Source organism: Littorina saxatilis, linkage group LG7 (assembly GCF_037325665.1).
Source record: "Littorina saxatilis isolate snail1 linkage group LG7, US_GU_Lsax_2.0, whole genome shotgun sequence".
In the NCBI taxonomy this organism is placed as follows: domain Eukaryota; kingdom Metazoa; phylum Mollusca; class Gastropoda; order Littorinimorpha; family Littorinidae; genus Littorina; species Littorina saxatilis.
The window spans coordinates 22,900,186-23,028,489 of NC_090251.1; the positions used below are offsets into that span (position 1 = coordinate 22,900,186).

General features: G+C 41.2%; 5 protein-coding genes and 3 long non-coding RNA genes across 8 annotated transcripts; 4 read left to right on the top strand and 4 right to left on the bottom strand.

Moving 5' to 3' along the window:
* Positions 1–9,804: 9,804 nt before the first annotated feature.
* On the bottom strand, positions 9,805–30,646 carry LOC138970941 (uncharacterized). Its single transcript, XM_070343529.1, has 19 exons — positions 30,508–30,646; positions 29,276–29,409; positions 27,622–27,831; positions 26,547–26,698; positions 25,820–25,922; positions 24,395–24,526; positions 23,906–24,011; positions 23,300–23,396; positions 22,692–22,787; positions 21,697–21,747; positions 20,753–20,837; positions 20,378–20,437; positions 19,581–19,757; positions 18,879–19,017; positions 18,512–18,620; positions 18,064–18,136; positions 17,131–17,277; positions 12,429–12,586; positions 9,805–10,301 (listed from the first exon to the last, which is right to left on the bottom strand). Exons 1-19 carry the CDS (start codon positions 30,560–30,562, stop codon positions 10,058–10,060), a joined length of 2,328 nt encoding a protein of 775 aa, XP_070199630.1. The 5' UTR covers positions 30,563–30,646; the 3' UTR covers positions 9,805–10,057.
* Positions 30,647–33,287: 2,641 nt separating this feature from the next.
* LOC138970944 (uncharacterized) lies at positions 33,288–49,515 on the top strand. The gene is made up of 19 exons (XM_070343531.1): positions 33,288–33,410; positions 33,866–33,999; positions 36,162–36,371; positions 36,843–36,994; positions 37,446–37,548; positions 37,989–38,120; positions 39,097–39,202; positions 40,463–40,559; positions 40,971–41,066; positions 42,017–42,067; positions 42,698–42,782; positions 43,787–43,846; positions 44,311–44,487; positions 44,946–45,084; positions 45,255–45,363; positions 46,252–46,324; positions 47,562–47,708; positions 48,359–48,516; positions 49,100–49,515. The coding sequence occupies exons 1-19, from the start codon at positions 33,359–33,361 to the stop codon at positions 49,341–49,343; spliced, it is 2,325 nt and encodes a 774-aa protein (XP_070199632.1). The 5' UTR covers positions 33,288–33,358; the 3' UTR covers positions 49,344–49,515.
* A 2,239-nt stretch (positions 49,516–51,754) lies between these two features.
* LOC138970945 (uncharacterized) lies at positions 51,755–59,042 on the bottom strand. The gene is made up of 7 exons (XM_070343532.1): positions 58,972–59,042; positions 57,307–57,397; positions 56,452–56,567; positions 55,674–55,785; positions 54,793–54,911; positions 54,408–54,443; positions 51,755–52,155 (listed from the first exon to the last, which is right to left on the bottom strand). The coding sequence occupies exons 1-7, from the start codon at positions 59,012–59,014 to the stop codon at positions 52,061–52,063; spliced, it is 612 nt and encodes a 203-aa protein (XP_070199633.1). The 5' UTR covers positions 59,015–59,042; the 3' UTR covers positions 51,755–52,060.
* A 1,668-nt stretch (positions 59,043–60,710) lies between these two features.
* On the top strand, positions 60,711–100,611 carry LOC138970946 (uncharacterized). Its single transcript, XM_070343533.1, has 19 exons — positions 60,711–60,879; positions 61,935–62,068; positions 63,085–63,294; positions 63,766–63,917; positions 64,454–64,556; positions 65,897–66,028; positions 66,654–66,759; positions 68,367–68,463; positions 68,875–68,970; positions 69,879–69,929; positions 72,386–72,470; positions 73,147–73,206; positions 73,671–73,847; positions 74,284–74,422; positions 74,595–74,703; positions 75,996–76,068; positions 77,722–77,868; positions 78,502–78,659; positions 100,196–100,611. The coding sequence occupies exons 1-19, from the start codon at positions 60,828–60,830 to the stop codon at positions 100,437–100,439; spliced, it is 2,325 nt and encodes a 774-aa protein (XP_070199634.1). The 5' UTR covers positions 60,711–60,827; the 3' UTR covers positions 100,440–100,611.
* On the top strand, positions 82,684–91,064 carry LOC138970949 (uncharacterized). Its single transcript, XR_011457121.1, has 2 exons — positions 82,684–83,400; positions 89,970–91,064. It is a non-coding gene; the product is annotated as an uncharacterized lncRNA (long non-coding RNA).
* On the bottom strand, positions 94,417–96,523 carry LOC138970950 (uncharacterized). Its single transcript, XR_011457122.1, has 3 exons — positions 96,341–96,523; positions 95,690–95,787; positions 94,417–95,037 (listed from the first exon to the last, which is right to left on the bottom strand). It is a non-coding gene; the product is annotated as an uncharacterized lncRNA (long non-coding RNA).
* Positions 96,574–98,515, top strand: LOC138970948 (uncharacterized). Its single transcript, XR_011457120.1, has 2 exons — positions 96,574–96,770; positions 97,335–98,515. It is a non-coding gene; the product is annotated as an uncharacterized lncRNA (long non-coding RNA).
* A 2,028-nt stretch (positions 100,612–102,639) lies between the features above and the next one.
* Positions 102,640–118,144, bottom strand: LOC138970947 (uncharacterized). Its single transcript, XM_070343535.1, has 15 exons — positions 118,005–118,144; positions 116,726–116,855; positions 115,150–115,259; positions 113,632–113,728; positions 111,712–111,824; positions 110,969–111,059; positions 110,028–110,149; positions 109,429–109,531; positions 108,996–109,132; positions 107,315–107,405; positions 106,483–106,598; positions 105,891–105,999; positions 104,495–104,613; positions 104,101–104,136; positions 102,640–103,149 (listed from the first exon to the last, which is right to left on the bottom strand). The coding sequence occupies exons 1-15, from the start codon at positions 118,039–118,041 to the stop codon at positions 103,055–103,057; spliced, it is 1,506 nt and encodes a 501-aa protein (XP_070199636.1). The 5' UTR covers positions 118,042–118,144; the 3' UTR covers positions 102,640–103,054.
* Positions 118,145–128,304: the final 10,160 nt, after the last annotated feature.

A 128,304-nucleotide genomic window follows, 5' to 3' on the forward strand; every position in this document is an offset into this window, starting at 1 on the left:
GGGAAGTGCTGCTGCAAGCGGGGCCAGTCAGCGACAGAGCAGTTCCATCGCCCGTCTGTCATCTGCTGGGGCTGCTCCCCGTCAGCGTGCAAGGAGAAGAGAAGCCGGAAACCTGTGCACAACAGCGACAAGGCAAGCAGAGAGTGGAGGCAGCACTACCGTCAACAATGCCTTCCTGTGTCAACGAGTTTTTTTTAAACCACCACAGATCTGCTATCGTTTCCTCGCGGCATTAGAGCATTCTTCTATTCTTTGAGACATACCAAGAATCAACAGCATGGCTGCTTCTCGCGCAGAACGCAAAATTTCTACGTTGTACTTATCAAACACAGGGGGGCGGGTTGCTCAGTTGGTAGAACACTGAACTTGTGATACTAGGGTCACAGGTGGGCAGCGTGACTCTTGGTGCTGTTAGCTTTCTACTGGGAGGAAGCGACCTGAATTCCCAGCATTGGGATCATAAAGTAAGTGAAATGGAAACAAAACAAGTCGCGTAAGGCGAAATTACTACACTTAGTCAAGCTGTTGAACTCACAGAATGAAACTGAACGCACTGCATTTTTTCACAATGACCGAGTCCGCCGCTCGTGCGAAAGGCAGTGAAATTGACGAGCCTGTTGAGCGCGGTAGGGGTTGCGCTGTGCTGCATAGCACGCTTTTCTGTACCTCTCTTCGTTTTAACTTTCTGAGCGTGTTTTTAATCCAAACATGTCATATCTATATGTTTTGGGAATCAGGAACCGACAAGAAATAAGATGAAATTGTTTCTAAATCGATTTCGTAAATTTTATTTTAATCATAATTTTTATATTTTTAATTTTCAGAGCTTTATTTTCAATCCGAATATAAAATTTGTATATGTTCTTGGAATCAGAAAATGATGAAGAATAGGATTAACGTACTTTTGGATCGTTTTATAAAAAAGATAATTTTAATTACAATGTTCAGATTTTGTCATTAATTAATTTGTAAGCCTCCAAGCTGAAATGCAATACCAAAGTCCAGCCTTCGTCGAAGATTGCTTGGCCAAAATTTCAATCAATTTGATTGAAAAATGAGGGTGTGACAGTGACGCCTCAACTTTTACAAAAAGCCGGATATGACTTCATTAAAGACATTTATCCAAAAAAATGTAAAAGGATATCATACCCAGGAACCCTCATGTAAAATTTCATAAAGATCGGTCCAGTAGTTTACTGTGAATCGCTCTACACACACACACACAGACACATAGACACAGACACACACAGACACACACACACACACACACACACACACACACACACACACACACACACACATACACCACGACCCTCGTCTCGATTCCCCCTCTATGTTAAAACATTTAGTCAAAACTTGACTAAATGTAACGAGGAAAAAAAATCGAAATGTTTCACAGATTGTAGCCAGACTGCCGGTAAGTGATCCGATGAAGGATATTAAATGTCATCCCATGCAAAAAGTCTGGAGAGATCTGTAGTGATTTACGACCTGTTTCCACGGGAAGGTACGTGTCGTGCAGTTCCTCTCTGCTCGGCTTACCCAAGATGTCTTCACAGTCTGGGGTACATTATTCTCGGACAAAAATATTAGTACCTAGTAGCTGAAATGCCATTGTAAGGATTAAGCATCATGTCCGCAAAGTGGATATTATTTTGTGCAAGAATTAGTTATTTAAATGATAAATTACCTATCCATGTATTGATCTTAACCAAACATTTATGACGGTTGTCCCTACCAGGTCTTATCTAGAATTAAAAAGTTCTGGAAACAAAAACTCATCAACGATGTCTTTCATTAAAAAAAATTGTTTGTAAACCCTGATTTGCTCTGAAATGCACGTATATCTTGAGTGATTCAGTTACAGTTTTATTTCGAAAAGTTTATCTAACAAACATTTCCTGTATATATTAATATCGACATACACAACTGGTTGATATCCAAACGTCTTATAATGTAAGCGTTATAGTGATACTTGCAACGGCAGAATCCACGAACCTTTTAAAACTAGACCGTTCAGTCTGAACTGATATTGGAAACGCATGTGTAGGACGGACGTTCTTCTGATGGCTGGAAGGGTGAAGTCGCTAGAACAGACGTCAGTACCATCGGATGTGTCCCCCAGGTACAAGTATATGTTGATATGGATGTAACACTTGAGGAAGGCAAAGCTGAACATTATCCAAGAGTTTGCTGGAATGTTGACCTGAGTCCATCTGTCCTTTTCGTTGAAATGGTACAGCGTACGCTCCTCAAAATCTTGTGTTTGAATGTAACCTGAAACAACAACAAACAAACAAACAGATAAGTCGCTTAAAGCAAGATGAAACAATCATCAATATATCAGTATGAGCAGTACAAGCATTATTCTTTTCTCTTTCAAACAAACTGTAAAAAGTATTGTACTCTGTCGTCTGCTTTCTTCTTCTTCTTCTTTGTTCTGCTTTGTTTATACATGCCTGAAGAAGACCCCAGGTCAAAACGTAGCGTAAATTGTTTCGTCGTCTTCGTTCACAGTATTTTTTGGTCTTTTTATTCATCGATCTCACGCGCAGTCGATTGTTCGTCTGCTTTTCTCTTTCACCCGCATCAAACGCAGAATCTGATAGAATGTAAAGAACAACACCATGGGCCGTATAACGATGAGTGTGCCAACCTGTACTAGTGCTTGTGAAGACGGTCTCCAGGCCAGGGACCAGTGTGTCGTTCACCCAGGTAAAGTTGACAACAATGGGGTTGATTTTAGTTAGATCCTCATCAACCGTCAGATAGAACCACACGGTCTGACCACGGTTGCTGTAGACTCTTCCGTCCCAGGCAATCCCTCGCGTAAATGACGACACGATGAACGTTCTGTAGTAATGATGTTCACTCCCCGATGTCTCAAACACAAAAAACACTTTTCCCGCAGCTGTTCTTGAAGTCTCGCTAAATTCCATCAGCAGAACCTTACCCGGGGCAGCTGTCATGTACATGTGACACTCGAGGGTTTTGTTCAGCTCTTCACTCAGCTGTTTTGGATCAATGTCAAGCACCAGCTGTCCGTCCAAGGAAGGTAGAGCAACAATGCTGTTGGCTCGGAGACAATTCACCAGGACCTCCGTGTCGAGATGCAGTCGATCACCGGCCCGAGAGGCCACAACTAGCGGTTGTAGTGTAGAGTTGGTTGTTCCAGGGTTGCTTTTTGTTTGTATGTGGCTTTCTTCATGAGGTTTTTGCGGTTTGGTGCGTGTGCTGTACATAGCAGATCTCTCGAATGTACCAGCAGCGGTACTGGCATACAGTTTGGTTTGTGACTGGTGGTGATCTACAAACGTCTCTGCTTTAGTGCTGGTGTGTGTCGTGCTGAACAATGTCATAAAAGAGAATTGCGATGCGGCAATACTGTCATTCTTAACCAAATGGTTTGTGGTTGGAATAGTCAAATGACCTGATGACCTTTCCCTCAGACTCCTCTCAGAGTAGTACGTGATGTTTGTTAGTGTACCAGAGGTGTCTTTTGTCAAGGTGTATGACGCAAGATCACTAAGAGAAGACTTGTTACTCGCAGTTGTGTCCTGGGAGGATTGGCCAGCGACTTGGGAGGCACTTGTGAATGTCTGTCCACCTCTTGACATCGTATTTTCGTGGAATTTTCTGACGGTTTGAGGCATCTTTGCAAGGGATTGCTCTCTCGTGTAGGTGTCGTGTTCATGTTGTTTAACTGTTATTTTAGCGTTGAGACCAATGTCCCTTGCTAGAGTACAAGTCACCGATAACATCATCAGAACACACAGTTCAGGCGTCATATTCTTTCTATATGAAACAGGTGATACGTGTGGTAAGTGTTGGTTTCATAAATGGTGAAAATATACAGCTTTGTTGTGAATAAGGGAATAGCTCGCACTTCGTCGCGTGCAGACGTGTCATGCCTGCTTTTATAACGAGTGTGAGTGCATGCGCGCGTGAGTTTGAATGTGTATGTATGTATGTGTGTGTGTGTGTGTTTGTGTAAGAGTCTGTGTGTGTGTGTGTGTGTGTGTGTATGTGTGTGTGTGTGTGTGTGTGTGTGTGCGTGCTCGCGCGCTCGCTTTGTTTTTTATCTTCCTTATAGAATTGGTGAAGATGTGTGTGTGTGTGTGTGTGTGTGTGTGTGTGTGTGTGTGTGTGTTTGTGTAAGAGTTTGTGTGTGTGTGTTTAATGTGCGTTTGTGTGTGTGTGTGTGAGTGTGTGTGTGTGCGTGCGTCTGTGAGTGTGTGTGTGTGTTTGTGTGTGTGTGTGTGTTTGTGTAAGAGTCTGTGTGTGTGTGTTTAATGTGCGTTTGTTTGTGTGTGTGTGTGTGTGTGTGTGTGTGTGTGTGTGTGTGTGTGTGCTGTGATTTTGTTCTGAGATAATTACCTGCCAGAAAAGGTAAATTCTTTCAATGAATGAAAGCATTCCCACAACAAAAACCAAGTACAAAACAAAATGACCTTTAAATGTATCAGAAGACACACACACACTGAAAGAACAAATATGTAATAAAAAGAAGAAGAAACTCAACCAACTCTTCCTACATTTCTGATCACAATCACCAAATACGAGACAATGAACAATTGAATAAATCTTAAACACATGCTACGAGTGATCTCCAAGACCGCTTTTGTTGCATTCCCTTTCAGCTTCCCTGCTGTGTATTACCTATGGATAGTCCCTTAAGCCTTTTGTGTTTCTGCCATGGTATGTGGAAAATATCAATTGTCCTCGTTGCTTTAAATCTATTTTTTACTGTTGTTTTACTGACAGTTCCGGATAATGACTAGTATCATCCGCAGAAAAATGTTCTTCAAAAGGAAATTGTAATGGAGAGAAAATAGGAAAACATGTCCACACACACACACACACACACACACACACTCTCACACACACACACACACACACACACACACACACACACTCACACACACACACACATCCCCATACACACACACTCACGCATCCCCATACACACACACTCACACACATACACAAACACGCACGCACACATACACCTAGGCGCGCACAGACACACAGACATACCCATGCCACACACAGACATACCCACACACGCACACAGAGAAATACACACAAAGAGAAATACACACACAGAGAAACACACACACACACACACACACACACACACACACACACACACACACACACACACACACACACAATGCAAAAAGTGACATGACGTTGGTTTTGTCCTGATGTTTTAATCTACTGCAATAAAAAGCTTTCTAGATAGTTAGACACGCATTTGATACACGCACTAAAGTAAGTAAATTCATTATGTTTTGAAAAGCAGGAAAAACATGTTTTTTTCAAGAAGAGTAAGCCAAGAACAAACAATCCTAGGAAGAAAAATATATCAAATACTTCGCTCTCACCCTTTATTGTGAGGTATCAAAGTCCACGTACACGATACTAGGCAGGCACGGAGACGTAAGCTCTTAAGCCTTTCCTTGAATGGGCGAAGTTGACTAGACGAAGTATACTTCGCCGAGCTTGCCGCACGAAGCTTTAGCACAAAGTTTTCGGTAAAAACAACTTCGCGAAAACTGTGCAAAGTCGACTTCGGGCTCAATTAAGATCACCTATACACTGCAGGCAGTAACCGGGGCAGTAATGACAACATTGTTTAACTCCATGACATGTCTTCTTCTTCGAAATATCACTTTGATTCCCGTCAGCACAGATGGTAGTTTCGATTTAATCCTTACAAATTAAACTATCACCTGCGTTTCGGGGGCTCAGTGGATCAGCTTTGTTACAGCTACTAACGGTCACTAAGGCTGATAGGGTCTATGTCGACCAAAAGAGTGGGACTCCCTGTAGGTGGAGTTCCTGGAGGGGGATTCCCTGTATACAGGGAATCCCACAGGGTGGAGTTTTTTAGTAAAACTTGCAAACCATACTCGAATTTCTAAGAAATATCAAAAAAGATTGAAAAACATCATATTCTACCGATGTCGCCAAGCATCACGTGACTTTCAGCGATATCAGCGACACGCTACAGGAACTAAATCCTGTGGTATTCCCTGTATATAGGGAATCCCCCTCCAGGAACTCCACCTACAGGGAATCCCACTCTTTTGGTCGACATAGACCCCATCAGCGTCACTAAGGCACAGACGGGCGCAGTGGCTGGGTGAATAAGACGTCGGCCCCCCAAGCGGAAGGTCATGAGTTCGAATCCAGGACGCACCTGGTGGGGTAAGAGTGGAGATTTTTCCGATCTCCCAGGTTAACGTATTTATGTGCAGACCTGCTAGTACCTCATCCCCCTTCGTGTGTAAACGCAAACTCACAAGACCACGTGGCGGGGTAAACACGGTCATACACGTAAAAACAAACGTGAGTTTCAGCCCATGAACGCAGAAGAAGAAGAAGACCAGGAAGGCAGTACTTCGTTATGGGATCAGCTCGTTACTCCCCCGTATCGCTACTCCCCCGGCTCGTTACTCCCCCGTACACAGAAAATAACTGGATAACCCTGTGATAGTAAGTTCTTCTGCTTAAAATATATACTTTTTTTTCAAAGATGTACTGTACACGAATGTACAGGCAGATCTGACAGTTGTAAGTTCTTTAAACATGTTCTCTCTCTCTCTCTCTCTCTCTCTCTCTCTCTCTCTCTCTCTCTCTCTTGAAAATTCAATTAAGTAATAACTGCATTACTTAAGTGTAATAAAAAGGCACGGGGGAGTAACGAGCCGGGGGAGTAGCGATACGGGGGAGTAACGAGCCGGGGAAGTAACGAGATGCTCGCTCCCCTTCGTTATTCGCCCTTCTCACGAACGTCCTCCTTCCCAAGGACAGTTTTGTCAGGTACTGTCCAAGAAATCATTTTATGACAGTTTTCTGTAGAATTTGACCTCAAGACGTACTAGGGACACTCGTTGTGCTATAATATAAACGCATCTACAATGATTCCCTTGAATGTGCTCCTAAACCATGCTACTTAATTCATGTAAATAGTGAAACCGTTTCGTTGCACAATCTGTTCAGTGTCAGAGCTCCGCAAGTCTTCACCGACATATTTTGTTTTCAGCACTGGCAGATAAACATATGAGTGGTGCACAAAACACGTACGAATTTAAGGAACTTCGATCTGAAATATCACAAATGAAAACTCATTTCCAGAGTTAAAAAGGAGCAGGGTGCGCAAACAAAGGCAAAGTGTATAAATTATTACGAATGTACAGTCTACAAGGAATACCCAAGTTAACCAAACACAGCATAATACCAGGCGGAGGAAATAAACTTCGTTTCCTCTACAGAGCCTACATCAGCGTGCTCGTAAATCGAAACGGAAACTATTTTCTTCGAAACTCAAAAAATCAAAACTCAGATTCAATGATCGCTTGTGAACACCACTTACTTTTGTCAAGGAGATTTTCCGCCAGTCGTGGATCACGTTACCCTTGCAACACGCAAAGCAAACGAGCTATGGGTAAGTAGCTTTTTACATTTAGTCAAGTTTTGATTTACATTTATTCAAGTTTTGACTAAACGCTTTAACATAGATGGGGAATCGAGACGGGGGTGGTAGTGTGTGTGTGTGTGTGTGTGTGTGTGTGTGTGTGTGTATGTGTGTGTGTGTGTGTGTGTGTGTGTGTGTGTGTGTGCGTGTGTGTGCGTGTGTAGCGATTCAAAGAAAACTACTGGACTGATCTTCACGAAACTTTACATAAGAGTTACATAAGAGTTCCTGAGTATGGTATCCCCAGATTTTGTTTCCCACTTTTTTTTTTATCAATATCTTTGATGACATCATATTCGGCCTCATTTTTCAATTTATAATTGATTAAAATTTTGGTTTAGCAACCTTCGACAAAATCCGGACAATGGGATTGAAGTTTAAACATTAATTAATGAGTTTGGTCATACACAATCTGGACATTCGAATTAAGATTACAATTTGAGTAATTTCATCTTATTCTTTATCGTTTTCTGATTCCCAACACATATAGATATGTTATGTTTGGATTAAAAGCAAGCTCAGAAAGTTCAAATGAATAAAGAAAAGCGCGCTTTCCTGTGAAGCACAATCGCTACCGCGCTAAACTGGCTTGTCAATTTCAGTGCGTTTTTCACGTGAAAGTAATAGTGTCACCGATGTCCTTTCCGCGGGGAATCTACGAAGCTATAATTTATTGTCTTGGTGAAAAAGATGCAGTGCATTTAATTTCATTCTGTTAGTTCGACAGATTGACCAAATTTTGCTTCACGCGACTTTTTATCACTTATTTATACTTTCTCAATCATATGAGTGGGCAAAGATTCATTACCCTGTATCTCTTTCACACACAAACACGAGGGCCCCAAAGGGGGGGGGGGGTATCATCACGATCACGGGAAGGGAAATTTTAGCTTTCACGATCACAGTTACCTTGATTTTTGTTTTCACGATCACAAACACCTTGACAAATAGGGGATCATAGAGTGATACAGCTGTGAAAAATGTACGTTGAAAATAAAATGCTTTGCAATAATGCCCATCACGATCACGAAAACAAATGACGATCACGATCACGAGACTTGATTTTTTTGTCATCACGGATCACAGGCAAAGTCGCATCACGATCACAGAAATGGAAATTTCGGCAATCACGGTCACAGAAAGGTCAAACAAGTCGCGTAAGGCGAAAATACAATATTTAGTCAAGTAGCTGTCGAACTCACAGAATGAAACTGAACGCAATGCCATTTTTCAGCAAGACCGTATACTCGTAGCATCGTCAGTCCACCGCTCATGGCAAAGGCAGTGAAATTGACAAGAAGAGCGGGGTAGTAGTTGCGCTAAGAAGGATAGCACGCTTTTCTGTACCTCTCTTTGTTTTAACTTTCTGAGCGTGTTTTTAATCCAAACATATCATATCTATATGTTTTTGGAATCAGGAACCGACAAGGAATAAGATGAAAGTGTTTTTAAATTGATTTGGACAATTTAATTTTGATAATAATTTTTATATATTTAATTTTCAGAGCTTGTTTTTAATCGGAATATAACATATTTATATGTTTTTGGAATCAGCAAATGATGGAGAATAAGATAAACGTAAATTTGGATCGTTTTATACATTTTTATTTTTTTTTACAATTTTCAGATTTTTAATGACCAAAGTTAAGCCACCAAGCTGAAATGCAATACCGAAGTCCGGGCTTTGTCGAAGATTACTTGACCAAAATTTCAACCAATTTGGTTGAAACATGAGGGCGTGACAGTGCCGCCTCAACTTTCACGAAAAGCCGGATATGACGTCATCAAAGACATTTATCAAAAAAATGAAAAAAACGTTCGGGGATATCATACCCAGGAACTCTCATGTCAAATTTCATAAAGATCGGTCCAGTAGTTTGGTCTGAATCGCTCTACACGCACGCACGCACACACGCACACACATACACCACGACCCTCGTTTCGATTCCCCCTCGATGTTAAAATATTTAGTCAAAACTTGACTAAATATAAAAACACCAATCACGATCACGATTTTAAACCCTTTGGGGCCCTCAAACACACATGCACACGCACCCACACCCACACTATTCGGCTGGTCGTACGTACATCCGTGTGGAAATAAGGCAAATGTGCTTCTACATCAGCATCGTTCTCGTCGTCGTCTAATGACAACAACCACAGACACAGGCGCAAACACACAACAGACACATTGACAGAAACACACACACACACACACACACACACACACACACACGCTCTCGCTCCCGCACACGCACACACACACACGTGTACGCATGCACGCACAGCGAGTGTTACACGCGTTTATTTGGGCTGCGTAGTTTCGTGTTCATATGTTTTATTTAGAACTACGCTGCAGAGCATTAAACAGCGGATGTATAACGCAAAGGCATCCGTGCGTATGTGAGTGCAAACCAGAGCGATCGTTTGAACCGTTTATCTAATGACAGTAAAGGCAAAACAACAATGTTGTCAAAAAAACGACTACTGGCTGTCTGTCTCTCTATCTGTGAGTCTGTCTGTCTTTCTGTATGTCTGTCGGTTCGCCACAACGCCTGCTTTAGAGTTGTCACATCAGACCCTGTCGTTGGAAGAATGGTAGTAACCAAGACGAAGCTTTGCTATCCCGGTGTGATCGAAAGTGCACGGTCGTCGAATCATTTGCCCGTCGTAAAAGTAGGTGAAGATAATGTTCTCCCCTGACGTTCCTTGTAGCGTCACTGTGACGTCATTGTCTGTGATGTCGATGTTGGACACGCGACCACGTGACATGGGAACAAACTTGTGTTCCTCGCCATAGATGATGATTTTGGTTTTGCTGTGAAGCAAATCAACAGACAAAACAGGTAATTATTAAAGAATTTGAATTTCTTATAATCAACGCTATTGGGTTTTTTAAATAGCAGAAATCTGCACACGAAGCAGTCATTATATGCTACTCCTGTAGGGGAAGGGATCCTAATATGGACCGGCTCCTAATATGGACCACCTCCTGTTCTAACAAACTAACGGCGCTAGAGCGCTCAAATTTTTTTTATTGGCTGTATTCATCCTTTCTGGACAACTTGCACATGTCAAAAGAGTTGCAGAAACACAAACCTCAAAACCGTTAGGCTTTTTCTCTTTTTTTTACTTTTGGCATGGTTCACTCTAAATTTGCCGCCTAAAACGGACTCGTTTCTGTCCACAGCCAACGCTTTAATAATACAAAAATTGCTTTATATGACAGCTAAGACCGTATTTGTTACAATTTAGCAGTCTTGACCCCGAGTTTCTCCTGCAAACAAAAAATAATAGCAAAATCTCAAAGTATGTGTGAGTCCCCTAATATGGACCACCTTCAACAAATCGAAGAAAATAAAACCTAAAGCCTATTTTCATTAATTCATTAAGAAGCTTGCTGGAAATAACCCATAACTAGCCCTCGAGATTTCAAAAACATATAACAAATAGTTTTCTTTTCGTGGAAGTTGATAATTTCACTTATTTTCACTCTGTTTTTGATAAGCTTCTTTAGTTTCCTGGTGTGCTTCAAATAATGCTCTCATCAACCCGAAACAGATAAATCTAAAGCATCTTTTAATTAGTCTGACTTGCACACTAAGTTGTATCATGTTATTTTGAAGTATAGGGGGCTTTTTACAGTGATTTGCGAAGGCCGCTTTACTGGTCCATATTAGGAGCCTGGGCGCCTAATATGGACCATTTGTGATTTTTTCTGTATTTAATTTTTGCTGAATGTCTATCAAAGCTATTTTACTCTAATTAGGCCCAACGGTTAATCAAAGAGAGAAGGACTACCAAACGCAAAATGAAACGTCTTCACAAGAAAACAAACCAGTTATCAGCATGAAACAAAAAGTGGTCCATATTAGGAGCCCTTCCCCTACCTCAATTAGGCTACTCCTGTAACTCAATTAGGCTACTCCTGTAACTCAATTAGGCTACTTCTGTAACTCAAATTCTCTGGTGGCTGGGCCAAAAATATCAATATATTGTCTACTGTTTGACTCATTCTGCTTACACAGCTAAAGCGTTACGCCCACATGTTACCATTGAGACCCGAGTGAATTCTAAAATGACACATTCGCACACTCATACATGCAAAAAGATCTGTGTATCGCAGTCTGTTTTCCAACACGTCTGGTTGCATGAGACGTAGAATATAGTGACACTCACCGATTCCCAAGACATTTTTTACAATACCAACATGTAAAATTGAAAATAAGTCAAATTATCACTGACCAGATCCATGTATCGCTTATCTCCCTATGTTTAAGGTGTTCTAAACAGAGACAGTCTTTTAAAGAAAAAGTAACGGTAGTCCAGGAGAAAATTCGGGTATTTGTAATCGCCCGAAATGGGGTTCGAACCCCCACCGCCAGCGTGAGGGGCAACCGCTCTAACCACTATTATGATACTATGATGATCCATGGTTTTTTAAACGCCCTCACGGTTGAACCATTTGGGGCATGCTCCCGCTCTAACCAAGGCATGGCAAGGCAATATTTATTTATTTTAAAAACCTAGGGTTACATGAATTTGGAAAACAAATTACCCCCCAAAAATTAAAAGATGTAAAAATGGGACACAACACTTTCCAATTAATAACCAGTAATAAATCAAACTGGACTAATAACTGAATAATTATTATCACAATTGTGTTAACAGGACGGTTTTTATTTTGTTTTTGTTTTGTTTTTAATTTTTTTCAAACTTAACAAAAGTATTCAGAATTCTGTCATGAATATGCTTAATAAAATATATCGAGTTTAATAACTCTTGCTTTTTTTTATTAATTCAAATCAATGTTTACATTTCACTGCGTTTGAATTTCTCCAAAAATTCACTGGTAACAACTTTTTCCTCAAAATGTTAAAAAAATGTACACTCTGCCACTCTGACTCTGCCTTATAAGGTCCTTGAAAACACTGAAGGCGCTCACCCGGAACCTACAGTGAAGACAGGACTGGTGTAGTACATGCAGAAGTCCTGACGGGTACATGCGGTGGTCAGCTGTATCGGGGTGTTGTCCCCAAAATCACTCAGCTGGGTGTCCTTCACGCCTTGGGCTGATCTTGTGATGACCGTTTTGGGATTAAACTGTACAAAGGTCAGATTCAGATATGACGTTACGCATTACGACAAAGGGTGTTCTGTTTTGTACATCGCGTGAAACCGATCGTCGCGACCAAGCTGCTGTCCATCAGCGATCTTCTGCCAACCATCGGATTGAGAGGCTCAACAGTACAAGTCATGTCTCTCCACAACCGCCACACACGCCCGATACCACAACCCCACCGCCACTACGGCAGATCGGATGTAACATGACCAACCTCATCTCCATCCCCATCCAAAACATCGACACCCTGCCCAACCAGCTGTGCGTTGCTCTTTTCAATGCCCGGTCAGTTGGACCAGCAAAGAAACGCACAGAAATCACGAACTTCATCCGTGACAACGACGTGGACGTCTTGCTGCTGACGGAGACCTGGCTGAAGGAGGCAGGCGACGAGGCGAAGGCCGCTGACCTGACACCACCCGGCTATAAGCTAGTCTCCGTCCCACGCAACCACCCTACCATCAAGCGCGGCGGCGGCCTCGTCTTCATCATCAAGAACTCCCTTGCTGACCACTGCTCCACCACAGTCAACTTCCTGTTCCCTCATCTGTCTTTCGAATTAGCTGAAATGACTCTGATTGTTAACAACCAACGAATCACATTTTTCCTGTTGTATCGGCCCCCTCCCAACAAAAAGAACAAACTTTCGGATTCCTTGTTCTTTGCTGAACTTCCTGCCTTTCTGGAACATTGTGCTGATGTCGATTGTTTTCTTCTGACCGGTGATTTTAACATTCATTATGAAGATGCAAGTGACACACTAACACAACAACTCTGTGATCTAGCTTCCATGTTTAGTCTTGTTCAGACTGTCGATTTCCCGACACACAACTCTGGTCATACTATTGATTTGATATTTCATATGGTTTCTGATAACCTTGTTCATTCGACTCATGCTTGTAATGATCTGAAGTCCGACCACACGTCTATTCTGTGCCACCTAGCGGCAAAGAAGCCACCTACAATGGTAAAAATAGAATCAATGCGATCCATTAACAGCATCAATATGAACGAGTTCGCTGTTGATGTTGCCGATGGTTTGACCCCCACTATGTCACTTCCGAACCTGAATCAACATCTTGGTAAGGTTCTGGACAAACATGCCCCTGTGCGTCAGCGTGAGGTGCGCCAGCGTAAGCCTACGCCGTGGTACAGCTCGGTCGCTGATCAGCTCAAGGAGCTGAAGCGTGAGCGTCGAAGGGCAGAACGTCGCTGGCGCTCCTCACCACTGACAATCAACATGCAGATGTATGATGCCGTGAAACAGAAGGTCACCGACCTTGTGCATAATGCTAAAACGTCATTTTATTCTGCTATGGTTTCTTCCAGTGCCACATACAAACAGCTCTTCAACAATATGACCACACTGTTAGGCACGCGTAAAAAAGCCTCCTTGCCTACCGTCTTTAACGTTCAACAACTTCCGGCCCTTTTTAGTGACTACTTCAAGAACAAAATCCTTTCGATACGTGACAGCTTTTCGCATGTTGCAAACACACAAAGCGCATTTCCTACCGATCCGTTTCAAGGCACTCCCTTTTTAGCTTTCACCACTGTGTCTGAAGACGATGTCAAGAAGTTAATTCTAAAAACCGCCCCCAAGACGTGCGAACTTGACCCGATTCCAACCAAACTACTTATTCAAAACATCGACATCCTCCTCCCTACCATCACTAACATAGTGAACGAATCACTCTCTTCTGGCGTTGTCCCCACGGAATTCAAAACCGCTTTAGTAAAGCCACTGCTGAAGAAAGCTTCTCTCAATTCCAACGAGTTGAAAAACTATAGACCCGTCTCAAACCTTCCTTTTCTATCGAAAATTCTCGAAAAACTTGTTCTCCGACAGCTTGCCTCACATCTCTCATCCCACAACCTTCTTAGTGCCCACCAGTCAGCCTATCGACCACGGCACAGCACGGAAACGGCTCTTCTTCGTATTTTGAATGACCTTCTGACCGCTCTAGACCAGGACAAAACATCCGTCCTCTTGCTTTTAGATCTGTCTGCGGCTTTTGATACGATAGACCATGACATTCTTTTTTATCGTCTAGAGCACTACTTTGGCATTAGCGAGATGGCTCTCTCTTGGATTCAAAATTATCTCTCAGACAGGAAACAGTTTGTTCTGATCGATGGCCAACAATCTGCTGAAACCTCTCTTGTGTTTGGTGTCCCTCAAGGTTCTGTGTTAGGCCCGGTGCTGTTCATTATGTACACAGCACCGCTGACAACGCTCATAGAGAATCATTGTGTGCTACACGAAATCTTCGCAGATGATACGCAGATCAATCATTCCGCATCACATGACAAGTACCCAGATTTGGTTCTGTCGCTACAGGAGTGTGTGAGAGATGTCGGGACATGGATGGAAGAGAACAAACTCAAACTAAATGACGACAAAACTGAAGCCATGCGTTTTTCATACTCCACCCCTACCCATGCTAAGTCTATTTCAGAACTCCCACAGGCCATCTCTTTGAACAATATTGACATCAAGTTCTCGGATACATCCCGTGATCTCGGAGTCTTTTTTGACAAAGATCTTAGCATGAAACAGCATGTAGTCCAAACATGTAAAGCAGCGCGAATGGAGATCCGGCGTATAGGTTCCATTCGACAGTACCTTACCGAAGACGCAACCAAAAGACTAGTCTGTTCCGGCATACTCTCTAGATTAGACTACTGTAATTCACTGCTCGCTGAATGTCCCAAATCTGTCACCAAACCCCTGCAACTAGTCCAGAACGCTGCCGCTAGACTCGTGTTTCGAACACCTATGAAACAAAGCGTCACGCCTCTACTCAAACAGCTACATTGGCTTCCAGTCGAACAAAGAATTAAATACAAGATCTGCTGCATATTCTATCAAATTGCCGCGGGCACGGCTCCACAGTACCTGTCCGATCTCGTGCAGAAAAACAATCCTGAAAGGGTTGTCCGCTCTGCCTCCCAAAATAAATTTGTCAAAGCTCCTAAGTATCAGAGGGACGATCATGGTGGCCGCTGTCTTTCAGTCGCAGCTGATCATATCTGGAACAAACTCCCTTTGTCTCTACGTCTCAGTCCATCTCTGCCTTCTTTCAAAGCAAATCTCAAGACTCACCTCTTCAGAGAAGCATTCTAGAAGGTTAATGTTGATGATGTAGTTGTGGCGACCCTGTGAATGTGCACTTTCGGATGAACAATGTTTACTGTGTGTGTGTGTGTGTGTGTGTGTGTGTGTGTGTGTGTGCGTGTGTGTGGGCATGTGTGTGTGTATGTGTGTGTGTGTGTGTGTGCATTATAATTGTTGTGTATGCTGAGAGTTCGTTCCTGTGAGAGCCTCTGGAATTTGTGTAACATTTATGTTTTGTTTTTGGTTTTGTTGTAAAGTGTTTATGATTGTGTTCTATTCCGTCAATGGCGTCATTCTGGTAATGATGTTGTTATTGCTTTTGTAAAGCGCTTTGTGTGTTCGAAAGCGCTATAGAAATCACCATTATTATTATTATTATTATTTGCAGTTTCTGTCAAAGAAATCAATCAATCAATCAATGAGGCTTATATCGCGCATATTCCGTGGGTACAGTTCTAGGCGCTCAGCAGTGATGCCGTGTGAGATGAAATTTTATACGGCCAGTAATTGCAGCCATTTCGGCGCATATTTACCTTTCACGGCCTATTATTCCAAGTCACACGGGTATAGGTAGACAATTATTAACTGTGCCAAAGCAATTTTGCCAGGAAAGACCCTTTTGTCAATCGTGGGATCTTTAACGTGCACACCCAATGTAGTGTACACGGGGGGGGGGGGGGGGGAGTTCGGACACCGAAGAGAGTCTGCACACAAAGTTGACTCTGAAATAAATTTCCGCCGAACCTGGGATCGAACTCACGCTGACAGCGGCCAACTGAATACAAATCCAGCGCGCTACCAACTGAGCTATATCCCCGCCCCTATGCATTCGATAAAAGGCCTGTGTTTTGGGAAAAGAGTTACACCCAGCAAAATCTCTTGAAATGGATTCCCAGAACCTGGGGCATGACACATACATGATTACCTCCAAGGTAAGAACCACACAGAAATATCAAAGAAGCACCGCTTTAAAAGGTGATTTACAATTGCCTGAACGCAAATATGTCCATTTGTGTTGATGTGTATTGAATGCGGTGACCAGAGACACACATATAATGCGGTGACCAGAGACACACATATAATGCGGTGACCAGAGACACACATATAATGCGGTGACCAGAGACACACATATAATGCGGTGACCAGAGACACACATATAATGCGGACATAGAGACATGCAGACAGACAGAGAGAAGATCGACAGATAAAAAGATAGAAGGATCGAGGACACACTCAAAAAGGACATAAAGGACAGTCTTAAGCCAGGCGAATTCGACTAAGTGAAGCATATTCTTCGCGAAGCTGGCTGCACGAAGCTTTAGCGGTAAGTTTTCAGTAAAAAGACTTCGCGAAGTCGACTTCGGGCTCAATTAAGGACGGTCTTGACAGAGAGAAAGACACACTCACAAATTGGAATCCAGCATCAGACGGGGTGAGTTTGAAGTCAGCACTGATGTCAGCAGCCAGGATGATACCAAAGTAGAGATCGTGTCCCACGCGACTGTACGTTGTCCACACCTGTCCTGAGGGACCCACGCTGTTGTTCCACACTGCCTGGAGTAACATTATTTCTGACCATTGTGAACAGGTGAGACTGGCCGTAAAATTATGTATTTCTGGTGCGTATGACAACAAATCTGGGGATACAATCTCTTTTTTTTTTTTTTTACTTTATTTCATTTTTCGTTGGCTTTTTTTTTTTTTTTTTTTTTTTTTTGGAGGGGGGGGGGGGTAGAAATCCGAAAACAGATTGACAGCTAGCGTCAAAAAAATCAGTATAAAGAAAAACAAGAATGGTTAGTAAGAATTTCACCAAACAAAACATGCACAAGAACCTCGAGTTTTAGGAATGTTTGCCGCAAGGTAAAGAAAGTTAACACTCCCCAGTAAAGATACCTTCTCTCTCGTGCGAACGACCATGCAAACCACCAAAGTTCTGTATACAAATGTACACGTGATCAGAGCACCTTTCCACTTTAGCATACACCAATGATCACTATTCCGGCTGCTGCAGATGTAAATTGGGAATGATTTGCTGAAATTATTTCATAACTTAACTGAAACCTATCACACACTGCAAAAATAATCTAACAATCAAATTCCAACTACGTACAGGAAGCTCGAAGGCTTTTAATTGTCGGCGGTGGCCCAAGTGGATTGATGCTCTTATCCCTGAACATATTAGTGGTGGGTCACGTGATCTTATACACAGTAAGGAAGATATATTGATTCGCATTTTTGTTGCAAGTCATCCCAAGAAACCATTTCAAATAAAATCAGGTGATCTACTATTTGTAATCTTCTTTAAAACACGGTCCTAACATCAAGATGGCTGCTTACCTGCCAGAACTGTCTGTCTACAGCAGTGGCTGGTTTGCTTGGCTTCAGAATCAGTCCATCAGCTCGACAACATCTGGAACAAAATCAATCACCAGCAAATCCTCTCCGTAGAAACATGTAGCTCGTCAGTCAATCAACCTATTCATGCTCTTCTACGGAGGGTAAAGCCTTAAACTAATTGGGCGAAGTCGACTTGACGAAGCTGGCTCCTGGTTTAAACCGTGTTTATTCAGTTACCTAAATACAAAGCCATGGGGTGTATAAGTATTTACTGATCAAGCTGGCTCTTCGAAGCTTTGGCACTCAATTTTCAGTACAAAGACTTTGCTAAGTCTTCGCGAAGTCGACTTCGAGCTCAGTTAAGGGCAGGCTTCATCACAGCTCTTCGTGGCCAGAGTTCTTTGAAATGTTTGCAACCAAAATATACCAACAAATCTAGACAACTCACTGCATGAGCAAGGAGACGTTGGTGTGCACCAGCATGTTACTGGGTCCCACAGGCCCGCTACTCAGGGTGGACACCGCTGCCTCCAGTTCGGGGTACGGCTCCGACTGGTCTGCGTGAAAAACAGGGTGTGCATGTTGAGTTGCAGGTTAGCCCCACAAACAAATCGAGCACAAAAGTTGAAGATTTCGTCTTGAAACAGGTGATATACTAACTGACGTTCACCGAAAGGCATAACTGAGTGATTTCAAGTCAGTGGCTTTTTTATTTGTACCAGCACCTCCTATCTTTCATTCATTCATATTAATTTTTTCGCTTTCATATTTCACTTGGACAAACACACACACGAAGATCGGATGAAAGTCCTCACGATATCTATTTCCAGGCTGATCTGTGACAGTCCAGAAGTTGTCTTTCCATGGAGCAATGCCCATGGCGTCAGCAAAGATGGAGGCCTCTCCGATCTGCCACTGGTCGTTTCCTGGGTGATAGTCACCACTCACACGAGCCTGCAGTTACAAAGTGCAAGAATATTGTCATTGATTTTCTCCTGCGGAAATAGAGGGCGGCCCCCAAAAATATGCAACTCTTAAAATGCTAATAACTTCTCCATATGTTAACCGAATTACCAAAATATTTGGTTTACATTAACTTTACGTTATGCATGACTCACCCATTGTGTAGGTCTGACTTTTGTGCAATTTCAAAAAAAGTTTCCAAATTCGCGGTTTGACTCAACAGGCCAAGGTTTGACAATACGTGGTATCCATACTAACCTAATTTAAACCCTCCAGACGATCCCGGAATTTAGAAACCTTTTTTGAATTGCACAAAAGTCAGATCATTTGACCTACACGTTGTGGACTTGTTGTGCATTAGCTGAAGTGAATGTACACTAAATATAAAGTAATTCGGCCTACAGATGTGGAAGTTATGAGCATTGTTGTGGGTTGCGTTGTTGGGGGGGTCACCCTGTACTTTGTCTCTTTTAACCCAAGTGAAAGCTTAATGTAATGAACGTTTCTGAGGCAGGACTAGTCCATTTCGTTCTCAGGCCCTGAAACACACTGACCTGTGTGACTGCCGGGATCTCCAAGCTCTGCATGGCGTGACGGGGGTTGGACATACAGTACTGGATGGTCAGACCGGTAGCACGTGCAGCTTGTCCCATCTGCATCAGCCACGTCTTGGCCACGTCCACAGTGGACTGGGTGGCGTTCATCATAGAAAACTCCCAGTCCATATAGTCCTGTGGGGAAAATATGGTGTAAGTTTACATGACAAAATAAAGAAATCTAAACAAAGAAGTGACTGTGCCACGTAATTTACGATCAAGCGCTTTGATCTGAGCAGAGATCCACGTAATTTACGATCAATTTACGATCAATAAAGAAAATTATCTCTTCGAAATGCCTCCCATAAGTATTAACTACAACTCACATACCGCTTTCAACAGGTCAGTTTCTTTTTCTCATCTTTTCCCCAGAGACCGGTTTGCTAAACATGTTTCCTTGTGCAGTTCAATGACAGAATGTTTAAGCTATTCCCTGTTTTAATATTCCCTGTTTTACTATTCGGCTGGTGTTCCCTTGCATGATGTTAAAAAGGAAAGGTTTTGAGCCATCATGGTGTTTTCTACGCATGTGGTAAAATAGGAAAAACTTCGAACCACCACCTGTTTGTGTTTTCTACGCATGTGGTAAAATACGAAAGGCTTTGAACCACCATCTGTTTGTGTTTTCTACGCATGTGGTAAAATAAGAAAGGCTTTGAACCATGCCAGTGCTGTATTTTTCTTCTTAGTGAACTGGGTGTGCGGTCTCACGTGTTTAGGTTTGCAGAGCACTCTCACATCAAACCACAACTCACCTGCTCATACATAACAAGTCCCCAGAGTCGCGCCTGTTTGAAAAGGTCCACCCAGAACGTCTACATAACAAAAAGAAAAGCAATTGCCACCAACACATGTTTAAATGAGTTAAAGCAAACCTGTCTCACATACATGTGTGATCATCACTAAACTAAGCAAACACAAAACAGAGCATCATAAATACACTCACAAGAAATGACCACTTCCACAAAATATTTGCAATAAAGAAATGCGGACATTATACCAAGACGTAACAAGCGGATATGCGGTTGCTGTGCGTAATCTACATCTGGAATCAAACTATCTTTGACATTGTCTTGGTTTCTGATATTTATTTCCCTGCTCCATTAAAAAGATACTGCTTGAACACTCACCAGATCTTGTGGAATTGCTTTCTCTGACTCCACAATGAAATTGTACTTGCCGCCATTTTCCTTAGCGTACGGGGTTTTTGCTGACCTACAAGTAAAATTCTCAAGGTAACAGTGTAGACAAGAATTCCAGGGTGCCAAGCTTGCTGAAATTGCCAGATTAACATGGTTCTTTTTTTCTTTTTCTTTTTTACAAGACAAATTCTGTATTAACTATGGTAATGATATAAGCGAGCAGGTGCTTTTTTTACATCCAGCCCTCGCTATTAAATGAGAGGGACTTATCTAATGATTTTTTGTTTTATTATTGTTCTCGATTATCATGGTTCTAATTCAATAAAGAAAGACAGCTAGTAAGTAGTACCTTACCAACCAATTATTGTAAATGGCATTCCAGTTGCATTGCTTTTGCTTTTATTTTTAAGATTAACATATATATAAAGGTATAATTCTAAGTGAATCGTTTCTGCAGTTTCGCAAACCTATCCTCACTTGTTACGGATGATCCAATCTTCGATGAGTGTCACATAATCGATACAATATGATATATAGGGTTTTTGAATAAATCAATAGAAGTAAACCTATCCTCAAAACAACAACAACAACAACAACAACAAATAAACAAACACACAAACAAACAAACAATCAAACAAATTCCTTTACAAAAAAAACACATTCACAAATTTGCCGTTGTTCAATATATATATTTTTTTTTATATATAAATTTGTTTCTTGTTGTATTTGATTTTAGGGGGTTTCATTTATGACATCGGCCAACGATTCTGGTCACTCAAACACAGTCACACACACACACACACACACACACACACACACAGATGCACACACACAATACGCACACACAGACACACGCACGCATGTACGCACACACACACGCACGCACCAACACGCACACACAAACACACACACACACATGTTGAGTAACTTACCAGTACATGTTGTGGGCAGCAACTGGCCATTGAGTCTGGTTGAAAATGTACCTGTGTGACCCAGACAGACAAACAGACAGACAGACAGACAGACAGACATGCACACACTCACGCATGTACGCACACACACACAAGCACGCACACATGCACACACGTACACACACACACACACACACACACACACACACACACACACACACACACAGAGGCACGTACGCACGCATGTACGCACACACACACACACACACACACACACACTCACACACACACACACACACACACACACACACGCACACACACACACACACACGCACGTGGTTAAGTGCATGACACCTGCTCAAATGCAAACAACGAACAACAACAAAAAACATATCAGCAGACTGAAAGGATGAACGTCTGCAATCTATCGGTTTCAGATATCATTAACTTTCAAGTCTAAACGGCTAAAGCTTAAGACAGACGCAAGTTTGAAGTGCCCGTGATGTGAACCACTATGTTACACATTTGAACAACCAGGACTCTTATTCTTCTTCTTCTTCTGCGTCCACGGGCTAAAACTCAAACGTACACTCGTGTTCTTTGTACAAGTGGGTTTTTACGTGTATGGCCGTTTTTACCCCGCATTTAGGCAGCCATACGCCGCTTCCGGGGGAAGCATGATGGGTATTTTTGTGTTTTTATAACCCACCGAACTCTGATATGGATTACAGGATCTTGTCCGTGCGTATCTTGGTCTTGTGCTTGCGTGTACGCACTAAGGGAGATAAGTCACTAGCAGGTCGGCACATAAGTCGACCTGGGAGATCGAAAAAATCTCCACTCTTAGGCCAACAGGCGCGACCGGGATTCGAACCCGAGACCTTCCGCATGGAAGGCAAACAAAAAATCATTCAGTACGTATGACCAGTTGTCGATTTTATTTCCAGTATTTGATTTTTTACCAGAAATATCCGGTTACCACGATCCCTGGTGTAAGGTAAAGGGAATCTACTCACTGTAAACCATGGGGAGCAATGTCCGGCCTGGCTTTCCACAGCACAGTCCCTCCCAGCTGACCTCGGTAATAGAACCAGGCGTCGTACTGAATGTATCTGGCAAGAGTCATCAAAACAGAGCACACATCAATTGCTAACATTTGACAAGCCAGCAGAGAGAGAAAATCTGAGAGAAAGCTTCTTGTTAAACAGGACACTAACGTGATTTTAGCATTGATGTAATCTGTCACACATTAATTTTGTACTTTATGTGAGTGTCATTTCGGAATCAACAACAAGCTAGAACGGCTCTTGCTTCGTTTTTGAATAATATTATTTTGATTTTCGCTCTGACCGCTTTCGAATATTTTGAGCTGTGTACCCTTTTTATTCATGATCTCAATACAAATATACTTTTTTTCTTTTTTTATATTTAGTCAAGTTTTTTCTTTTTAATTGATATTGACTGGCATTTGCGCACGCCAGTTAACTGCTTTCAGCCTATGTGACTTGCTACACAGTCTGTTTTGAAAAAATGAATGTCCTAGTTAGGGAAGAAATTTAAATGTATGTTTCAATGTTCCATGATATTCATGGGAAGCTGTCAAAAAACAATAAACATTCTTCACCTGAAGGGAACTTGTATGGAGTCGGTGTATTCTTTCAGATCCAAAATTGTTTGTTCGTATGTTTTGTTTGGCTCGGTTAAATCATAGTAATAGGCTCCTGTAAACATAAAATGACTGTGTTAAATTCTTTCTCGAGTCACTTCAAAGACAAAGGCGTTATGCTCGGTTAAGAATTGCATGAAACATGTATGGTACCTGTTGGAAAATATTACCATGTGAGAAAAGGTATTAAGCAAACACCTACCATATGAATGTCAAAAATAACACAATTATGTACATCTGAACGAGTAGCTAATCCAGATGAATGGTGTAAGCCTTGAACTATGAAAACACCAATTTATAAAATTATAATTGAAAAGGAGAGAAAGCGTGTGTGTGTGTGTGTGTGTGTGTGTGTGTGTGTGTGTGTGTGTGTCTGTGTGTGTGTGTGTGTTTGTGTGTGGGTGTCTGTGCGTGTGTGTGTCTGTGTGTGTGTGTGTGTGTGTGTGTGTGTGTGTGTGTGTGTGCTGCTACGTTTTAAAATGAATTGGTAAAGCGCCTGGAGCCAATTGATGGGAATCGCGCTATACCAAAGTTATTTATTATTATCATTATTATTAAAGTCACCGTTATCAGTGTAGTATCCCAGGTAGTTGACGGTAAGGTCAGTTTTACGGTAGATGTCTTCTTTGTTGTAGTAGGTTCTCATGAACTTGCCCCAGTCTGAGAATACCTGACAGACAGAAATAATTCAGACGTCAACGAACACACACACAACTGTTGCCCCACAACAAACAGACTAGACATACACTCAAAACAATTATCATTCAAATGTGTAGTTTTTTTTTTTAAAGATTTCAAGTTTTCATTAATACAAAATCAACAGTTGATAAAAGCAATGTTGTCTCATGAAAATCAACTCTTAACATTTTACAATGTATAAAACAATAAAATAATAAAATAAAAAGTAAAAAATAAAAAATAAATATGTATATAAACTCACAATGAATTAAATATGCATAACAATTCGTCAAAGCTAAACTCAACATTCAAACAGATAATGCACAGAGCAGAGCCACTTTTACAAACTTAAAAATAAACAGTGTGTACACATACCTGGTTGATGCCGGTGTTACCACAGTACACAACGGTCTGTTGTGTAAATCCTGTGGGTACGGACACCACCCCTCCCATCACTCCCCAGTTGACCCGCCACTTCTCATCCATTTCTCGAGATGCGGACATGAACTGTCAAAGGCACGGGTAAAATTAGCCAGGTTTTGCACAGTGCGTGGGGAGTGGGAGAGAGAGAGGGAGAGAGAGAGAGAGAGAGAGAGAGAGAGAGAGAGGGGAGAGAGAGATCGAGAGAGAGAGAGAGGGCGAGAGAGAGAGAGAGGGGGGGTGAGAGAGAGGGTGAGAGAGCAGGCAAGAGAGAGAGGGAGACAGATAGTGAGAGAGAGGGGGAGAGGGAGAGAGAGAGAAAGAGGGAGAGAGAGAGTGAGATAGAGAGAGAGAATAGAGAGAGAGAGAGAGTGAGAGAGAGAAAGAGAAAGAGAGATACAGAGACATCAAATCAAATTAAATCAATTTTTTTTTTTACGAGGGTTGTGGCATAAGCAATATAAACGAGCTTCTTTTCAACCAGCCCTCACCCAGAGGGGGACTACTTTAATCTTATGTACATATTATGTATATATACACACGTAAAACATTTACAAAAGATAAACATAAAAGTTTAAAGAAATAAAAAGTAAAATGGCAGAAAAACTATTCACAGGACAAATATACACGTTACAGGCTTTACATGAATTCTTACGTTAAGATCAAAATTGGGAATTGACAGAGAGAGACAGAGAGATAGAGAGAGAGAGCCAGAACAAGGACAAGAACAAATCATACTGTTTTGTCTGTCTTCACAAAACAAAAATTTGCCTTTAGGCCTGCCTCAGAATTACAAAACCGATATTGCACAAAGACATTTAAAGATTAAACATCAGAGTTAACGTCGTGTATCATACGTTAAAACAATATGAAAGTGTATCAGAGAAAGAAAGAAAGAGAGAGATAAAAAAAAAATAAAAAGTAAGAGAGAGAGAGTATGCGGATTTATTCCTTCGATTTAGAATTAGAAAACATGACTTTTTATTTAAACATTCCTTCCGAAAAATCGAATTTCTTCTGAGCAAAGTATCTCCAGTAAGCTGATATCGTATCCTGAAAGTTAGGAAGCAATACACACGGCATTGGTAAAAGACAATACATTTTGGCTCATTATTGAACATGCAAATACTGCTGTCAGTACTATTTTATCATTATTCAGCTTCCTAAATAATTGTTATCACAGTATGACTTACACCCACTCAAGTGATTATTACTGCAGCAGAATAGTGTACAAGAGAAGAAGTCTAACAGCCAGCCTACATCTGAGAATGGCGCCATTCTCAAATAATTGTTATCGCAGTATGACTTACGCCCACTCAGGTGATTATCACTGCAGCAAAATAGCGTACGAGAGAAGAAGAAGTCCAACAGCCAGCCTACCTCTGAGAATGGCGCCATGATGCAGACCCCGCCATTCTGGTCAAAGACAGCCACAGGTCCCCCCTCCGTTCCCCCCGACAGGATCCCTCCTCCCTTCGTCCACCTGTATTAAGACAATATAGTGCTTCTTCCCCTGTGAGTGAAAAATCTCTGATCTCAAAAAACGAAACAAAACAATCAAAAGACAAGGGGTGAGACGAATAAGATGCCAAAAATACGGATTTTAGGGTAATATCTTTGTTGAGGCCTTCTGAAGCTAAAGAGTCGTTTCTATTTCTTGTTTGTCAGTTGTGTGTGTGTGTTTTATGTCACTTTATTTTATGACAGGTTAAAGTTCCAGTGAATGATACGAATTGAATCTAAGTAAAGGTTACATTAATTGATTGTGTTATGGTACGATCAACGTTTTATTATTGTCAACATGCTATTATGTGTGAAGATGACAATGCTAGATCTCGACATATAAGTTGTAAATTCCAAGTGGTATCCAAGTCACCAATGTGTTTTTAGTGCGATGATTAACCACACGTCGATAAGAAACAGAACATTGCACAAAAGTAAACAAAACAAAAACAAACAAAAAAACAAACCTAGCTGCGGACAAAGCTTGAGTATATGAACATCTTTTTAAAAATGAAATACAACTCTGCTCGAAATGATATGTAAGATATACGTATTTTAGTTTGCCACATTTGCTCTTTGCTTTGTTGTTCTTTATAATATTTACCTTCCAGTTACAAATCTCGTACCACCAAACATGCCTCCCTGGAAACTGAGGTAGCCGAGTCCTATGTCTTCCGGTGGAATTTGAAATGAAGGGAATCCGGATATGACGCTGTCCGTGTCATGCGCAGAGAGAGCCGTCCCGTTGATAAAGTGCTGAAATCATTTCATTGAGGTGATCATATGCTTGCGAGGGATACTCACGTTGAAGAGCAGCTATCGGGAACTTTAAAAGCAATTCATAAAGTGGTTGTTAATTGTCCAAATCATTTCACCATAGCAGAAACAAAAGGAAACAATAACAGCAAATTAACGAAGAAGATCTGAAGCAACATTTTAAAAACAATATCATAATCGCAGCCCAGGTTAAGAGATACCACAGCAAGTAAAACACATTTTAAAAAGAGAGAAACATTATTTAGATGTCAGCATTTAAATAATCCGGACTGGGCGCGGATCACACGCATGATGCGACGAGAAATTATGGAGTGTTGCATTACCGTTTGCCATTTACCCTTTTTTCTTGGACTCCAACATGTACTGTTTTGCATGAGCGTTTATCTACGACCCTTTTCTTTTGCTTTCTAAGTTATAACCAGCAATGTTTTCCATGAACATTTCATGTTACCCGTTCCCCTTGTTCTTCCACTGTTACTGTTTTGTAGGTATGAACGTTTGTCTGTCACTATTTCCCCTTCCTCTCTCTTCGATTGCCCCCCCCCACCTCCCCTACAAAATGTTCAACTGCTTAAAAAGGTTCAAGATTGTTGATAAGATTTGAAGCAACAAATGTTAAAAGATATGAGGTTTGAGAACCCTCTCAGTTCGCTTTACTGTAACAGACCTAAATGCAAAAAGTGTCAAATCCGGAGACCAACATGTGCACCAAGAAAGGAAACAAATTTAAACCGGTACTGAATATCCAAACAGGTTGAAGGGACATGAACAACCAACAACCAACAACCAACAACCAACCAGCCTCTTCCTCTCTTACCGTCCCTGTTTTGCACAAGTGTTTATCCATTACCTGACCATGACTGTTTCCAAGCACATCTTGAAAAACAATCAGAAGGACTCACCTGTTGGAAAACCACGAGGGGCCAAGCAGGACTGCTCCATGACTTGGCACACAGCTTCCAGGACCTTGACCCGGCCATGTAGACGAAGCATTGTGATGTCCACGTTCCCATCTTATCGGCCCCGCTCTCAGTCGCCTTGTGGTCCAGTTTCAGGGAGCCGTCTTCTGCGCTGAAACGTTTGCCCTCTGTGTAAAGAAACGCTGGTGCGCTCTGTTGTAACCGACCAAGAATGGAGAGAAAAAAAGATCATGACCTTCTTCCCTTCATGGGCACAATTCCAAAACACCTTCAGCAGTTTGCTGGCAGACTCACTGTTGAGCTGCGTTGAAACGTTGACCCTCTGTGTACAGGAAGACAGGCGCACTCTGTCCCAACAGACGCACGAAAGAAAGAAGTAAAGGATTGTTATCCTACATACGTGAGAGAGACACCCGTGAGATAATAATTGTTCAAATCACACGTGTGTATATCATGTAAATGAGGTCATGTCAAGCAAGTCTGGCAAGGACCTGTTTTTCCACTGCTTATGATGCCAAAGTCACCGAGACAAACGTCATTATAGAAACAAAAATTGCGCTCGCTAATTACCCTCGATGAATCTTTAGAACTAACACGTCACGCCATACTTTCAGAGTGACGTTTCTTTGCTTTGACGTAATAGATTGCACGAGGCTTTAGAAGAGATCGAGGTTCCAAAACAAGCGTCTTCAATTTAGCTGCCTCGACTCCAGGACATTTTCAGTAAAATACACGTAAGTACAGTATGTAGGATAAACAGAATACTACATGGCTTGCTGTGTCGTTCCAGATTTACACTCGTTGCTTTTTCAAATAGTGAACAGCTCGCTTTCGCTCGCAGTTCAATATTTTTAAAAAAACTCGTGTAAATCTGGTACGATACAGGAAGCCATGTAGTATTCTCTATTTATCCACTGACATTGCTGAGTCAAATTCATCGGACCTCTTAGCTACAGGTGGCCTGCTGTTTCAGTCTTTTCTTTTATCATTTTTTGTTCAATCGGATTTCCTCACAGATCGTTCCTTAGTTTATATTTAGGGTACGGATACAACACCCAACATTCTAGAGTGCAGCACATTACTTACAAACACACACACACACACACACACACACACACACACACACACACACACACACACACACACACACACACACACACACACACACACACACACAAAACACTGTAGGTTTTCTGTTTATTTAAGGCTGTATGTTCAACGTGATCATAATGAAAGGCCTGGTTTTGTTTTCCTCTCATTATTATCCCACCTGTGCCCTAGGCTCGCTGCTATTCAGAGTGCCACTAAAATCGTCTTGTAAGTTCGTGCCATAATCAACAACAACAGCGACAAGAAGAATAAGAAGACCAATAACTACAACAACATAACAACAAAACACAACAACAACAACAACAACAACAACTATATAACACAATGACGACAACAATAACAACAACAACAACATAACACAATACAACAACAATAACAACAACATAACACAAAATCAACAACAATAATAACAACATAACACAACAGTAACAACAATAACAACAATAACAACAACAACAATAACAACATAACACAACATAACACAACAACAACAACAACAACAACAACAACAACAACAACCCGTCACCTGAAGCCATGTTTTCACGCCCTGGGTGAAGCTGAACTTGGCCTGATCGTCAATCGTGAACACAAATCCGTCCGCACTGTTCTTGTCTTTTCTCAACTCAGGATGTCCACTGTGTGTCAAAGACTCCAACAGTGCTGAAATAAATGTTAAAAAATAGACATACACTTCTTTTTTTAAGATATAAAGACAACAGTATGTGCACTGAGTCAAACAAAATGGTCCATAGCAACCAGGGCTTCAGCTTTCTGAGGATGATACACTCATTTTGCCTTTTGCATCCAGGTATATCATGATAAACAAACATATATAGTAAGAAAGAAACTCGTGCATGTCGTTGGTGTATTGTGACCATACATTAATGCTGACAACTTTAGTGTTGACGGGCGCAGTGGCTTAGTGGATAAGACACCGGTGTAACACGAGAAAATGACTCCCACGAGATTTTTACTCGATCCGTAGTAAACATTTCGTACGAAAAAGTTACTCCCTTTACGAAAAAAGCACTCCCCCATTGCACGAAAAAATTACTCCCCAAGACAGGTGAGTTCCGAGTAAACATTTCGTACAAAAATGTTACTCCCCTGACGAATAAATAACGAATAAATTACTTCACCCCAACACGAGCAATTTAACTTCCCATGCCAGGTGTACGAAATTTTTACTCCCTTGTCCCCTGTTAGTCTTGGTGGTGGAAGGGGCGGAAGGAGGGTAGCGCGACATTCGTGTGCGCGAGATCACTTATTGGCTTTATCCCTTCGCCCGCATCCCATTTTTGCGTACGAGATTTTTACTGGAATGGGGACTAAAAATTTCGTGGAGGGAGTAATTTTTTCGTGCCTTGGGGAGTTCTTTTCTCGTACGAAAAGTGTACTCGGAGTAAGAATTTCGTACAAAATATTTACTCCGGAGTAAATTTTTCGTGGAGTAAAAATTTCGTGTTACACCGGCCTCCCAAGCGGAAGGACGTCACAGTGGGTTCGACTCTAGGCCGCGCCTGGTGGGTTAAGGGTGGAGATTTTTCCGATCCCACAGGTCAACTTATGTGCCTTAGTGTCTTATTCCCCTTCGTGTGTACACACCATACACACACAAACTGTGGGTGTTTCAGCCAGTGAACGAAGAAGAAGAATAACTACAGTTTGATTATGAAGTAATCTTGTTAACCCTTTTCTGAGACGTGTGTAACGCTGGCTTCGCGGTTTAGAATAATTGTTTTCAAATAACAGTCCTACCTGCATGGATTAGTGCACAGCTTCCGATCAAAACAAAGATTGTTCCACTTGTCATTCTTTACTTGCAGACGGTAAATGTGTCTACATGAAAGTTTGGCAGCGAATGATCAACAGCTTTTGTTTGATAGTGACGATTGTGAGGACACGAGCCCTTATCGAATTAGAACGTATACGTGCTAGCAATATACCGAGTGTTACAGTTTCTGTTTTGACAATCGTTTGCTGACATTGTATGTAGTACGTATGGCGTGAGATTAGTTAGTGATAAAACAGGACGGCAGTGTGTGTATGTGTATACTTGTCTCGTCAGAATAGCCGACCCTATTGCTTCGCTGAAAACGCAGTAGCTGTTAATTTTCCAACTTCTGCGGTTTTTGTACGTGAGCACTTTGTGTCCGGTTACCGTTGAATGTACTTAAACTAACAGCAGTCGACACAGGCAAACTGTGTTTTTTTCCTGCCTTAAAAAGGCACATCCAGTCACATACCATCCCACCCCATAAGTTCTTGGCCAAATTGTGTTATACCTGATTTGTTTAGCAACTGAAAAACATCAATGACCTAAACTTGTATTTTATTCCAAAGCTGTGCTCACGTCATGCGTTGCATGTGGAGACCAGAGCATCAACCCACGGGAAAAAGAAAAAATTGCTTTGTATTCATTCTATTGATGTGGAAGTTTCACTATTAAACATACATGTAGTTAATTATTGTATTGGTTTTTCATAAAAGTGTGTTCAACTTTTCCGCTTGAGTTTAGTACAGTGCAAGAACACGTACATCAAACAAACAGTCGGCAAAATCAGACAGTGCGCACTAGCCTTGACATTCCCTTATCAATCGCGATTTATAAAATATCTGTTTTAAGGTTACAGGCCACGTACCGGCGTTAGGTGCATTTCAAGGCCAAGTAAAAAGGTCGCATTGTCAAACAAAAAGATAACAAATTTGAACGAAGCAACAGAGTACGCAGAGCATTAGGAGAAAGTCTGCATAGTCAAACAAAAGAGATAACATATTTGAACGAAGCAAAAGAGTATGCAGAGCATAAAGAGAAAGTCTACATAGTCAAACAAAAGAAATAACATTATTTGAACGAAACAAAAGAGTATGCAGAGCATAAAGAGAAAGTCTACATAGTCAAACAAAAGAAATAACATTATTCGAACAAAACAAAAGAGTATGTAAAACTTAAAGAGAGAGTCTGCATAGTCAAACAAAAGAGATAACATATTTGAACGAAGCGAAAGAGTATGTAAAGCTTAAAGAGAAAGTCTGCATCGTCAAACAACGGATCAGCATTGAAAAAGAAGCCCCCAGGAAAACCTAGATAATCCGGGCAGGTAAATAGCATGAGCTGTACTGTACTGTACATGTTTATGTACTTTACGAAACTGTCCTTCCTGCACTCACGACCATGCTGTCCGTCACAGATCTGTACAGGCGTTTACGTGGAATAGTATGTCGCCATTTCTGCGAAAAGGGACACTTTTGATAAATTTATCGATTTTGAGTTTTTGATTTCATTTGACAGACTGTTATATTTAGAACGTGATGTGAGAATTTCAGACCTTGAAAAATAAATTTCACGGAGTTATGACCCTTTTTCGGAGATACCCCCAAAATGACTGAAAATGGCCAAACTTTTAAAAACAAACTTTTGCCGGGAAATAGTAAGTTCAATCATCTGCCGTTATTACTTGTATGCTTTTAGGTCAAAATAATGTTTAATTCCAGAGTTATTGCCCTTTTTGTAACGTTACCCTAATTTGTACTTTTCTCGTCTTTTTCTATCATTCTCTCATCCCATGCAAAAGAAAAAACAATCAGCCATATGATATTTTTCTCGAATATCTCTTCTTCTTTCATACTACCTCTCCCCACTCCATGTTCTATTCTTTCTTCACCCACGCACATACAAACACAAACTATTTGAGGCTGTCTGCTGAAAACAATACCAGATTCTGCTGCTTGTCGACTTGAAGTTGTGGTACTTCTAAATTTCATAACAAGGATTAATTGTTCAGTTTTCATGGTAAATACAGCTTCCAGTTGTTGATAGTAACATGGTGCTGTGTGTCCTTGCACACGTGGGTCTGTCAGTCTGTCCATCACTTCACTGAATTGAAAATGTCATCCGTGCACTCTGCTATCGAACGTCTCCCTTTACTTTCAACAAACTGAAATGCCAGTCAGGGTCGAACTTGATGTGGCCGACGATCAAGAAATGTTCAAAATGGATTTGTGCTATTCATTCACACACAAAATTGCATGCCTAAGTATTGATGCACCATGCCGAAGACTGAAGTTGCTACCCTCCTCTGTACACCCCTGCCTCATTCGCATGGACACATACAACAAATTAACCACCTGGCTGCCTTCTGTGCATGGTAAGGATATTTGCATTTTTGGATTTTTAGGCTACTTCATGAAGCTCGCTGTACGAAGCTGTGGCGTTGACATTTCCGTAAAAAGACTTCGCGAAGACTTTGAGAAGTCGACTTCGGGCTCAATTAAGGACAGCCTTTACTTTCGAACTCATTCAATAATATACTCCCACTCGCACAACTAGCACTCAGGCTGTTGGTTTTGGGTATGTGTCCAAATAGAGGGTCGGTCCTTTGTATTGTACATTCCTGGCCTTATCTGAGATTCTCAGTTAAATAGTTCACACGGGGAGGACCCTGCCTTTCAAACACACTGTTTACAAAATAGGGGTCTTAGTCTTCAAAGCAGCTGTCACAAAAGATAACCCATTTCTAAGTGCAGTAGCTAGCTCAGCAAATTTGAACATCGGACACATCACGGTTTGTCTTCAGTCAATGTGCAATCCGCGACCCGGCACAGCACGATGGCGGTCATTCTCTTATTTCTGCTCCCAAGCCTTGCGGTGCTAGATGCAGGTAAGACGAATAATAGCACAAGTGAATGACGTGTCCAATCATTTATTTTCTGTAACAGGCAGCAAAAATATATCCCGCACACGCAGACATGGTCAACACGCAGACGAAATCGGTTCAACAAAACAGACACAGAGCCAGTTAAAGATATGATGATGATGTATATCTGATATTGTACAGCGCCGATATGAAAGCATGTGTGTGTGTGTGTGTGTGTGTGTGTTTGTATGAGTGTGTGTGTGTTTGTGTTTGTGTGTGTGTGTGTGTGTGTGTGTGTTAATTGGGGAGGGGCTTAAAAGTACATAATTTTGTAAAATGTATTATGTTTATTTTGAATCAGTCCGATATAACCATTTGATTTGGCATTATGTACACAATTATGTATGTGTGTTTGTATTTTTTGTGAGGCGCTTAGAACTTAATTAGGATCCATATTTATGGACGTTCATATTTTGCAGTACCAGTTGCATTCCAGCACACCCTTCAAGGTGACCCATACTCGTCAAAGAAGACCAGTGAAAATAGCTTTGACTTCACGATGGATGACCAGGCAAACTTCACTTTTACCCAGGAAGGCAAATCATGGCTTCAGGTATGAACATTATGACAACGCTGCTTTGCATCAGTACTGAAAGACAGTGATGATACATTTTGACTTAGCAGTAATTGAAAGATTCTACATGGGTAGATCGGGATAACAAATATTCAGTTAGTTCAAAGGTGCAGATAACTATAAAAAATAAAAAAAACCGCTCGCGCTGGACCCGAGTACTCTTCAGACTGGCTCGCTCCCCCAGTATGAAAGTTTTTGTCTTGTGCACGTTTAAGACCAAGTGATTGCTCTGTGTGAATTACAGGCATTCCCTTTGCTATATAAGTACATTGCATGCGAGCCGAGGATGTGCGTGGTGACTGGCCTTTCTCTTTTATTTGATCACAGTGAAAAATATACTGCCGACCCTCTTCATAACTGGTGAACTGGTGGCCCACGAAGTTCTTTTACTGTCCTGGCTCGCGGATTCTTGCATTTATCACGCCCCAGGTAGTTTTACCAAATTCTTTAATGTAAAGTGAAGGTAAAAGACTGAAACATATGTAAACAAAGGAAACCATAAGAAAAAATACAAATTAATATGATAAGAATCAAAACACAAAATCGCGACCTCTAAACCACCGCAGTCGCGACCGAGCAACCAACGCTTGGTAGAAAATGCGGTACACAACAAATCAAATTGTTCAAACACACAACGCGCAAAGCCTGGCAAATCGTCTCGCATGCGAGACGCATGCTTTTTATGAGCTATATTTCTCGTCAGTGTGTGACGCGTTCGGCTTTTCTCGTCAGTGTGTGACGCGTTCGGCTGTTCTATTAGCTCAATGGCTGCGTGTTGCCCCGCCGGTGTGAACTCCTCCTACGGCCAAGTCGTTTTTGTGGTTTATTTCGCATTTAGGTCCCAGGTAACATTATGAAGTTTTAATACGATCAATCGGACCTATTATCAAGTTAGTGTATCAACTTTTGAACGAACTGCGCCCAGTAGTTTCCCAGCAATAAGCTGTTAAGTCGAGACAGACACACACACTGACGTGACAGACACACAATTAAAGTCTGCTGAGCCCAAGTACTAGCGTACTCGGGGATAACATGCCTTACAGAAAAGGAGTTTGCAAGTGTGTGTCTGTGTGAGTGGGGGGGGTGTCTACGTGTGTCTGTCTGGATCTGGATCTGTTAAAGGCACAGTGCAGCTCACAGCCTACGTTTTGCGGTTTTTTTGCAGCTGAGTGCATTTACAGTTCAAAAATCCTCCTATGGTAATAAAACAAACCCAAAACTACCCAACGACGACATCTGTGAAGCTCGACAGTTTCTTGTGCACGCGAGTGCATAAATTAACCTAGTTATTACGTGGTGTTTGGTCGGAGTTCGATTCAGTCAACTGAGTGATTCCGGCCTCCATTTTGTTTTACACAAACTCATGATGACGTCTGACATAGTTTGCTAGTGACGTGTCTTTTTGTGCATGATGTGGTGATCTACCTGATCTAAATTTAGATCCAAAAATAGGCCAAGACCAGCCGGGTCCGAGTACGAAATTAATTCGTAAAAAAATCGCAGTTCTTGACTCTTTGGGTGCAAGTCAATGAAACTTGGTAGTTCTTCTAACGGATAGCTGCCTGAGGTATGACTAAAAGCCCTAGGGGCTCCGTGCACCTGGATTTGACAAGTTCAGTACCTTTAAGTAAAGGTCTGTATGGATGACCTGGACCTGGATCTGTCTGGGTTAGGGTGTGGGTCAATATATGTTATGTGTGTCCGAGTCTGTGCTTGTGAATGTGTGTGTCTGTGTACCTGCATTTATCCGTTAAGAGTGTAATGATTGTCGTCTCAACACTAAAGTTGTAACGGCTTCAAAGACAAGTCAAAATTCATTTCCACAATTTTATGATACTAAAAGGACGTTATCTTAAATATCCTGCATCTTTAGTGAGTCCGTCTTTGCTCAAACATGGTTTTAAAAAATTATTTTTGATAACACTTTTGAAAGCTTGCTTTCTAGTCGCTCACAGTGAGTCTTCCAGCAAACAGCTGAAGATGGGACAGAGTGCGCCTGTCTTCCTGTCCACAGAGGGTCAACGTTTCAACGCAGCTCAACAGTTAGTCTGCCAGCAAACTGCTGAAGGTGTTTTGGAATTGTCCCCATGAAGGGAAGAAAGTTATAATCTTTTGTGTTCATCCTTTGTCGGTTACAACAGAGCGCACCAGCGTTTCTTTACACAGAGGGCAAACGTTTCAGCGCAGAAGACGGCTCCCTGAAACTGGACCACCGGGAGACCGAGAGCGGGGCCGATAAGATGGGAACGTGGACATCACAATGCTTCGTCTACATGGCCGGGTCAAGGTCCTGGAAGCTGTGTGCCAAGGCCTGGCAGGATCCTGCTTGGCCCGCTGTCGTTTTCCAACAGGTGAGATTAAACGGTGGAGAATCAAATGTCCGCTGGCGTTGATTGGCACCTTTGTAGCTGAATACTGAATGAATAGCAAGTGGTAGTTGGTACAAGAAAGTTTATTATGTGTTGTTAGGGATGACTTATGTTGATAACCTTTGCTAAGTTTCAGGTGTTTTCAAAAGCTGATGACGTTTTTAGTTGTGATTTTATCATTTATTTTTGTGTGTATTTCTGTCCGGTTCTACGATACGACTTTCCTCTTAAAATAAAACGTACGTACTTTTAGTTTTACGTGATCTTCACTCTTTCAAGAACTGAGAATAACAGCGCAGAAAAGGCTGAGATAAAAGGCAAATATTCAGGGCATTGTTTTTCATATGCGTAACTACTTTTGTTGTGTGTTCATGACAAAGCTGGTGGTTTTCTTTATTACTTATTAAACTTTCTCGATCTCTCGTCTGATATCTTTTCCTGTTTAACTGTCAGCATTTTATCAACGGAACTGACGGCTCTGCGCATGACACAGACAGCGTCATATCCGGATTCCCATCATTTCAAATCCAGTCGGAGGATAATGGATTCGGCTTCCTTGGCTACCAAGGATGTATGTTTGGCGACACAAACAGTAAAATTGGCAGGTGAGTGTTCTTCGGTAAAACGAGACAGATAACATATCAAAGAAGATAACTGCAATGGCGCGTGGAGTCTACCGCAGAGTATTTCTTGCCTGACATATGTTATATGTTTCGCATTTCTTCAATGAGGCTGAAAGCTTGAAACTTAAAACACCTCATCTTCCCTTGCCTTACCTTACCTTACCTTACCTTACCTGACTTTACCTTACCTGACTTTACCTTACCTGACTTTACCTTACCTGACTTTTCCTGACCTGACCTGACTTGACCTTACCTTACCTTACCTTACCTTACCTGGCCTGGCCTGGCCTGGCCTTACCCTACCTTACCTTACCTTACCTTACCTTACCTTATCTTTCTTTCCTTACTTTACCTTTTTTACCTTACTTTACCTTTCTTACCTTTACCTTACCTTACCTAAATATTTCGAACCAAACTCGGTATTCTCGTGCAGCTGGACACAGAAAGGGCAAGGACTGACGGGAGGAATCTTGGGGGGACCGGTCGCCATTTTTGACCAGAACCACGGTGTCTGCATCATGGCGCCCTTCTCAGAGGTGGGTGGAATGTTTCAAGGTTTTAATTTCAATGTAAGGCCCTCATGTAGGTTTTCATGCCCTGGCCTGGTGGTCAGGTACCTATTAAAAAATCGACAAGAAAATCAGAATAGGCCCAACTTGGCCATTTTTACATACGAGCAGAAAGCCAAATCAATTATCTAACTAGACCAGGGTGTTTTGTTTTGCTATCTTGCGTATCACCTGCGTTACGTCATTTCTACTGTTGCAGGGGTGGAGCGCATGAGCAGTAAAAAAAAAACGAGAGGTTTTTGCGTCCATTTTGAGGGGTACCATGAGAAAAAGCGCTGTATTTCAGCAATGACTGAATGGATTGATTCGAAACTTTCATGATCCACACACTTAGTCCTAAACTGTAAAGTACTGGTACCCACTCTGAGTTTGTGGTTTGTTTCTATTCGCCCACTGAACTTTTGCAGTTTATGTCCACGTCGCGGGCAGTTGACGGGAATGGACGTGTAAGCTGGGGTGTGATGGGAGGGGTCATCTCCGTCCCCACAGGCTTCGTGCAGCAGTCCATTGTGTACTGCGGCAACACAGGTATCAACCAGGTAAATATGTCTTTTGACCATTACTGGGTGTGGTGTTTTTTTTTTGCGGTTCGACGATTGGATGTTTGGACAACTTTGATATGTTCTGATGATTGTTTTGCGGAGGATGGCGATAAAGATGATGATGATGATGGTGAGGAGGAAAGACGACGAAGAGAAGGAGAAGTAATATATAATTTATTGAAGAAGTCTCTTTGCTCGTCTTTCTGTCTGTCAGTCTGTCTGTCTGCTATTCCTTCCGTCTATCTGCCGTTTTGTGTGTCAAAATGTATGTCGGTGTGTTTGTGCGCGCGCCTACGTGTGTGTGTGTGTGTGTGTGTGTGTGTGTGTGTGTGTGTGTGTGTGTGTGTGTGTTTGCGTTAATGTGTGTGCTTGCGTGTGTGCTTGCGTGCGTGCGTGTTTCGCAGCTTGTGTGTTTGCGTACGTGCACGCGTGTTTGTTTTCGTGCACGCGTGTGTGCGTCCTTGTGCTTGTGTGTTTGCGTCTGCTTCTGCATGATTGGTTGTCCTTTTGGCCGTCTCTTTGTTGTCTCTAAGTTCGTACTAGTACGCCGACTGGTGGTTTATTGGTTTTAAATATTTGTGGTCTGCAGATTGATTGGTTTTATGAGTGTGTGTGTTAACTGTTGGATCAGTATTTTCCTTTGTGTGTACATACTATACCTTGCTTTTTACCCTAAGTCTTAGATATTTTTGTTTACCTATGGCTTTCGTGTCGGTGTGTTTGTTTGTTCGTACTCATAAACTAGTTTGCTATGTTTTTGTTGTTATTAATGTTTTGTTCATTCTTCCTTTTACCCCTTTTATGAATGATGCAGAAATTTTTGTTTTACCTTGTCTATAAGGCTTTTATTAGCTAATGACAATAAAGTGTCAAAGCGTCAAAGCGTCTAAGTCCGTACGTAGGTTACAACTTCAGTGATATAAACACTACCTTCATGGACTATTTAGTTGATCACTGCTCCCATCCGTTGCAGGTTTTCTCTGACTGGGGCAGATTCATGAGGACCTACTACAACAAGGATGACACGTACCGCAAAACTGACCTGACCGTTAACTACCTGGGATTCTACACTGACAACGGTAATACAATTTAAGTCTTTGCTTATATTTGATTATGATCTGGTTTGTCAGCTCCCCTTATCGGTTAACGTACCAGGACAAAGCCTGTCGAAAAATCAGTTTTCGATCCGTTCGCGTACAAAGTCCCATCTGCATAGGTTAAGGTTTTAAGTCAAACGGATGTTATTATATTCAATTTTCTCTTCCGTGAAGACAAGCTACGACAAAGGGCGTCGTGTTTATGTCACCCAAACCCGTAGTGTTGGATGGCTTATTGTTTATTGATTCTCTTTCTGGAGATATTTGGGGAGTTGTAATGTTGTTTCACGAAGAGAAAAAGCTTGTTCATGTTTTCCTAAAGAGCATCTCAAAGAGGTCGAGATGATGTTATCCAGAGAAAATCAAATGACAGTTTGAAACGCAAAGTTTGGGTAGTTTTTAGCGGAACTTTAACCTGCCGAACATGTACCCCCTTCTCCCTCTCCTTAACCCCCCCCCCCCCCCCCCTCCTCCTGCCCCCCGTTTTCGTGATCAGAGTAGTGTCAAAGGTATGTCCTTTTCTTTAAACAACCTTTCAATATATTCTTATTCTTTGTTGTAGTTTTTGTTAAGGGCTTCCACAGAGAATAATAGTAGGCCTACTGGAAAATGAAAGGAGACACTGATTCTTCTTCTTCTTCGTCGTTCATGGGCTTAGACTCCCACGTTCACTCATGGTTTTAGCACGAGTGGATTTTTACGTGTATTGACCGTTTTTACCCCGCCATTCCGGCAGCATACGCCGATTTCGGGGGAGGAGACACTGATTTAAAAGGCGCACATTTGTGCATATAATCCACGTTTCCGTAAAGCTACTCATTACGGGGAGATTGAATTGGATCAACACTAACAACTACTAAACAAACTACTCATTACGGGGAGATTGAATTGGATCAACACTAACAACTACTAAACAAACTACTCATTACGGGGAGATTGAATTAGATCAACACTAACAACTACTAAACAAACTACTCATTACGGGGAGATTGAATTGGATCAACACTAACAACTACTAAACAAACTACTCATTACGGGGAGATTGAATTGGATCAACACTAACAACTACTAAACAAACTACTCATTACGGGGAGATTGAATTGGATCAACACTAACAACTACTAAACAAACTACTCATTACGGGGAGATTGAATTGGATGAACACTAACAACTACTAAACAAACTACTCATTACGGGGTGATTGAATTGGATCAACACTAACAACTACTAAACAAACTGCAGGTGCCTATTACTACCACACGACGGAACCCAACAAGAACTACGAGGACACCATTCTGGAAATAAAGGAGTACATCGACTCCATGGCAATTCCTTACAGGTACAGTGCAACCTGTCTATAGCGATCACCCAAGGGACCAACAGTGGTCGCTAAAAACAGGTGGTCACTATGGAAAGGTGAATTATATAGCGTGCCTTGATGCGTGCGTGCGTACGTATATGTGTGTGGGGGGGATGTGTGTGTGTGCGCGTGCATGCGTGCGTGCGTGTGTGTGCTTGTGTGTGTGAGCGCGTGCGTGCGTATGTGTGTGTGTAAGTTGGTAAGTGTGTGTGGTGTGTGTGTGTGTGTGTGTGTGTGTGTGTGTGTGTGTGTGTGTGTGTGTGTGTGTGTGTGTGTGTGTGTGTTTACTTCGTTTTTACTTCTTCTGTGCTGATCTTGTCTCTGTTCTCGCGTTTTTCTTCTATTTTCTTGGCTCATGGTGTTTTAATAAGGGAATGTTCTGTATTCCAGATACGTTCAGTACGATGACTGGTTTTACCCACGAGGACCCAAGCGAGGGACTGTAACGTGGGAACCAACACCCGCTGTTTCTCCTCATGGCTTCCAGTGAGTACACTTTCAGTACGGCAGTAAAAACAATTTTAGAACACCAGTGAGTACACTTTTAGTATCCCAGTGAGTGCTGTTCCAGTACACCAGTGAATACACTTTCAGTACACCAGTAAGTGCACTTTCAGTACACCAGTGAGACTACCTTCAGTTATTCAATGACTATAGTTTCAATACACCAATAAGTACATTTTCAGTACATCATTGAGTACACTTTCATCACACCAGTGAGCACTCTTTCACCAATGGGTACACGTTTTGTACACGAGTGAGTACACCGAATTTAATTAACAAACATTTGTGTGAGATTGAGCAAATACGACCTCTCTTCTTCTTCTTCTTCTTCTTCTTCTTCTTCTTCTTCTTCTTCTTCTTCTTCTTCTTCTTCTTCTTCTTCTTCTTCTTCTTCTTCTTCTTCTTCTTCTTCTTCTTCTTCTTCTTCTTCTTCTTCTTCTTCTTGTCGTTCGCCTTTACACTTGGAGTAACATACGACCTCTCTAATGCTGTTGGTTTATATTTGTTTTTTGTTGATTTTTTAGGGTTGTTTTATTTTTTTAGGTTTGGTTTTAGTTTTTTGCTTTTGTGCGACTGTTTGACCTAAGGTTTACCTTGCATCAAAGTTAAGATTAAATTTAAAAAAAGCTTAGCTAGAAATAAAGTGTTCTCTGCGTTTACTGTGGAACGTGTTGGTGCAAAATAATTTCAACATCATTTCCCAACAATGTGCATTGTCGAATATCGTCGAACATTGGAAGTTTCGCTTCAATGACAATGATAAGTCTCCACAGTAGAGCAAAAACCAGATTTCCACTCACTTTTTTTTTAAACGTTTCAGATATCGTGAACTTTACAGTGCTAGATATTCAATGTATATATATGCATCTTTAACGTGTTCAAACTGCCGATGCTATTCCTAATAATAATTATGTGTGTTATGTCTTACACAGGTACATTTACAACATCACCAAATTGCCGGTTGCGGCGCAAAACATGTACTGGTAAGTGATTGATTTTGGTTTGCAAGAGATACCTTTTTGTCTTTTCTTTTTTTTCATTCTCATAACTTTAGTGACCCATAGCTTGAAAACCCGCGTCGCTTTCGTCAGCAAAACGAGTCCGTGCGCTCCCTCTGTGTGTGTGTGTGTGTGTGTGTGTGTGTGTGTAAGTGTGTATGTGTGTGTGTGTGTGTGTGTGTGTGTGAGCGCGCGTGTGTGTGAGCGTGCGTGCGTGCGTGCGTGCCGTGCGTGCATTTGTGTGTGTGTGTCATCCTATGAAGTTGACATGTGACCGTCCCGGCGTAGATTCGAACCCGTGACCGGGGATTAGAAATACATTGCTGAGCTACGTTGCGTTCCGGATTTGCTTGTTCATACGTACATTGAGTGTTAAAAGTTAGGATATTGCATACGTTTGTTATGGAGTTGTTGTCGCGTTTTGAAGTGGGTTTTTTTTCGGTTACTTTCTTCTCTTTTTTCCTTTCTTTTTTAGGGGTAGAGTCGGGTACCTTGTTGTTGTTTTGTTGGTTTTTTTTTAAAGTTTCTCTGTTTTGAATGAATCTCTGCTGGCAGATTAGCTTCTAACTTATAATTAGATGGTGAACCATTCCTTCTTTTTGTGTCCGTCGACAGGTCTTCGAAAACGACGTACGCTAAAGCAAATGGCGGAAAATATGATTTCATTGTCGAGACAGACAAGGCGATTCCGCAAGACCTGGTAAGTACCGCTTAATTGCTGTGCTTTGATTCGCTTTTTCTTGCAGGTGTGCAGGCGGGCTTACGTGGCAGGTGCAACATGTAACTGCCCAATCTCACAGTAATGTCAACCCTTTTGCAAGCACGTAAGAATACATATAACTTTTATGTGTATAAAGACAGGAAAATCAAATAATTGTTTTTCAGAGTATCGTCCGTTGTGTGACGAACAACATTATCAGATAAATTACATTTATCTTACATTTATTGTTTGTCTGTCGGTTTACTACAAAGACCATGCATTGGGTTGATGTACTTGTGTGCTTGGCCACGTCCACGTTCATCGTGTAAAATTCTTGGTCAAGGAAATCCTGAAATCCAAAAAACAGGTCTACTGCTAACTGTCCAAAATCAAGAATAAGAAAACAAGAATATTCTTGGTCAAGAAAATCCTGAAGTACTTGTGAATGTTAATTCGTTTTGTTAAACATTAAACGTTTCAATAACAAACAATTCCTGTTTTTGATTCCGGCACGGTTGGCCTTGTGGTAAGGCGTCCGCCCCGTGATCGGGAGGTCGTGGGTTCGAACCCCGGCCGGGTCATACCTAAGACTTTAAAATTGGCAATCCAGTGGCTGCTCCGCCTGGCGTCTGGCATTATGGGGTTAGTGCTAGGACTGGTTGGTCCGGTGTCAGAATAATGTGACTGGGTGAGACATGAAGCCTGTGCTGCGACTTCTGTCTTGTGTGTGGCGCACGTTATATGTCAAAGCAGCACCGCCCTGATATGGCCCTTCGTGGTCGGCTGGGCGTTAAGCAAACAAACAAACAAACAAACAAACAAACAAACAAACAAATCCTGTTTTTGATTCTGAAATGTGGAAGGATAGCAGTCTATCTGTGTTTGGATGTCGTCCATTTTAAAGATAGATATATCGCCGTTTTATGGAATGTTTCTTTTTGTCGGGTGAACGATCTATTACGTTACGACTCTTCTGTTTCGACGCGTGTCTGAACTTTTTGCAGACGTTCTGGATGGACCTACTGAAGGGGGCACGACTCTGGGGCCTGGTCATGTACGAACAGGTACGATTTTTTCTTCTAGAAACTATGTTTCGAAAGAAATATACGACGCAGTGATGGCACTAGTTGTGTTGACTTTTAGCGGTATTTTGTAATAAGCGTTGAAATGTTGTTATCTCCCGAAAGCGGCGTATGGCTGCCTGAAGGGCGGGGTAAAAACGGCCAGACACGTGCAAACCCACTCGTGCACAAAATACGTGTACGTGGAAGTTTCAGCCCATGAACGCAGAAGAAGAAGAAGAAGAAGTAATGTTGTAATGTTGTTATATTTTCCTTGATTTCTTTTATCTTGTTGGTAAATCTTTGGAGAATCAAGGAATATTTTGATCTGAAAGAAAAATAAGCCACAGCCAGCTATAATGTGATTGTCTTGTTTTGTCAAAAACTTAACGTTCCATTAACTGACATTCTTGCTTTCTTATTCTTGATTTTGACAAGTTAGCAGTAGATCTGCTTTTGGATTTCAGGATTTCCTTGACCAAGAATTCTACACGATGAACGCCACCCAGTCCACTGTGGACGTGGCCAAGACGTGGCTGATGCAGATGGGACAAGCTGCACGTGCTACTGGTCTGACCATCCAGTACTGTATGTCCAACCCCCGTCACGCCATGCAGAGCTTGGAGATCCCTGTCGTGACACAGGTCAGTATATGGGTCACTGTGTCAGGTGACACTAATCTGATGACTGTGATTTCTTTTCATGCAAGGTATCAAAAGTCATCTTCTTATAGTCGTTGCCGGGGGCTAAGAAATCATCATCAGAAAAGCACAAATGTAACAGTTAACCTTTTTTTCTCACAAGCTTTTGCTAGCCTTAAATCGCAAAAAAAAAGTCAAACGATAAGAAACAGTCATTTCACACAAAAAGGCACTGGTGCTGTAAATGGTTTAAGCGGGTATTCCTGCAAATGCGTCGTGATGGCAAGAAAACATGTTTTTCATATTATCCAAAATGACCTTCTTCGATAAGTTGTTAGGTTGGAACAGTACAGGCTTGGAGCATAAAACTTAAATCAAGAAGAAATAAATAGTTAAAGTTAGAGCTGAAATTCTCAAGAGCACTATTTTTTTCAACCACTGATGAAGTACTCACATTACAGGCCCGTGTAAGCGGTGACTACCATCCCGGAAACGACCAATGGCTGATCGGAGAGTCTTCCATCTTTGCCCATGCCATGGGAATCGCCCCATGGAAGGACAATTTCTGGACTACAACAGATCAGCCTGGCAACCCTTACAGTGAGTTGCCTTGTGTCCTCTCATACGATTGAATGAAGCTCATAGTGCTTTTTTTTTATAACGCTGTGTCTTTTTTGACTGGGAGGAATTGGGTTTTTTCACTTTTAACTAAAGTGATATCACTACACCTACTTAGCTGTGAAGCAATAATCTTCATTTTTACTGACCAGACCTGTCGGAGCCGTACCCCGAACTGGAGGCAGTGGTGTCCACCCTGAGTACCGGGCCTGTCGGACCCAGTGACAGAGTGGGACACACCAACGTGTCCTTGCTCATGCAGTGAGTCTTGTCGTGCTCTTGTAGAGCGATATCTAGCAACCAAGTACCGTAAACTACCTTGCAAACGCCCAGTATCTAGCAAACGCCCATCACCTACTTTGGGTCAAAAAACTGCATACGGTTTAGTAACTTGTAAACGCCCACCCCCAACATTTGTTCCCAAGGTGTCAAAAAACAGTTGATTTATTTCTCATGAGGGGTCAAGTACCTAATAAACGCCGCCCCCTACTTTTGAGCGAAATTGGCGCATAAGGGGGACGGGCGCTTACAAGGTAATTAACTGGTATTGGTAGCAACAAGGAAAATGAGGTACAAAAAAAACACCTTTAAACATGCAACTTTCCCTCCTTCCTACTAAGCACACAACATCTCTGGGACGATGTCCTTCTTAAAAAAAGACTTTACAAAATCAGCTCCTTTAGACCACTACTCATGTCCTTACCAGTTTTGCCATTGCTCACAAATCGTGTCATTTAAAATCTGTCATTTGTTTGGCATCACGCAGTGGTACCTTTCTCCTCATGCAATCCGTCATGTCGGCCACCACAGCTCTGTCCAGGCTTTTACATGGGATAAGAGCATCCTTCCACTTGAACAAATGTCAGCAATCAATGGCCAGCTCGGCTTCTTTTTATGCAGAGGTGGACATTTTTCTTTGTTACATTAATGTCAAATGTCAACATAGCAAGTTAATTAAGCCGAAGAGTGCTTGGGAGACCCGCGTCTTATCGACGAGGCCATTGCGCCCGCTACGCCATTCATTTTGTGTGCGAGTCGAATGGAGAGGATGCTCTTACTTTGTGTGGAAACCTGGGCAGATCAGTAGCGATGAACATGATCGTGTACGCGAAACGAAAGGTATCTTAACACGCGGTGAAACGTGTGCAGATGTTGCCGTGCTGACGGACTGATCCTGAAGCCCACCAAGCCGGCCACCGCCATTGACAAGCAGATCTGGCAGGTAGAGTGGGTTTGCTGGGCCGAGGTACACGAGAGAGTTACCAACCGGGTCGGAGCCAGCCGCGGTATTGGATTGGTTGAAATTGAGATGTGTTGTGATTTCAACGAATTAACAAAAGCATGGAAGCTTTGATTTAATACTCCTTTCTCGTCTATAAAAAAAAATCAATGTTACTATTTTGTGAATCACAGCGCATGCTCGAAGAGAGCAATACTGATGGCTTTTATAACCGAAGGCACGACGATCACACATTTTCTTCGAGCATACATCACATCGCTGTAGCAAATACATAATTTACTAAGCTTATGTCAAGGATTTTAGCAAAAAAATACTTCTATGACGTCATACGCTTCTGCATCACTTCCGGTACGCTGCCTGACACATAGTCTGTATCTCGTCCGTCTCGATGAATAAAACCCCATAGGTTCCCTCCACTCCAGGTTAATGTTGCTTATGCATGCGCGATTAATTACACAGGTATTTCCATGTGTGCAGTGGAACCCCCCTTAACCTAACTTAAAAAATATGAACAAATCTGGTCTTAAAATGGAGAGAGTCTTAAAATGGAGAGAGTCTTAAAATGGAGAGTCTTAAAATGGAGAGAGTCTTAAAATGGAGAGTCTTAAAATGGAGAGAGTCTTAAAATGGAGAGAGTCTTAAAATGGAGAGAGTCTTAAAATGGAGAGTCTTAAAATGGAGAGTCTTAAAATGAAGAGAGTCTTAAAATGGAGAGAGTCTTAAAATGGAGAGTCTTAAAATGGAGAGAGTCTTAAAGTGGAGAGAGTCTTAATATGAAGAGAGTCTTAAAAGGGAGAGAGTCTTATAATGAAGAGAGTCTTAAAATGGAGAGAGTCTTAAAATGGAGAGAGTCTTATAATGAAGAGAGTCTTAAAATGGAGAGAGTCTTAAAATGGAGAGAGTCTTAAAATGGAGAGAGTCTTAAAATGGAGAGTCTTATAATGGAGAGAGTCTTAAAATGGAGAGTCTTATAATGGAGAGAGTCTTAAAATGGAGAGAGTCTTAAAATGGAGGCACATTTCAAAGAGGCTATGGACAGAATATCTGAGAAAGGAGAGTCTTAAAAAGGGGGATTTTTTTAATTGTGGATAAAAAAACAACAAGAAAGACGTGTCATCAATGTTTCTTCTATTTTGATTCTGAATTTTGTAACGGTGGCAGTCTATTTGTTTTGGGATTTCTTCAATTATGGGGTCTTACTGAATCTGGAATTTTGCAGGAAGCATGGAAAAACGGTGTTGGACCCTCAGGCCAGGTGTGGACAGCGTACAGTCACGTGGGATACGACTGGTACTTCGGAATCGTGCTGGCTGTCGACATTGGTGCGGACTTCAAGCTCTTTCCATCTGATGCCGGATTTACCTCTGTACGATTCTTTCTGTTTTATCTGCCCGAGTGTGTGTGTGTGTGTGTGTGTGTGTGTGTGTGTGTGTGTGTGTGTGTGTGTGTGTGTGTGTGTGTGTGTGTGTGTGTGTGTGTGTGTGTGTGTGTGTGTGTGTGTGTGTGTGTTCATGTTGGTGTAGCGATTGCTATATAATTATGCGTATCTTGATTATCTTCATGTCTTTAGTGTTGTCAAATCAACTCCAAAACTCTCGTATTTTAGAACAGAAAGAAGAACTACAGATGTCACGATTTACGAACCAAAACAAACGGACAGAGGAATATTTGATATGTTAATATCAGTATTATTTTAACATTTTACATATTTCATAGTTTCTCGATTATCTCATGTCCTCGGAGTAGATGTCTGAGTGTACGACGATGAAGATAAGTACTAAAATCTTGAATCTTGTTTTCTTTATCAAGTTGTTTTCTTTATCAAGTTATACTCAAATCTTGAATCTTGTTTTCTTTATCAAGTTATACTAAAATCTTGAATCTTGTTCGTCTTTATCAAGTTATACTAAAATCTTTAATTTTGTTTTTTATTTATCAAGTTATACTAAAATCTTGAATCTCCTTTTCTTTATCAAGTTACACTTAAATCTTAAATCTTGGTTTTTCTGTATCAAGTTCGAGGCCTTGACGGTTATAACCAGATCCAACCAAAAAACAACGACCCCGCAGCTGAGTGATTTCGGGGAAGCCAACCCCATACAGCTGACTTCTGGCTGTACTCGACTCAACTTTTGCATGTACTACACAAGTCCTGTCATTAACGTGGATCGCGCGTAAGTTTTTCATGTCTTCTCACAACTGTTCGGGAAATCTGTTAATATTGTTCGCCGCTATCAAACTGAACCATTGTAAACATTTCTAAAGCCTGATATTAATTGAGTGAAGATGCCTTCGCGAAGTCTGTTACGTACGACAATTGCAGTTTTCAACTGCTTCGTGCGTCTTTGTTTCTTGACAAATACTCTTCATTTTGGTACCATTGTGTTCCTAAGACTCTGCACTTTCCTTCAATATAAGGCTCACTGTGTATAACAGGATCAAACACGTGACAGTCACTAATGAATGAGGTAATTATTGTTTCCCAATTAAGGTACATGATGTGACCAATCTGAACCTGACAGTGAGGAGGATATCACTGCAACAGTTGGTCTACATCCTTGTGTAGCCGTGTACGTATGTTTGATTTTGGTTATCTGATAGAGGATGTAGATATTTTGGAAAATATGAAATGCAAATGGCGGATATAATTAATATTTTGCGAATATTTACTTCCTCTAGCAGATACTCAAAACCAAACATATGTACACAGGTAGTTGTTTGTTGTTTTTTCATTCAACCGTGGACTCTGACTTTCAGGGCTACGCAAATAGTCATCTACGGCGAGGAGATGAAATTCGTTCCCATGTCACCTGGACGCGTCTCCAACATTGACGTCACGAATGATGACGTCATCGTGACGCTGCAAGGCACGACAGGGGAGACCATCACATTCACCAACTTCGTGAACGGAAAGCTGGTCCGACATACCTGTAAGTTCGGACAGACAGGTATAGCCAGTCTGGGACTGAAAGACCCCCGGTCCACCTGTCAGATGGTTTGAGGTTTTCATGGTACCCAGAAAACCATAATATCGACGTCGTCATGGAGTTTTGGCGTAACTCGTTTTAGACAGCATTTCAGGAGAAGGCCAAAACTGATTATTGTTATCATGAAATAATGTATATATTTGTACCTGGTATGAATAGAAAAATAAAAGAATGTTTAAAAATGCATTGTCCATCGTATTTCAGAGAATATTTTTAGGTTTTGCCTATTGTTATGTTGTGTCGATTTTTAATTGGGCCTTTCCATTTCTGTCCAGTCGATTTTGAGGGTACCCTTATTTGAGCGGCGTTCGCGTGATCTCTGTAAACGAAATCTTTAATCTGGAAGATGATCCAGATAGTCAAGTAAACGGCCTTAACTGGCATATAATATTTGAATAATAATAATAATAATAATAATAATAATAATAATAATAATAACGTGCATTTATAAAGCGCCTTATCATAAGTTCAAAGCGCGTGACAACAATACATGTATACAAAATTCATACAATCACTGTCAGATTCAAACAACACATCATGCACATCTCCAGACTCTATGCTAAGGAACTATCCGTAATGTTGTTGGAACAAGGGAGTTTTCAAATTGGACTTAAAAGATAAAATGGATGGAGAGTGACGTAATTGAAAGGGGAGTGAATTCCATAACTGAGGGCCATAATACGAAAACGTGCGGAAGCCATGAGCCTTGCGTTTAAAGCGACCTTGACGGAGAAGTCGAGCATCATCAGAAGAACGAAGGGTGCGAGAGGGAGTGTAGAGGGAGACCAGTTCCGAAAGATAGGCAGGTGCCGATTCAGAGATGATATTGTAGCAGAAGCAGGCAGCTTTATACCTAATACGTTCAGAAACAGGAAGTCAGTGAAGTTCTCTCATGAGAGGAGTGCAGGGTTGTCGATGTTGTGCTCTGAAAATGAGACGTGCAGCAGAGTGTTGTACTTTTTTCAAGGGTTGGAGAGTGGAGTCAGAGCAGCCTATGAGAAGGGAGTTAAAGTAATCTAATCTAGACAGAATGAAGGATGTAACGAGAGTTTTAGTGGCATCAACAGTGAGCAATTTTCGTATGGAGCCTATTCTTCTGATCTCAAAGTAACATGTCTGATGTGTTGTTTCATTGAGAGGTGGGAGTCCATGATGAACCCAAGATTCCTAGCACTATCAGAGAAAGAAATGTCACTAGAACCTACTGTGATGGAGGCTGGAAGGGAAGTGGTCGAAGAGGAAGATCCAGAGAAAAGAAGGAATTCAGTCTTGTCATCATTTAACTTGAGCATATTGTTTGTCATCCATGATTTAATATCTGAAGTGCAGTTTTGGAGAGTGTGCGTCAGCGCTTGGATTTCTGTAGGCTTTCATGCTTGTTGGAGTTGTGTGTCGTCTGCAAAGAGGTAGTGATTGACTGCGTGTTGCTTGATGACGGCAGAGAGAGGAGTGGTGTATAGTACAAATAAAACTGGGCCTAGCACTGACCCCTGGGGAACGCCGAAACAGAGAGGAGATGGAGGAGATGAGAGATTATTGACAGATACATACTGACTACGGCCCTGTAGATATGAACTAAACCAGTGAAGAGCGGTAGAGTGAACGCCAAAAACAGATTCGAGACGAGAGAGCAGAACAGAGTGATCGATCGTATCGAACGCAGCTGAGTTATCCAAGAGAAGCAGAACTGATAGGTCATCATTATCCAGAGCAGAAAGAATGTCATTCACAACACGAAGCAGAACAATCTCGGTGCTGTGGCCAGCCCTATACGCTGACTGAAGAGGGTTGCAGAGGTTGTTACTTTCAAGGTGGGAGAGAAGCTGACTAAGCACTACTTTTTCCAGAATTTTAGAAATGAATGGCAAGTTGGAAACAGGCCTATAGTTTTTCAACTGATTTTTGTCCAGAGATGGTTTCTTGATCACGACAGGAGAATTAATGCTTTTATTTGGGTGCGAAATTTGTTGCAATAATTGTTTGGCGAAGTTTATGTGTGCGTGTGTGTAATAAAGACAGACAGACATTCAATCAGACAGCCCAAAAGACAGATATATATATATATGGTGAGAAGACACAGATCTTTCTTTCTTTATTTGGTGTTTAACGTCGTTTTCAACCATTCAAGGTTATATCGCGACGGGGAAGACACAGATGGAAATACAGAAAGAGATAAGACGTATACAGATAAGAAGAAAGACGACAAACAGAGCTGAAAGGAGAAAGCTACACCCTTACATGCACAGATATAGTGCTGGAGCGTGAACAGCTAAAGAGTAAGACAAAATTCAAAAAAAGAAACCCAAAAGGCATGTGTATTTTATTTTCAATTGTTCATTATTTCACAATCAAATCAAATCACGGAAGAACGTGTAATAGAATGAAGCAAGACAATTTTCCGCCAAAAAAACATCTCTATCCCGGAATTAGATGATCAGAAAATTGTCCACTACATTATGAGGTAGTTGTTTTTTTCTCATAAAAGTACATTTTATTATTTGAGATTCTTGGACTTGGTGCATGAATTCAAAATCTGAAGTTTATTTTTGTATTCAGAAAAGCACAACAAAAGTAATACCCTAAATTGATAGAGCAAAAAAAAAGTATTGCACTTTCGCTAGGCATGTGCTATCCCGTGATGACTGCGATACTACGTATCACATACGTACTTGCAACTATGGTGTAATGTATCTGAGATTACACTACACTGCAGATTTAACCAGTCCCGTTTTCATATGTATAAGCCTTCATGTGTATCCAGAAAGGCCCACACACAAACCAGGGTTGCAAACAGCAGTGTAAACCACCCTCTCACGTTGTCTGCGCCTGCAAAAATTAAACTTCAGCTAAAACTAACAATAAGCATTATGGTTTTGGTGATGGTGTGATTCTATTTCGCTACAATGACGGGGCTAAAACATGTGTCGTTGAGTACATTTTGCAAACTGGGATGTTTGTTCATATATTATTTTTTTCAATAAGTAGGCGCAGAGTTTTATTCTTTAATTCAAGCTGCTTGGTATCCACTGGCATAAACGTGTCTGTTGGTTGAAATCCAAAAACAAATAGACCAAAAACAAATAGACCAAAAACAAATAGACCAAAAACAAACACAAACAAACGTTCCAAAATTCGGAATAAAAAAAACAAGAAAGGTATGTCACATAGGTTTGTTTTCTGTATTATAAGTGTTTGTCTTTCTGTATTATAAGTGTTTGTCTTTCTGTATTATAAGTGTTTGTCTTTCTGTATTATAAGTGTTTGTCTTTCTGTATTATAAGTGTTTGTCTTTCTGTATTATAAGCAGTGATGTTCCGAGGCGTCGGTCATCGGTCATAGACCGATTTAGGTTGTAAAATGACCGATTGCAAACACCTCTGTCCCGTCAAATGTCCGATCCGATCGCGAAGTCAGCGGTCATTGTCCGATAGTATTACGTCTAGAGCGGTCACTGCAAGAAGAATCTGTACAAACTGAAGTATCAAACCCCGTTAAAACGAGTTCGAATCGGGGCCTACTTGAACTTCAATTTTCACTCTCGGTCGAACAATAACACAAGGGACGCAACTCTCGACCGAACAATATTACAAGAGCCACAACTCTCGCTACTTTTGACAGCGACACACTTCCGCCGCCACATTTCTGCAAAGATGCCGCCGAAGAAAAAGGTTTGCGTGGGAAAAGGGCAGACACTTTTTAGTGGCTTTGTTAAAAAAAGGACGACACGGACAGTCAAGTTGCATACCGTTTTTACCCCGCCATGGAAGTTAAAGAAGGATAGAAAGCTGTTCAAGCTCACTGAAAATGATCACGTATGACATTAATTCTGAAGCATAGTGTGTGTGTGTGTGTGTGTGTGTGTGTGTGAAAGATCACTTATGACATTCTGAAGCATGAGTCTGTGTGTGTGAAAGTAACCCTACTGAACACTTGCATTTAAAATAATAAAATAAATTTGGAACTGTTCACTTTTTATTTGCCTTTATTCATATATATTCTGAGTCATCTAAAAAGGTTAGGTGCCATGATTGGTTCGCTTGATCTGAATGTCCTATTGTTTTTTTTGTAGTCAGGACATGATGTCCTATTAGTTTTTTGATTCAGGACATTTTGTCCTGTTGCCCTCCAGTCCTAGGAACATCACTGTATAAGTGTTTGTCTTTCTGTATTATAAGTGTTTGTCAGTTTTCTGTATTATAAGTGTTTGTCAGTTTTCTGTATTATAAGTGTTTGTCTTTCTGTATTATAAGTGTTTGTCTTTCTGTATTATAAGTGTTTGTCTTTCTGTATTATAAGTGTTTGTCTTTCTGTATTATAAGTGTTTGTCTTTCTGTATTATAAGTGTTTGTCTTTCTGTATTATAAGTGTTTGTCTTTCTGTATTATAAGTGTTTGTCTTTCTGTATTATAAGTGTTTGTCAGTTTTCTGTATTATAAGTGTTTGTCAGTTTTCTGTATTATAAGTGTTTGTCTTTCTGTATTATAAGTGTTTGTCTTTCTGTATTATAAGTGTTTGTCTTTCTGTATTATAAGTGTTTGTCTTTCTGTATTATAAGTGTTTGTCTGTCTGTATTATAAGTGTTTGTCTTTCTGTATTATAAGTGTTTGTTTTTCTGTATTATAAGTGTTTGTCTTTCTGTATTATAAGTGTTTGTCTTTCTGTATTATATGTGTTTGTCTTTCTATATTATAAGTGTTTGTCTTTCTGTATTATAAGTGTTTGTCTTTCTGTATTATAAGTGTTTGTCTTTCTGTATTATAAGTGTTTGTCTTTCTGTATTATAAGTGTTTGTCTTTCTGTCCACTTAAAAGACCGCTGGGTCGAAGATCAGTAAACGTAACGTTTTGTCATAAACTAAACGTTGTTTTAACATACCTTTCTGGGGGTTTTGTCTGTTGATTAGTCCTACGACATCTATTTTACCAGTGTTGATATTTTTTTCTTCTTCTTCTTGTCGATCACTATATTTTTTTCATTTTCTCGATTGTGTGAACCTCCAAAAGAAGAGTATGTTTGGAATCCTAAATGAGATAGAGAATGAATGAATGAAACATTGCTTGTCTGCATTTTCAACTGACCGTTTTCTGATGTCGTCACTCTCAGGCTGTACACATCTGTAAATACAGCAACATCAAATTGAATAAGAAAGAAAATGACAAAGAAAATCAGTCCAAAAATAAAAACACGATTGACACACACACACACACACACACACACACACACACACACACACACACACACACACACGCAAACACAGCCACACACTCGCGCGCGCATCCACACACAGCACGCATGCACATGCACGCACGCACGAACAGACACGCACGCACGTGACCAACACATAAGATTCCGGCGAAGTTTTCTTTAATCCACCTTCCCATAACGACCACTTGTCTACAACGACCACTTTTAGTCAGACCTTCGGGCGGTCGCTATAGACAGTCCTTTTTAATAGGTACTCACTTGTGCATCCTTGTGACAAGGCATCAGTGTAGATGTCCAGCAGAGTGACCCTCCCGGACGAGGTGAAGTTACACTCACTGCTGTAAGTTTTGGCACATTGCAGGATGGCCAGGGTTAAGCTGGAATGCAACAGGTATGCACACTGTAAATGCCAAGTTAAATTCAAGTAGAGATGATTTCAATGCAGAAAGCCTTACACTTTGACCTCATCATAAAACACAGCACTCATTCATTCGCTCACATGAGTGCAGATATCTTGCATTGTAAGGAGAACGAAGAACACTTAAATCCTCCATTAACTCTTGATTGTGTTGCAAAGGTGGTGGGTTGTTTTTTTCTATTGCATCCATTCAACACAATATAGGAAATGCAATTCTGGTGCATGCGCTCCAATCAGAAAAAAAAACTATCTGAGACATTCATAAAGCCATTGTTCTTAGGCCAAATAAAAAAATATGTTGGTTTAGGGTAACCCGACCAACCCTATTTTTTCCCGCTGACCCAAAAACTTTTTTTTCATTTCTCAACCCCAAAAAACTGTTTGCACATTTTGCGAACCATAAGGGAAGTAACCTCCTTTAAAATCGACTAAAAAAGAAAAAAATCACATTTTAAAAAACAAAGCCGACCTACCGACCCTATTTTTTGGGGGTCACGTTAGCCTAAACCAACAAATATTTGTGTTTGGCCTTATCATGTCTAAAGCCTCAAATGAACTGGGCGAAGTCGACAACGCGAAGTATACTTCGTGAAGCCGGCCATTATGAGCTTTAGCACTGAGTTTTGGGTAAAAAGACTTCGCGAAGTCGACTTCGGGCTTAATTAAGACTGAACCGCCTTAGGAAGAAGAGAAATCCATTCCAGGCAGGACGTAAACTCACTTGCACCACTGGAAAGAGGAGAGCGAGGCGCCGTCCAAAGGCGGAGGCACCCTGGTGTTGCTCAGACACTGCATGAACTCCGTGCAGTTCTCCGAGCGCTGGTGTTTTATGGCTGAAACAACACAGTCTCCAGAAAGTGAGTTGCTAGTTCACAACAATAACATGAACTATGTGCAGTTTTCCAGGCGCTGGTGTTTTATGGCTGAAACAACACACAGTCTCCAGAAACTGAGTTGCTAGTTCACAACAATAACATGAACTCCGTGCAGTTTTCCAGGCGCTGGTGTTTTATGGCTGAAACAACACAGTCTCCAGAAAGTGAGTTGCTAGTTCACAACAATAACATGAACTATGTGCAGTTTTCCAGGCGCTGGTGTTTTATGGCTGAAACAACACACAGTCTCCAGAAACTGAGTTGCTAGTTCGACTTCATTCTGCGAATGTTGTGCATTGCATCTCTGACTTTGTAATTGGAGTAATGAATCTACAAAAGCTGCCTTATCCTAATACCCGGCTTGTCTCTAGGATAATGGTATTTGGATGAAAATTGCAATTCAGTCAAGCTGGTTTTCGAATGTAACAGATACTGTAATTGGTCAGATTACCAGTGTTCAATTCTGATGAACACTGGAAATCTGCTCATTGAACATTTGCTGAAATACAATTCTTCCAGCGCACATAAATAAAATCTAACAGAATTATTTCCTGAAAAATGTTATTCCGGGAGGAAAAAGAAATGGCAATAGTGTTTTCTACAGGGTGCTTGGCGAAGACTGACCTGTGCACGTGCGACGCGTGATGACAGACAGCTGGTGCAGAGAGGGGAGGACGTGGTCCTCCAGTGAACACGACGCCATCATGTCACCCGCACACAGCTGGAACGTTGATATCGTGCTGCACACAGAGAGGCCGAGACAGGAAGAATGAAGGATCTTTATTAGCTCAATGATGAATAATTATGTTAGGCTGATGTCTGAGCTGAGGTGTACGAATCCAAAATGGGTGCCACCAAAACGGGAGAGAACAAACTGCGGGTTCTGATTCGTTGAAATCACAACAAATCTCAATTTCAACCAATCCAACACCGCCGCTGGCTCCCGACCGGTTGGTAACTTTCTCGTGCATCGGCCACCTTTCTTTCTGTATTTGGTGTTTAACGTCGTTTTCAACCACGAAGGTTATATCGCGACGGGGAAAGAGGGGGAGATGGGATAGAGCCACTTGTCAATTGTTTCTTGTTCACAAAAGCACTCATCAAAAATTTGCTCTAGGGGCTTGCAATGTAGTACAATATATTACCTTACTGGGAGAATGCAAGTTTCCAGTACAAAGGACTTAACATTTCTTACATACTGCTTGACTAAAATCTTTACAAACATTGACTATATTCTATACAAGAAACACTTAACAAGGGTAAAAGGAGAAACAGAATCCGTTAGTCGCCTCTTACGACATGCTGGGGAGCATCGGGTAAATTCTTCCCCCTAACCCGCGGGGGGTATCAGCCACCTCAGCCCTGGTCTTGTCGTACAATCTGTCCTTGCTAAAACTTCGACATAAAAATGGAGACAATCAAAAAACAATCAATTTGACAAAATGTAAAAGCACATTTGTCATTACCACACGCACCTACCTGCAAATGTCCAAGAAGTAACCTTGGGGAACGGAGATGTTGGCTGCCATTGCATTCGCGCATGCGTGGAAACCATCGCAGGAGGCCAATTCTGTGCAACACACAAACCATGCATTCAACACAGTTCAAAAATGTGATCTTGAAAAAGCCAATAGGACGAATTTGAACTTGAAGTGCAAGGAACATTCGCTGCGCTGTTATCTAAACACTCCCGCAATGACTATGCTTTAATTACACCAATGCAAAAACAGAAAGGGTATGTCATCCGAGTTCTTCCTTTCCGTGAAAATGATCATGCACATCGCCACAGAACTGTCCATACCCTTAAGTATGGAATACTTCTTCTTCTTCTTCGTTCATGCGCTGAAACTCCCACTTTCACTCAAAATTTGCACGAGTGGGGTTTTACGTGTATGACCGTTTTTACCCCGCCATTTAGGCAGCCATACGCCGTTTTCGGGGGAAGCATGCTGGGTATTTTCGTGGTTCTATAACCCACCGAACTCTGACATGGATTACTTGGTCTTGTGCTTGCGTGTACACACGAAGGAGGATAATTAAAACAGTTCTGCACATAAGTTGACCTTTGAGATCTCAAAACATCTCCACCCTTAACCCACCAAGCAGCCGCGGCCTGGATTTGAACTCGCGACCTTTCGATTAGGAGGCCGATGTCTCATCCACAAGGCCACTGCGCCCGTTGAATGGAATACGAGCATCCTTCCACTTGGACCGGTGTAACACGAGAAAATTACTCCCACGAGATTTTTGCTCCGGAGTAAACATTTCGTACGAAAAAGTTACTCCCTTTACGAAAAAAGCACTCCCCCATTGCACGAGAAAATTACTCCCCAAGACAGGTGAGTTCCGAGTAAAAATGTCGTACAAAAATGTTACTCCCCTGACGAATAAATAACGAATAAATTACTTCACCCCAACACGAGCAATTTAACTTCCCATGCCAGGTGTACGAAATTGTTACTCTCTTGTCTCCTGCTAGTCTTGGTGATGGAAGGGGTGGAAGGAGGGTAGCGCGACATTCGTGTGCGCGAGATCACTTATTGGCTTTATCCCTTCGCCCGCATCCCATTTTTGCGTACGAGATTTTTACTGGAAGTAAAAAAAATGAGGAGTAAAAATTACGTGGAGGGAGTAATTTTTTCGTGCCTTGGGGAGTTTTTGTCTCGTACGAAAAGTGTACTTGGAGTAAGAATTTCGTACGAAATATTTACTCCGGAGTAAATTTTTCGTCGAGTAAACATTTCGTGTTACACCGGTACCAACAAACTACTTTCCGTCTGCCTTCTGCGCAAAGTGAGATATTTAATTTATTTTCAGGTTGACGAAGGTTTAAGTTTTGAAAATTATTCAACAGAGACAACCCACTCTGACTTATTCCGATCAAAAATATCTGTATTCCAAAGGAATTGGACAAAAATTGCAATCGGAAGGTTTCTTTCCTGAGCCCTCTTGGACATTGTCATTCCGAAAGCATAATTATTGAATAGATTATTGAAAACATGATGGCTCACGAGTGGATTTTTTTTTCTTTCTTTCTTTCTTTCGTTCTTTCTGATTTTCTTTCTTTCTTTCTCTTCCTTTCCCAACATACTCCAATGCCTGTTGTCATAATGAAGACACGACCAAAACGTTGATGTAACCTACCCAGTTTGGGCAGCCCACAGCCGTGATTTGCTATATGGAGCATGAAGTTGTTGGAGCGAGCGATGAACTGTTGGTGACCTAAACTTGTATTTTATTCCAAAGCTGTGCTCACGTCATGCGTTGCATGTGGAGACCAGAGCATCAACCCACGGGAAAAAGAAAAAAAATTGCTTTGTATTCATTCTATTGATGTGGAAGTTTCACTATTAAACATACATGTAGTTAATTATTGTATTGGTTTTTCATAAAAGTGTGTTCAACTTTTCCGCTTGAGTTTAGTACAGTGCAAGAACACATACATCATAGTCAAACAGTCGGCAAAATCAGACAGGGCGCACTTGCCTTGACATTCCCTTATCAATCGCGATTTATAAAATATCTGTTTTAAGGTTACATGCCACGTGCATGTTAGGTGCATTTCAAGGCCAAGTAAAAAGGTCGCATTGTCAAACAAAAAGATAACAAATTTGAACGAAGCAACAGAGTATGCAGAGCATAAAGAGAATGTCTGCATAGTCAAACAAAAGAAATACCATATTTAAACGAAGCAAAAGAGTATGCAGAGCATAAAGAGAAAGTCTGCATAGTCAAACAAAAGAAATAACATATTTAAACGAAGCAAAAGAGTATGCAGAGCATAAAGAGAAAGTCTACATAGTCAAACAAAAGAGATAACATATTTGAACGAAACAAAATAGTATGCAGAGCATAAAGAGAAAGTCTACATAGTCAAACTGAAACAAAAGAAATAACATATTTGAACGAAACAAAAGAGTATGCAGAGCATAAAGAGAAAGTCTACATAGTCAAACAAAAGAGATAACATATTTGAACGAAACAAAATAGTATGCAGAGCATAAAGAGAAAGTCTGCATAGTCAAACAAAAGAGATAACATATTTGAACGAAACAAAATAGTATGCAGAGCATAAAGAGAAAGTCTACATAGTCAAACAAAAGAGATAACATATTTGAACGAAACAAAATAGTATGCAGAGCATAAAGAGAAAGTCTACATAGTCAAACAAAAGAGATAACATATTTGAACGAAACAAAATAGTATGCAGAGCATAAAGAGAAAGTCTGCATAGTCAAACAAACGAGATAACATATTTGAACGAAACAAAATAGTATGCAGAGCATAAAGAGAAAGTCTGCATCGTCAAACAACGGATCAGCATTGAAAAAGGAAGCCCCCAGGAAAACCTAGATAATCCTGGCAGGTAAATAGCATGAGCTGTACTGTACTGTACATGTTCATGTACTTTACAAAACTGTCCTTCCTGCACTTACGACCATGCTGTCCGTCACAGATCTGAACAGGCGTTTACGTGGAATAATATCATTCATTCACTTGGACACATACAACAAATGAACCACCTGGCTGCCTTCTGTGCATGGTAAGGATATTTGCACTTTTGGATTTTTAGGCTACTTCATGAAGCTCGCTGTACGAAGCTGTGGCGTTGACATTTCCGTTAAAAGACTTCGCGAAGACTTTGAGAAGTCGACTTCGGGCTCAATTAAGGACAGCCTTTACTTTCGAATTCATTCAATAATATACTCCCACTCGCACAACTAGCACCCAGGCTGTTGGTTTTGGGTATGTGTCCAAATAGAGGGTCGGTCCTTTTTATTGTACATTCCTGGCCTTATCTGAGATTCTCAGTTAAATAGTTTACACGGGGAGGACCCTGCCTTTCAAACACACTGTTTACAAGATAGGGGTCTTAGTCTTCAAAGCAGCTGTCACAAAAGATAACCCATTTCTAAGTGCAGTAGCTAGCTCAACAAATTTGAACATCGGACACATCACGGTTTGTCTTCAGTCAATGTGCAATCCGCGACCACAGCACGATGGCGGTCATTCTCTTCTTTCTGCTCCCCAGCCTTGCGGTGCTAGATGCAGGTAAGACGAATAATAGCACAAGTGAATGACGTGTCCAATCATTTATTTTCTGTAACAGGCAGCAAAAATATATCCCGCACACGCAGACATGGTCAACACGCAGACGAAATCGGTTCAACAAAACAGACACAGAGCCAGTTAAAGATATGATGATGACGTATATCTGATACTAGATGAATACCCGCTTCGCCGGGTACGGCTTCGCCGGGAAGAAGTCGAGCCGAATACCCGGCTGCGCCGGGGACCCGGCTTTGCCGGGTGTACGCCGGCCTTGCCGGCGCACCGCACGAAGGAAGGGAGATAAACGCGCAAAACACTGGAGAAGATAAGGAAGAGTAATACCCGGCTTCGCCGGGACAGTGACCTTCTAAAAATAGTATAACGGGAATATGGATTGAGCGTTGTGGACAGTGACCTTCTAAAAATAGTAACGGGAATATGGATTGACGCCACACGAAGGAAGGGAGATAAACGCAAAACACTGGAGAAGATAAGGAAGAGTTACTGGGAATGGATCTGGGAAGATGAACAGAAAAACCAAAATCGGTTCAGCGCTGCGCGCTGAGAGCACGTGTTGAAAATTCTCATCGACCAGGTTGTGTCCGGGGTCTACCTGAATATGCCCACCAAATTTGAAGCAGATCCATCGAGAACTTTGGCCGTGCATCGCGAACACACACACACACAGACAGACACAAGCCGTATATATATATAGATTGTACAGCGATATGAAAGCATGTGTGTGTGTGTGTGTATGTGTGTTTGTATGAGTGTGTGTGTGTTTGTGTGTGTGTGTGTGTGTGTGTGTGTGTGTGTGTGTGTGTGTGTGTGTGTGTGTGTGTGTGTGTGTGTGTGTGAGTGTGTGTGTGTGCGTGTTAATTGGGGAGGGGCTTAAAAGTACATAATTTTGTAAAATTGTATATGTTTATTTTGAATCAGTCCGATATAACCATTTGATTTGGCATTATGTACACAATTATGTATGTGTTATTGTATTTTGTGAGGCGTTTAGAACTTAATTAGGATCCATATTTATGGACGTTCATATTTTGCAGTGCCAGTTGCATTCCAGCACACCCTTCAAGGTGACCCATACTCGTCAAAGAAGACCAGTGAAAATAGCTTTGACTTCACGATGGATGACCAGGCAAACTTCACTTTTACCCAGGAAGGCAAATCATGGCTTCAGGTATGAACATATTGTTTGTTCGTTCATGGGCTGAAACTCCCACGGCTTTTACGTGTATGACCGTTTTTACCCCGCCATTTAGGCAGCCATACGCCGCTTTCGGAGGAAGCATGCTGGGTATTTTCGTGTTTCTATAACCCACCGAACTCTGACATGGATTACAGGTTCTTTTTCGTGCGCACTTGGTCTTGTGCTTGCGTGTACACACGGGGTTGTTCGGACACCGAGGAGAGTCTGCATACAAAGTTGACTCTGAGAAATAAATCTCTCGCCGAACGTGGGGACGAACTCACGCTGACAGCGGCCAACTGGATACAAATCCAGCGCGCTACTGACTGAGCTACATCCCCGCCCCGTATGAACATATAACAACGCTGCTTTGCATCAGTACTGAAAGACACTGATGATACATTTTGACTTAGCAGTAATTGAAAGATTCTACATGGGTAGATCGGGACAACAAATATTCAGTTAGTTCAAAGGTGCAGATAACTATAACATGCCTTACAGAAAAGAAGTTTGCAAGTGTGTGTCTGTGTGAGTGGGGGGGGTGTCTTCGTGTGTCTGTCTGGATTTGGATCTGTTAAGTAAAGGTCTGTATGGATGACCTGGACCTGGATCTGTCTGGGTTAGGGTGTGGGTCAATATATGTTATGTGTGTCTGAGTCTGTGCTTGTGAATGTGTGTGTCTGTGTACGTGCATTTATCCGTTAGGAGTGTAATGATTGCCGTCTCAACACTAAAGTTGTAACGGCTTCAAAGGCAAGTCAAAATTCATTCCCACAATTTTATGATACTAAAAGGACGTTATCTTAAATATCCTGCATCTTTAGTGAGTCAATCTTTGCTCAAACATGGTTTTAGAAAATTATTTTTGATAACAGTTTTGAAAGCTTGCCTTCTAGTCGCTCACATTGAGTCTTCCAGCAAACAGCTGAAGGTGTTTTGGAATTGTCCCCATGAAGGGAAGAAAGTTATAATCTTCTTTTGTGTTCATCCTTTGTCGGTTCCAACAGAGCGCACCAGCTTTTCTTTACACAGAGGGCAAACGTTTCAGCGCAGAAGACGGCTCCCTGAAACTGGACCACCGGGAGACTGAGAGCGGGGCCGATAAGATGGGAACGTGGACATCACAATGCTTCGTCTACATGGCCGGGTCAAGGTCCTGGAAGCTGTGTGCCAAGGCCTGGCATGATCCTGCTTGGCCCGCTGTCGTTTTCCAACAGGTGAGATTAAACGGTGGAGAATCAAATGTCCGCTGGCGTTGATTGGCATCTTTGTAGCTGAATACTGAATGAATAGCAAGTGGTAGTTGGTACAAGAAAGTTTATTTTGTGTTGTTAGGGATGACTTATGTTGATAACCTTTGCTAAGTTTCAGGCGTTTTCAAAAGCTGATGACGTTTTTAGGTGTGATTTTATCATTTATGTTTGTGTGTATTTCTGTCCGGTTCTACGATACGACTTTCCTCTTAAAATAAAACGTATGTCCTTTTAGTTTTACGTGATCTTCACTTTTTCGAGAACTGAGAATAACAGCGCAGAAAAGGCTGAGATAAAAGGCAAATATTCAGGGCATTGTTTTTCATATGCGTAACTACTTTTGTTGTGTGTTCATGACAAAGCTGGTGGTTTTCTTTATTACTTATTAAACTTTCTCGATCTCTCGTCTGATATCTTTTCCTGTTTAACTGTCAGCATTTTATCAACGGAACTGACGGCTCTGCGCATGACACAGACAGCGTCATATCCGGATTCCCATCATTTCAAATCCAGTCGGAGGATAATGGATTCGGCTTCCTTGGCTACCAAGGATGTTTTTTTGGCGACTTAAGCAAGAAAATTGGCAGGTGAGTGTTCTTCGGTAAAACGAGACAGATAACATATCAAAGAAGATAACTGCAATGGCGCGTGGAGTCTACCGCAGAGTATTTCTTGCCTGACATATGTTATATGTTTCGCATTTCTTCAATGAGGCTGAAAACTTGAAACTTAAAACACCTCATCTTCCCTTGCCTTGCCTTGCCTTACCTTACCTTACCTTACCTTACCTGACTTTACCTTATCTTACCTTACCTTACCTTACCTTACCTTACCTTACCTTGCCTTACCTTACCTTACCTTACCTTACCTTACGTGACTTTACCTTACCTTACCTTACCTTACCTGACTTTACTTTACTTCACCTTACCTTACCTTACCTTACCTTACCTTACCTTACCTGACTTTACCTTACCTTACCTTACCTTAACTTACCTGACTTTACCTGACCTTACCTTACATTACCTTTCTTACCTTACTTTACCTTTCTTATCTTACTTTACATTTCTTACCTTTACCTTACCTTACCTAAATATTTGGAACCAAACTCGGTATTCTCGTGCAGCTGGACACAGAAAGGGCAAGGACTAACGGGGGGAACCTTGGGGGGACCGGTCGCCATTTTTGACCAGAACCACGGTGTCTGCATCATGGCGCCCTTCTCTGAGGTGGGTGGAATGTTTCAAGGTTTTGATGGCAATGTAAGGCCCTCATGTAGGTGTTCATGCCCTGGCCGGCCTGGTGGTCAGGTACCTTGTAAGAAATCAACAAGAAAATCAGAATAGGCCCAACTTGGCCATTTTTACATACGAGCAGAAAGCTAAATCAATTATCTAACTAAAACAGGGTGTTTTGTTTTGCTATCTTGCGTATCACCTGCGTTACGTCATTTCTACTGTTGCAGGGGTGGAGCGTATGAGCAGTAATAACAAGTCGCGTAAGGCGAAAATACAACATTTAGTCAAGTAGCTGTCGAACTCACAGAATGAAACTGAACGCAATGCAACGCAGCAAGACCGTATACTCGTAGCATCGTCAGTCCACCGCTCATGGCAAAGGCAGTGAAATTGACAAGAAGAGCGGGGTAGTAGTTGCGCTGAGAAGGATAGCACGCTTTTCTGTACCTCTCTTCGTTTTAACTTTCTGAGCGTGTTTTCAATCCAAACATATCATATCTATATATGTTTTTGGAATCAGGAACCGACAAGGAATAAGATGAAAGTGTTTTTAAATTGATTTCGAAAATTTAATTTTGATAATAATTTTTATATATTTAATTTTCAGAGCTTGTTTTTAATCCAAATATAACATATTTATATGTTTTTGGAATCAGCAAATGATGGAGAATAAGATGAACGTAAATTTGGATCGTTTTATAAAAAAAATTTTTTTACAATTTTCAGATTGTTAATGACCAAAGTCATTAATTAAATTTTAAGCCACCACGCTGAAATGCAACACCGAAGTCCGGGCTTCGTCGAACATTACTTGACCAAAATTTCAACCAATTTGGTTAAAAAATAAGAGCGTGACAGTGCCGCCTCAACTTTCACGAAAAGCCGGATATGACGTCATCAAAGACATTTATCGAAAAAAATGAAAAAAACGTATGGGGATTTCATACCCAGGAACTCTCATGTCAAATTTCATAAAGATCGGTCCAGTAGTTTAGTCTGAATCGCTCTACACACACACGCACACACACACACACACACACACACACACACACACACACACACACACGCACAGACACACACACATACACCACGACCCTCGTCTCGATTCCCCCCTCGTTGTTAAAACATTTAGTCATAACTTGACTAAATGTAAAAAACGAGAGGTTTTTGCGACCATTTTGAGGGGTACCATGAGAAAAAGCGCTGTATTTCAGCAATGACTGAATGGATTGATTCGAAACTTTCAGGATCCACACACTTAGTCCTAAACTGTAAAGTATTGGTATCCAATCTGAGTTTGTGGTTTGTTTCTATTCGCCCAACTTTTTCAGTTTATGTCCACGTCGCGGGCAGTTGACGGGAATGGACGTGTAAGCTGGGGTGTGATGGGAGGGGTCATCTCCGTCCCCACAGGCTTCGTGCAGCAGTCCATTGTGTACTGCGGCAACACAGGTATCAACCAGGTAAATATGTCTCTTGACCATTACTCCGTGTGGTGTTTTTTCGCGGTTCGACGATTGGATGTTTGGACAACTTTGATATGTTCTGATGATTGTTTTGCGGAGGATGGCGATAAAGATGATGATGATGGTGAGGAGGAGGCACGACGAAGAGAAGGAGAAGTAATATATTTATTGAAGAAGTCTCTTTGCTCGTCTTTCTGTCTGTCAGTCTGTCTGTCTGCAATTCCTTCCGTCTATCTGCCGTTTTGTGTGTCAAAATGTATGTCGGTGTGTTTATGCGCGCGCCTGTGTGTGTGTGTGTGTGTGTGTGTGTGTGTGTGTGTGTGTGTGTGTGTGTGTGTGTGTGTGTGTGTTTGCGTTAATGTGTGTGCTTGCGTGCATGCTTGCGTGCTTGCGTGCGTGCGTGTTTCGCAGCTTGTGTGTTTGCGTACGTCCACGCGTGTTTGTTTGCGTGCGCGCGTGTGTGCGTCCTTGTGCTTGTGTGTTTGCGTCTGCTTCTGCATGATTGGTTGTCCTTTTGGCTGTCTCTTTGTTGTCTCTAAGTTCGTACGTAGGTTACAACTTCAGTGATATAAACACTACCTTCATGGACTATTTAGTTGATCACTGCTCCCATCCGTTGCAGGTTTTCTCTGACTGGGGCAGATTCATGAGGACCTACTACAACAAGGATGACACGTACCGCAAAACTGACCTGACCGTTAACTACCTGGGATTCTACACTGACGACGGTAATACAATTAAAGTCTTTGCTTTGATATGGTTATGATCTGGTTTATCAGCTCCCCTTATCGGTTAACGTATCAGGACAAAGCCTGTCGAAAAATCAGTTTTCGATCCGTTCGCGTACAAAGTCGCACTGCATAGGTTAAGGTTTTAAGTCAAACGGATGTTATTATATTCAACTTTCTCTTCCGCGAAGACAAGCTACGACAAAGGGCGTCGTGTTTATGTCACCCAAAACCGTATTGTTGGATGGCTTATTGTTTATTGATTCTCTTTCTGGAGATATTTGGGGAATTTTAATGTTCCTTCACGAAGAGAAAAAGTGTATTCATTGGCTCACGTAAGTGTAGCCTATGCGATGCTAACTTTTGTCTGTCTGTGCGTGCGTGCGTGCGTGCGTGCGTGCGTGCGTGTGTGTGTGTGTGATAGAAACTTTAACATTTCCGAGTCTATGGAAGAAGATTACGTCTCGGTCAAAAGTGTTTGACGTGTGTGATAGAAACTTTAACATTTGAAGACGTCACATTATGACGTAAGAGGGTTAGACGTCACGCGAAGGAATTACTGAAAGTCTCGGTCATTGTTATTGTGAGCGGGCCGAGACTAGTTGGCAGATCTAGTGTCTCGCTTTCTTGCACAGTTTCACCTATGGCTATGCTTACTGTGTGTGTGTGTGTGTGTTTGTGTGTGTGTGTGTGTGTGTGTGTGTGTGTGTGTGTGTGTGTGTGTGTGTGTGTGTGTGTGTGTGTGTGTGTATGTGTGACGGAGTGATTGAGTTTGTGTTACTGTTTGTCGATTTCTTACGTGAGCCTTGAAGGCTTCGCCTCTTGTTTTTTCATAAAAAGCATCTTATACAGGTTGAGCGAAATGTTGTTGTCTAGAGGAAATCAAATGACAGTTTGAAACGCAAAGTGCGGACAGTTTTTAGCGGAACTTTAGCCTGCCGAACTTGTACCCCCTTCCCCCTCTCCTTAACCCCCCCCCCCCCTCCTGCCCCCCGTTTTCGTGATCAGAGTAGCGTCAAAGGTATGTCCTTTTCTTTAAACAACCTTTAAATATATTCTTATTCTTTGTTGTAGTTTTTGTTAAGGGCTTCCACAGAGAATAATAGTACTGGAAAATGAAAGGAGACACTGATTTAAAAGGCGCACATTTTTGCATATAATCCACGTTTTCGTAACGTTGCTCATTACGGGGAGATTGAATTGGATGAACACTAACAACTACTAAACAAACTACTCATTACGGGGAGATTGAATTGGATGAACACTAACAACTACTAAACAAACTGCTCATTACGGGGAGATTGAATTGGATGAACACTAACAACTACTAAACAAACTACTCATTACGGGGAGATTGAATTGGATCAACACTAACAACTACTAAACAAACTACTCATTACGGGGAGATTGAATTGGATGAACACTAACAACTACTAAACAAACTACTCATTACGGGGAGATTGAATTGGATGAACACTAACAACTACTAAACAAACTACTCATTACGGGGAGATTGAATTGGATGAACACTAACAACTACTAAACAAACTACTCATTACGGGGTGATTGAATTGGATGAACACTAACAACTACTAAACAAACTGCAGGTGCCTATTACTACCACACGACGGAACCCAACAAGAACTACGAGGACACCATTCTGGAAATAAAGGAGTACATCGACTCCATGGCGATTCCTTACAGGTACAGTCCAACCTGTCTATAACGACCACCAAAAGGACCAACAGTGGTCGCTAAAAACAGGTGGTCACTATGGAAAGGTGAATTATATAGCGTGCCTTAATGCGTGCGTGCGTACGTATATGTGTGTGGGGGGGATCTGTGTGTGTGTGTGCGCGTGCATGCGTGCGTGCGTGTGTGCGCTTGTGTGTGTGAGCGCGTGCGTGCGTATGTGTGTAAGTTGGTAAGTGTGTGTGGTGTGTGTGTGTGTGTGTGTGTGTGTGTGTGTGTGTGTGTGTGTGTGTGTGTGTGTGTGTGTGTGTGTGTGTTTACTTCGTTTTTACTTCTTCTGTGCTGATCTTGTCTCTGTTCTCACGTTTTTCTTCTATTTTCTTGGCTCATGGTGTTTTAATAAGGGAATGTTCCGTATTCCAGATACGTTCAGTACGATGACTGGTTTTACCCACGAGGACCCAAGCAAGGGACTGTAACGTGGGAACCAACACCCGCTGTTTCTCCTCATGGCTTCCAGTGAGTACACTTTCAGTACGGCAGTAAAAACATTTTTAGAACACCAGTGAGTACACTTTTAGTATCCCAGTGAGTGCTGTTCCAGTACACCAGTGAATACACTTTCAGTACAGCCATGAGAACACTTTCAGTACACCAGTAAGTGCACTTTCAGTACACCAGTGAGACTATACCTTCAGTTATTTAATGAATATAGTTTCAGTACACCAATAAGTACATTTTCAGTACATCATTGAGTACACTTTCATCACACCAGTGAGCACTCTTTCACCAATGGGTACACGTTTTGTACACGAGTGAGTACACCGAATTTAATTAACAAACATTTGTGTGAGATTGAGCAAATACGACCTCTCTTCTTCTTCTTCTTCTTCTTCTTCTTCTTCTTCTTCTTCTTCTTCTTCTTCTTCTTCTTCTTGTCGTTCGCCTTTACACTTGGAGTAACATACGACCTCTCTAATGCTGTTGGTTTATATTTGATAATTTGTTTGGGTTTGTTTTTTTAGGGTTGGTTTTTGTTTTTTTAGGTTTGGTTTTAGTTTTTTGCTTTTGTGTGACTGTTTGACCTAAGGTTTACCTTGCATCAAAGTTAAGATTAAATTTAAAAAAAGCTTAGTTAGAAATAAAGTGTTCTCTGAGTTTACTGTGGAACGTGTTGGTGCAAAATGATTTCAACATTTCCCAACAATGTGCATTGTCGAATATCGTCGAACATTGGAAGTTTCGCTTCAATGACAATGACAAGTCTCCACAGTAAAGCAAAAACCAGATTTCCACTCACTTTTTTTTTTAAACGTTTCAGAAATCGTGAACTTTACAGTGCTAGATATTCAATATATATATGCATCTTTAACGTGTTCAAACTGCCGATGCTATTCCTAATAATATGTGTGTTATGTCTTACACAGGTACATTTACAACATCACCAAATTGCCGGTTGCGGCGCAAAACATGTACTGGTAAGTGATTGATTTTGGTTTGCAAGAGATACCTTTTTGTCTTTTCTTTTTACATTTAGTCAAGTTTTGACTAAATGTTTTAACGTAGAGGGGGGAATCGAGACGAGGGTCGTGGTGTATGTGCGTGTGTGTGTGTGTCTGTCTGTCTGTGTGTGTGTGTGTAGAGCGATTCAGACTAAACTACTGGACCGATCTTTATGAAATTTGACATGAGAGTTCCTGGGTATGAAATCCCCAGACGTTTTTTTCATTTTTTCAATAAATGTCTTTGATGACGTCATATCCGGCTTTTCGTGAAAGTTGAGGCGGCACTGTCACGCTCTCATTTTTCAACCAAATTGGTTGAAATTTTGGTCAAGTAATCTTCGACAAAGGCCAGGGTTTGGTATTGCATTTCAGCTTGGTGGCTTAAAAACTAATGAGTGAGTTTGGTCATTAAACATCTGAAAATTGTAAAAAAATTATGTTTTTTATAAAACGATCCAAATTTACGTACATCTTATTCTTTATCATTTTCTGATTCCAAAAATATATAAATATGTTATATTTGAATTAAAAACAAGCTCTGAAAATTAAAAATATAAAAATTATTATCAAAATTAAATTGTCCAAATCAATTTAAAAACACCTTCATCTTATTCCTTGTCGGTTCCTGATTCCAAAAACATATAGATATGATATGTTTGGATTAAAAACACGCTCAGAAAGTTAAAACGAAGAGAGGTACAGAAAAGCGTGCTATCCTTCTCAGCGCAAGTACTACCCCGCTCTTCTTGTCAATTTCACTGCCTTTGCCGTGCGCGGTGGACTGACGATGGTACGAGTATACGGTCTTGCTGCGTTGCATTGCGTTCAGTTTCATTCTGTGAGTTCGACAGCTACTTGACTAAATGTTGTATTTTCGCCTTACGCGACTTGTTACATTTAGTCAAGTTATGACTAAATGTTTTAACATCGAGGGGGGAATCGAGACGAGGGTCGTGGTGTATGTGTGTGTGTGTGTGTGCGTGCGTGTAGAGCGATTCAGACCAAACTACTGGACCGATCTTTATGAAATTTGACATGAGAGTTCCTGGGTATGATATCCCCATATGTTTTTTTCATTTTTTTGATAAATGTCTTTGATGACGTCATATCTGGCTTGTAGTGAAACTTGAGCTGGCACTGTCACGCCCTCATTTTTTAACCAAATTGGTTGAAATTTTGGTCAAGTAATGTTCGACGAAGCCCGGACTTCGGTATTGCATTTCAGCTTGGTGGCTTAAAATTTAATTAATGACTTTGGTCATTAAAAATCTGAAAATTGAAAAAAAAAATTATTTTATAAAACGATCCAAATTTACGTTCATCGTATTCTCCATCATTTGCTGATTCCAAAAACATATACATATGTTATATTTGGATTAAAAACAAGCTCTGAAAATTAAATATATAAAAATTATTATCAAATTTTTATTTTCGAAATCAATTTAAAAACACTTTCATCTTATTCCTTGTCGGTTCCTGATTCCAAAAACATATAGATATGATATGTTTGGATTCAAAACACGCTCAGAAAGTTAAAACGAAGAGAGGTACAGAAAAGCGTGCTATCCTTCTCAGCGCAACTACTACCCCGCTCTTCTTGTCAATTTCACTGCCTTCGCCATGAGCGGTGGACTGACGATGCTACGGTCTTGCTGAAACATTGCATTGCGTTCAGTTTCATTCTGTGAGTTCGACAGCTACTTGACTAAATGTTGTATTTTCGCCTTACGCGACTTGTTTTTCATTCTCATAACTTTAGTGACCCATAGCTTGAAAAACCGCGTCGCTTTCGTCAGCAAAACGAGTCCGTGCGCTCCCTTGTGTGTGTGTGTGTGTGTGTGTGTGTGTGTGTGTGTATGTGTGTGTGTGTGTGTAAGTGTGTATGTGTGTGTGTGTGAGCGCGCGTGTGTGCGAGCGTGCGTGCGTGCGTGTCGTGCGTGCATTTGTGTGTGTGTGTCATCCTATGAAGTTGACATGTGACCGTCCAGGCGTAGATTCGAACCCGTGACACGAGGATTAGAAGTACATTGCCGAGCTACCAGACCTCGATAAATTAAAAACGATGAACCGCCTTGGTGCAGCCATGCAGTTTACATGCTTCACGGAGCCCAACGTGACACGTCTCAATATTCGGCTATGCTGCGTTCCGGATTTGCTTGTTCATACGTACATTGAGTGTTAAAAGTTAGGATATTGCATACGTTTGTTATGGAGTTGTTGTCGCGTTTTGAAGTGGTTTTTTTTCGGTTACTTTTTTCTCTTTTTTCCCTTCTTTTTTAGGGGTAGAGTCGGGTTGCTTGTGTTTGTTTGTTGTTGTTTTTTTTGGGTTTTTTTAAGTTTCTCTGTTTTGAATGAATCTCTGCTGGCAGATTAGCTTCTAACTTATAATTAGATGGTGAACCATTCCTTCTTTTTGTGTCCGTCGACAGGTCTTCGAAAACGACTTACGCTAAAGCAAATGGCGGAAAATATGATTTCATTGTCGAGACAGACAAGGCGATTCCGCAAGACCTGGTGAGTACTGCTTAATTGCTGTGCTTTGATTCGTCTTTTCTTGCAGGTGTGCAGGCGGGCTTACGTGGCAGGTGCAACATGTAACTGCCCAATCTCACAGTTATGTCAACCCTTTTGCAAGCACGTAAGAATACATATAACTTTTATGTGTATAAAGACAGAAAAATCAAATCATTGTTTTTCAGAGTATCGTCCGTTGTGTGACGAACAACATTATCAGATAAATTACATTTATCTTACATTTATTGTTTGTCTGTCGGTTTACTACAAAGACCATGCATTGGGTTGATGTACTTGTGTGCTTGGCCACGTCCACAGTGGACTGGGTGGCGTTCATCGTGTAGAATTCTTGGTCAAGGAAATCCTGAAATCCAAAAAACAGGTCTACTGCTAACTGTCCAAAATCAAGAATAAGAAAACAAGAATATTCTTGGTCAAGAAAATCTTGAAGTACTTGTGAATGTTAATTCGTTTTGTTAAACATTAAACGTTTCAATAACAAACAATTCCTGTTTTTGATTCTGAAATGTGGAAGGTTAGCAGTCTATCTGTGTTTGGATTTCGTCCATTTTAAAGATAGATATATCGCCGTTTTATGGAATGTTTCTTTTTGTCGGGTGAACGATCTATTACTTTATGACTCTTCTGTTTCGACGCGTGTCTGAACTTTTTGCAGACGTTCTGGATGGACCTAATGAAGGGGGCACGACTCTGGGGCCTGGTCATGTACGAACAGGTACGATTTTTTCTTCTAGAAACTATGTTTCGAAAGAGATATACGACACAGTGATGGCACTAGTTGTGTTGACTTTTAGCGGTATTTTGTAATAAGCGTTAAAATGTTATCTCCCGAAAGCGGCGTATGGCTGCCTGAATGGCGGGGTAAAAACGGCCATACACGTACAAACCCACTCGTGCACAAAATACGTGTACGTGGGAGTTTCAGCCCATGAACGAAGAAGAAGAAGAAGAAGAAGAAGTAATGTTGTAATGTTGTTATATTTTCCTTGATTTCTTTTATCTTGTTGGTAAATCTTTGGAGAATCAAGGAATATTTTGATCTGAAAGAAAAATAAGCCACAGCAAGCTATAATGTGATTGTCTTGTTTTGTCAAAAACTTAACGTTCCATTAACTGACATTCTTGCTTTCTTATTCTTGATTTTGAAAAGTTAGCAGTAGATCTGTTTTTGGATTTCAGGACTGGCTAGACCAAGAATTCTACACGATGAACGCCACCCAGTCCACTGTGGACGTGGCCAAGACGTGGCTGATGCAGATGGGACAAGCTGCACGTGCTACTGGTCTGACCATCCAGTACTGTATGTCCAACCCCCGTCACGCCATGCAGAGCTTGGAGATCCCTGTCGTGACACAGGTCAGTATATGGGTCACTGTGTCAGGTGACACTAATCTGATGACTGTGATTTCTTTTCATGCAAGGTATCAAAAGTCATCTTCTTATAGTCGTTGGGGGCTAAGAAATCATCATCAGAAAAGCACAAATGTAACAGTTAACCTTTTTTTCTCACAAGCTTTTGCTAGCCTTAAATCGCAAAAAAAAAGTCAAACGATAAGAAACAGTCATTTCACACAAATGGTTTAAGCGGGTATTCCTGCAAATGCGTCGTGATGGCAAGAAAACATGTTTTTCATATTATCCAAAATGACCTTCTTCGATAAGTTGTTAGGTTGGAACAGTACAGGATTGGAGCATAAAACTTAAATCAAGAAGAAATAAATAGTTAAAGTTAGAGCTGAAATTCTCAAGAGCACTATTTTTTTCAACCACTGATGAAGTACTCACATTACAGGCCCGTGTAAGCGGTGACTACCATCCCGGAAACGACCAATGGCTGATCGGAGAGTCTTCCATCTTTGCCCATGCCATGGGAATCGCCCCATGGAAGGACAATTTCTGGACTACAACAGATCAGCCTGGCAACCCTCACCGTGAGTTGCCTTGTGTCCTCTCATACGATTGAATGAAGCTCATAGTGCTTTTTTTTATAACGCTGTGTCTTTTTTGACTGGGAAGAATTGGGTTTTTTCACTTTTAACTAAAGTGATAACACTACAACACCTGCTTAGCTGTGAAGCAATAATCTTCATTTTTACTGACCAGACCTGTCGGAGCCGTACCCCGAACTGGAGGCAGTGGTGTCCACCCTGAGTACCGGGCCTGTCGGACCCAGTGACAAAGTGGGACACACCAACGTGTCCTTGCTCATGCAGTGAGTCTTGTCGTGCTCTTGTAGAGCTATATCTAGCAACCAAGTACCGTAAACTACCTTGCAAACACCCAGTATGGGTCAAAAAACTGCATACGGTTTAGTAACTTGTAAACGCCCACCCCCAACATTTGTTCCCAAGGTGTCAAAAAACAGTTGATTTATTTCTCATGAGGGGTCAAGTACCAAGTAAACGCCGCCCCCTACTTTTGAGCGAAATTGGCGCATAAGGGGGACGGGCGCTTACAAGGTAATTAACTGGTATTGGTAGCAACAAGGAAAATGAGGTAAAAAAAAACCCACTTTAAAAATGCAACTTTCCCTCCTTCCTACTAAGCACACAACATCTCTGGGACGATGTCCTTCTTAAAAAAGACTTTACAAAATCAGCTCTTTTAGACCACTACTCATGTCCTTACCAGTTGTGCCATTGCTCACCCCCCGCGGGTTAGGGGGAGTCCCATATTGGTTGGAACGAGAAAGAATTTACCCGATGCTACCCTGCATGTCGTAAGAGGCGACTAACGGTTCTGTTTCTCCTTTTACCCTTGTTAAGTGTTTCTTGTATAGAATATAGTCAATGTTTGTAAAGATTTTGGTCAGGCAGTGTGTGGGAGATGTTGGGTCCTTTGTGCTGGAAACTTGCATTCTCCCAGTAAGGTCATATATTGTACTACGGACGTTGCAAGCCCCTGGAGCAATTTTTTGATTGGTGCTTTTGTGAACAAGAAACAATTAACAAGTGGCTCTATCCCATCTCCCCCCTTTCCCCTATCCCATCTCCCTTTTTCCGTCGCGATATAACCTTGAATGGTTGAAAACGACGTTAAACACCAAAAAAAGACAGAAAGAAAGTGCCATTGCTCACAAATCGTGTCAATTAAAATCTGTCATTTGTTTGGCATCACGCAGTGGTACCTTTCTCCTCATGCAATCCGTCATGTCGGCCACCACAGCTCTGTCCAGGCTTTTACATGGGATAAGAGCATCCTTCCACTTGAACAAATGTCAGCAATCAATGGCCAGCTCGGCTTCTTTTCATGCAGAGGTGGACATTTTTCTTTGTTAAATTAATGTCAAATGTCAACCGAGCAAGTTAATTAAGCCGAAGAATGCTTGGGAGACCCGCGTCTTATCGACGAGGCCATTGCGCCCGCTACGCCATTCATTTTGTGTGCGAGTCGAATGGAGAGGATGCTCTTACTTTGTGTGGAAACCTGGGCAGATCAGTAGCGATGAACATGATCGTGTACGCGAAACGAAAGGTATCTTAACTCGCGGTGTAACGTGTGCAGATGTTGCCGTGCTGACGGACTGATCCTGAAGCCCACCAAGCCGGCCACCGCCATTGACAAGCAGATCTGGCAGGTAGAGTGGGTTTGCTGGGCCGAGGTACACGAGAAAGTTACCAACCGGGTCGGATTGGATTGGTTGAAATTGAGATGTGTTGTGATTTCAACGAATTAACAAAAGCATGGAAGCTTTGATTTAATACTCCTTTCTCGTCTATAAAAAAAATCAATGTTACTATTTTGTGAATCACAGCGCACGCTCGAAGAGAGCAATACTGATGGCTTTTATAACCGAAGGCACGACGATCACACATTTTCTTCGAGCATACATCACATCGCTGTATCAAATACATAATTTACTAAGCTTATGTCGATGATTTTAGCAAAAAATACTTCTATGACGTCATACGCTTCTGCATCACTTCCGGTACGCTGCCTGACACATAGTCTGTATCTCGTCCGTCTCGATGAATAAAACCCCATAGGTTCCCTCCACTCCAGGTTAATGTGGCTTATGCATGCGCGATTAATTACACAGGTGTGTGCAGTGGAACCCCCCTTTTACTAACTTAAAAAATATGAACAAATCTGGTCTTAAAATGGAGAAAGTCTTAAAATGGAGAGAGTCTTAAAATGGAGTCTTAAAATGGAGAGAGTCTTAAAATGGAGAGTCTTAAAATGGAGAGAGTCTTAAAATGGAGAGTCTTAAAATGGAGAGAGTCTTAAAATGGAGAGAGTCTTAAAATGGAGAGTCTTAAAATGGAGAGAGTCTTAAAATGGAGAGAGTCTTAAAATGGAGAGAGTCTTAAAATGGAGAGTCTTAAAATGGAGAGAGTCTTAAAATGGAGAGAGTCTTAAAATGGAGAGTCTTAAAATGGAGAGAGTCTTAAAATGGAGAGAGTCTTAAAATGGAGAGTCTTAAAATGGAGAGTCTTAAAATGGAGAGAGTCTTAAAATGGAGAGAGTCTTAAAATGGAGAGAGTCTTAAAATGGAGAGAGTCTTAAAATGGAGAGTCTTATAATGGAGAGTCTTATAATGGAGAGAGTCTTAAAATGGAGAGAGTCTTATAATGAAGAGTCTTAAAATGGAGAGAGTCTTAAAATGGAGAGAGTCTTAAAGTGGAGAGTCTTAAAATGGAGAGTCTTAAAAAGGAGAGAGTCTAAAAATGGAGAGAGTCTTAAAAAGGAGAGAGTCTTAAAATGGAGAGAGTCCTAAAGTGGAGAGTCTTAAAATGGAGAGTCTGAGTCTTAAAATGGAGAGAGTCTTAATATGAAGAGAGTCTTAAAATGGAGAGAGTCTTAAAATGGAGAGTCTTAAAATGGAGAGTCTTAAAATGGAGAGAGTCTTAAAATGAAGAGAGTCTTAAAAAGGAGAGAGTCTTAAAATGGAGAGAGTCTTAAAGTGGAAAGTCTTAAAGTGGAGAGAGTCTTAATATGAAGAGAGTCTTAAAAGGGAGAGAGTCTTAAAATGGAGAGAGTCTTAAAAAGGAGGGAATCTTAAAATGGAGAGAGTCTTAGAATGGAGGCACATTTCAAAGAGGCTATGGACAGAATATCTGAGAAAGGAGGGTCTTAAAAAGGAGGAATTTTTTAATTGTGGAGAAAAAAACCAAGAAAGACGTGTCATCAATGTTTCTTCTATTTTGATTCTGAATTTTGTAACGGTGGCAGTCTATTTGTTTTTGGATTTCTTCAATTATGGGGTCTTACTGAATCTGGAATTTTGCAGGAAGCATGGAAAAACGGTGTTGGACCCTCAGGCCAGGTGTGGACAGCGTACAGTCACGTGGGGTACGACTGGTACTTCGGAATCGTGCTGGCTGTCGACATTGGTGCGGACTTCAAGCTCTTTCCATCTGATGCCGGATTTACCTCTGTACGATTCTTTCTGTTTTATCTGCCCGAGTGTGTGTGTGTGTGTGTGTGTGTGTGTGTGTGTTTGTGTGTGTGTGTGCGTGCGTGTGTGTGTGTGTGTGTGTGTGTGTGTGTGTGTGTGTGTGTGATCATGTTGGTGTAGCGATTGCTACATAATTATGCGTATCTTGATTATCTTCATGTCTTTAGTGTTGTCAAATCAACTCCAAAACTCTCGTATTATAGAACAGAAAGAAGAACTACAGATGTCACGATTTACGAACCAAAACAAACGGACAGAGGAATATTTGATATGTTAATATTAATATTATTTTAACATTTTATATATTTCATAGTTTCTCGATTATCTCATGTCCTCGGAGTAGATGTCTGAGTGTACGACGATGAAGATAAGTACTAAAATCTTGAATCTTGTTTTCTTTATCAAGTTGTTTTCTTTATCAAGTTATACTCAAATCTTGAATCTTATTTTCTTTATCAAGTTATACTAAAATCTTGAATCTTGTTTGTCTTTATCAAGTTATACTAAAATCTTTAATTTTGTTTGTATTTATCAAGTTATACTAAAATCTTGAATCTCCTTTTCTTTATCAAGTTACACTTAAATCTTAAATCTTGGTTTTTCTGTATCAAGTTCGAGGCCTTGACGGTTATAACCAGATCCAACCAAAAAACAACGACCCCGCAGCTGAGTGATTTCGGGGAAGCCAACCCCATACAGCTGACTTCTGGCTGTACTCGACTCAACTTTTGCATGTACTACACAAGTCCTGTCATTAACGTGGATCGCGCGTAAGTTTTTCATGTCTTCTCACAACTGTTCGGGAAATCTGTTAATATTGTTCGCCGCTATCAAACTGAACCATTGTAAACATTTCTAAAGCCTGATATTAATTGAGTGAAGATGCCTTCGCGAAGTCTGTTACGTACGACAATTGCAGTTTTCAATTGCTTCGTGCGTCTTTGTTTCTTGACAAATACTCTTAATTTTGGTACCATTGTGTTCCTAAGACTCTGCACTTTCCTTCAATATAAGGCTCACTGTGTATAACAGGATCAAACACGTGACAGTCACTAATGAATGAGGTAATTATTGTTTCCCAATTAAAGATACTGGACTTGTCAAATCCAGGTGCACGGAGCCCCTGGGGCTTTTAGTCATACCTCAGGCATCTATTCCTTTGAATAAATACCAAGTTTCATTGACTTCCATCCAAGGAGTCAAGAACTTCAATTTTTTTACGAATTAATTTTTAACTCGGACCCGCCGGTCCTTGGCCTATTTCTTAATTATTTTTAGATCTGCATCATCTTGATGATCACCACATGCACATAGAATGACACGTCACAAGCAAACTAGGTCACACATAATTGATGAGCTTGTAGGAAAAAATGGAGGCTCATTCAGTCGTATCGAACCAGGGTGATAAGAAAAGAACAAAACGCAAGGGTCCTCGGCCGACTGTACCGGATTCAACCAAGAAGAAACGAAAACGCACTCGTGCACGTAACTATGACACGTCGCGCGTGTATATCGGTGAGGAGCTTGCGCGTTGGAACGAAGTGAAGAATTAATTTGGATTCATCACCAATCCGCAGTTTGCTCGTCACCTGCTGAACAAGTGGGTATTTTTTCATGCATTTCATGAGATGTTTAGGATGCTATTTATGTTATGTGATGGAAGTGTATATTGGACTTGTTTGTGAAAAGTAAATTGACCAAAGAATTACTGAATTAGGGTGGGAGGGATTTGTTGTGGAGCAGAAATGTATCACCGTGAGTCAGTAAAAGTGCCCGTTGCCCTGACAAACTGTCGATACTTTGCGTTCGGCGTTTGCTTTGATTACTGGGAACTTGCGTAAGCTGCTGTCTTGTTTAGTGTCGTTTAGTCATCATTGCTTGTGGTGTTGGGATTCCCAATTTATAACCTGTAAAAAGGAAAATGTATGCACGAGGTGTTTGACGATTTATTTCGGATAAGCGAACCGTTTCTTTCTGCGGCCATTTGCGTCTGTTATGATACTATTTATAGAACTATGCAAATGAAATATTACAAAACATAGATCGGCGCATTGTGCGATTTCTGCTCTACACTGTGTGTGTGTGTGTGTGCGCCCCTGTGTTCTATGTGCCCTCGTGTGTGTGTGTGTGTGTGCCCCTGTGTGAATGTGTGTGTGTGTGTGTGTGTGTGTATGTGGCCATGTCTGTGTATCCCTGTGGTTGTGGCTTGTGTTTTTCATGAGTCTTGAACATTATTTATTTATAGGACATAAATACTTAATTTTTCTTATTTTGTGAATCAGCATTGAGGCTACAGCAACAATGCCAAGCAGAACACAGGCTGGCTGTACTTCTTTTGATCTCAGCAGGTAGTTGTATGTTTTAAATTATCAATAAAATAAATAGTACAAAAAAAGTCATAATTATAGTTATGAGATATATGAAGATGGAAGTGTGTTTGTTATTGGTGTAAAAGCCAAACAGTTAGTTGATACTAAATAAAATAATATTATGATTTGTAAACGATAACAATTAAGCTCAGGCTGCTGGGCCATAGAATATCATGCCTCACGCCTAACGTATATCACGTATACATCATGTCTTTTTTTGGTTGGACGTTGTGGCAGTTGTAGATTAACAAGCATTGAAATGATGATGGTAACCAGGATGTTCTGAGAAGAGGGTGAGCTTGCTTGTTACATAATTCATATTTTGTATTTTTCCATGTTTGAAAATATGTGTCACTATCTGTGTCTAGATCATCAGAAAATAATGAAGAAAGCTGCATGAAATAACAAATATTCTGAGAAATAGTTTCACTTAGACTAGAGTGTATAGTAGTATTGTAGTTGAATTTGCAGGAGAGAACTGTTGATTAGTTAACATTATATGCTGCTTTCAGCGACAAGAAGTTTCATGGATCAAGAGCTGGCAGGACTGTGAAGCAGAAAGAGCTATGTCAGTCTTTCATTGACCCACTAGAGTGAGTTGTTTTTCTTTGATAAATATTGTGTGGGTGTGTTCAAAACACATGCTGTTTGTTGTATACGTATTAAAGCAATATTTATAAAATAAAGTTGATTAATGTGAATACTGCAAATTTCTGTGTATGATAAAATCCTTTTATGGTTACAAATGGGTATTGGGATTTGTTTCATTTATGATTGATCAGAACAAATATATTCCTTTTCTATTTTCTTGAACTCTGTGTGTCGATACTGCTTGGCCAAAATATCTCATTCTGATTGAGTGAATGATAAATTCTTCAAATAAGTTTTTCTGTTTTCTGTCAGGAACTGGTTAATTCTGCAGATTCCAATAAGCAATAAATTGTGCATTGTGTAATTATCTTTCAGGTCATTATTGGAATGTTCAGAAACTGCTTTGACTATTGTAGGTATAGGGGCTCTTTGTGACACATGTACCCATTCATTAATCTTACTTAATTATCTTAGTTTTCCCTCAATCATTAGCTTTCAGCATTTAATTGTTATGGGTAGCAGCTCAAGACAGCTACACTAATGGTAGTACTAATTGAAAAGTGTAGTGGATCTAAGACTAAGAGTTGATAACATATGTTTCCCATGGCTTTACACAATTTGTACTACCTAAAGCAAGTGAGTGCATGTTAGTTTTAAAACACATAGAGAATACCACATGGTTTGCTGTGCTGTACCAGATTGACAGGAGCTGTTTTTTCACATATTGAACTGCGAGCGAAAGTGAGGTGTACAGGTGCTATGGTCGCATGCTTTGCGGAGACTGCAGGCTTGACCCATCTCAGTCTTTGGGGATGGTTACCCGAGACTATTTAAATGTAGTCTCAGCAATGACTCATGGTTTGTCATGTTGATCTTTTAGTTTGGTAACGACTGACTAAATGTTTTATATTGCTTCACGCACCTTATTTTTTTGTTTTTAGAGCCCTAATAGCTTGTGTAATTTTAACTGATATTGTTTTTCTTTGGTTAGCCTCACAATTGAAGTTACAGTTGAGTCTGGAGAGGATCAGGAGGACTAGATGATCCTGATTATGATCCCAACATCACATTGACATCGATTCTGTAAGAGATTTGTTATTCTGGTGTTACCTGTGATGGTTGGCCCCTGCGATGAGAGGACACCTCCCTTCAAAGGACACCTAATATTGTCCTTTTTCTATTATCTCTACCAGATTATACCTGTTATGACAGGCCCCCTGCATTGCAGGTACATTTTTGTCCTTTCACCGCAGGTATCACTGTACTTTTTTTTCTACTCCCTTTGGAATATTATGGTGTTAAAATACACAGTCTATAACAGTATTATCACAGAAGGGATGTCGTTTGGGTCGGCCCATCTGCCAATCGCCGATTTATTTTTACTTTATTCGAAACTTTCATGTCCCTATCGGCCAAATGTCCAAAGAGTATTCGCCTAAATCGGCCAAAGTTTGTCCATTTTTTTGTATTGGTCAGGCTTAATGCCCCTCGGACCATGCACCCATACATACATGCGTGTGTACCTGTGTGTGCATGTGTACACTGTACATGTGTGTGTGTGTGTGCCCTTGGTGTTTGTGGCTCTGTCTGTTAGGCCCTGTGGGTGTTGGTTGTGTTTTCATGAGGTTTTTAAATGATTATTTTATTGGACATAATAATAATATATGCATTGTGTTTTTGAAAGTATTGTACATTTTTTTTAATTGCTCATTTTATTTATGTTTTACATTTTGTGAATCAGCATTGAGGCTACGTTCATACTGCAACTGTGCCAAGCAGAACACAGGCAGGTGGTGCTTCTTCTCTTGATCTAACTTCTATAAGCAGGTAGTTGTATGTTTATATCCAGCAGTTAATAGTACACACAGAATAAAAATCCCCATGCATGGTCTCACATCCACACACAAAATCAGGAATGCATGCAATTTGTTATACATGAAGTGTATTTATTATTTATGAAAAAGCCAAACAAAGTAATAGGTCAGTCAGTTGATAGTTTATATGATCTGTAAACGATGAAAAAAAGACAGTTGCAATCCATCTTATTGTGCAATTGAAGATTGATCGATTCCAAAACAGGTTTATGGGGAAAACGTTGATTGTGAAGTTTCTTTGTTTTCTCGATACAATATGTATGCTGTTTGTTACTTTATGAATATAATCTTGCCTTAAACACAACAATACTTGTTGCCTGTATACTTGTTTCATAACTATGATAAGTTAGTACAGGTGGAGCAAATTAATGCTGAATTAATTTCATTATCAGACTCGGTGATATTCTCAATGACATTGTACGACTTCTTTCCTAATTTGTATATACATGTACCTTGGATCTATTATGTACATGTACTGTCTGTCAGTGTTATTTTAGGTTCAGTGTACTTAACGATCTAAAAATGATTGACCTGAATAATTTTTAGCCACGGTGGTCAGCCTATATACCTGGGACTTCTGGTATGACAACATCAGCACCTGGTGCATTTGCTTATGGACTAAAGGTGCATCCATCTACTCCTGGAGTATGAGACATATCAGCCGCAGAGCCTGAGAGGTACTTGGTTTAAAGATTTTGCCTTTTTAAAGTTCTCAGAATTCACTCGTGTAGAACTTTATCCCATGGTCAAAAGATGTTATGACAAAATTGCTGTCTCAGTGTGACTGAAACTAAAGAATGCACTTGACTTAATTGAATGCAATATGCAATTATAATAAGAATAAAGAAAGAAATATAAAATATAAAATATCTGTTGCAAAAAAATCACACCTACAGATTTGCCACTTTGTGGACAGGCCTTGCATAAGCTGAAATTGATGTAAACCAAATATGAAGTAATTCGGCGGAAGGCTGTATCAGTAATTAGCATTTTTGTGGGTTGCATTTTGCGGTGTCAACCTGTGCAATACATGCTTTCTTATTTCATATCAGATAAGAACCCCACATTTCTACTTTTCTGTTTTTGAAACGTATACACTACTCGTCATAAGAAAAACTACACAGATGCGTTTGAGGTCAGATCTTTCTGATGAGGCTGTTGATTGTAAAACCAAATATATCACTGAAAAGTTCATTAATTCCCATACCTTGTTCACAAAACAGATTGAGTTTACATGAGGTAGTGTCAATACAGTGGAACCTACAACACAGACACATCCCAAAATCGAATTCGCAAAATCAAGGTTCCCGCGATCAAAAAATCTAAAAAAATCAGAACTAAATCGAAACATGTTTAGCATGTCCTTAGACAGTACAATCAAATCTGCATCCAAATCAGTCAGTGTTGTTCACATATCTTGTCTAACAAGGACGCTATGGCATGCTGAGCGGTGTAGGCGTCAATCCTCTCGGCAGGCATAAAAGGCAGTTTTTGAAGCCGTTTTAGCGGGTAATGAGACAAAAAAATGGTACATTTGAGTAACTCGCAAAGCATTGCCTTCAAACTTACGAATACGGGGATTTGTGCAAACACATGTCGTAAACTACACACGAAATACCAAGTCATTAGAGATATTAGTTCTGCTGTTAGGGGCGGGGATATAGCTCAGTTGGTAGCGCGCTGGATTTGTATTCAGTTGGCCGCTGTCAGCGCGAGTTCGATCCCAGGTTCGGCGGAAATTTATTTCACAGAGTCAACTTTGTGTGCAGACTCTCTTCGGTGTCCGAACCACCCCCTGTGTATACTACATTGGGTGTGCACGTTAAAGATCCCACGATTGACAAAAGGGTCTTTCCAGGCAAAATTGCTTAGGCACAGTTAAATAATTGTCTACCATACCCGTGTGACTTGGAATAAGGCCGTGAAAGGTAAATATGCGCCGACATGGCTGCAATCTACTGGCCGTATAAAATTTCATCTCACACGGCGAGCGCCTAGAACTGTACCCACGGAATATGCGCGATATAAGCCTCATTGATTGATTGATTGATGTTATGCGACATACCAGAAAGAATTTTGATAATAAAGAGGTACCCTGTCCGATTGAACAGAAACAAATTAAAATTAGCATGCATTTAGAAAAATGAAACCTTCAATTTACCTTTAAATTGAAAACAGTTTTAACATTGGCTGTTTACAGCGCACTTGTTTAAACGCACACACAAATTCTTGAAAAATGCTTTTTCAAGAGCCATTGATCAGTTAAGTGTGTCGGCAGTGAGCTTTGCTAGGCGTAGGCCGACATTTGCGCTCAGCGCTCGGAATGAGTCAACTTCTTAAAAAGTACTTTCGCGTTGAAATCCTCATACCACCCATGTCTGATAAAATATGTACATGAAATGTGAGTATGTGGCGCATCTGTCATTGTTTTTGAAGATTTCAACAAATCATTTTTTTCGATGAGTCAGCAAAAACCTACCGTCAATTTAATTTGTTTCTGACATGACAAATAACAGCAGACCTATTAAATGTCTCAAACAACTTGAAACTTTGTTAGCACAAACATCCGAAAGTTTGAAGGCAATGCCAGGGGTGGGATTTCTTCCCTCGGAGACGGATTCCCAGGAAGAATTTGGCAACTTTTTTTTTATACCTTTTTTGAGTCACTTGAGAAAAAGTGACTCTATGTAATCGGTCAGTGTTAGTCTGTCCGGCCGGCCGGCCGTAGACACCACCTTAACGTTGGACTTTTCTCGGAAACTATCAAAGCGATCCGGCTCATATTTTGTTTAGTCGTGACCTCCAATGACCTCTACACTTTAACGATGGTTTCGTTGACCTTTGACCTTTTTCAAGGTCACAGGTCAGCGTCAAAGGAAAAATTAGACATTTTATATCTTTGACAAAGTTCATCGGATGTGATTGAAACTTTGTAGGATTATTCTTTACATCAAAGTATTTACATCTGTAGCCTTTTACGAACGTTATCAGAAAAACAAGGGAGATAACTAGCCTTTTCTGTTCGGCAACACACAACTTAACGTTGGGCTTTTCTCGGAAACTATAAAAGTGACCGGGCTCAAATTTTATGTGAACGTGACTCCCAGTGACCTCTACACTTTGACGTCTGCTTTGGTGACCTTTGACCTTTTTCAAGGTCACAGGTATGTCTTGAAGGAAAAAAATTGAAATATCATATCTCTGAAACTATTCATCGGATTTGATTCAAACTTTATAGGATTATTCTTTACATCAAATTATTTACATCTGTATTGTGTTGTGAATAGCAATTTCTTCCTGTCCATCTGATGCCTCATATAATATTCAGAACTGCGAAAGTGACTCGATCGAGCGTTTGCTCTTCTTGTTTTGTTAATCCCTGGCAGCTGTTGTTTACACTGGGTTCATGTGAGATGTAGTTGTGCCAGGTCAGCCACCTTTCACCATATGTCAGAGTGACTAACACTAACAGGGGGCAGCAATGTCATGTCATGTCATCCAGGGGAATGTGGCATCATAGTTGCTATTTGTAAACTCGGCTCACCCACATCTTTATAATAATTCTCCTATTGCAGGGATTCACAAACCTTCAGTGCTGTGGAACAGAAAACTTGCATTCCTGATCTATGAACCAGCGGTATTTAGCTTCTGATGCATTGAGCCCTTTAGAAAGTTAGCAAGTGAAACAGACTTAAAATTAAATAAAACATATTTCTCTTTTAATTGAAGCTATGATTCAACAATCATTTTGAAATATAACTCCTGAAATGAATTGAAAAGCAGCATCAGAAGACTGTGTATGGCATTAGCAAGGGATATAACTCTGGTGGTTTCTGTTTTTGTCTAAACCTTCTTCTTTTTTAACCTGAGCAGTTAGCCCTTTTAAGGTGTTCAATTGAAGCAAACTGACTTTAAACTTGTTTCTCATTTGGTTCAAGCTATGGTTAAACAATTATTTGAGAATATACCACCTGTAATGATAAAATCATAAGCTACATGTAAAAATTTGAAATACAAGGGAGGTGACTGTTATTTTCTGTGTTTGTCTAATTTTTTGTTAGCTAGACGATTTTTCTTTAATGCGGTAAACATTTTTTATATTAAGCATTAATTTACTCCCCCCCCCCCCCCCCCCCCAAAAAAAAAAAAAAAAAATGGTGTGCTATTTTTGTTGAGGCACAGTAAGCCTCCCGTAAACCATCCCAGAGCTCCCCGAGCGTCTGCATACAGTACAAGCATACTTCCATTTGAACGCTCACCGAACGGGAACATCCTGGATGTTTTCTGTCGAGCGTGAGAAATTTTCAAAGAATTTATTTTCGTGGACTTGGTCCTCTACAAATGGCGCCTCGTTTTGGTGCTGGACGGCTGTTATGAACTTTATTCAACTGATACCGGAAATCACGCCCGGACAGTAAGCCTCCCGTAAACCATCACAGATACTGTCAGGCCTTTACACACAGTACAAACACGCTTCCATTTGAACGCTCACCAAACGGGAACATTCTAGGTGCCCTACGTAAAGAGCAAGCAGTTTTTAAAGAATTAATTTTGCAGATTGTCTCGAACACTTTTTGTACCCATCCTGAACTCAGGTCAAAAATTGAGTTACTTCCCTTCGGGTCTGATTCTATCGATGTAAACTGGCGATAGCCGTTAATCGATGATTATTAAAATGTTTTTGGACCAAGGTGCGTTTTTGCGCTAGACCTAACTTTTAAAATCTAAATAATAGATTGACAGCTTGTTACACATACATTCTTTAATCATAAAAGAATTATTTTTTCATCAAGACAAGATCAGTACAAACCCGGAAGCAGGGTCACGCAAGGGTCGTAGCAGACGACGGTTTACAGTGCATATCGCCGTTCCTCTCAACAGTCAAAAGCCATCGCTAGAGTTCTTGTGAACCACAGCCGTTTGTTTCGTGCATAAAAACGTGCTATTGTAGATAAGCTCACATCGAGTCCCATTCAAATGACTAACTGACGACTACATTGTGAAAAAGGGAAACTGGATCACACGGGTTCACGATGGCTCAGGGGTAAGATAAACCACGCAAAAATAAATTCTTTGAAAATTGTTCGCTCTTTACAGAGGGCACCTAGGATGTTCTCAATCGGTGAGTGTTTAAATGAAAGGGTGTTTGTACTGTGTGTAAAAGCCTGACCGTATCTGTGATGGTTTACGGGAGGCTTACTGTGCCTTTAAGCCAGGAGAGGCTCAAATAGCACCTCTTGATTTGCTAACATTTATTTTCATCTGGTTAGTTCCAAATACCTTCAAGTTTACAAGAATTTTTAATTTTTTGCAGCTCCAATTTAAAGTTTTTGTTTAACTTTAAGGAGATGCTTCTAAAACTCTTCTTCAAATGTGTACCACTTGTTTTTGTAGACCCCCTAGCAAGAGTGATACAACTAAACACATTCAAGTATAGAGGTTTTTGATTTTATGCATTCATTTACCACCCCCCCCCCCCCCCCAATAATATTTTTTAAACAAACAAAATTGTGTGCTGTTTTCAGAGTCAGAAGAGGCTCAAATAACACCTATTGCATTGCTAAAATTCATTTTCAGCTGGATACTTCCAAATACCTTCAAGTTTACAAGATTTTTTTAAATGTTGTGCATCTCCAATTTTAAGTTTTTGTTTAACTTTAGGTGAGGAGATGCTTCTAAAACCCTTCTTGAAATGTGTATACAACTTGTTTTTGTAGACCCCCTAGCAAGAGTGGTGCAACCAAACACCAAATTCAAGTATAGAGGTTTTTGATTGTGTGCATTCTTACACATCCTCCCCCCCCCCCCCCCATTTTAATGTTTGTGGTAGCTGTTTTCAGTTTTAAACCTGGGAGAGGCTCTAATAGAATACTAATAGCCCCTCTTGAATTACTAAAATTCATTTTCAGCTGGTCAGTTACAAATATATATTATGCATCTCTAAAAAAAAACTTGTTTGTTATAAGATTTAGTCAGGAGAGGCCACCTAAACCCTCCCTATAAAGTATAATGCTAAAATTCATTTTCGGCTGGGGGGCACTGCCACCCTAGACCCCCCAACAAGGGCGCTGCCCCTGCACCCCGCTGGAGCCTTAGCGGCCCCTGGACCCCGGCCTTCCAAAATGTTTAGTCCTGGCAATATGTTGGGCTCCCACCCATGCTGAATGGGTTTGTGAGTTACTCAGATGTATCATTTTTTTGGTCTCATTACCCGCTTAAACAGCTCCAAAAACTGCCTTTTATGCCTGCCGAGAGGATAGACACCTACACCGCTTAAGCATGCCATAGCGTCCATGTTAGACAAGATATGTGAACAACACTGACAATGACTGATTTAGATGCAGATTTGATTGTTCTATTTGAAAGGGGGGGGGGGGGGGGGGTGCACTAATTTGAGTTCATTTACTGGATTCATGGCCCATGTTGTGATGGGTTCTGTTGTTGCACTTATGTCCGTCTGGTCTGAAGGCATACTCTCCTAGCCTTCACCAGATCATGTGTTGGACTACACAGTCCGGATGATGTGGGTCGTGTATGACCCATACCTTCCAAATAAGGAGTCAACGTAAAAAGCTTGGGTCGTACATGATCCACGCAATCCGAATGGGGATAAACGTTTTGCCGCCTCTTTGCAGAGTATGCATCGTACACGACCCACGCCATGAAATTCCTTATGAAGTTCCAAATGGGTCGTCTTCGACGAGTCAGCAAAACCCCACCGTCAATTAAAGCTTTGTGCCAAGGATAGAACTGTTTTCACGAGAAGGAATGTGCCTTTAATCTCTTTTGCAGCACAGAGCTAATATTCCTCAGCACACAGCCTCTTGGTTTTCCAACCTTTTCTTTGTATTTGTGTCCTTTGTTGCCACACACGTTTTGGGTCTTGAACCTTCTCTGAAGATGTGTTGACATCAGCAGCCGATGGCCCAAATTCGGGTGATCCGCCTAGTATAGGGTCGTCATCCAAAACTGGTTCTTGGTTAAGGTTGTTCAGGGTCGAGTTGGGAAGGGCCCAGAGGCTCCGTGGCCCCCCCCCCCCCCCCCCCCCCGCCCCACCCCCCTTTTTTGTTTTCATGGTCGTTGTGCAGGTAATCCAGATCAACTTTGAGAACTTATCTTCTTTGTTGTCAAATGTGTCATCCTGAAACATACATAGAGGAACATGTTTAAACGATTTCAAAAACAATGTAAACATGCAAATAAACTTGTGTGTGTGTGTGTGTGTGTGTGTGTGTGTGTTTTGCAGGTGCTTCACACACACAGGCCGAAGTGGAAGTCATTATAGAAGACTTGTGGCTGTTTCCTAACTGCGTGTGTGTCATAGACGAGACGACCCGTGACACTTTGAGCTTCAAGAACAGTTGATCAAATTTGTGTTTGTTTTGTTTTTTTAACATGTTTTTACTTCTTTTACTTTCATATAGTATTACAATAACATCAAACACAAAAGACTGTGTTGAATGTATCTTTAAAAAAAAAATAGAATAAAGAAAAAAAAGAAAGCACAGTAAAGACTAAGTCACACAGCCCATTTCAAATTTATATAAAAAGAATACTATACATCTCTTTTCTTATTAATTATGTAATATTATATTTCTATTTGCTTTTTTATTCGCTATTTTTCTTGCCATCATTGACGCTCATTATCTTTGTGTGATGTTTGACATGGATGTGAATTTAAGGAACAGTGATACAAACGTTCAACATTCACACCTAATAAATCAAAATACACTGAACATTCCCCCTGCCAGATATCTTCCAGACTTGCACAATGCAACTGTTCATGTGGTTGTTGGTAATGAGTTTTTTCCCCACAACCAAGTGAGTGAGTGTGATTGCATTATGCCTAATGGGTGGCGATGCCCACATGGTCACAATGGTACAAACGGAACACATGGTTCAAACCACAGCTCCAGACGGAATGATGATGGACTGAAAAGGTTTTACACATACCTTGTTTACATGGTGTACAGTAAGCTCACTTGATTTTAAATGTCTGGTATATGTATCATACCTCCCCCCCCCCCCCCCCAACACACACACCCAAGGCCAAAGCATACATCCATCTCCACTCCCACCAATATTGATCTATTTTTATTGTTAGATCTGTAAATTGAACAGGTTTTTGAAGCTACAGCATACAGGCTGGTGTCAAGCTTACCCGATTTGTGGCTGAAGGTTGTTTCTTGATGACACTGACAGGCAGAAGAATTAAATGCTCTTGCAAGTACTTTCATTTTGGAGTGTAGATGTCATCTGTCCCTGTCAAGTCCCTTATTACGAAGGATTGTTGTTTGTCTTGATGGCATTAACTGGAGGAAATAAAAGCAGCAAAGCAAAATTAGTATTTCATTTGTCATCTCTCTCCCTCTTTCTCTGTGCATGCGTATGGCTGTGTGTGTGTGTGTGACGGTATGTGCGTGTGTGTGTCTCACAGTATGCATGTGCGGGTCACAGTGTGTGTGCGTGTGCGGTTTTTTTGGTTGGCAATGAGTGCGTGTGTGTGTTATTGTTTGGTAATTTCAAGGCAAGAGAGCCGTCTTATGCGAATACCCCAGTGACTGAGTCAGCCACTATTTGCTTTGTGTTCGTGACTAAGCTAAATTTGATTTAAACCAAGAGCATAAAGATGACTGAATGCTAGTCATGAAAAATGATCGTTGCTGCTGCGTTTTGTTTTTCTCTATCATTTCAACTACGCAATTTACGGTAGGGTAATCAACACATCACTAGACTCTGAAACTGACAGCATTTTCCCAAACAGATGACACATTAATTACAGTATGATAGAAGTTGTCAGATAATTTTACACTGTAAAACTAAAAGAGGCAATGTGCCAAGAGGTAGATACATGTTTTGAACGTAGAACTAGAGTTCGGCTACGGCAGATTTGAGACAGGAACAGGAGAGAAATGTAGATCTACATACTTGCCTTCAAGACAAAAGCGTACAGCAAGGAAAGCATAGAGATAGAGACAGACAAACCATCTTTGATACAGACCTTACAATACATGAATGCAAACAAATCTAGATCCAGACGCTTACCTTTCATTTCACCCCACGTCTGCTGCATGGACAGTGGGAACAGGTCCCGATGTTGCTGGTTTGTGTAGTTTTTACTTCCATGGTTCCATAGATTCCAACTCCTCGCCAAGATTCAGGTTGATGAAATATTTCGGTTCCGAATCGGCAAGTTTTGATGCTGAACTGACCGCCATTTGATGATTTGTAAAGTGGGTGTCGACTGAAGTGCGCTCAGGGGCTGGAACTGGAAGTTCCTTGCGATCCGTTCGGAATAGATCCTGCTGTATTTCAAACGGATGGGCCGAGACGGGTGCTATCAAGCTTGTGAGACGTACGGTTCGCATGCTACACGGTCGGTTTGTGGTCAGTTTCGGGCGCCGGTCCGTCTCAAACGTACTGGCGAATCTGATCGTGTATCTTGGCATCAATGATCAAAGCAGAAGACGCTTACGTCACGAATCTGTGCGTACACCACGTAATAACTAGGTTAATTTATGCACTCGCGTGAACAAGAAACTGTCGAGCTTCACACCCAGTCAGCACACGATATCGGGTCGATATCGGTCCGATATCGGATTTGACCGGATATCTCGGACCAAGATATCCGATATCGGTCCGATATCGGTCCGATATTGGATTCCAAGTTTGCTCATCAGACTAACGTTAAATTAATGTTAACTTTTTACGTTAATTAAGTTAACATTAATTTAATGATAATCTGATGAGCAAACTTGGAATCCGATATCGGACCGATATCGGACCGATATCGGATTCCAAGTTTGCTCATCAGATTAACATTAAATTAATGTTAACTTTTTACGTTAATTAAGTTAACATTAATTTAATGATAATCTGATGAGCAAACTTGGAATCCGATATCGGACCGATATCGGATTTGACCGGATATCTCGGACCAAGATATCCGATATCGGTCCGATATCGGTCCGATATTGGATTCCAAGTTTGCTCATCAGATTAACGTTAAATTAATGTTAACTTTTTACGTTAATTAAGTTAACATTAATTTAATGATAATCTGATGAGCAAACTTGGAATCCGATATCGGACCGATATCGGACCGATATCGGATTCCAAGTTTGCTCATCAGATTAACATTAAATTAATGTTAACTTTTTACGTTAATTAGGTTAACATTAATTTAATGTTAATCTGATGAGCAAACTTGGAATCCGATATCGGACCGATATCGGACCGATATCGGATATAACGTTAAATTAAAGTTAATTTTATGTTTACGGCTAATGTCAGTTTTACCAAATAAAAAGCATAATATAATGGTTAGATTCACATTATTTAAACATGTGTTTTTTTACGTTGAGTGTGAAAATGAAAAGAACCAAAATAAAACTATAATTAAACTTTTTATTGCGATTTTTTATTTTTTCCTCGGACCAAGATATTCTGATATCGGTCCGATATTGGATTCCAAGTTTTCACATCATCGCCAATACAATCCCATCCATCACACCAATATTGGCCCGATATCAGACCAATATCGGATACGATATCGGGTCGATATCGGACCGATATTGGATTCCGACATTGGGCCAATAAAGTTGACGTTAATTTAACGTTAATCCGATGAGCAAACTTGGAATCCAATATCCGACCGATATCAGGCAGATATCGGATATCTTGGTCCGAGATATCCAGCCAGCACCCCGATATCGGACCGATATCGGACCGATATCGGGATACGATATCGGGTCGATATCGGATCCCAATATGGGACCGATATCGGATTTCAAATCGGGTCGATATAGGATTACGACATTGGGCCAATATTGGATATAGGTCCGATACAAAGAACCAAAATAAAACTATAATTAAACTTTTTATTAGAATTTTTTTTTCCCTCAGACCAAGATATCCCATATCTGCCCGATATCGGTCCGATATTGGATTCCAAGTTTGCTCATAAGATAAACGTTCACTTTTTACGTTAATTTAACGTTAAATTAACATTAAATTAACGTTCATTAAAACAAAACCATAATATAAAGTTAAATTAAAGTTAATTTTCGTTTACGGCTAATGTCAATTTTACCAAATAAAAAGCACAATACTGTATAATGGTTAGATTCAAGTTATTCAAACGTGTGTTTTTTATGTTGAGTGCAAACATAAAAAGAACCACACAAAAAAATATAATTAGACATTTTATTAGTAATATTTTATTTTTATTTTGGGTTGGTTTTTTAATTTTATTCTTATTTGAAGATAATTTAGCTTAGTCGTTTGTGTCTGCTGATGTTGTAATGTATATATGTACTTAAATTCAAGAAGTCCTATATCATATTTGACCGGATATCTCGCAAGACCAAGTGCGCACGGAAAAGATCCTGTAATCCATGTCAGAGTTCGGTGGGTTATAGAAACACAAAAATACCCAGCATGCTTCCTCCGAAAGCGGCGTATGGCTGCCTTAATGGCGGGATAAAAACGGTCATACACGTAAAATTCCACTCGTGCAAAAACACGAGTGTACGTGGGAGTTTCATCCCACGAATCCAGAAGAAGAAGAAGAAGGAAGTGTGCATGCTAACATGAAACAAAACAAAAGACAAATAAATAAAACCATTAGAAATATGTTGTGAGAATATGTTCTAAACATTTATTCATCATTTCCATGGTATACTGTACATTTAAAAAAACACACACCATAAAACCATGATAAAAATGTCGGAAGTTGAATCAGTTCTAAAGTTTCTGGAAGTGAGTTTGGATACATGTATCCCACTTTTAGGTTCTGTACCTAGAAATTTACCAATTCTATTCCATCTTTTGGGTTTAAAAAAAATAGTCTTCGCACAGCTAGGTATCTTGTACATGTATCCGAATGATGCCAGAGACACAAGGAAAGATGAGGTTATTTGCAACACCACCAGCAGAGGAAGAAGTCATTCACTTTGCAGCAGCAGATAAAAAGAATTGTTGAATTTGAAGCAGGAGCAGACACAGAAGTTGTTGAATTTGTAGCGTCATCTGCAGACAAAGAAGTTGTTAAATTTGCAGCAGACGATATACTTGTTAAACCTGCAGCAGCAAACGAAGAAGTCATTCACTTTGCAGCAGCACCAGACAACAAGAATTGTTGAATTCGAAGCAGGAGCAGACAGAGAAGTTGTTAATGTTGAGTTTGCAGCAGACGATATATACTTTTTAAATCTGCAGCACCAGCCTTGGAAAAAGTTGTTGATACAACCAGTGCAGACGATGGCATGTCTGCAATAGGAGACTTTGAAGATCTGCTCCAAATGCTATGACACCTGCAAAGACAGAGAATGCAACAATCTTAAAACATAAAGAATTCAGTGTGATTTGAGAACTTCAGTGTAAACACTATAATTATGTCTTCTTTGTTAATGCTCTTTACTAAATATAGAACTGAAGGTAAATAAGGTTTACATTGTCTTTGCATTATGCCAATATTTGTTGAATTTACTTGTGTGTATATATATGCTAACTTTGATAGCATTCTTCTGTGTTTGAATGAAATGCTCTTAGTCAATGCTGCCTGGCATGGATAACAATCCCTCCCCCCAACACACACAGAACACCTTCCCAAAGTTTTTTCCAAGACTAAGACTGAGTAAGAGTAAGGCAATAATATGTCAGTTGGACCTGGACTAAAAATATGTATAGGTCCAGATGTCCCGGCTACAACAAATTGTTCTGTCAGAAGACCTGTTATAGTTCTTTATGTCGAAATTGATGTGATGGTCGACCAGCCAAGATTTAGAACAATGCGTCATAAGCATGTATTAATGACCCCAGACCGAAGCCTGACAACAACACTGCCTTCTCTCATAAATGATTTTCAGTTATAAATATAATATGACTGCTGGAACATTCATCAAGCGTTAACGTGGATTTTACCTGCAAACACACACACACACACACACACACACACACACTTACTTGGCCTCAAAAGCCAGAATGTCACTTGTCAGGGTTGTAACTTGTAGTTTACATCCCTGTGAATGCTTTCTGGTATCCTCATGGTAATTCCTCCCACCCTGCAATGAAAGCATTGATGTGTGAGTTGCATTACAGTAGAGAACAGTGGTCAATCAAAACTTGTTTTAAGTGTCTTTGAAAAGACGATTTTCGAAAATAACTCTCTTGAGATCTCTTATAAATGTTACTGTACAGTAATGGATTAGACCAGAAGCTGTGAGATTGAACAAATGTGTGAAAATGTGTGGCAATTATCAGATTGACAGAGAGAAATAAAATATCGGTGAGAGAGAGAGAGAGAGAGAGAGAGAGAGAGAGAGAGAGAGAGAGAGACAGACAGACAGACAGACAGATAGACAGACAGGGAGAGAGAAACAGACAGAGAGACTGAAACTGAGAAAGACAGACAGAGCAAGAAACTAGAAAGACAGAAGGCAGGAAAGAAAGAGAAAGAGAGATAAATTCACCTTTCCAATCGTTATGCATGATATTGCTTTGATATTGGTGACTCATCAAAAATAAGTCAACAATCACAATGCCAACGGATTCTGAACTTATGTATGAATATGATTATGAATTTACAACACAAGTCACACAGTGAAGTAACATTACCTGAAAGTTCCATTTGCCATTCGCTCAGCGTCATAAGATCTGTATTGTGTAGTCCTGATATATGCTGAAGTGCAGCATGTTATCTTATATCAGCAGACACACTGGCTTTGAAGTTGCAGGAGTGAACGGTAAAAATACAGTAGAAACTTTCTTGAGTTCGATTCGACAGAGAAAAGTCCGAGAGTACTGTCCCTTGGCGGCCCGACGGGAGGTCACTCAGAATTACTTGTCCGGCAGTTACTGAGTAAACAAATGGCGAAATGCGTTGGGAAGATTGAAAACTGGCAGTTGCTAGAGCACTATGTTATACAACATCAGAAACGATCCTGACTGGACAGTCCAATACTAAGACAGAAGGAGGAAGACAGAACTGGACTGGTTTCAAGAGTGTTCCAAACAGTCGATCATCATGCATCACGTAAAACGTTGAGTGAGTATCGCCTATGCCTATGGAACTTGGATTCGTTGGAAGATAGTTTTGCTAATTATTGAGACTTGATGTATTTTTTTCTCTTGGAATATATGAGACTAAAAAGTGTGTTTGTTTCTTAGGTGTGTGTGTGTGTCACTGTGTGTGTTTGTGTCACTGTGTGTGTTTAGGTGGTTGCTGATTTTCTTTATTGTTGTTGTAAAAATAAAATGGTGATTTTAACTAAGAATCCTTTTAAAGTTTTATGGTTCTGTTGTGCATAATAAACAGTTTTTATTCTTTCAGATTTATAAAAAATACCTGTCTACACACACACACACACACACACACACACACACACACACACACACACACACACACACACACACACACACACACATTGAATGTAGACAAATAAATCTGCCAGTGATGGAAGAAATGGTGAAGAACAAATGAAAGGTGAGGGAGGTTTTGCAGACAGCATGTCTCCTTATGAAAGCACAAACATGTTCATACAATGTCAACATTTTATATGATCATCATCTTGTTGCGTCATACTCATAACGGTTAATCTTTTTACTGCAGCTGGCCGTGAGGAAGCGCCATATTCAAACCGACAACAAGCAATTCGAACAGGTGCTTGCGAAGTGGTTGACAGGATTGTCGGATCGTCTACATGGTGGGAGGATGTCGAAGATCAACACAGAAAACGAGGACGAGGACTAAGATGAAGATGGTAAATAAAATTAGTGCTAATGTGCTGACAGCCAGCAAGGAACACGCCTCTCGGATTCACTCTCTCTTCATTTTGTGTTATTTTGCCTCTACATGATATAATGCCTCTGCAAGGATTCCCTAGGCCTACTGTTTTGGAACAAATGCTATGTGCAATTATGTCGGAGAATGGGCTGACATCGTTCAATACCGACTGTTGTGGCGACTGAACAATGGCGATACTGCGTTTTTGAAGTTCGACAAAGGCGGCCATGAAAAAGTGCGTCGGTGGTGCTACGTTGTGTGTCTCCAACTTTCAATCGCAGCTGACAGTGTCAGATTCAGGCTGTATGGTGCGGAGTGATGTTGTTGCGAGTGACGCTGATAGGCGGAAGGTGACAGACGATGCCAGATATGACGGAGACAAAGAACATCAATGGTCTAACCTAGCTGATATGTTACAGAGGATGAGCGAGGAAAGCACCGTGAGGATAAAAGAGATGGTCTGAACATTTCCCGTTCTCCACCCTTGTGAAGAATTGGAGCGTAACAATCATTTGTTTTGATTATCATGACTGGACAGAACCGTTGCGTGACCAGTCCGTTGTTTGTTGCAAATCGAAAGACTTATTTAGTTATAATTGATTTCATAACTGGTTATCCGTTTGCGACGATTTTCTCGTCTCCTTTGTGTTCATTTGATTCATGCGTTTTGTGAAGTTATTGTTATTTCCCTATTCCAAGGGGGCTATCGCCTTATGGAATTAAATACTTTGACTTTGATGGGTCACATGAATCGTGACACTCCATAATTATTCGGTGGGGACCCATTGGTTAGTGGTCTGCTCTGCAGTGCTGTGAGTCATGGGTTCAAGCCCGTCCTTTGGCAGCAGAGTGGATGACATTTCAGTGGATGAGTTATCTTATCACAAGGTCAGTTATTAATTGTATTAACTGTTGAATTTTAATTGATAGTTGTAATTTGTTTATGTTGCATTGGTAACTTATGTGTTTTCAATGATACAGTTGGTTATTAAATTATTCTCATTCTGCCTTTGACTCACTTTCATTTGTACTTGTGTGACAATGTTTATCAACTACTTCATCTTATCATTTCTGTCTCCTTTTAAATTTTCTTCTGTTCTTGGGCCAGAAATCTAATATTTACGGATTACAGCAAGTTTTAGTGCAGGTCAAAGACGAACAAGTGCGAAAGCAATTGCCAAGCATGAAGCATGTTTTCATTAGTCAAGAAGTAAAGTCAGAGGTTCAAAGATGATCAGATAATTAATGCCAACTATTCGCTGGTTTTGCTTCATCGACTCTGCGGGCAGCTTCCAGGAAACCAAAGTTTTCAGGTTCCGGGGGAAGTATGGTTGCAAAGCTGAAACTTAAAGGAATTGACGGAAGGGCACCACCAGGGCACCATAGAAGGGCACCACCCTTATCGGTTCCCGATATCGGTCCATTATTGGTTCCCGATGTTAGGCCGATATCAATTCTCTATATCGTACCGATATCGGACCAATATTAGTCCAATGTCGGAATCCGATATCGACCCGATATCGTCCCGATTTGCAATCCGATATCGGTCCGATATCGGGATCCGATATCGGTCCGATATCGGGATCCGATATCAAAATGATATCGACCCGATTTGCAATCTGATATCGGGATCTGATATCGGGATCCGATATTAAGCCGATATCGATTCTCTATATCGTACCGATATTGGACCGATATCGGACCGATATCGGACCAATGTCGTAATCCGATATCGACCCGGTATCAACCCAATTTGCAATCTGACATCGGGATTTGATATCGCGCCGATATCGGGATCTGATATGAGGCCGATACCGATTCTCTATATCGGGTCGATATCGGACCGATATCGGACCGATATTGGTCCGATGTCGTAATCCAATATCGGTCCGATATCGACCCGATTTGCAATCTGATATTGGGATCTGATATCGGGATCCGATATTAAGCCGATATCGATTCTCTATATCGTACCGATATCGGACCGATATCGGACCAATATCGGACCAATGTCGTAATCCGATATTGACCCGGTATCAACCCAATTTGCAATCTGACATTGGGATTTGATATCGCGCCGATATCGGGATCTGATATGAGGCCGATACCGATTCTCTATATCGGGTCGATATCGGGTCAATATCGGACCGAAATCGGTCCGATGTCGTAATCCGATATCGGTCCGATATCGACCCGATTTGCAATCCGATATCGGTCCGATATCGGAATCCGATATCGACCCGATATCGTATCCGATATCGGTCCGATATCGGACCGATATCGGGGTGCTGGCTGGGCAGATGTCGTCGTTGGGTAGTTTTGGGTTTGTTTTACTACCATAGGTGGATTTTTGAACTGTAAATGCACTCAGCTGCAACGAAAACGCAAAACGAAGGCTGTGAGCTGCACTGTGCCTTTAAGGTACATGATGTGACCAATCTGAACCTGACAGTGAGGAGGATATCACTGCAACAGTTGGTCTACATCCTTGTGTAGCCGTGTACGTATGTTTGATTTTGGTTATCTGATAGAGGATGTAGATATTTTGGAAAATATGAAATGCAAATGGCGGACATAATTAATATTTTGCGAATATTTACTTCCTCTAGCAGATACTCAAAACCAAACATATGTACACCGGTAGTTGTTTGTTGTTTTTTCATTCAACCGTGGACTCTGACTTTCAGGGCTACGCAAATAGTCATCTACGGCGAGGAGATGAAATTCGTTCCCATGTCACCTGGACGCGTCTCCAACATTGACGTCACGAATGATGACGTCATCGTGACACTGCAAGGCACGACAGGGGAGACCATCACATTCACCAACTTCGTGAACGGAAAGCTGGTCCGACATACCTGTAAGTTCGGACAGACAGGAATAGCCAGTCTGGGACTGAAAGACCCCCGGTCCACCTGTCAGATGGTTTGAGGTTTTCATGGTACCCAGAAAACCATAATATCGACGTCGTCATGGAGTTTTGGCGTCACTTGTTTTAGACAGCCTTTCAGGAGAAGGCCAAAACTGATTATTGTTATCATGAAATAATGTTTATATTTGTACCTGGTATGAATAGAAAAATAAAAGAATGTTTAAAAATGCATTGTCCATCGTATTTCAGAAAATATTTTTAGGTTTTGCCTATTGTGATGTTGTGTCGATTTTTAATTGGGCCTTTCCGTTTCTGTCCATTCGATGTTGAGGGTTCCCTTATTTGAGCGGCGTTCACGTGATCTCTGTAAAAGAAATTTTTAATCTGGAAGATGATCCAGATAGTCAAGTGAACGGCCTTAACTGGCATATAATATTTGAATAATAATAATAATAACGGGCATTTATAAAGCGCCTTATCAGAAGTTCAAAGCGCGTAACAACAATACATGTATACAAAATTCATACAATCACTGTCAGATTCAAACAACACATCATGCACATCTCACATCCCCAGACTCTATGCTAAGGAACTATCCGTATTGTTGTTGGAACAAGTGAGTTTTCAAACTGGACTTAAAAGATGAAATGGATGGAGAGTGACGTAATTGAAAGGGGAGTGAATTCCATAACTGAGGGCCATAATACGAAAACGTGCGGAACCCATGAGCCTTGCGTTTAAAGCGACCTTGACGGAGAAGTCGAGCATCATCAGAAGAACGAAGGGTGCGAGAGGGAGTGTAGAGGGAGACCAGTTCCGAAAGATAGGCAGGTGCCGATTCAGAGATGATATTGTAGCAGAAGCAGGCAGCTTTATACCTAATACATTCAGACACAGGAAGCCAGTGGAGTTCTCTCATGAGAGGAGTTCAGGGTTGTCGATGCTGTGCTCTGAAAATGAGACGTGCAGCGGAGTGTTGTACTTTTTGCAAGGGTTGGAGAGTGGAGTCAGAGCAGCCTATGAGAAGGGAGTTAAAGTAATCTAATCTAGACAGAATGAAGGATGTAACGAGAGTTTTAGTGGCATCAACAGTGAGAGATGTTCGTATAGAACCTATTCTTCTGATCTCAAAGTAACATGTCTGACAGACTTTTTCGATGTGTTGTTTCATTGAGAGGTGGGAGTCCATGATGAACCCAAGATTCCTAGCACTATCAGAGAAAGAAATGTCACTAGAACCTACTGTGATGGAGGCTGGAAGGGAAGTGGTCGAAGAGGAAGATCCAGAGAAAAGAAGGAATTCAGTCTTGTCATCATTTAACTTGAGCATATTGTTTGTCATCCATTATTTACTATCTGAAGTGCAGTTTTGGAGAGTGTGCGTCAGCGCTTGGATTTCTGTAGGCTTGCATGCTTGTTGGAGTTGTGTGTCGTCTGCAAAGAGGTAGTGATTGACTGCGTGTTGCTTGATGACGGCAGAGAGAGGAGTGGTGTAAAGTACAAATAAAACTGGGCCTAGAACTGACCCCGAAACAGAGAGGAGATGGAGGAGATGAGAGATTATTGACAGACACATACTGACTACGGCCCTGTAGATATGAACTAAACCAGTGAAGAGCGGTAGAGTGAACGCCAAAAACATATTCGAGACGAGAGAGCAGAACAGAGTGATCGATCGTATCGAACGCAGCTGGGTTATCCAAGAGAAGCAGAACTGATAGGTCATCATTATCCAGAGCAGAAAGAATGTCATTCACAACACGAAGCAGAACAGTCTCGGTGCCGTGGCCAGCCCTATACGCTGACTGAAGAGGGTTGCAGAGGTTGTTGGTTTCAAAGTGGGAGAGAAGCTGACTAAGCACTACTTTTTCCAGAATTTTAGAAATGAATGGCAAGTTGGAAACAGGCCTATAGTTTTTCAACTGATTTTTGTCCAGAGATGGTTTCTTGATCATGACAGGAGAATTAATGCTTTTATTTGGGTGCGAAATTTGTTGCAATAATTGTTTGGCGAAGTTTATGTGTGCTTGTGTGTAATAAAGACAGACAGACATTCAATCAGACAGCCCAAAAGACAGATATACATGGTGAGAAGACACAGATGGAAATACAGAAAGAGATAAGACGTATACAGATAAGAAGAAAGACGACAAACAGAGCTAAAAGGAGAAAGATACACCCTTACATGCACAGATATAAAAATAAAAAAAACCAGCTAAAGAGTAAGACAAAATTCAAAAAAGAAACCCGAAAGGCATGTGTATTTTATTTTCAATTGTTCATTATTTCAAAATCAAATCAACTCACGGAAGAACGTGTAATAGAATGAAGCAAGACAATTTTCCGCCAAAAAACATCTCTATCCCGGAATTAGATGATCAGAAAATTGTCCACTACAATATGAGGTAGTTGTTTTTTTCTCAGAAAAGTACATTTTATTATTTGAGATTCTTGGACTTGGTGCATGAATTCAAAATTTGAAGTTTATTTTTGTATTCAGAAAAGCACAACAAAAGTAATACCCTAAATTGATAGAGCAAAAAAAAGTATTGCACTTTCGCTAGGCATGTGCTATCCCGTGATGACTGCGATACTACGTATCACATACGTACTTGCAACTATGGTGTAATGTATCTGAGATTACACTACACTGCAGATTTAACCAGTCCCGTTTTCATATGTATAAGCCTTCATGTGTATCCAGAAAGGCCCACACACAAACCAGGGTTGCAAACAGCAGTGTAAACCAACCTCTCACGTTGTCTGCGCCTGCAAAAATTAAACTTCAGCTAAAACTAATAATAAGCATTATGGTTTTGGTGATGGTGTGATTCTATTTCGCTACAATGACGGGGCTAAAACATGTGTCGTTGAGTACATTTTGCAAACTGGGATGGTTGTTCATACATTATTTGTTCAATAAGTAGGCGCAGAGTTTTATTCTTTAATTCAAGCTGCTTGGTATCCACTGGCATGACCGTGTCTGTTGGTTGAAATCCAAAAACAAATAGACCAAAAACAAACACAAAAAAACGTTCCAAAATTCGGAATAAAACAACCAAGAAAGGTATGTCACATAGGTTTGTTTTCTGTATTATAAGTGTTTGTCTTTCTGTCCACTTGCTGAGTCTTTCTTTTTTTATTTGGTGTTTAACGTCGTTTTTAACCACGAAGGGAAAGGGGGGAGATGGGATAGAGCCACTTGTCAATTGTTTCTTGTTCACAAAAGCACTAATCAAAAATTTGCTCCAGGGGCTTGCAACGTAGTACAATATATTACCTTACTGGGAGAATGCAAGTTTCCAGTACAAAGGACTTAACATTTCTTACATACTGCTTGACTAAAATCTGTACAAAAACTGATTGACTATATTCTATACAAGAAACACTTAACAAGGGTAAAAGGAGAAACAGAATCCGTTAGTCGCCTCTTACGACATGCTGGGGAGCATCGGGTAAATTCTTCCCCCTAACCCGCGGGGGGTACCGCTGGGTCGAAGATCAGTAAACGTAACGTTTTGTCATAAACTAAACGTTGTTTTAACATACCTTTCTGGGGGTTTTGTCTGTTGATTAGTCCTACGACATCTATCTTACCAGTGTTGATATTTTTTTCATTTTCTCGATTGTGTGAACCTCCAAAAGAAGAGTATGTTTGGAATCCTAAATGAGATAGAGAATGAATGAATGAAACATTGCTTGTCTGCATTTTCAACTGACCGTTTTCTGATGTTGTCACTCTCAGGCTGTACACATCTGTAAATACAGCAACATCAAATTGAATAAGAAAGAAAATGACAAAGAAAATCAGTCCAAAAATAAAACACGATTGCCACACACACACACACACACACACACACACACACACACACACACACACATACACACACACACACGCACGCACGCAAACACAACCACACACTCGCGCGCGCATCCACACACAGCACACATGCACGCACGCACGGACAGACACGCACGCACGTGACCAACACATAAGATTCCGGCGAAGTTTTCTTTAATCCACCTTCCCATAACGACCACTTGTCTACAACGACCACTTTTAGTCAGACCTTCGGGTGGTCGTTATAGACAGTCCTTTGTAATAGGTACTCACTTGTGCATCCTTGTGACAAGGCATCAGTGTAGATGTCCAGCAGAGTGACCCTCCCGGACGAGGTGAAGTTACACTGACTACTGTAAGTTTTGGCACATTGCAGGATGGCCAGGGTTAAGCTGGAATGCAACAGGTAGCCTATGCACACACGCCTTTAAATGCCAAGTGAAATTCAAGTACAGATGATTTCAATGCAGAAAGCCTTACACTTTGACCTCATTAAAACACAGCACTCATTCATTCGCTCACATGAGTGTAGATATCTTGCATTGTAAGGAGAACGAAGAACACTTAAATCCTCCATTAAAGGACCATAACAGGCTCTTTTTAAGGTCAGATAAAGCGGTTGGGGTTGATTTAATGATATAGGTAAGCATCTACAGATGCAAAAACCGATCAGTAAATCTCAGGTTTTGTGTTGCATCAGTCTAAAATGCATGCTCAAAAAGCGACCAAATTCGTCTGCTACGCGAGACTTCAAATTCCCCGCGGCGGCAAGCCCTTGGCTGTGACGTCACAAGGGGGAGCCAGAAGCGAAAGTAGCAACGCTCGGTGTGCGTCTTTGCTGCAGCTGTGGATGCGCGCGTGCTCCCGACATCATGCCGAGAGAGTGTGCTGCTGCCGAATGTTCGGAGTTGCAAAAAAAAAGACTCAGGCTTGAGTTTTTATTTGTTTCTATCCGACTGGGTAACAACTACAACGACGACAATAACACTGACAACAACTCGAAAACCAAGAACAACTACAATGTCAACAACAACAGCTTTACACTGATAAACTGTAGGTAAAACACGATTAATTTGACACGTTACAACCTTGATTTCATCTACGACGACGACAACAACAACATCAACTTAAATTCGAGAACATGATTATACGTCTTCAACAACATAGCCAACAACAAATCCGATAGAACTTCAACTACAATCACAACATGCAGTCATCATGGCCTGCCTAATCTATTTGTTGAGTCTGGCAGACATTTTACTTCCACCCTTGAGAGAGAATGTTTTTTCCTCGTACACGTTGTGCCTCAAACCTGACTAAGAGGATACAATTCTACATTAGGCTAATCTCCGATTATCAACCCAAATAGGTGGGACACTTCCGTCTCAACTCGGACGCCGCTGTAAGAACGATCTCCAGTAACAGACGCTGATAACGATACAGCTATATCTGCTCGCTCCTAAGCCACTCCCCCAGCCTGTATGTCTACACACTGGCACCAATTAAACCTCCAACTGAGCTGTTAACCCGTGGTTTGTAAAAATGTAAAAAATATTGTACAAATTACGTCGAACCTAAATCCGCGATTTGTAAGTCGACTTCGGGCTTAATTAAGACTGAACCGCCTTAAGAAGAAGAGAAATCCATTCCAGGCAGGACGTAAACTCACTTGCACCACTGGAAGGAGGAGAGCGAGGCGCCGTCCAAAGGAGGCACCCTGGTGTTGCTCAGACACTGCATGAACTCCGTGCAGTTCTCCGGGCGCTGGTGTTTTATGGCTGAAACAACACAGTCTCCAGAAAGTGAGTTGCTAGTTCACAACAATAACATGAACTCTGTGCAGTTTTCCAGGCGCTGGTGTTTTATGGCTGAAACAACACACAGTCTCCAGAAACTGAGTTGCTAGTTCGACTTCATTCTGCGAATGTTGTGCATTGCATCTCTGACTTTGTATTTGGAGTAATGAATCTACAAAAGCTGCCTTATCCTAATACCCGGCTTGTCTCTGGGATAATGGTATTTGGATGAAAATTGCAATTCAGTCAAGCTGGTTTTCGAATGTAACAGATACTGTAATTGGTCAGATTACCAGTGTTCAATTCTGACGAACACTGGACATCTGCTCATTGAACATTTGCTGAAATACAACTCTTCCAGCGCACATAAATAAAATCTAACAGAATTATTTCCTGAAAATGTTATTCCGGGAGGAAAACGAAATGGCAATAGTGTTTTCTACAGGGTGCTTGGCGAAGACTGACCTGTGCACGTGCGACGCGTGAGGACAGACAGCTGGTGCAGAGAGGGGAGCACGTGGTCCTCCAGTGAACACGACGTCATCATGTCACCCGCACACAGCTGGAACGTTGATATCGTGCTGCACACAGAGACGTCGAGACAGGAAGAATGAAGGATCTTTATTACTCAATGATGAATAATTATGTTAGGCTGATGCCTGGGCTGAGCTGCACGAATCCAAAGTGGGTGCTACCCAAACGGGAGAGAACAAACTGCGGGGTCTGATTCGTTGAAATCACAACAAATCTCAATTTCAACCAATCCAACACCGCGGCTGGGTCCCGACCGGTTGGTAACTTTCTCGTGCATCGGCCACCTTTGGTGTTTAACGTCGTTTTCAACCACGAAGGTTATATCGCGACGGGGAAAGGGGGGGAGATGGGATAGAGCCACTTGTCAATTGTTTCTTGTTCACAAAAGCACTCATCAAAAATTTGCTCCAGGGGCTTGCAACGTAGTACCTTACTGGGAGAATGCAAGTTTCCAGTACAAAGGACTTAACATTTCTTACATACTGCTTGACTAAAATCTTTACAAACATTGACTATATTCTATACAAGAAACACTTAACAAGGGTAAAAGGAGAAACAGAATCCGTTAGTCGCCTCTTACGACATGCTGGGGAGCATCGGGTAAATTCTTCCCCCTAACCCGCGGGGGGTATCAGCCACCTCAGCCCTGGTCTTGTCGTACAATCTGTCCTTGCTAAAACTTCGACATAAAAATGGAGACAATCAAAAAACAATCAATTTGACAAAATGTAAAAGCACATTTGTCATTACCACACGCACCTACCTGCAAATGTCCAAGAAGTAACCTTGGGGAACGGAGATGTTGGCTGCCATTGCATTCGCGCATGCGTGGAAACCATCGCAGGAGGCCAATTCTGTGCAACACACAAACCATGCATTCAACACAGTTCAAAAATGTGATCTTGAAAAAGCCAATAGGACGAATTTAAACTTGAAGTGCAAGGAACATTCGCTGCGCTGTTATCTAAACACCCCCGCAATGACTATGCTTATTAATTACACCAATGCAAAAACAGAAACGGTATGTCATCCGAGTTCTTCCTTTCCGTGAAAATGATCATGCACATCGCCACAGAACTGTCCATACCCTTAAGTATGGAATACTTCTTCTTCTTCTTCTTCGTTCATGCGCTGAAACTCCCACTTTCACTCAAAATTTGCACGAGTGGGGTTTTACGTGTATGACCGTTTTTACCCCGCCATTTAGGCAGCCATACGCCGTTTTCGGGGGAAGCATGCTGGGTATTTTCGTGGTTCTATAACCCACCGAACTCTGACATGGACTACAGGATCTTTTCCGTGCGCACTTGGTCTTGTGCTTGCGTGTACACACGAAGGAGGATAATTAAAACAGTTCTGCACATAAGTTGACCTTTGAGATCTCAAAACATCTCCACCCTTAACCCACCAAGCAGCCGCGGCCTGGATTTGAACTCGCGACCTTTCGATTAGGAGGCCGATGTCTCATCCACTAGGCCACTGCGCCCGTTGTATGGAATACGAGCATCCTTCCACTTGGACCGGTGTAACACGAGAAAATTACTCCCACGAAATTTTTACTCCGGAGTAAACATTTCGTACGAAAAAGTTACTTCCTTTACGAAAAAAGCACTCCCCCATTGCACGAGAAAATTACTCCCCAAGACAGGTGAGTTCCGAGTAAAAATGTCGTACAAAAATGTTACTCCCCTGACGAATAAATAACGAATAAATTACTTCACCCCAACACGAGCAATTTAACTTCCCATGCCAGGTGTACGAAATTGTTACTCTCTTGTCCCCTGCTAGTCTTGGTGATGGAAGGGGTGGAAGGAGGGTAGCGCGACATTCGTGTGCGCGAGATCACTTATTGGCTTTATCCCTTCGCCCGCATCCCATTTTTGCGTACGAGATTTTTACTGGAAGTAAAAAAAATGGGGAGTAAAAATTACGTGGAGGGAGTAATTTTTTCGTGCCTTGGGGAGTTTTTTCTCGTACGAAAAGTGTATTTGGAGTAAGAATTTCGTACGAAATATTTACTCCGGAGTACATTTTTCGTGGAGTTAACATTTCGTGTTACACCGGTACCAACAAACTACTTTCCGTCTGCCTTCTGCGCAAAGTGAGATATTTAATTTATTTTCAGGTTGACGAAGGTTTAAGTTTTGAAAATTATTCAACAGAGACAACCCACTCTGACTTATAGATCTGTATTCCAAAGGAATTGGACAAAAATTGCAATCGGAAGGTTTCTTTCCTGAGCCCTCTTGGACATTGTCATTACGAAAGCATAATTATTGAATAGATTATTGAAAACAAGATGGCTCACGAGTGGATTTTTTTTCTTTCTTTCTTTCTTTCTTTCGTTCTTTCTGATTTTCTTTCTTTCTTTCTCTTTCTTTCCCAACATACTCCAATGCCTGTTGTCATAATGAAGACACGACCAAAAAGTTGATGTAACCTACCCAGTTTGGGCAGCCCACAGCCGTGATTTGCTATATGGAGCATGAAGTTGTTGGAGCGAGCGATGAACTGTTGGTGGTTCTGTACCCCGCACGCCTGGGCGTTGGATGCCGCGCACCCCATGGTCCCTTGCACCACACTTGTAACATGCAAATAAAACATGCAAAATGCAAACAAAAACAACAAACAAACAAATGCAAATTAAAATGCACTAAAAGTTGTGCAATGTATACACGCTTCAGGCCTGAACACGCAGGTGTCATCTAATTTATTTGCCTCCAAATGAATGGTTTATTTTCAAAAACAATTGGTTTTCAAAAGGTCACTGCTTTTGTAACAAAACGGAACAAGCTCAGCCTTATACACGTATTAAGGGATTTCCAAGAAAAGTGGTCACGGGTATTGACCATGGCCAATCAACAAAGCATACATTACTTGCAGAGTTCCATTGGTGAGAGCTCGTAGACAGAGGCCATGAAGTCGTTGAAACAGTCGGTGAAGTGTGTACAGGGGTAGATGTTCCTGGCCTCGGACATTACTGCACACCAAAACACAAAAACAACAATTGAGCTATATTATAACGGTACATGTTGTACCGCTTGTCCTGTAGCAGTTACAGACAGCAGAAAAAAGCATTCATCTTTACCCTTCCTTGTGCAAGAGACAGTGATCACAAAAGAAAGTTCTACACAAAATGTCAACTTGTAAGTTACAGATGTACCGTCAACTTGTTAAAGCAGTTGGTAGACTGACAATTTTCCACATCTTCAGAATATTTCACATCAAAAGCAAGGGGTACTCAGACCAGAGACGTGAATATGAGGTATCAGATTTTTGCACAAGAATCACCACTAAATAAATTATTAAAATGTATAAGAACCAAAATACAATTTTCGAGCTTAAATACCTTATTTCAATTAGTTCTGTGCAAATGCTGTCTATTTTTTTGTTCTTAGGGACACATACATTGGGTGAGTGTACTATTTTAATTCTACTTCCTGTTCTCATGAGTGGCTCCAGCCTTCAAAGCTTACGTGTACATCCTTCCGCGACATAAGTTGCAATGGTGGCTGGACTTGGTTCGTGAGATCGCTGTTGATAGTCCTGACAGTCAGGCAGCGCTGTGTTTAGACATTCCGAGTAGTCTCTGTAAGCCCTGCCAAACATATTTATGCAAACGGGGGTTCAAGTATGTCAAGGCCATCCTTAATTGAGCCCGGCGTTGACTTCGCGAAGACGTGCCAAAGTCTTTTTACCGATAATTCAGTGCCACATTTCATGCAGCACGCTTCGTGAAGTAGACCGAATTAATCAGGCTTAAAGGCATATGTACGCGCTCCCGTGTTTACAAAGTGTAGTTTGCCCATAATCGATGTCAAACGCACCATAAGACCATGTAATGACGATATGTCGCCATGCGCGGACCATATATACATGCATTACAGCTTGTTCTAGCCTCTGAAAAAGTGAGGATGTCAACAAAGACGCGGAGTTATTTCCCTTGCGTCAACGTTCCCTCTGTTGGCAAATCTATAAATAGGACGATCTAGATCAAAATAAAAATTCAAATATCTCAACATTTAAGGGGTCCTAGACCACAATATCTTGCAGGGAACTTAATTTAGCATGTCTCCAGCTGTTGGTAAAGCAATTAGCGTGTATAGTCATCGAGTACATATGGCTTTAAGTATCATACGTATGATTGACAACAAGATTATCCTGTCTTATCAGCGTATTCGATCTCGGGGGGTGGGGGGAGGAAGACTGAGACAGAGATGGGAGGGGAAGAGGGGGGGATAGAGGGACGGGGGGGGGGCGAGATAGCTGAAGAGAGGGAGAGGGAGAGAAGGAGAGACAAACGGAGAGAAAGCGAGGTAGTCAGAGACATAAGCAAGAGAGAGAGAGAGACAGACAGACAGACAGACAGACAGACAGACAGACAGACAGACAGACAGACAGACAGACATATACTCACATGCAGGTGTCATAATTTAGCTGGCTGACTGTCCCTGAGGCTTCTCGGAAAGTTGTCTGACAGTGCTGAACACTTTCACATGTCGTTTGCTCTGTTGTGGTGAATAGCACAGAGAAAACAGATTTGTTTCTTCTTTAATAAATAAATAAAGAAGAAAAAACAATTGATTCACCAATTAGTAAATTAATGAATAAATAAATAAGATCAATTAAAAAATGGTAATGAATAAACGACAAATAAACAAATGAAGTCGTCTGGGGCGGGAGGGGAGGGGGGGGTGGTACATTTGCATACAATACATTCTTTAAATTTCACGAAATAACAGAAAGTAATAATCAATCAATAAAAATCCATGTTCGGTGGACCATTCTGCAACCAAAAATTCTTTTCATTTTACTGCTCATTCAGAAGATAAAGAAAACAGATGAACGCCTTGACTTTTTAAAGTACATTTAATATAACTAATACGGTAGGTCACAGGTTTATTTTCTACTTGTAAGATCATGTGCTTGTGGGTATAGGTATAATTAGAGTCGACACCAACAACCAATACTGGGAGAAGGGAGACAACACATGCAAATCGCTCTTTGCATGTTGATTGCCTCCCCTGGAGACCCACTTTTCAGAAGTCGGCTTATGTTGTTTAGACGTTTATGTTATGATTTGTTAATCTAATTCTTGCAATAATTTGTTCCTGCACTCAAGGGGTGGACGAACACACTGACAATCGTATTTCCACTCACGACATGCAAACTCGATATTTTCCCAGACGGCTTGATAGTCGCTGAGGGAGGGAACCACGGCACACGCTGGGTCCATGGCGCTCTGGGTACAGGATATGAAGGGCAGCACTTCTCTGCAACAATGTTTATTTGACCAACAATTAGACGATATTCGGAAATAACTCTGTCATGTTTTTTTGTGGATTTAGGAAGAGTTGTTTTCTGTCTAGGAGAGGCAAACTGATCATTATATAGCTCGAGAAAAAAAACGAGTTCTTTCGAACCTTATTTTTTCGTCCGATACTGAGTACATAATGTTCGGAAATAACTCTGTCGATGTTTTTGTGGGTTGTGGAAGAGTTGTATTCCCTGAAGGTGAGGCAAACTGATCAATATATAGCTTGAAAAACCGAGTTATGTAGGTCTGCACTTTTCTGCAAATAAATGTTTATTTTTTCGACAACAGACGATGTAATAACTCCATGTTTTTTATGGGTTGTAGAAGAGTTGTCGTCTTTATAGGGGAGGCAAGCTGATCCGAAAAGCCAGTTGGACACAGGAGGATGTTCCTTACTTCTGGAGATGAACAAAACTGTATATGCAGCACAAAGACACAAATTAGACTGCGTAAATGAATATGGGTAGGAAAAGCCTTGGACCAAATATCTGCTTTTGCCCTTGACACACATCCAACAACAACAACAACCTACCTTTCTTGGTTTTTTTTATTCTTGACACACATCGTTAACACTTGGAAAGACACTTTTAAACAAAGGGCCCCAAAAAAGTCAATACAGTCATAATTGTGTGCACAAATGAAGAAGTTTCATCACAAAAAGGAGACAGATAAGAGATCGAAGGCCTGGCAGTCTAACAGCCAGATCAGATCTACAGGAATCGGTGAAGACTGACTTACAGAAGGAAAGGGGTTGACAACATTCAAGGGAAGAGGGCTGAGGGTCACGAACCGAAAGTGGGTGCCATCCAAACGAGAGACAACAAACTGCGGGTTCTGATTGGTTGAAATCACAACACATCTCAGTTTCAACCAATCCAGGTTTCCCAATTGCTTCGTTTCCGGCCGATTTATGTGGAGCACGTGATGCGCACAAAACAATATTGGCGGTCTAGAAGTGTCGTCTGCGCAATGATCGCGGCGGCTTTCTTGACCGCCAAGGACGACCACGCACGTTGTGAGACGTCATTCGTTAGACCTCAATATAACACTGCGGGTGGCTCCCGTTTGGGTGGTAACTTTGTCGCACACCTCAGCCCAGCAGGCAAATCAACCACAACAGGTAGACTCTAACAGCGTCGCGCGTATTCTGCCCAACAGACACGAACTACAAAAGAAGGGAGGTAATCAGACCCATCAAAATAGGCTGACAGACTTACAATGGAGTACATAATAATTGGTGTAATGTATCTTCTGTGTTAAACCCGACACTGCCCAACGTAGTTCCTTAGTCTTTGTAAGGACGTTCAAATTATGAGTCTTTGACTCTTGATTCTAAAACCAAGCTGTTAGCCCACAATCAGACGAACACACTGTCAGTTAAACAGACGGCGGTGAACAGGAAGACAGACGAACACTCACACAGACAGAAAGCAAACAAACAATGCCCGTGGTCAAAGGGAAAGATACTCAGGACTGACAGCTGCATGGGTATAGGACAGAACCACACAAGCAAGAGTGCGCACACACACACACACACACACACACACTCACACACACACACACACACTCACACACACACTCACTCACGTACACGCACACACACACACACACACACACACACACACACACACACACACACACACACACACGCACACGCATACACACACTAACTTGTACACACACACAGTACAATACAATACATTTACTTCTTAATTATCACAAACTAAGAAATTAAATCGGACAGATAGGTGACAAAAACTCACTGGCAGAAGTCAGGGCTGGGGTTCATGGTCAGTGCGCTCAAATTCACCCCTGGGTGTTCCTTATTGCAGGTGTAGAAAGCAGCAAGACAGTGGGTAGCTGAAAATCAATTACAGCAACAAATTTATTACGCTGTGAAGGGGCAGTTACACCAGTCAACTTTTCTAACTTGAAATAGATTTACACCCTCGCATAAGATAAAGTAAGGGAAGGTAATGTCACACAGTCCAGTGAGGATACTCTCATAGAAATCCGGGCTACTTTCTCACTTGGGTAAAGCCGACTGCCATACTGTACGGATCGAGCTACCCTTTGTTGTTGTTGTTGTTGTTGTTGTTGTTGTTGTTGTTGTTGTTGTTGTTGTTGTTGTTGTTGTTGTTGTTGTTGTTGTTCTTGTTCTTGTTGTTCTTGTTGTTCTTGTTCTTGTTGTTCTTGTTCTTGTTGTTCTTGTTGTTCTTGTTGTTGTTGCATGCATGTGTTCGTGTTTTTCCACGTGACATTATGGACCAGTCACTATTGCTATGCTATATTTATATTTTTGTCCCCAGAATTAGTATCTATTTGGGACATAACGTGGTTATACATGTATGCTAGGGCCAGTCACTAGCGAGGGGTGAGTCTGAAATAGGTGGACAAGGTGCACGTGTGCAAAGTTTGATTTAATAAAAGTAAGAGTATTCACTCTTTCAAAACCCATGAAAATCCGACAGAGTTTTTTTCCTGAGTTTGTCTATTGCTTTAGGCTTTACTGACTGCATGGTGTAACAATCTCCTTTGGTCATATGTCCAATATACACGACATTGCCCGACAAAGTAAAATGTTAAGACCGTTGTATGTAACTATGTGTAGTCAAATCGTCTGTGTCGTGTGGGTGGGGCCGGCTACAAATAATAAACGGCTTTTGCTGGTTCTTGTCAATAGGCTTTTTTACAGCTGACATTTGACCGAGAGGGCATAGACCGGTTTGTCAACCTTCATATACGAAAGCTCGAAATAAAAAGTAACTGCACGGTTTGTAGATTTTAGAAATTGGCACGAAAAACGCTTGTTGTTGTTGTTGTTGTTGTTGTTGTTGTTGTTGTTGTTGTTGTTGTTGTTGTTGTTGTTGTTGTTGTTGTTGTTGTTGTTGTTGTTGTTGTTGTTGTGTATACTAAAGTAAATAGGCAGGTCATTCTCAAAAGAAAAAGAGAGTTTTTGTTCTTTGTGTTTCCTGCAACTGCACCCCTCCCTTTACCAAAAACGTCCGGTAAGGTCTGTCTGTCCGTCTGCCTACTTGCCTACTTAACTACCTAACTACCTGCCCGTCTGTCAGTATCCCTGTGTGTCTGTGTGTCTATGTGTCTGTCTGTCTGTCTGACCGCAAGCAAGTACCTACCATCATTACAGAGGCCAACATGTTTTTGGACAGTGCGTTGTCTGTCTGTCTCCCTGTCCGTCCGTCCGTCCGTCCGTCAGTCAGTCCGTCCGTCCGTCCGTCCGTCCGTCCGTCCGTCAGTCTGTCTGCTTGTCTGATACCTACCATCGTTACATAATGTGTCCTGCAAGTTGTGGACAGTCTGTACCAGGGTATAATACTGATAGCATTGACCGAGCTTGTTGTCCACACAGGTGACGGAGCCTTCGATCACCCTGCACAAGACAATGCCACACAGATCACACACACACACACACACGCACACGTACACACGCACGCACGTACGCACTAACACGTGTACACACGCACGCACACACACACGTGTGTGTGTGACACACACACGTACACATATACACACACACACACACACACACATACACACACACACACACACACAGATACACACACACACACACACACACACACACACACACACACACACACACACACACCTTTGCTCGGCATTTAAAAAACAGGTATCTAACATATCAATAAATACTCGGCCAGAAAAAAATCATTGCTCTTGTTTGTACCTCGACTGACGGTTTTTTCCCCAGAACTATTCATTGTATGTAAAAGTATGATATCCTAAAAATGTGAAACCAATGCACCCTGACCTTTGCTAAAAGATAGCGCAGTTTTAATCAGTATGTAACCTCAAAACAAAATTACGTTCAATGAAGATTTACACTAGATTTTAATTTACAGACGGGTGAGGTTTTAAAATGTGTGCTTGGGTCTTAAAACGAGGTGATTTCAGAGGAATTGTGAACTCTCCCGACGCGATTTGAACCCGCCCAGGGCGGTCGGGCGGCCGTTAAGGTACAGGCCTGTAATAAGGGGTAATGTTAAAGGCACAGTAAGCCTCCCATAAACCATCACAGATACTGTCAGGCTTTTACACACAGTACAAACACCCTTCCATTTGAACGCTCACCAAACGGGAACATCCTAGGCTCCCTCCGTAAAGAGCGAGCAAGTTTCAAAGAATTTATTTTTGCGTGGTTTATCTTACCCCTGAGCCATCGTGAACCCGTGTGATCAAGTTTCCCTTTTTCACAATGTAGTTGTCAGTTAGTAATTTGAATGCGACTCGCTGTGAGCTTATCTGCAATAGCACGTTATTAAGTACCTCTGACTATGCACGAAACAAACGGCTGTGGTTCACAAGAACTCTAGCGATGGCTTTTGACTGTTCAGAGGAACTTGACTGGCGATAGGTATAAACCGTCGTCTGCTACGAGAACCACGACCTTGCGTGACCCTGCTTCCGGGCTTTTCTTTTTTCAAACTTTCAAAACTTCGAATTGTACTGATCTTGTCTTGATGAAAAGAGAATTCTTTTATGATTTAAGAGTGTTTGTGTAACAAGCTGTCAATTTATTATTTAGATTTTAAAAGTTAGGTCTAGCGCCAAAACGCACCACGGTCCGATTGTCTCTGACACTCTCTCCGCAAAATTAATTCTTTGAAAATTGCTCGCTCTTTACGTAGGGCACCTAGGATGTTCCCCTTTGGTGAGCGTTCAAATGGAAGGGTGTTTGTACTGTGTGTAAAAGCCTGACAGTATCTGTGATTGTTTACGGGAGGCTTACTGTGCCTTTAAACGAGGGGCCTTAAAGCGGGGGAATGTTAGAACGGTTATCTTAAGAGAGGGGTTCCATTGTAGCCTTCTTATTACTGGCATGCTTGAGTGAGTGCGTCAGTGTTGAGGTCCTGCGTGGCGTGCTGCACGGCAGACGTTGCTGTGGTGATGCAGGTAGTAGCTTGCAGCACCTCACTCGTGCTGCATGCTGCATCCGATCCCCGCACTGCAGCACAAGAGATTCGATAAATGATAATTAAGTTCTGCTGAGATTTCCCCCGAACAAACATCAGGTAGTGAGTGGTTAGGGGCCAGTGGTGGACATTTTGTTTTATTTTCATTATTATAACATTTTAGATTTTATTATCAAGCAACTGTTATGGAGAGCTTAAGCAGAAAAGTTGTTTATGACGATTAGTACTATCCTTTGTAAAAATCAATTGTTTCCAGCCTTTGCGGTTTGAGCCCTCAACACTTAAATGTTCACAAATCAAGAGAAAACTCGTCAAATTTATGACCGAAAAGAGCCCCACGCTCAATGTCACATTTGAATATATTCGCTTAAAATCTCGCTTTTCTTAAAACTGTCACACTCATTGGATTGAACCTGACCGAGGAACTTCAGTGAAACAGAACTTGATGCAGGTGTGTATTAAATGACGAGTATGTACTCTCTATAGATTTCCGTGTCATCAATACTCCAGTTAATTAATGACAATTGATTTTAACAAAAAAACAAAAAAAAAGATATTCTTGATTTTCTGTCTTTCCAAATATCTTTTGGTATTTAAATCCATGTCACATCCTCTGGTGTCCATATCACGAGAGGGGTGTATTTTGACGTCCTTGTAAGGAAAAAAAAAACATAGGGTAGGAAGGTAGGCAATCACTTTTTTTTGTTTTTACTTTTTTTTCTAATGTGTACAAATTAAACCAACTTGACAGAGAAATAAGTGTGCGACTCGGGCGCTTTCGCTTTCATTGCGTTTTCTGCACTCGTTTTCTTGGTTTTTTTTGGTTATTTGACAAAATTTAATGTAATAAAAAGTTATAGGGTCGGCCCCTAAAAATAGGGTAGGTCGGGTTACTCTAACCACACCTATTTTTTTTTTTAGGCCTAACCGTACTTATCGTAGACAATCACTCTTTGCAAATATTCTGTCGATGCAGACAAGGGAAGTAGGCTTACTTGGAAACGGCAAGTATTGATAAAACCTGCTTCTATGGTTACAAGTTTTCAGGGTTTGTTTTTTTAATTCAAGATATTGCTCGCGTAACATGGTTTCCATCGGATCACAGTTTTGAAGAACGATCCAAGTACTTAAAACCCAGTGGCCACAAACAAAAGCAAAGAGAAGAAAAAATTAATACTCACAAGTGAGGAACAAGCTAATTATAACCAACACGATCATTTTGAAAAGTCACCAGCGCACAAAACAAGTAACGTTCACAGAACTGAGGAGCGTACATCCTGGTCTTGTAACAAGACATGTTCTGTAACTTTATCTCCTCTCTGTGAAATCTACAAACAGGCACATGACACTGGGTTGATGTCAGAGGGTGGCGGTAGGTGTCTCCCGAGCCTCATTACAGTGGAACCCCCCGATTAAGACCTCAAATGACGGGCGCTGTGGCGTGGTGGTAAGACGTCGGCCTCTTAAAGGACCAGACCACGCTGTTTTAAAGGTTATTAGAACCACTAACCGATGACTGAAGGTTAGAGAAATGCACCTAAAGATTCCAAAAATGTAAAGAAATTCACCGATTCGTAGCTTAATCATTGTGATTTAATTAAAAACGTTCCGCCAAATTCGTCTGCTAAACGAGACTTCGAAATGGCCGCCAGTAGACGAGAACCGGCTGTGACGTCACTTAGTGTTTGGAAACCGAAAGTTACAGCTTACGCTCAAGTGGGCGTTTGCCTAAATCGAGCATCAACAGCACGCCGAAGGAATGCGCACGGCTGCTGATAGCTATGAAGTATAGAAAAAAGGTTCAGGCATCAGTTGTCACCTTTTTCCGATGGGCTTACAACTTCTGCAGCAAGACTAATTAACTGGAAACGGCCAACACGATGTGCTGTGTTTCGCGACACTTTCTTCCAATGCGAACGCAGTTAAGCCGGCAAGAAAACCTGGCACACACAAAACAGCTGTTGCCTAACGCAGTTCCAGTTCCGACAATTGTTGACCACTCACAGGAGGTCAGAAACCGGATACCAATGTCATCAGAACGATCTGCTTTCACTAAACGCAGACGAAAGGAAGTGAGTACATGTATACTGAATGTGTTCTGTAAGGGATAGGGGTTCAGTGTCACTGGGCGTTTTTGTCAGACTGACAGTATTTGTAGTGGAATGGCATCTGTTCCTAATTTTAAGCACATGTGTTAAGATTACAGATTAAAACATATATCTGTTACTACATGTCCGTCCCCATGCACCCACCTTAAAGTTCCCTCTCTCTCTCCCTCTTTTACACTCACCTGGGTAATCGATGAGTCTCAGGTTTAATCAGTGTCCGTCCATATACACATAGACATTCACACAAACACACACACGTTGTTATAGTTGTTATCTGCCAGTTCAACTTTATCTCTGTGGGTTGTTTTTTTTCTCTCGGAGTAACATGGGGAAAAAAACATTTAAAAAACTTGCATGCAACAGAGCTGGATTGTTTCTAGTGATCATGCAGCATGATTTATCCGCACAGAAAACTACTGAAACACCTAAACAGAAATAGCAATGTCTACAGAAAAAACCCACTGTTTGATTGCTGTCTGTAGTACTCCTCTTGCTAACAGTGGCATTAAAATAATTAAAACTAAGCTATGCTCTCTTGGGGGGAAAAAGTGCTCTAAGTACTTTTTGTGTCTACATAGGCAAAACAAAACTATGCAATGTTTCAGATTTCCTGACCCACCCTATGTTTTTCCTCCTTATCCTGGACTATTTTGGACTCTTACAAAAATGTAGGCTACTTCAAAAATGACAAATCTTAATTTTGCAGGCTTACAAGGAAATTGACTCTTCTCTTACAACCAGAATACACCATGATTTCAAGCAAATAAAAAAACTACATGCACCTGAGAAAAAAAACACTTTAAATCAAGAAGTTAGACCTCCTAACCCCAGCTTTTCAATTCAATTCAATACGTTGTTGATGTTGATTATGGAGCTTAACGTCCTCCCAGGTAACTAGGGACCTATATTGGGGCATGATTTTTTATACAATGTTAAAAGTGTAGGGTGTAATGGGGGGGAGGGGGACTGGAGGGTGACGGGGTGTAGTCGCTAATAAATTTAAAGGTGCGTTTATTATCTAATATACCAGACATTTTGTTTTGGCTGGTGTACAGAATAACATCACATAAAATCGCACTCGCAAAACATACAAAACACATAAAATGTACACATCAGTACACACATAACCCAAACCACACATATCCATACCAGCACCATCACACACATATCCACATACATACTCTAGTTTGTACATTATAAAAATAAATACATTATGATTAATATCATTACTAGTCAACTTAAATTAAGGCTCAAAATAGGTCTTAAGATGGATGTTATTTAGTGTAATGAAGAGATTATAAAAACCAAAAAAAGCTATGAGAAAGAAAGTATGAAAGAATTATGCCCTTTCTCCGGTGAAAGTTCTGCTGATTGTGGTAACTTTTTTTTCTGTCTAAAACAGGCATCAGGTTAACTGAACGAGCTGTTTGAGGGGGTGGTGATCCTAACACTGGCCTATGGCAACACTGGCCTATGGCAGCTACAACAAAGCTCTGCATACACAGCAAGACTACAATGCAACAGTGCCCAGACTTTGACTGCTACAGCTAGACCAGTTGACAAAGCTCAAGTTGTCACCAAGCAGGACGCCCCAACTGGCGACCAACTATATAGACTGAGGCTGCCTATCTCCAAATCTGACAAAGCAAGAATTGTTACGCAAGCTCCACATTTCTGTTTGCAGTTTAAGCCGACCTTAAGTATGCAATGGTTATGCACATCCCCCCCCACACACACACACACCCCGCAGTTGAGAGTTGTAATGTACCTTTTATTTATCTTACATATATATATATATATATATTTGAAGCCTGTGTAGCTCTGTGACAGAAAGAGGTCTCTGATGGCAGCGACCAGACAGGCAGGAAGAACTTTCCTGTTCTTTCGGAAAGTCAGTGAGTGTGCAACTTGTTGGTATGTTCTGAACACATCAAAACATTTTCTTTAATTTAAGCTACATAATATCATGTGGATGCACTGATTGGGTGTAAATAATAACAGCAATTGGTACAGTCAATTCACTAAATGTGCAACAGAACCCTAATCATCAGACATTTTACAACAGCAAACTTCAACAGTCCTTTTACTTTCCTGAATGTCATTATTATTTATTAAAACATGCATCTAGAGCAACATACATATAAATCTTCTTTTATTAAAGTTCACCTGAAATTCAGGCTGCTTTCCCATGCAAAGTACAAATGCAAGTGTCCATAAACCAGGGTTTAATACAAAGTCATGTAGTATGTGAGTGAGTTCTGATGAAAAAGTGATTGTGTTGTAATATTGGTTATTACTGAGTGTTGATGTTACAATGATTACATTATAAAAACAACAACAGAACAATGTGAAGAGCAAACTTCTTCTGTGGGCATGCAAGTGAGTTAATCTTGTGTGTGTGTGTGTGAAACTGTGACTGAGTGTTACAAATTTAAATGACAACAGTTTTCTTGATAGCCTTTAAAAACAACAACAAATACATACATTTAACAATCAAACAAATATAGGCACCTCAAAAAAAGTTGTATGTACACCTTCGTGGCTGGTGATGCATTCTTGCTCCCCTGCAAGTTTTCATTCTACAATGTACCTCAGGCTAGCTTCCTCTCTCTCTCAAATCTGCCCCTCCCACACAATACAACAGGTACAGTGGCCACTCTGACACCAGTCTCTGAAATAATCAAGAACAGTTAAAACTGCGATGAGCTGTTGTTCTTTTACTCGTGAATGCAATGCATGAACACTTAAACAATATCCCACTTATTCGCGAGTGCGTTGACAAGGCGAGAGTGAAAAAATAGCACAGACTCGAAAGCAGACGATAAGTTCAGCACCAGCACAGAGAGCGGGCGTGTTTACCTTTGATCGCTGAGACAAACAGTGTCGCAATTTTCATCGTCACTGTTTCACTACTGCTGGAAGTGGCCTCCGCCCTCATCTTTCATGCTTGATTCGAGGAGAGAAACCGGTAGTTCGAACATGTACGGTTCAATTTCGTCTGCAGTTACGCTTGTTGTTGTCATGTTGGTAAACTACCATCTCCACACGGTGTGACGTCACGGATAATTTATTCATAAGCCAGTCTCGCGAAGATCACGCGGCACAATGGCGGGTCGTTTTGGAGAAGAAATCCGTCGCTTCGGTCACAAAATTCGTCGGATTACGGCCTTAGAAGATTCCGAAGTAAACCAAACATTGTTGAAGACGGTAAGAAAGTGGTTTTCTAACTAACTGCAAACATCGGGAAGTGTTCGGTCGCGCAGGAACACGATTCGAAGCGTTTTTGACGCTAAAACAGCGTGGTCTAGGGTTCGAATCCCGGCCGCGGCCACCTGGTGGGTTAAGTGTGGAGATTTTTTCGATCTCCCAGGTCAACTTATGTGCAGACCTGCTTGTGGCTTATCCCCCTTCGTGTGTACACACAAGCACAAGACCAAGTGCGCACGGAAAAGATCCTGAGTGTAATCCATGTCAGAGTTCGGTGGGTTATAGAAACACGAAAATACCCAGCATGCTTTCTCCGAAAGCGGCGTATGGCTGCCTAAATGGCGGGGTAAAAACGGTCATACACGTACAATTCAACTCGTGCAAAAACACGAGTGTACGTGGGAGTTTCAGCCCACGAACGCAGAAGAAGAAGAAAAAAGACCTCAAATCTGAGAACATCAGGTTATTAAAAGGATCGAGTCTTAAAATGGAGGTAAAATTACAGAGGTTATGAAAAAAAATCCGAAAAAAGAAGGGTCTGAAAAAAAAGGAAATCTTAAATTTGGGGGTCTTAAAAGGGGGGGTTCCACTGTACATCTAAATTAGGCTAAAGAGACACCTACCCCCTACCCCCTACCCCCTATAGCAAAGCAGTGTCATGTGCTTGTGAAGCAACACTATCATTAGGGGGTAACTACTCATTACATTTCCTTTGACACTCCGAGAGACCAAGACTCGGGCCTACTAAAACACAAGCCGGTCATTACAATGTGTTTATGCATATAATTTCAGTGTCTTCAATACCCTCAGGGTGTATGTCTTGGAACTGACATTGTTTCATACCGCCTGATTGCGTCGTGCGTGAATATTTAAAGGGATATTTATTACTGGCACAAACAAACACCTGTTCTATCGTCCTATAAGATACACAGTTCGGTATGGAGTTAGTCATAATATTATGTCACAACACACCCACGAGGAATGCCTTAGAATTAGTGTTTAAAGGTTCAGTTATTCATATTTTAAACGCGGTGTTTGGGTAATGTTTGCAAACTGTCATCTCTCCGTGCATTGTCTTTTTTATGTGTGACTTTTTGTTCTTCCAACTTTTTCGCCCTTGCAAGATCATCGGATTTGAGAATAAAATGCGCACAGTTTTCGTCTGCCAGTGCTATATGATTGCGAACAATCACAATACCGTAAATCGAAACTGGCTTTGACTCCAACGCAGAGAGGTTAGCCGACAGCAACCGTTATCCTATATTTACATTGATTTTTGCATCAATTAGCATAGTAATATGAAGCATTTTCGAGTTAATCATTCCAGATGCGTTTGTATTAAAGCCGGTGTAACACGAGAAAGTTACTCCCACGAAATTGTTACTCCGGAGTCATTTTTTCGTGGAGTAAAAATTTCGTGTTACACCGGCACATCGAATGACCCTTGAACTTCTTGAGGCGGTTAAATTCGCCAGAAAACATCTGATTGGCTTCTTTTCTAGGATATCCTAACTTGAGGTGAAATAACTCCAGGTGTATGTTGAAAGTAGTTTGTCCATGATATATACGTAAAGAGAGACTCGACACTCGTGTGTTAAAATAAACGCCTGGTCACACGTGTGTATATCATGTAAATTAGGTCGGGTCAAACTACAGTCTGGCCGGGACATTATAAGATGTTTGATAGGTTGTTGACAGACCAGCTTTTTTGTCGGTCCGAGGGGGAGCATATCGTCTTTTGTTTCATATTTATTGACCAAGGCCGAAGGCCGCGGTCAATAAATATGAAACAAAAGTCGATATGCCCCCCGAGGACCGACAAAAAAAGCTGGTCTGGCAACAAACCATCAAACATCGTTTTTGTCATCATTTTGGTGGTTCAACATTAAGTGAAAAATCAACACAGGGAGCCATGGTTTGAAACGCGAGTTCTGTTATTATAATGCATGTTCGGGGCCCCAGCACGTTGTTCAAATTAAAGCTGGCGTGCGAAAGCAACTTACTGTGTGTGATTTGAGTTTATAATGTTGAGACAAGTATGTCAGGTTTGAGGATGCGAAGTTCTGTAGGTTCCGACTACAGAGTGGTGTGTGAAACCAACAGTAAGCGCCTTTGAGACGATAGTGCCCACATGTTGCATTCGAGCGATGGGATTGTCGTATTTCAAACGAGGTGATTTGCTTGCACAGTCAGCGTTGACCATCTCACAACAGATCTGTTATGTGGATTATCGTGCGACGTTCGAGTCGGGGGCAAGGAATCGCAGGAAGCAAAGATGAGTCTTTTTCCATTGTCACCTTTCTTTCCGGTTGTTGGTGCATATAATATTGTGCGGACAAAATGATGCGACGGCGAGTGTTTTTTGCAAATTGCCTCCAAGATTTTGTGGTGTGGGTATTGTTTTGCTAGTTTCATACCCACACCAAAACCTGAAACACACCCCACCCCACCCTCCCCCTCCCTCACAATCAGTCCATGAACACAAACACTGACACACACAAATTAATGACCAAGTTACCCCCCCCCCCCCAACCCTTCACTTGCACACCTGCAACGCTATTCATATAGGTCAGTGTTGGGTTTTTTGTTCTTGTTTGTGTTATTGCAGAATCGGTTTTCTCTTATTGCTACACGTGTCTCTTCATTACATTTCACCATCGCCCTACCACCCTGCCCCTCTCGGTATTCCACCCCTCGGTTTTCAGTGGTAAATATTAGTAATCGAATATTGAAGCTACGTTGAGTCAAAGGTCACAGAAGATTTGCATCGTGCAGCACTGCACGAATTGGGTCAAAGGACACAAACGATTTGCGTCGTGCCGCGAAGGAAAGATAATCGCGATCTTGTTTCTCATTGCCTCTCTGTTTTTCATTAGACTTGTCATTCTGCTTGCTCGGCTTTGTCAGATGTCTTCATTTCTTGTTGCTATGTTCTTTGCTTTTTTATTATTATTTTTTTATTTGCGCTTAGTTTATCGATACAACGTCTTGTGCACGGGTCAAAATGTGTGTGTCAGGGGTCAATTGGTTTGACTTAAACTTGACGTTCGTGTTTCTCCAAACAGAGATACACGCACTCCATGACTTTGTGAGAAGATAAAACATATCGATAGGTTTCATTTGTTTGCGATAAAGCATAAATGTATGACCTTTGATGAGGTAGTTTTGTTTTTTGTTTACATTTGCCAGTTTGCCAGTTCGTATTTGGAACTTGGCGAAGCAGTGTCGTCTGTTTAGGTCTGGGGAAACGCCAATGAAAAGAGCCGAAGAATCCTCGAGCGTTTCTATTGGGTTTGCTTTTGATTATCCATGTAATAGGGCTTCCTGCAACTATGGTAACCGGGGATTTATTCCCCGGGGAACATGACATTTATTTCCCAGGTGCTTGTGAATGAAAACTCGTGAAAATGATGACATAATTTGTTACTGCTCATGATGGCAAAGTCACCCAGACAAACTTCATTCTCGAAATACGTTTGCGGCTGCGGCTTCCTCTGGATATGATATTTTGAGAACTTACACGTGACACTATAACCTCTATTGTCACGTCTTTTTCCTTTTGTTGCACGGTAAGACACTTCACGATGTTTAGGAAGGGATCGAGGTTCAAGAACACTGAAGACGCGTAGACGATTTGGACACTTCGACTACGGGAAGTTTTAGGCAGGAAGAAGCACACAAGTACAGAATGTAGGACTGATTACAGAATACTACATGGGTGGGTGGGTGGGTGGGTGGGTGTGTGTGTGTGTTTGTGTGTTACACGACACTTGAGATTGCCACAAGTTCTCAAATGTCGTATAGTTGTGTTCTTTTATTCTACGTCGCCCGTCTTCGCAGCAGCAGAAAACAACTCGTCAAATTGAGTTCGAGGATTTATTTAGCACTAGCAGTTAAGCCCGGCTTCGCCCGGGAGTAAGCGGAGCCCTGTAGCAATTTAAGACGCTCGCTATCCCATTATCATTAGCTTTACCTCCTTTGTTTGGATACAAAAAAAGAGTTATCTCCCTTACCTTCTAGAAATTTCCGGAACTGTCCAGTTAATTTTTCTTTCTTCATTTCTTCCCCTCATAGGAGCAATAGCGAGTCTCTAATATCACTGGCATGATGTGCTTGCTACAGGTGAACAGTAGGCACTGAACTGGTCTTGCACCATATAGGCTGTATTCAATAAATGGGAGGTCCATAATCTGAGAAAGGAAACAATGAATCAAGAAACTAAAACCCAGGTGCACATCTGCGGCACCTAGAGAGTGTACGTGCACACTATCTTGTTCCTGCCTCTTGCCATCTCAGAGGTATGGCGACCACAGACAAAAAAGAGTTATCTCCCTTACCTTCTAGAAATTTCCGGAACTGTCCAGTTAATTTTTCATTCTTCATTTCTTCCCCTCATAGGAGCAATAGCGAGTCTCTAATATCACTGGCATGATGTGCTTGCTACAGGTGAACAGTAGGCACTGAACTGGTCTTGCACCATATAGGCTGTATTCAATAAATGGGAGGTCCATAATCTGAGAAAGGAAACAATGAATCAAGAACTGCTAAAACCCAGGTGCACATCTGCGGCACCTAGGGAGTGTACGTGCACACTATCTTGTTCCTGCCTCTTGCCATCTCAGAGGTATGGCGACCACAGACAGACACACACACACACACACAGACAGACAGACACTCTCTTTTATTTATATGTATAGATTCCATACATACAACTGCACATCGTAGCAGAACTCAAATTAGAAGCTTTTTAACATTCAAATCGCGCTGGCATATATAGTAAATACTCAATCTCGAGAATATTCCAGACCGAACATGATACAACTAAAATTAGATGAACTGCCCATGGACTAGAATAGTGACGTTCTCTGTGACGTACATCAAAAGCGCCGACGCACTTAATCCGAGCGAACGCCACGAACCCACGACTCAAAACAACGTGGTAAACAACTTGTTTTGACAGGACTAGAAAGTTCACCTGCATTCTCGTCTAAACATAAATATCATGTTTACAAAATATAATATCGGTACTTTCCCACAAAGTACAAATAAGTCAACTACATTCAACACTGACACAAAACTGAACCAAAGTTCAGCTACCCGTTAGCGTTTCCTAACAGTGCGTGCGTGTGTGTGTGTGTGTGTGTGTGTGTGTGTGTGTGTGTGCGTGCGAGTGCGTGCGTGTGCGTGCGTGACTGAGTGCGTCAGTGTGTGTGTCTGTGTGTTGGGGGGAGGGGGGGGGTTTATGTGAACGTGTGTGGGCCCGGTGTGTGAGTGCGTGTGCGTCAGTGTGCGCGGCGTGAGTATAATGTGAACGTGTGTGAGTGCGTTCGTGCGTGTGCGCGTGAGTGCGTGTGCGTCCGCTTGCAATTCCTTTGAAAGGCAGCGAAAAAGTACTGCACAGAAGCGGATCGGCTAATGGGAATTTATGAAGGGGAACAAGTATGAGGGGGCTGGATACATAGTCTGGGTTTCATCTTTGTGATTACCTCCCTTAGACTACAAACTGCTCTTCAGTCTCGACGACGGGCACATGAAAGGAATTGTTTAGATTGCAAGCACAGTAACCTTGAAGACAAATTTAGCCAGCAAGCTGAAGACTCGGTGGTGTGTGCTATAGGCTAACGCTGGTCAGTGGAGACGCTTGTGGTTGACGTGTCAATGTTGGCCTCGCCAACTTGATACTTTTTTTCTCACAGTCTGTTTTCTTAGGATGCTTGTCTGAGCACGGTGTCAGTATGCGCTTAACTTCTCTGAGGGTTTTTTGGTATCGTACTAGCTGCAACGGTGTTAATAACCATGCATATGACACTAGTGAGAGATTTGGTGTTGCTATCTTTGTTTTACTTGTTGTTGTTGTTGACTTCTGAGAAGTCAAGTGCTGCTGCTTCTTCTTCTGCAGAGCAGAATGAGACTGAGAGGGGAGAGACAATCGGTGACAATGGCATTGACAATTCTTTATTCAACAACGGTACAAGACTAACCAGATCAACATAGTTTTATTGTTCATGAGCGTGTTTTAAACACAAATGTTTCTTTGGGATAAAAGCTCCTATTCAAGGCCGTCCGGAGACCCTCACACACTCACGCACATACACCCCACATGCCACACAAACACACACACACACACACACACACACACACACACACACACACACACACACACACA

Coding starts and splice junctions, on each gene's coding strand:
- LOC138970946 (XM_070343533.1), top strand. CDS start 60,828: ATGGCGGTCATTCTCTTCTTTCTGCTCCCCAGCCTTGCGGTGCTAGAT. Junction 63,918..64,453: donor TTAAGCAAGAAAATTGGCAG/GTGAGTGTTCTT, acceptor ATTCTCGTGCAG/CTGGACACAGAAAGGGCAAG. Junction 64,557..65,896: donor TCATGGCGCCCTTCTCTGAG/GTGGGTGGAATG, acceptor CAACTTTTTCAG/TTTATGTCCACGTCGCGGGC.
- LOC138970945 (XM_070343532.1), bottom strand. CDS start 59,014: ATGCTCCATATAGCAAATCACGGCTGTGGGCTGCCCAAACTGG. Junction 57,398..58,971: donor CTGTGGGCTGCCCAAACTGG/GTAGGTTACATC, acceptor TGTGTTGCACAG/AATTGGCCTCCTGCGATGGT. Junction 55,786..56,451: donor CACGCGTCGCACGTGCACAG/GTCAGTCTTCGC, acceptor GTGTTGTTTCAG/CCATAAAACACCAGCGCTCG.
- LOC138970941 (XM_070343529.1), bottom strand. CDS start 30,562: ATGACAAGTGGAACAATCTTTGTTTTGATCGGAAGCTGTGCACTAATC. Junction 24,527..25,819: donor TCATGGCGCCATTCTCAGAG/GTAGGCTGGCTG, acceptor TGCCTTTGACAG/TTCATGTCCGCATCTCGAGA. Junction 22,788..23,299: donor TCCATACAAGTTCCCTTCAG/GTGAAGAATGTT, acceptor GACTCTTGCCAG/ATACATTCAGTACGACGCCT.
- LOC138970944 (XM_070343531.1), top strand. CDS start 33,359: ATGGCGGTCATTCTCTTATTTCTGCTCCCAAGCCTTGCGGTGCTAGAT. Junction 39,203..40,462: donor GGGATTCTACACTGACAACG/GTAATACAATTT, acceptor AACAAACTGCAG/GTGCCTATTACTACCACACG. Junction 46,325..47,561: donor TTGACAAGCAGATCTGGCAG/GTAGAGTGGGTT, acceptor GGAATTTTGCAG/GAAGCATGGAAAAACGGTGT.
- LOC138970947 (XM_070343535.1), bottom strand. CDS start 118,041: ATGATCGTGTTGGTTATAATTAGCTTGTTCCTCACTT. Junction 109,532..110,027: donor TGTCGCGGAAGGATGTACAC/GTAAGCTTTGAA, acceptor TTTGGTGTGCAG/TAATGTCCGAGGCCAGGAAC. Junction 109,133..109,428: donor TCACCAATGGAACTCTGCAA/GTAATGTATGCT, acceptor GCATGTTACAAG/TGTGGTGCAAGGGACCATGG.